This window comes from Rhinolophus ferrumequinum, chromosome 3, assembly GCF_004115265.2.
Source record: "Rhinolophus ferrumequinum isolate MPI-CBG mRhiFer1 chromosome 3, mRhiFer1_v1.p, whole genome shotgun sequence".
Taxonomy (NCBI): Eukaryota; Metazoa; Chordata; class Mammalia; order Chiroptera; family Rhinolophidae; genus Rhinolophus; species Rhinolophus ferrumequinum.
The window spans coordinates 739,787-883,965 of record NC_046286.1 but is presented as its reverse complement, the minus strand read 5'-3'; the positions used below and the strand labels follow the sequence as shown (position 1 = coordinate 883,965).

The following is a 144,179-nucleotide window of genomic DNA, read 5'->3' as shown; positions in this document are numbered from 1 at the left end:
TAAGAGATTAAAGTCAAACAATGCAGGCCTACCTAAAGACAGATGAAAAAAATCTCAAATCAAAGTCTAACTTTACAAGTAAGAGACCTGGAAAAAGAACAGCAAAATAAGCCCAAAGGGAGTACAAGGAAGGAAATAATAAAGATCAGAACAGAAATAAACAAAGCAGAGACTAAAAAAAAGTACAAAAGATCAATGAAACAAAGAGCTGTTTTTTTTAAAAGATAAACAAAATTGACAAATCTTTAAACAGACTCATCAAGAAAAAGAGAGGACCCAAATTAATAAAATCTGAAATGAAAGAGGAGAAGTGACAAGACACCATGGAAATACAAAACAATTTAAGAAAATATTACGGGTACCTATATGCCAACAAATCAGACAATCTGGAAGAAATGGATAATTTTCTAGAAGCATACAATTTTCCAAGGCAGAATGAAAAAGAAATGGAAAATCTGAAGAGACATATTACTACCAGTGAAATTGAATCAGTAATCAACAACCTCCCCACAAACCAAAGCCCTGGACCAGGTGGCTTTACAGGTGAATTTCACCAAGCATTCAAAAAAGAATTATCACCTATTCTCTTCAAACTATTTCAAAAAATTCAGAAGGAGGGAAGGCTCCCAAACACTTTTTACAAGGCCACCATCACTCTGATCCCAAAACCAGACAAAGACATCACAGGAAAAAGAAACTATAGGCCAATATCCCTAATGAACATAGATGAAAAAATCGTGAACAAAATATTAGCAAACTGAATTCAGCAATACATGAAAAAGATCATGCACCATGATCAAGTGGGATTCATTCCTTGTATGCAAAGTTGGTTCAATATCCGCAAATCAATTAACGTGATACACCACACTAGCAAAATGAAAAATAAAAATCATATGGTCATATCAATGGATGCAGAAAAAGCATGTGACAAAATCCAGCATCTATTTATGATAAAAAAAACTCCTAGCAAAGTGGAAATAGAGGGATCATACTCAACATAATAAAGGCCATATGTGACAAACCCACAGCTAACATCATACTCAATGGGGAAAAGCTAAAAGCATTCCCCTTAAGATCAGGAACAAGGCAAGGTTGCACACTTTCACCACTTCTATTCAACATACTTTGTGAAGTTCTAGCCACAGCAGTCAGACAAGAAAAAGACATAAAAGGCATCCAAACTTCAAAGGAGGAAATAAAATTGTCATTATATGCAGATGACATGATACTATATATAGAGAACCCCAAAGATTCCACGGAAAAATTATTAGAACTGATAAATGAATTTAGTAGTCGCAGGATACAAAATTAATATTCAGAAATCAGTTGCATGTGTATACACCAATAACAGACCAACAGAAGGAGGAATTAAGAAACAATCCCATTTACAATTCCTTCAAAAACAATAAAATACTTAGGAATATATTTTACCAAGAAAGTAAAAGATCTGTACTCAGAAAATTATAAGACATTGAGGAGATAAATTAAAGAAAATACAAATAAATGGAAATATATACCATGCTCATGGATAGGAAGAATTAATATAGTTAAAATGTCCATACTACCTAAGGCAATATGTAGATTCAATACAATCCTTATCAAATTACCAATGACATTACTAGAACAAATAATCCTAAAATTTATATGGAACCATAAAAAACCCCAAAGCCATGGCAATCTTGAGAAATAAGAACAAAGTGGGAGATATCACGCTTCCTGACATCAAGTCATACTACAAGGCTACAGTAATCAAAACAGCATGGTATTGGCATAAAAACAGACACATACATAGATCAATGGAACAGAATAAAGAGCCCAGAAATAAATCCATACCTATATGGTCATTTAATCTATGGCAGTGGAAGCAAGAACTTACATTGGGGTAGAGACAGTCTACTCAATAAATTGTGCTGGGGAAACTGGATTGATACATGCAAAAAAGTGAATCTGCACCTTATGCCATACACCAGAATAAATTCAAAATGGATTAAAGACTTAAATATAAGATTCAAAACTATAGAACACCCAGGAGAAAATATAGGAAGTAAATTTGCAGACAGTACCCTTAGTAATATTTTTACTGATATATCCCCTCAGGCAAAGGAACTAAAACTAAAAATAAACATTATTTTTAAATGTTTACATCAAAGTAAAAAGTTTTTCACAGCAAAGGAAACCACCAGAAAGCAAAAAGGCAGCTTACAATGGGAGAAGATATTTGTCAATGATACATCTGATAAGGGGCTAATATCCAAAATTTATTAAAAAAAAAAAAAAAAAAAAACTCATTCAACTTAACACCAAACAAACAACCCAACTGAAAAATGGCCAGAGGAGATGAAGAGATATTTCTCTAAAGAAGATATACAGATGGCAAACAGACATATGAAGAAATGCTCAACCTCACTAACCATCAGAGAAATGCAAATAAAAACCACAATGAGATACCACCTCACCCCAGTCAAAATGGCTATCAATAAATCAACAAACAACAAATGCTAGTGAGGATGTGGAGAAAAGGGATCCCTCGTGCACTGTTGGTGGGATTGCAGATTGGTGCAGCCACTGTGGAAATCAGTATGGAGGTATCTCAAAAAACTGGAAATAGAACTAACTTATGACCCAGCAATTCCACTCTTAGGTATCTATCCAGAGGAATCCAAAACACTAATTCAAAAAAATTTATGCACCCTTATATTTCTTGCAGTGCTATTCACAATAGCCAAGAGATGGAAACAACCAAAATGCCCATCAGTAGACGACTGGTTTAAGAAACTGTGCTACATTTATACAATTTATACATTTATTACACAGCCATAAAGAAGAATGAAATCTCACCATTTGCAATGATATGCATGGACATAGACAACATTATGCTAAGTGAAATAAGTCAGAGAAAGACAAATACCATATGACTCATATAAATGTGGAATCTAAAGAACAGAATAAATGAACAAATTAATCAGAAACAGTCTCAGAGATATAGAGGAAAAACTGAGGGTTGCTAGATGGGAGGGGGGGTGGGGATAAGGGGGAAGGTGAGGGGATTAGAAAGCACGGTCAGTAACCACAAGATTGCCACCGGGATACAAAAGTCAATTTGGGGGGGCCGGCCCGGTGGCTCAGGCGGTTAGAGCTCCATGCTCCTAACTCCGAAGGCTGCCAGTTCGATTCCTACATGGGGCAGTGGGCTCTCAACCACAAGGTTGCCAGTTCAATTCCTCAAGTCCTGCAAGGGATGGTGGGCTCCGCCCCTTGCAACTAAGATTGAACACGGCACCTTGAGCTGAGCTGCCGCTGAGCTCCCGGATGGCTCAGTTGGTTGGAGTGCATCCTCTCAACCACAAGGTTGCCGGTTCAACTCCCGCAAGGGATGGTGGGCTGTGCCCCCTGCAACTGGAAAACGGCAACTGGACCTGGAGCTGAGCTGCGCCCTCCACGACTAAGATTGAAAGGACAACTTGACTTGGAAAAAAGGCCTGGAAGTACACATTGTTCCCCAATAAAGTCCTATTCCCCTTCCCCAATAAAATCTTTAAAAAAAAGAGTGACATGAAAATGCTAGTAAGACTTGGAATCAACATATTAGAATTGATCAAGAAATTAGTGTTAGATTAGCTGATTTAGAGACCACTGTAGTTTTTCTTGGAGATCAATTAGAGAATCTCCATACCATGATTACTTTAAAATGTGATTGGAATGTTTCCACTTACTGTGTGATTCTTTTCTCTTACAACCAAACTAGGACCCCGTGGTCGGAGGTACGAGCTCACCTCCGGGGACGTGCTCCCAACTTCACTGTAGATATTCTACAGCTACAACAAGAAGTAGGTCAAATGTCTCATGCCACGCTCCCACTCCTCCCAGGAGAGGAGACGCTTTCCGTGGCTGCGGAAGAACTATCTTATTTGAATCCACTCACTTGGGTGAAAATCCTAAGTGGAGGATTTGTGGGTGCAATTGCACTTCTGTTAATTATTCTTATTCTATTTTGTTTAGTCCTCAGGTGTGAATAACAAGCCCTCTGACGGGTAGTAAATGAGGAAACTGCCAAGTCTGTGTTTCTCCTACTACAAAAACAAAAAGGGGGAGATGTTGCCTTACAGCTGCCAAACCATTTGTTCCTCCCGCGCTCTTCCCAGGATTTCACAAGGGAGTGCCCTCAGCAAACTGAGGCTCAATGGAGAGATATCAGAAAAGCTCCTTTGAGGGGAAGTCTCAGCAAACTGAGACCCGATGGAATCATATTGGTCCCTCCCCTTCAATGGATTCCTTGGAGTTTTGCGTGTGTGTGAAGGCAAAGTTCAGGCTGGAATACAATGGGAACTTTCAGAAAGACAGCCAGCAGGCTACATAACACACAGATCTTGAGATTAACAATCTTTTACCTCCTTAGAAGGTAACCAATAAAAGCTATGTGTTGGCCCGATTCGGGGTCAGTCCTTGAGGCTTGGGTCCCTTGGCCTGCTTGCACCCTATTCTTGGCTACTGACTTTTCTTAGCCCTGCGCCACCTTTCTCACTTCCCACAGCTCATCTCGTGCGGGAGGTGACAGGAAACCACCTCAAGGATGATGTAGATGCCTGATCACTGTGCTGTACACCTGAAGCTGAAGTTGAACGATAATGAATGTCGGCTACAATTTTATATATATATTATATGTATATAACCTATATACATATATACGCATATATGTATGCATATATATGTATATATTGATATACATAGATATAGATATATATATTATATATATGTATATATGTATATACATAGTCACAGGATGTGGAGTGACTACACTCAGCACAAGGAATAGTCACAGCATGAGGAATAGAGTCATTGGAACTGTAACAGCTATATACGGTATCAGAGGGGTAGTAGATTGGGAGTGTGGGGTCATCACTTTGTGAGGGGTATAAATGTCTAACTATTACATTGTTTTGTACACCTGAAACTAAAAAGAAAAGAAATGCATCCATTATCTTCACGATAATCATTAGAATTAAGTAATTTTAATTTCACATCTGTTAAAACTTCTATTGCAAAGAAGAAATTTTTATTGTATTGTTTTGAAAGAAAAACATACAGAGCAATTTTTCTGCAAGAAACTTGTGCAAACCAATGTGAGATCTAAATTCTTTCAAAATATATACAACAGGAAAAAAATGGCATATTTGGTTTTTTTGTTGTTGTTGTTGTTTTATTTTTTTAAGATTGGAAGGTTGACACTGTTGAAAGAGTCAACAGTTCTTCATTCCTGTAATCTGGCTCAGACCTGCTGATAACTGACTGTGGTTCTAGTATCAGACATAATTTCTTTTTTAGGGATCTTTTTCCCTTTTAGTGTTTTTCTATTTTTTAAATAATTTTTTATTTATCATTTACAGTTGACATACAATATTACATTAGTTTCAGGTGCACAACATAGTGATAAAATGTTTATATAACTTATGAAGTGATCACCCCAATAAGTCTAGTACACATCTGATACCATACACAGTTATTACAATATTATCGACTATATTCCCTATGCTGTACTTTACATCCCTATGACTGTTTTGTAACTAATTTATTTTTTCATTACAAATTTACTTCTTAATCCCTTCCTCCTTTTCACCAATCCCTACAATCCCCTTTCATCTGGCAGCCATTAAAGTGTTCTCTGTATCTATGAGTTTGTTTCTGTTTTGTTTGTTCGTTTATTTTGTTCTTTAGATTCCATAATAAGTGAAATCATATGGTATTTCTCTTTCACTGTCTGACTTACTACACTCAGCACAGTACCCTCTAGATCCACCCATGCTGTTGCAGATGGCAAAATTTAATTCTTTTTTATGGCTGAATGATATTTCATTACATATATGTATCACTTCCTCTGTACCAACTATCCATTGACAAACACCTTGATTGCCTCCATGTCTTAGCTGTTGTAAATAATGCTGCAATTAACATATGGATGCACATGGCCATTCAAAGTACAGTTTTGAGTTTCTTCAGATAAATACCCAGAAGTGGCATTACTGGGTCCTTCTTTTCCTCTTGTTATAACATTTGTTTTAAAGTGTATTTTCTCTGGTATAAGTATTGCTACAACAGCCTTTTATTTCTTTGTTTCCATTTTCATGAAATATATTTTTCTATCCCTTTTCTTTCAGTCGTTGTGTGTCTTTCAATCTATAGGCAGCATAGTGGTCTGACAATTAAGTTCGCCAACTTGCACCCATGTGCTTACATTGGCAGCACTGTACAAACAGCTCAGTAAGGTTTCATAACCTTGGTACATCAGTGTCTCACAGCTGTGTTCGTGTCGATGTGTGGAAGTGTCTTGCTGAGTGACGTTCATTATTGTTGTTGCATGTTTTTGTGTGCCATTGCAAGAATGTCTGAGCTTGAATTACAGTAATGAACAAACATTAAAATTCTTGTTAAACTTGGCAATAGTGGATTCCGGTCATCAAAATGGCGGTGTGAGGTAAGCCTCTGTAAAGCTCCCCTGGAATTTGCAACAGGTCGAACAACAGTGGCTCCACGGAGGACTCCCTGCACAGCAGCCAGGCAAGACGAGGAGGCCCACTACTGAATTCACCTAGGGGTGGGTGAATCGCACGAGCGGGGGAGGCGGGAAGGGAGAGGTGAGGAGGCGGAGCTGCGCTCGGGCCAGCGCAGGACGCAGACCTAGCTCAGTGCTCCGAGCTCACTGCATCCCGGAACTACCCCAGCTGAGGGAGAGGGAAGAGCTCGGACTGCAAGGGCTCTGCTTATGGCCCACAGGGCTGAGGGGGCAGCATGTGACACGGCTGAGCTCAACGCTCACGGCGGAAGCCTCGGAGAAAAGACTGAGGGAAGAAGGCTGAAAACAGTGGTTTAAGCCCTCACTACCGAGCAGAGAACGGAGGCCTTAGGCACTGAGACTAGCCGCCCCCTCCCTACCCTCCCAGAGCTCACCCCACCCCCACCTGCCGGGTGCTAGAAGCAGAACAGTGGCAGTGTCAGATCAAAAGAACAGAATGTTTGCTGTTCTAAGAACTGTGGACCGCAGACACAGATTTGCAGCCCAGCTGGTTCCGGCAGGGGGGAGGGAGCTGTGGAAACAGGACTGGCTGTGGTGGTGGTCGCCGCCATTGTTCTGGGCCACCTCTCACAACTCACCCCGCCCCTGTCCTCACCTATCTGGGCAGATCCCTACAGGAGTAAACAGAACTGCTGAAATATACGGGTTCTGCATCTGGTGCAGGAAGAGCTTTGGAACTTCAAAAGCTTCCGTATACCCACAGGGACAATGCACCCCGTGACCCAGGCGAACTATTAACAGAGAAGAAGCCCGTCTCCCAGGGAATCCCTCAGTGTGTGAGAAGCTGGAATAGTGCAGAGAAAACATAGCACTACCGTGTGAGAGAGAAAAAAAAGGCTGCAGTCAGAGGGAAAATAAAACATTCTACCAAAAAGTACTGGAAAAACAAAAGAAAGTCCTCTTCCTATCAACCTGTTGCAGAAGCCACTCCTGTAAATGTCTAGGAAGAGAAATAATAAATCACTAATTGCCATGAATAACCAAGGCAACAAGACAGCTCAGAAAGAAAGTGAAAAGTCTCCACAAAAGGAACTTAAAGATATGGAAATGGAAATATGTGCCTTAAATGACAGAGAATTCAAGATTGCAGTTCTGAAAAAACTCAATGAGATGCAAGAAAACACAGAAAGGCAGTTTAATGAATTCACAAACACAATCAAAGAAAAACATGAGCATTTTACAAAAGAGATTGAAATTTTAAAAAAGAACCAAATAGAATTTCTGGAGATTAAGAACTTAATAGAAGAAATTAAGAATGAAATAACCAGCATAGGTAGTAGAGTTGACGAGATAGAGGAAAGAATCAGTGACACCGAAGATAGAAACCTGGAAATGACACAGATGGAAGAAGAAAGAGACTTGAGACTTAAAAGAAATGAAAGAACTCTACAAGAACTTTCTGACTCCATCAGAAAGAGCAATATAAGAATCATGGGCATACCAGAAGGAGAAGAGAGAAGAGAACAGAGAATATATTGAAAAAAATTCTTGATAAGAACTTCCCAAACTTGTGGACAGAACTGGATCCTCAAATCCAAGAAGGAAATAGAACACATAATTACCTCAATCCCAACAGGTCTTCTCCAAGGCACATTGTATTGAAACTGTCTAAAATCAACAACAAAGAAAGAATTCTCAAGGCAGCCAGGGAAAAGAAGATGGTAACCTACAAAGGAAAGCCCATCAGATTTTTCAGCAGAAACTCTACAAGCCAGGAGGGAGAGGAACCAAATATTCAAACTATTGAAAGAGAAAACTAATGAGCCAAGAATAATATATCCAGCAAAGATATCCTTTAGATATGAAGGAGGAATAAAGACCTTTCCAGACATACAGAAGCTGAGGGAATTTTCTAATACACAACCTGCACTACAAGAAATACTAAAGGAGGCTATTTGATCACTATCAACAGGGACAATGTGTGGCAACCAAAACATAAAAAGGGGGAGAGTAATGATCTGAACCGGAATATGGGAATGGAGAAAGTAAGCGTGCTGAAGAAAATGGAATATCCTAAATATCAAACTTCCTTTTACATAAACTTAAGAGTAACCACTCAAAAAACAATCCAGAACTGAAATACATACTGTAATAAAAGAAGAAACAGAGGGAAACATCATAGAATACCACCACACAGAAATCATATACAACAACAAAAAGGCAAAGAAACAATGGAGATACAGCCTTACCAGAAAACTAAAGATAGAATGACAGGAAATCCTCACATATCAATAATCACCCTAAATGTAAATGGACTGAACTCACCAATAAAAAGGCACAGGGTAGCAGATTGGATCAAAAAATGAAACCCAACCATATGCTGTCTCCAAAAGACACATCTCAACTACAAAGACAAGCATAGACTCAAAGTGAAAGGATAGAAATTGACACTCCAAGCAAATAGTACCCAGAGAAAAATCAGGTGTAGGCATAATGATATCAGATGAAACAGACTTCTGGGTGAAAAAGATAACAAGAGACAAAGATGGACATTTCATAATGGTAAAGGGGACTATACAACAAGAAGACATAACAGTCATCAATATTTATTCCCCCAATCAGGAAGCACCGACATATACCAAACAACTACTAACAGAACTAAAGGGAGAAATTGACCAAAACACAATTATACTAGGGGACTTAAATACATCATTGACAGCTATGGATAGATCATCCAAACAGAAAATAAATAACGAAATAGCAGCCCTAAATGACACATTAGATGAAATGGACATAATTGACATATATAGAGCACTTCATCCTAAAACATCAGACTATACATTCTTTTCTAGTGTACCTGGAACATTCTCAAGGATAGACCATATATTGGGACATAAAATCAGCCTCAGCAAAATTTAAGATGATTGAAATCAAACCAAGCATATTCTCTGATCACAAGGCTCAAGGCTTTGAAATTGGATATCAACTGCAAAAAGAAAGCAGGAAAAAACACAAATACACGGAGATTAAACAACATACTATTAAAGAACGATTGGGTCAAAGAAAAATGAGAGAGAGATCAAAAGATACATAGAAACAAATGAAAATGAAAATACATCCTACCAAAATTTTTGGGATGCAGCGAAAGCAGTTTTAAGAGGGAAATTTATATCATTACAGGCCTATCTCAAGAAACAAGAAAAATCCCAAATAAATAACCTCATGTTACACCTTAAAGAACTAGAAAAGAAGAACAAGTGAAACCCAAGGTCAGCAGAAGAAAGGAAATAACAAAAATCAGAGCAGAACTAAATGAAATAGAGAACAAAAAGACAATAGAAAAAATTAATGTGACAAAGAGCTGGTTCTTTGAAAAGATTAACAAAATTGACAAACCCTTGGCTAGACTCACTAAGATAAAAAGAGAGAAGACACTAATTAACAAAATCAGAAACGAAAAAGGGGAAGTTATCACGGACACCACAGAAATACAAAGGATCATCCAAGAATTCTATGAAGGACTATATGCTACCAAATTCAATAATCTAGAAGAAATGGACAAGTTCTTAGAAACATATAGCCTTCCTAGGATGAACCATGAAGAACTGGAAAATCTAAACAGACCGATCACCAGTAACGAAATTAAATCAGTCATCCAAAACCTTCCCAAAAGCTAAAGTCTGGGACCAGATGGCTTCACTAGTGAATTCTACCAAACCTTCAAAGAGGATCTAATACCAATCCTGCTCAAACTCTTCCAAAATATTGAAGAAGAGACAGTACTCCCTAACTCATTTTATGAGGCCAACATTACCCTGATACCAAAACCTGGTAAGGACAACACAAAAAAGGAATGCTACAGACCAATATCTCTGATGAATACAGATGCAAAAATCCTAAACAAAATTCTAGCAAATCGAATACAACAATGCATTAAAAAGATTATTCATCACGACCAAGTGGGGTTCATCCTCGGGGCACAAGGATGGTTCAACATCCACAAATCCGTCAATGTGATACATCACATAAACAAAATAAAGGACAAAAATCATATGATTATATCAATTGATGCAGAAAAAGCATTTGACAAGATACAACATCCTTTTATGATTAAAACACTTAATAAAATAAATATGGAAGGAAAATACCTTAACATAATAAAGGCCATCTATAACAAGCCCTCAGCTAATCTCATAATTAATGGTGAAAAACTGAAGCCCTTTGTTCTACGTTCAGGAACACGGCAGGGCTGTCCCCTATGACCTCTCCTTTTCAACATAGTGTTGGAAGTCCTTGCCAGAGCAATCAAGCAAGAGAAAGAAATAAAAGGCATCCACATTGGGAATGAGGAAGTTAAATTATCACTCTTTGCAGATGACATGATGCTATATATAGAAAACCCTAAAGACTCCACCAAAAAGCTATTAGAAACAATCAACGAATACAGTAAAGTTGCCGGCTACAAATTCAACGTACAAAAGTCCATTGCATTCCTATATACTAACACTGAAATCTCAGAAAAAGAAACACAAAAAACAATTCCTTTTGCAATTGCAGCAAAAAAGAATAAAATACCTAGGAATAAACTTAACCAAGGATGTGAAGGACCTATATGCTGAAAACTATAAGACATTTTTTAAAGAAATTGAAGAAAACGCAAAGAAATGGAAAGACATTCCGTGCTCATGGATTGGAAGAATCAACATAGTTTAAATGGCCATAATACCCAAAGCAATATACAGATTTAATGCAATCCCCATCAAAACCCAATGGCATTTTTTAACGAAATAGAAGAAAAAATCATCAGATTTGTTTGGAACCAGAAAAGACCTCGAATAGCCAAAGCAATCTTAAGAAAAAAGAACAATACTGGAGGTATCACACTCCCTGACTTTAGCTTGTACTACATGGCTACAATAATCAAAACAGCATGGTATTGGCAGAAAAACAGACACATAGACCAATGGAGTAGAATTGAGAACCCAGAAATAAAACCATAAATATGGACAGATAATTTTTGACAAAGAAGCTAAAAACATACAATGGAGGAAAGACAGCCTCTTCAATAAATGGTGCTGGGAGAACTGGATAGCCACGTGCAAAAGAATGAAACTGGACTGCTATCTGTCACCTTGTACCAAAATTAATTCAACATGGATCAAAGACTTAAGCATAAGACCTGAAACAATAAACTGCATAGAAAAAACATGGGTGCTAAATCTATGGACCTTGGGTTCAAAGAGCATTTCATGAATTTGACTCCAAAGGCAATGAAAGTAAAAGCTAAAATAAATGAGTGGGACTATATGAAACTTAAAAGCTTCTGCACAGCAAACGAAACCATCGACAAAATAAAGAGGCAACCAACTGAATGGGAGAAGATTTTTGCAAACAGTGCCTCCGATAAGGGGATAATATCCAAAATATACAAGGAACACATGAAACTCAACAACAAAAAACAAACAACCCAATTGAAAAATGGGCAGACGACCTGAAGAGACATTTCTCCAAAGAGGACATACAAATGGCAAATAGACATATGAAAAAATGCTCAACATCATTAATCATCAGAGAAATGCAAATAAAAACCACAATGAGATATCACCTCACCCCAGTCAGAATGGCTATCATCAACAAGACAAATAGTAATAAGTATTGGAGAGGCTGTGGAGAAAACGGAAACCTCATACACTCTTGGTGGGAATGCAGATTGGTGCAGTCGTTATGGAAGGCAGTGTGGAGGTTCCTCAAAAAATTACGAATAGAATTACCATATGACCCAGCAATCCCTCTCCTGGGTATCTACCCAAAAAATCTGAAAACATTTATCCATAAAGACACGTATGCTCCAATGTTCATTGCAGCTTTGTTTACGGTGGCCAAGACATGGAAACAACCAAAATGTCCTTCGATAGATGAATGGATAAAGAAGTTGTGGTATATATACACAATGGAATATTATTCGACAGTAAGAAAAGATGATATAGGAACATTTGTGACAACATGGGTGCATCTTGAGAGTATGATGCTAAGCGAAATAAGTCAGACAGAAAAAGCAGAGAACCATATGATTTCACTGACATGTGGTATATAAACCAAAAACAACAAAAGAACAAGACCAACAAATGAGAAACAAGAACTCATAGACACAGACAATAGTTTAGTGGTTACCAGCGGGTAAGAGGGGTAGGGAGTGGGAGATGAGGGTAAGGGGGATCAAATATATGGTGATGGAAGGAGAACTGACTCTGGTTGTTGAACACACAGTGGGATTTATAGATGATGTAATACAGAATTGTACACCTGAAATCTATGTAATTTTACTAACAATTGTCACCCCAACAATTTAAAAAACAAAGGAAAGAAAAACACTCTGGATCATTTCTAACTCTGGAATGAACACTCTGGATCATTCAGCTATTATGAGCTGAGTTTTTTTATTTACTTTATCTTTTATCCTTCTGCATCTAGTATAACATTTACATAACAAGAGAGGAATAATAACAGTGGTCTGATAACATAAATTAAAAACAATGTGACTGATATTCGGTAAGGAAAGCTTGAAGGGAGTAAACATCTCAGCCAGCCAAATAACCCTTTACATACGTGTTTATATTTTTTATTAAACAAATAATGTTTTTCTCCTTCATTTACTGCCATCTGGACTTTATGATAGGTTTGGCCTGATGAACAAAGAATTTTAGCTTTTTTATGCTCTAAAATTTCTAATTTTTCTTCTGGCAGTTTCCAAAGAAATAACTTCATGGGGAAGATTGAGTTCAATCTCCCAGTACATTTGATTTTCAGTGTTGTGTTAACATAAGTCTTATTAGCCTCGGGTAAAGTTACTTTGCCTATAACCTCAGTATTACACCATATTCATGTAGCATTTAATATAAATTTAATGTTATTACAATAGAAGTTACTTATAATAACAGAGTAATTCTCTAAACCTTCCCGACACAAATGTCCCTGTCACCGCCCTACTCAACCTATTATTGTATATTGGGGTAGATACGATAAGCCAGGTTGCATGAATTCAGAATTTCATATAGTTTGAGGACAAAAACCATTTATCTCTTTTGTTTTCATAATCTGATAATGACATGGGTTCCCATTTAAAAAGTGTTCTTTTTAAAATATGGCCTATCTATCTCCCATTGGAAGTACTCAAGTGTTATTAAAAATAGTTCCTAATCAAAATATTGAAATATTGAAATTTTTAGTTTAGGATTTAGCTGGGATGCCTGAGCTGTTAGAATACAGCATCATAAGTTACATTTTCCATCTGAAAATTTCCAAAGCCCAGGGGGACGATGAGAGTCCTACAGGTGTTCAGCCTGGGCTTCTCCACCCATTAGAGTTGGCTACTGTTTTGTAACCATTTTAGATTTCATTTGTATTAACATGGATAACAGACTTTGTTGAGTTAAGGTACCAGCATTAATTAGTAAATTGTGCAATTAATAGAAGGTAATCAGATTTATGAGCCTAATCCAAATAGATATGTAAGCAATTTATGTGTAGTAGAAAAAGAATTCAAATCATTCTAAGTTAAAATGAGGTAGTGCTTGTTTGATGGATTATTTCTATTCTTTGTGCCATCATAATTTTCAGCTGATTTTCAAGCAGTGGGAAAGACAATAGACTATGACTTTGCATGTTACAAACAACATCAGCAAACCTATCAGTATCATGATAACAATATATAACAGAGATCGACACAATGTTCCTAATCCTGAAGGTAGACAGCTAAGCCAGTTTTGTAGTGGGCCATCTTTTCTTATTTCTTGTAGCCATTTTTGTAACCTTTTTAAATCCAGTCTCTACTTCTTCTGAGGTGTTTATATATGTACAACAGGTAGTGAAAGCAATGATACATACTCCACCTTGTTTAGTCAGCAAGTAGTCAAGGGCTATGTGATCGTCAAGGACCACTCCAGCAAGAGAATCTAGAGACTTTTGTTAGGCAGCAGTAGTCTTAGCCATCTCTTTGGCTCTTTGTCTGATGGTGGCGAATAAATTTCTAATTGTATCCCTATTGACATGTCCCATGGCATTCAGGGTTAGTACGCCAAGTATAGTTTAATGCTGACATTATAACTGGCCAGTATTTCCCTTTTGGGCCTTATGATCTGCACTTGGCTCTGTTGAAACAACTTTTTGTTAAAATAATTTGTCCTGTGGAAAGGCAGGGGGTTTTTATGAGTAGATAAGGGAGTGACAAATTGCCCCAACAAACCAAGTCCTTCGATTTGCCAACTGTCTAAACATCAATGTGCCCATCCTATAGTTGGCAGAACTTCTCCTATACCACAAATAAAAATGAATCTGGGCGGGCACAAATCACCCCCCAAGTGTATTTTTGTTTATGGATTCATTCATAGGTATGATTGAGAGAATCCCTTTCAACTAAGGGTGAAACCACTTACATGTTTTCCAGAATCTATAAGGATAGTACTCAATGGAAGGAACAAGTTTACGTAATTTGGTTATATTTTTCTTTTCAATTTTGTCATGTAGACATCAAGTAAGGAAAAGATTGGGATGGGGCAGGATTAAATTAAAATGTGGTGGAGATGACAGAGGAGAATGAAAGGAAGGGATGGATGTCTCCAGTTCTTGAGTAATGTCTACCTGAAAAGTGAAGTTGGATGGGGGTTTGTCTGGCAAGACAGTGACATAAGGAACGGTAACAAAGTTTGGTAACAAGAGCAACTAGTGGTAAATATTGGTCTCTTGCTGATTTAGGGAATTGGTGACCTATCCAACAATCAGTTAGATTTCCTACCTTAGCATTACTTTGGGAGAGTTTTACCAAAATGACATCTTTCCAGGCATTAGAGAGAGTAATGAGAGAGAGAGTAATGAGAGAGAGTAAGGAGAGAGAGGGAGAGAGAGAGAGAGAGAGAGAGAGAGAGAGAGAGAGAGAGAGAGAGGAAAAGGGGAAGATTTCAGTTTATGATGATGTTGACAATCTTCTTCACAATATAGAATAGCCTTATAAACAAAGATCAGCAATAGATAAAGCCAAGACATTTAAGAGACAGGTGTGATACAGGCTTGGTCTTGTTTATTGTGGACAGTTGTTTACTTCAGTTGTCACTGGCTTCTCATATTCAAAGAGTTTTGATGTTTGTTGTAGGCAGAGGTGAGTGTCAGAAATTGGGGTAGATGTGTGTTTGTGGTCAGGTGCCCTTTCTAAATGAAAAATGTGAATCCATGAATTAACTCCTTTAAGTTTAGCTGCATATCAATTAGTAATAACTGAGAGGGTCCCTGCCAACAAAGTTGCAGGGAATGTTTTATTTATTTATTTATTTTTATTTATTTATTTTTTTGGGGGGGGAATGTTTTATTTGATGTCTCTTCCAATAAACAAAACCTCCTGGTTGTAAGCCATGGTCTTTGAAGTCTTTGTTTCATGGGAGTGCACTGTGAAATAAATGTTATTAACTTATTATTTTCTTTAAGTTGATGAATGAGTCCTTGACAATAATGTAGAATGTCTCCTTTTAGTAAGGTTCATTCATATGCTGCATCACCCACATGGATTGGGCAGCTGGTAACTATTTCATAACAAGAAAGGGTATTTTTACCAAAGGGGTAGATTGAGAAGCGCTATAGGGAGAGCTTTTGGACAAGGGAGTTTAAAAGCTTCTGATAATTTAGCTAGTTGAGTTCTTTTTGTACCATTGGTAGATTAGACCAATCCAGAGGACAGAGGGTAATAAGCAATTAAAATTCTGTGGAATAGGCCAAATGTTACAAATGTATTGCATTCTTTGCCCATTGAAATGAGTCCCTTGGTCATTATGTAATTCAGAGGGAATTCCTCAAGTGGGAATTATTTTTTTCCAACAATAATTTGCCTATCATTAAGGCTGTTGCTCTCTTGCAAGGGAATGCCTCAACCCAGTGAGAAAACATACAAATCATAACTAGTACATATTTATATCTTTGATATGGTGACATTTGTATAAAATCCAATTATCATCTGGACTAAAAGTGTCCCTGGGATCCATGGAGTGGTTTTCCAGGGTTATATTTTGGACAAATAGAACATCTGCTATATACTTTATGAGCTACTATAGGAGAAGGTTTCCAGTAATATTATTTACTCCAAGAAATAATCTTTTCATGACCCCAATGTGTTAGCTCACGGACATGTTAGAGTTGAGCCCCTATAGGTAAGACCGGTTTCCCATGGGTTCCAAGCCATATCTGTTTTGGTCAAATGTTCCCCCTTTTTGCTGGCATATCTTCTTTCCTTCCTCTGTAGCTGTCCTTTGTAACTGTAAAACAGAGTCTTTTGTTGATTTAATAGGGAGCAAGGAACATTGCTGAGTTTGGACAGTTTTATTGGTTAGTGCTGCCTGTTTAGCTGCGGTATCAACTAAATGAATCCCATTTGCTTCCATGGTGGCAGCTTTAGAATGTCCTGGAATTTTGGAAATTGCCAACTGTGTCTTCATTGCTGTATACCATCTAATAATTCTGAAACCTGTTTTCCATTCTTATAGGCTGCTGTGAGGAAGATAAGAATCCTCATTTTTTCCCCATAACATTCCAAAGTCATGAGCCACACCAAAGGCATACTGTTGGTATAAATATTGGCACTTTGATCTTTGGCCAATTGACAAGTTCTGGTTAAAGTAATTACTTTAGCTTGCTAGGCAGGTATTATTTCAGGTAATAAGAACTTTCAGTTATATCCAACACAGAGGTTATTGCATATCCAGCTAGGTAATGTTTCTGTTCATCTTTTTTTTTTTTTTTTTGGTAGATTTTACTGGGGAAGGGGAACACGACTTTATTGGGGAACACTGTGTACTTCCAGGCCTTTTTTTCCAAGTCAAGTTGTTGTCCTTTCAATCTTAGTTGTGGAGGGTGCCATTCAGCTTCAAATTGCTGTCCTTTCAGTCTTAGTTATGGAGGGCGCAGCTCAGCTCCAGGTCCAGTTGCCGTTGCTAGTTGCAGGGGGTGCAGCCCACCATCCCTTGTGGGACTCGAGGAGTTGAACCAGCAACCTTGTGGTTGAGAGCCCACTGGCCCATGTGGGAATCGAACTGGCAGCCTTTGGAGTTAGGAGCACAGAGCTCCAACCGCCTGAGCCACTGGGCCAGCCCTCTGTTCATCTTTTAAATAAGATCCATCTATAGACCAAATTAAGTCAGTGTTATCAGTAGGAGTTTCCTATAATTATTCCTAAGAGCAAGAGGTGATCAGTAAGTAAAACACAATAATGGGTTTCTTTCTTCTGTGTACAAAAAAAAAAAAAAAAAAAGTTGTAAAGTGGCTGGGTGAGACTGTTACATGTAGCTTCTAATGGCAGAGTAGGTAAATGCTGTGTTTGCCTCCTCTCATGACCACATTAAAATTACAACTAAACTACAGAAAAACCATCACTGAGAATTGCCTGAAGTCTAGCTGAACAGAAGTCCTACAAATAAAGATATAGAGAAGCCACAGTAAGATGGTAGAGGGACAGAGACACAGAATGGGCTTGTCCCACATGTGGAGTGCTTAAAAATCGAGAGGGACATCTTGGCTGTGGAGGTACTCCTGAGGAGCAAGAGGTCCCAGCCCCACACCAGGTTCCCCAGCCCAGCGTTCCAATGCTGGGAAGAGAAGACCCCATAACTTGTGGCTTTGAAAACCAACAGAGACTGTGGCTGAGTGAGGGCAGCTGGAGTCCCAGGTGATCCTCCTAAAGGGCCCAAGCACAGACTTACTTGCTGATGGACTCACTTGCTTAGAACTCCAGTGCTGGGGCAGCAGCTTAAAAGGTGACAGGGACATACAGGGAGGAACTGAATTGTCTGGCTGAGGGCTGAAGGCTGGAAGGGCAGTTTTCTCCCATACAAAAGTGCTGGCAGAAGACATTGTTCCTTTGTTAAGCCCTCCCCCAACCCAGTGTGCCGACCAGATGCAGGTGGGTGCCTTATCTGAGTCTGCATCAACCTGGCTAACACCATTTGCCCCACCCTGATGATTCCCTGGAACCCCACCCCACCCAACTTGCAGGCCCACCCATGCTGCTTCCCATGGCTTTTGCATACAAATGGCCTGTTAGGCTTATGCTGAGAACTTTCCTAAAAATCTCTCAAAGTTTACAAACCCCAAACAAGCAGCATCTGGCGTCAGCATGCCCTGTACCTCTTGTTAAGCAGGCCCAAGCCTGGCATTAGGGGCAGCCAGGCTCAGTTCAAGGCTTAGCCTCTCCCAGGCACCTCTAAACCCAGCACCAGTGGTAACCATCTGCAGATCACTTTGTAGCTCATACCAAGTGGCCCTGGGAAGGTCACAGGCAGTGACTGAACTTGGCCTGCACCAGAGCTCTTCCCAAGAAGTCCCAGAACCACCACATCCAGTGGCCAGCTTCAGACCACATCAGAGCACCACCCAACCAAATCCACAAACCACATACCTAAAGGACAGATTAGGCAGGCACCAGACCCCTGCTAAAGTGAATCCTACTCTGTAAAGTCAGCCCTTGCACTACAACCCCTCCACTGTAATCATAGTCAGTCTTCACAACCAATTAGCCTGAGGGCCAATCCCCATCATGGACATGCAAACAGCAACCGAGACTCAACTATAATAGGAAGGCAAACACAACCCACACAAGAGATACACCTGCAGCACCTGGCTCAGGTGACCAAGGAGACTGTGCCACTGTGCCCCACAGGACACCTACTACATGAGACCACTCTACTAAGACCAGGAGACATAGCTGCTCTAACTAATACATAGAAACAAAAGCCAGGAGGCAGCCAAAATGGGGAGACTAAGAAACACATCCCAAGTGAAAGAACAGGACAAAGATCCAGAAAAAGAACTAAACAAAATGGAGACAAACAATCTACCAGACACAGAGTTCCAAATACTGGTTATAAAGATGTTCAATGATCTAAGGGAGAACGTCAATAAAGAAATAGGAAACACAAACAGGGAGATAGAAAACATATAGCTCTCGGTCCGTGCTGAGCTGGCTTAGGCGTGCGCCGGGCGCCTGGCTGTGGTCACCAAGGGAGGCGGTCCCAGCAACGCGGCCCGCGAGCTTGAGAGGGTCTTCTGGGGACAGCAGTGCTCCAAATCTGAGGAGCTCCAGCCCGGCGGCGGCAGTGCCCGCGGCCTCTGAGTGAATTGAGGATGAGGCCGCGAGGGGATCAGCGCATCGCGGCCCCCTCCAGCAGCCACGCCTGAAGTAAGGTAAAAGAGAATGAAAGAAGTAGATAATCTTGAAAGTATAAAAGAAGAATGGGTTTGTGAAACAGGATCTGACAACCAACCTCTCAGTGATAATCAACAAACTACCTGTGAATATTTTGTTGACAGCCTTTTTGAGGTAGCTCAGAAGGTACCTCAGAAGGTAGCCAAATGCTTGTCTCCCACTGAACAGAAAAAACAGTTAGATGTAAGTATAAAATTATGGAAAAATGGATTTACAGTCGATGATTTCAGAAGTTATTCTGATGGTGCAAGTCAACAGTTTCTGAACTCCATCAAAAAAGGGGAATTACCGTTAGAATTACGGGGAACTTTTGACAAAGAGGAGATGGATGTTAAAGTCTAGGATAAGAAAAATGAAGTATGTATGTCAACGAAGCCTGTGTTCCAGCCCTTCTCAGGACAGGGTCACAAACTGGGAAGCGCCACACCAAAAATTGTTTCTAAAGCAAAGAGTAATGAAGTTGAGAAGGAAAAGACCTTGTGTGCAGTCCCACTAAATAACCTGGAACCCATCACTAATATACAGATCTGGTTAGCCAATGGGAAAAGGATTGTTCAGAAATTTAACATTTCTCATAGGATAAGCCACATCAAAGACTTCATCGAAAACTACCAAGGATCTCAAAGAAGTCCTCCCTTTTCTCTGGCAACAGCTCTTCCTGTCCCAGATTGCTAGATGAAACACTAACATTGGAAGAAGCAGATTTACAGAATGCTGTAATCATTCAGAGACTCCAAAAAAACACTGAACCTTTTAGAGAACTTTCCTAACACTGATTTTTGAAACACTAATGGAAAGTTTGCAGAGAAACGATGGTTGTAAGTGGACATGCAAACCAAAATGGGGGAAAGGAAAAGTCAGATTCACTGGACTTTTGGCCTGAATACTATATAACTCCCTCCAGATGAGAAGATTTTTAAATAAGTACAAGTTAGGAAAGTAGACAATGACTGTAAACTATATTCAATGCACTTTTTCCAAAGGCTACTCAGAAAAATACACTTATTTTCAAATATCAATTATTCAACATAAGATATATTAAATAGCTGTGTCATTTAAATCTTAATATGGTATAAATTAGCAAATATGTTCACAGCATCATTCATGTAAACACCATTCTAAAACAGCAGTGGTTTATTTAAATGTTAGCTATCTCAGAATTTTTAAATAGCAGTATGTTAAAGAAAAATTATACATAGCAGGTTATAAGCATCAATGTAATTATTTTATACCTCAGACACACTCAAAAGGCTGGAAGGAATTGTTTTTACCACAGCTATGCCTAAAGCTCAGTGTTCTCATTTTGCGTTCCGTAATGGCAAGATATTCTCAAATATTAATTTGTCAACAGTATCTAAGACATATTTTCATTTCAGAATAAAATTCTGTAGTTTAGTATAATTTCAGTATTAATCTGCCTATCCACATTTCTACATTTTTGAGAAGTGTAATTTTTAAAAAATTCTTTTCTCTCCAGGAGCCCCAGTCATCACCTATTGTATTTTCTTTAAAAAATTAAGGATTTGTTCTTGGCTAACACTTGGAATAAGCCATTCATTTGCGAGTATTTAGAATCTAATATTGTGTTGTCACATCGCTAATTAATATTTTTAAATACATCATGTAAAGTTTGGTTTTCTATTCCGTACATTAGAACCAACCTGTGTGTACGTGAAAGGATTATTTATTACATTATGATGTCACCAAGGAAAACATGCTTTGTTTCTTAGGCTTGAAAACTGATTAGACTTCAATATTTCACTGTCAGAGTAAATGTCCTTGCCCGAAAATAAGTTAGGAAGCTTTTTCTGCAAATGATCTATTGAATTCTATTTAAAGTGAAATATACATTGAGTATGCCAAGGAATGAAGACGTGCCTGTCAGCAGTGATGTAGGGCAGTGGACAATGGGGAAAGAGCAGTTTTCAAACTTTTTGGTCTCAAGACCTTTTGTTTATGTGGATGATTTATATGTTATATTAAAAATGAAGAGTTATAAAATATTCATTTAAAAAAATAAACACATTAATGTAAACATTAAAAAAAACCATAAAAAAGAACCAGTCAGAAATGAAGAATACAATAACTGAAGCAAAGAATACGTTAGAGGGAATCAAGAGTAAATTAGATGAAACAGAGGACTGAATCACTGATTTGGAAGATAAGGTAGCAGAAAACCCAATCAGACAACCAAGAGGAAAAGAATCCAAAAAATAAGGATAGTTTAAGGGGACTTTGGGAAAATGTCAAGCATACCAACTTTCACATCATAGGGGCACCAGGAGAAGAGAGAGAGAGCAAGGAATTGATAACCTATTTGAGGAAACAGCAATGGAAAACTTCCCTAACCTAGTGAAGGGAATAGACATACAATTCTAGGAAGTGCAGAGAGTTCCAAACAAGATGAACCCAAAGAGGTCTACATCATAATTAAAATGCCAAAGATTAAAGACAAAGAACCTTAAAAGCAGCAAGACAAAAGCTTGCATAAGACTGTCAGCAGATTTCTCAACAGAAATTTTGCAGGCCAGAAAATATTGGCACAAAATATTCAAAGTGTTGAAAAACAAGGAACTATAACCAAGATTACTCTACCCAGTAAAGCTATCATTTAGAATCTGGTGACAGATAAAGAGCTTCCCAGACAAGAAAAAGCTAAAAGAGTTCATCACCACCAAACCAGTATTACAAGAAATGTTAGAAGGACTTCCTTAAGAAGAAGAAAAAAAGATTAAAAAAATGAATAATAAGATGGCAATAACTACGCATCTATCAACAATTACTTTAAATGTAAATGGATTAAATGCTCTAATCAAAAGATAGGGTGGCTGAATGGAAAAGAAAACAAGACCCTTACATATGCTGCCTACGAGAGACTCACTTCAGATTGAAAGACACACTCAGACTTAAAGTGAAGGGATAGAAAAAAGATATTTCACAAAAAGGGAAACAAAAAATAAAAATCTAGAATAGCAATACTTACACCAGACAAAATAAACTTGAAAACAGAGGCTATAACAAGAGACAAAGAAGATCCAGTAATCCCACTTCTGGGTATTTATCAAAAGAAACCTAAAACACTACTTCAAAGGGACATGTGCATCCATATGTTCATTGCAACATTGTTTACAATAATTAAGACACGGAGGCAGCCTGGGTGTTTATCAACAGATGAATGGATAAAGAGGTGGTACATATATACAATGGAATATTACTCAGGCATAAAAAAGAATGAAATCTTGCTATCTGCAACAACATGGATGGACCTACAGGGTATTGTGCTGAGTGAAATAAGTCAGACAGTGAAAGACAAATACCATATGATTTCACTTATATGTGGAGTCTAAAAGTCAAAATACAACAAAACAGAAACAAACTCAAAGATACAGAGAATATTTTGATGGTTGCCAGATGGGAGGAGAGTTGTGAGGTATGGAGGAAGTGGGAGAAGGAATTAAGCACAAATTGGTAGCTACAAAATAGTCATGGGAATGTAAAGTACAGCATAAGGAATATAGTCAATAGTATGGTAATAACTATGTATGATGTCAGATGGGTACTAGACTTATTGGGGTGATCACTTCATAAGTTATATAACTGTCTAATCACTATGTTGTATACCTGAAACTAATATAATATTGTATGTCAACTGTAATTTTAAAATATTTTTTTAAAAATCAGACCAGCCTATGGGCATAATAAAGAATTGAAATAGTCCTCAGGAGAAAAAAAAGACTGTTACATCAAGCTAAAGTAATATTAAGTGCAGAAAGCAGGAGTACTTCATAAAAGAAGTGCTGAGTGTGATGACAGTTCAATTAAGATTCAACAGAGTGAGGAACACACATGGTTAAAGGAGAGCCCTTAACCATGTATCTCTTCTGTTTGCTTGCATAATATGACGGTAGCAGAGATGGCCATCATACTAGGAGCGAGCCCTTTTGCTACTGAGTCAAATTGTTGGCTATAATATTCTATAGGTCTGTGGTGATCTCCATGTTTTTGAGTCAAAACTCTGTAAAGTAAATATGAGTTAGGTGCCCCTTTGTGCCTTCCACTTGTTGCGTCAGGGGAACGCTCTGTCCAGGTGGCACCTGGACATTGACTCCCCCGTCAGCAGGAGTAAACCCGGGCAGGCCTTGCCAGCCCCCCTGGTTGAACAATAGCTGACCCACCGGTGGAACACATGAATAGGATCACGTAGGTTGCCCTGTGGCTATATTAACTTCATGTACATTGTGAAACTGCTGGAATCATGTCCCCTGCCTTCTACCCTAGATAATTACCTTGTGATTTATTGGCACTATGAAACTTGTGATTCATTGTCACCATGCTTGCTGATTATAATCGTTATGGCCTAACATTCTTTCCAAACTGGTAATCTACTAGAAAAAACCCTATAAAATTAGTGTCAGTGTGCATGGAGAATGCGTATTCGACACCCAAATTCTGTGACCACGTAAAACATAGCCCCTGGCTGCCACAAACTCCTAAAGCATTTTCTTTATTTTCATGTATAAAAAGGAAGAAAGGAAGTTTATAATTAAGGTAGCCCAAAGTGGGAGCTTTTGATAATTTTTCCTTTAGCGCGTCTACTGCTTGTTTCCCTTTGGAGATCCACTGGATTGGATTAGGCTGATCTTATTATAATAAGACACATGGAGCTGAGCCGTTATTAAAAATTTGAAACCCAGTTGCAACAGTATCCAGTCAATCCTAGAAATTCCCTAAGCTGTTTCTTAGTTTTTGGAAGAGAAAAAGCTAGAATTCCTCTGAGGCTTTCAGGGTTAATTAATAGTCCATATTTAGACATAAAATGTCCAAGTTAGTTTCACTGGGGTAAATAGAATCGAAGCTTGTGTTTCAAGACTTTATGTCCCTTTTTGGCTAGCTGTTGTAACAAATAAATTGTGTCCTTTTCGAAGTCTAATAAAGTCCTGGAACACAAAAGTAAATCATGCACATATTGGATCAGAGTGGAATCTCTGGAAAATTCAGCATAATTTAAATCAGCCTTTAATGGTTGTGAGAAATATGTGAGACTCTCTGTATATGCCTGGGGTATTATGATCCAAGAGAATTGGTGACTTTCCCAGGTGAAGGTAAAAAGATATTGACTGTTCTTTTCTACAGAAATACTGAAAAAGGCACTACATAAATCTATTACTGAAAAATATTGTCAATCCTCAGAAATGCAAGATAAAAGAGTATGTGAATTTGGGACCACAAGATGTCTAGGAATAACAATTTTGTTTATAGCTCTTAGATCTTGTACAAATCTCCATTCTTTCCCATTAAGTTTATTTAATGGAAGGATAAGAGTATTACAGGGGTTTGTGCATGGAATTATAATCTCTCTAAGTGATCTTGTATAATGGGCTTAATTCAGGCTAGTGCATCAGGTCTTAAAGGATATTGACAAATATTAGGTAGAGGCAAAATATTGTTAGTAGTTATTTTGATAGGAGTAGCTGAGTTAATCTTACCAATATTCATACTGAACAGAGCCCAGAGCTGGTATAGGAACATCCTGTAGTCAATGTTCAGTCTCAAAATTAGTTTCCTCTTGTTGAGGTTGCTTTAAAATTATTGATTTTTCAGTTGATTCAATGCCTGATCCATATAGTTCTAAATACATTTTGCCCCTTTGCGAAAGGATATGTGGATGTCATGGGTTTCAAGAAAGTTTCATCATATTAGGTGAATTGGGGCATACATATTTTTTTTTTAATTGGGGAACAGTGTGTACTTCCAGGATTTTTTCCTGGAAGTCAAGTTGTTGTCCTTTCAGTCTTAGTTGTGGAGGGCGCAGCTCAGCTCCAGGTCCAGTTGCTATTGCTAGTTGCAGGAGGCGCAGCCCACCATCCCTTGCGGGAGTCGAACCGGCAACCTTGTGGTTGAGAGGACGGGCTTCAACCAAATGAGCCATCTGGGAGCTTAGCTGCAGCTCAGCTTAAGGTGCCGTGTTCAATCTTAGTTGCAGGGGCCAGAGCCCCACCATCCCTTGCGGGAGTCAAAGAGTCCAACCAGCAACCTTGTGGTTGAGAGCCCACGCTCCAACCAACTGAGCCATCTGGCCCTGGCCCATGTGGGAATCTAACCAGCAGCCTTCTGCAGTAGGACCATGGAGCTCCAACTGCCTGAGCCACCAGACCGGCCCCCGAATTGGGGCATATTTGACTAATGAAAATATATGTTGCCTTATAGCATTCCCTAGCTGGGAGGGAATAAGTTTTAACTTAAAAATAGACATTGATTCATTAGATATCCCTACCATTTTTATAGAAGTTTTTCTGGAGGAAGAGGGTAATTTAATTGAGTAGAAACAGATAAAGTAGCCTTGGTATCTAAAAGGACCTTGGTAGTTTTGCCCTTTATAATAATTTCAATTTCTTCTGAAGTATTAATAAGGAAAGGGGGAAATGTCCTCTCCTAATCCTCAGAGCAGCCCTATTCTTGCGTCTGTTTCTTTACTTTTTTTTAATCCCATTTCAGTTTTCTGCATTTTTAAAGACGATCTGGCTAGTTACAATAAAAGTAGACTCTCTTTTCTCCTTGTTGAAAAGTCCTTTGAAGAGTTCTGATCTGACTGCTTAATCGTTGGAGGTGTAAATTCATGCTTTGAGTGGCTTTACCCTTTTCTTTCTTTGGAGTAGTTTTAGATGAATGATCCGCCAGAATTGCTAGCTTATTAGCATTCATGATTGACCAGCTTAATTTATGTTGTTTCATCAGAGTTACAAGCTCTTCATCTAATCCTTCCAAAAGTGCTGAACTGAGCAATGAATCATTTTAATGATCATTAAAACTGTCTGGAGATAGTCCTGAATGTTGTTTGAAATTTTTGTCAAATCATTCAGAGAAACCAAGTAAGGTTTTCACGTACATTGCCAGATGTTAGTCCAGTCTACTTTTTTGGGGAAAAGTTCAGGAATGGCTTGGTAAAACTGACGGGCTAATTCTCTGTATTTATCCCAGCCTCTTTCTCTTTGTCTTAAAATTTTTTTCTATAGGTTGTTCCCAGCGAGCCTTATTTACCCATCTGTTGCCTTACTTTCAGCAACCAATAGATATATCAGTAGGAACAGGTCTGAAAAACCAGGATCATATGTTCTCACAGATAAATTACTTAGCAGATCTGATACAGTCTTGGAGGGGAATCAGGAACATCTTTAGTTGGATTTCTTTCTTCTGTTCTAGTACAAGCAGTATAAATTATTATTGGTTCTCCCCTTCCTGAGACTGGATTTTCCAAGGGAAAATTTCTGGTCTTTCTAGTTTTTTCAGGTTTGGCTCTTTATTTTTAGTGTATTCTTTAGTCCTTGGAGGTGAAAGCAGCAGAGAAAAAAGAGAGGGAAGGGGCGGGGGCGAGGAAAAGAAGGTCAGTCAGAGATGCAAGGGAAGTAGGTTGTTGGCAGTGAGTTTCTTCGGAAGCCCTTTGTAATTCAGATAGTCTCCAAATTTTTTTTAACTTCCTGAGGGAAGAGATGTTATCTGTGTCCTGTCTTGAGGCTTCTAGTTTCCCATCAAAGTAAGCTTCCCATTGATTTTGTTTAATTTTAGAGTTAACTTTTTCCAATTATGCACGGAAATATTAATTTGGATGTATAAAAAGTTCCCCATTTCAGCCACCTTAAATTAAAATAATTTTTAGATAAATCTTCCCATTTCTGTAAATGCTTGCAAGTGAAAACTCTATATGAACATTCATGAATTCTGCAGGAGTACTAGTAGGTGGTTATTTATGTTGGGGCTTGTCAGCTTTGGAGGAACAATTTTTCATTTTGTATTTAGTTTCCTTTTGAAATTTGTGGAGTCTGAACAAGCTTCTAGGGATATTATGTTGTGCGTTGACTGCCTTGGGCTTTTACTTCCTGAGTCACTCGAACCTGCTTACATGCCTCGATTTCTCCTTCTGGCTGTCTAATACAAATATGAGAACTTGAAGCACTGGATGGCCAGTCCTTCTGCACACATCCCTGGATGAGTCAATTATGTAACTAAAATGTTAATACCTATGTAATACCCTATGGGGCCACTTCACACCTTGAGATTTCCCCAAGCACCTCCACAAAGATTTTCAATTAGTTAAGAATACCTGAAATTCAGGCTGGCTGGAATTTCAGGTATTCTTAAGCTCCTTTTTCTTTGGAGCTGACCGAGTTCAGTCTTTCATTGAACTAGCAAATATATTTTTTGTTCAGACTCTCAGACAGCAAGTGAGACCAAAACATAAAAATGGCCACCCTTTCCTCTTTCCCCTTATCTTTTAGTGCCACCTTGAGGATTTTCTAAGAACAGCTCAAATAAAGTCAGGACCTGCAACCAAAAGCAGGGGAGGTCTGGGATTCCAAAAGAGAACTCATCCAAGTTCAGCCACTGTGAAGCAGGGAACAGGTGGGGCACAGTGGGCCCCTGCTGTCACGTAGCACTGGGTCCATGTCTGCAGGGCACTCCTGGGTGGTCTTCTCTGGAATCTTGTTCACAGCGCCAAAGTAGATGTCCACGAAAGAAATTCCAAAACCAAAGAAAGGTGTCAAGAGTTCATTTGAGCCAAGGCTGAGGGCCATACATGGAAGCAAAATTTCAAAGGTTGAGAAAATGCTCCAAGGAATAGCAGTTTATTTCATATGTCAGAATCAAAAGAGAAGACATAAGAAAGGTTACATGATATCTTTTAGTGATAGATTAGGGAGGTGAGAAAAAGTAAAGCACGGAAATCTCTAGGACTGGATAACAAGAAAATAGGGAGACACATACTTCTCTTACATGGGTGGGTACAGGATAGTCAATATTTAACATGTACAATTTACAGAAGTATGTGGGCAAAAGATAACAGCGAGGAATGTTGAGGTTATCGTCTCACCCAGGTACCAGGGTGTTTCATTCTGATATTTTAAATACGTTATTCTGATGCACAAAAACAACGGACAGGGCTTGCTTCAGGTAAAGATTGATCTACAATATAGGCCTAGGTCGTGACTTCCCATTCTGACCGGCTCAGGTAGGAATTCTAATGATCAGAACACTCCGTGTGGTTACTTTCAGTTATTGAGCTTGTCAGGCCTGCCAGGTGGCCCCCTTTCATTCACAGTATTTTCTCTACTGTTTGTAGGTTTGAAAAAGTCCATCATAATCCTAAAAAGTATGTCATGATAGTATTCCATTTCGCATTCTGGGGTAATGGCATCATCATCACACAGGGATTAAAATTCTTAATTCAAAATTAAAAGTTGAATTTCTCATTGCTTACTATAAAATACATTTTCATTAACTTTTGAACTAAAAGATATTTATATAAAAGTCCCTAAATTTGGAATACAATGTATATTAAAGGACAACTCGAGTCATATAATAGATTCGCTCAGCTTTGCCTTCTTTCTAGTCAAAGCCCAGCAGTTAATGGCTGTTAGCATTCAAATGACTTTCATTTTAAAAGGCTGTTATATATATATATATTTTTTTTTTAGCCCACAGACCAGTATTAGTACAAAAGGTAGCACACAACTTCTTGGTAGCACACTACTATTTCTTTATTAGTTAATCTTTTGTTAGAAAAGAGACAGACTTTAAACTGTTTAGTTCATGTAACTTTTAGGTTTTCATCTAGAGACAGTCATTTGTTCTGGCCCCAATACCAAAGTATCCTTCATGTGAAAGATGCAAACAAATTCTTTGCTTCTTCACTAGTGGGAGCTTCTTATTCTTAATTATTTTTGTTCAGAGGCCTCTAACATTGGAAGGACTGTAACATTCTTAAGACCTTAAGATTTCTGAATGCCATATTTTAAGTCAATAAACTTACATTATGCAAGGTGAGTTTTGGAGGGCAGCCCCTATTTCTTACTTAGGTTAAACCACAGCTGTTCTGGAAACTTACGTAATGTTGACAATAAACAAAAAGCTGAGCATGTATTTGGTCGGCAAAAAATATTTATTCAGGAAAAAGAAAGGATTGCAATCTGGTAAGTGCAGCCATGATGGGCCACATGGGAGTCCTGAGAGCAAATAGACGGAAGTTCCTTTTTGGAGGGGAAAAAAAGTTTAGGGGAGGGGCTGTTGTAACCATAGAGCTCTCTTGTAAGCAGAGTTCTTCCTGTAGCGCTTTCTGATGACATAGGGTATGAGAGCTCCTTCCATAGGCCCTCCTAACTCCTGTCTTGGGTAAGGTCTCTACCAGATATTTTGACATGACTAAATCCTCTTGCTTGACTTAAGATTCTCATTTCAAATACAAGTACAGTGGTACCTCGGTTTTCAAACGTAATCCGTTCTGGAAGACCGTTCGAGTTCTGAAACGTTCAAAAACAGCCAACAGCTAGGCCTCAGGATCTTGCACTGAGTGGAAGCCATGTGACATGTTCGAATTCAGAGGCGTGCCCGAAAACCAAAGCATTTGCTTCCGAGTTTACGGCATTTGTAAACTGAAGTATTCGTCAATGGAGATGTTCGAAAACCGACGTACCACTGTAATTATATCATACCCTTTGAACTGGTCGACCCTTATTCACTGTTTCAAAGATTTTATCTGTATTGTCTCATGTAATCTTCACAATTCTGGGAGGTGGATATAATTATCATCTCCATTTTTCAGGAAAAGAACCTGTGGCACGCAGAGGCTGAGCAACTCTCCAGAATCACGGAGAATGTGGTAGAGATGAGGATTCCTGCCCACATGGAGCCAAGCAGAGATTTGATTCCAAAGTCAAACTCTTAACCAACCCAAATACTGCTCTGCTCTCCATCTGGTATGAACACAGGGCTGGAGAGCTGTAGGAAGGAATTTGGGCTCTGCTCTCACAGCCTTGGGCATCAATAAGTCTAAGCACCCAGCAGCTACAAGGGCAGGCACCACAGTGTGTGCTGCAACAGAACTGCCTCTGACCACCGAGCAAGCCTTTGACTCACCATTTCCTTTGCCCTTAACTGAACTTGAGAAGCTGTACCAATCAAGGTGGAGTGTGGTGAAGAGATGAGTGCGTAACTGATACTGCAGCCAAGCAGCGCAGTATGGCTTTAGAAAGCTTCCAGAAAATTCCCAAGCAGGGCTCATTCATTCAACATATATTTATCAACAGCCATGTGCTCGGAAGATATGTGATGTCTCCACTCTCATGGGGCTTACACTGGTGGTGGTGAGGAGGGTGGGGCTAGAAAACAAACACATTGACAAAGAAATGAACAAGATGCTATCAAATGATGATGAATGAATGCAGAAAGTGAAACAGAATGATGCATCATGAAGAACTGATTTAGATTAGAGGGTGGAGGAAGGCCTTTCTGAGATGCCAATTGAGCAGAGACATGACTGACAAGAAGGAGGCAGCCATGCAAGGGGCTAGGGCAAAGGGTTTCAAGACCAGAGGGGTCGAAGCGCAGGGACTGAGGGAGAGGTGGCAAGAGGGAGGTCAGAGATAAGCAAGGCGGTCATGTTAGCGCCTGAGGCCCTGCATAGGCCGTCTAGTCTCTCTAAAGTGGGCTGGGAACAGAGAGAATTTTAAGCAGGGTTAAGGACCTCTACTCCTAGAGGGCACACAGAATAGCCTGAAGGTGGGGCAAGCACCTCCTAGGGACCAGGAGAAAACAAATTAGAAGCACAAAATAATGTAAGGAGCATTTTATTTTTATTTATGGTTAGTACCTTTTTAAAAATTTATTTTCAATTACGTTAACATTCAATGTTATTTTATATTAGTTTCAGGTGTACAGCATAGTAGTTAGACATTTATATAATTTACGAAGTGATTCCCCCAATAAGTCTAGTACACACCTGGCACAATACATAGTTATTACCATACCTTTCACTATTTTGTGACTACCAATTTTTACCTCTTAATCTCTTCACCTTTTTCACCCAGCTCCCCTACCTTCCTCCCATCCACCAACCATCAGTTTGTTCTCTGAAACTATGAGTCTATTTCTGTTTTGTTTGTTCATTTATTTTGTTCTTTAGATTACACATATAAGTGAAATCATGTGGTATTTGTCTTTCTCTGTTTGACTTATTTCACTTAGCATAATACCTTCCAGGTCCATCCATGTTGTCACAAATGGTAAGATTTCATTCTTTTTTATGGCCAAATAATATTCCATTGCATATATGTACCATATCTTCTTTATCCAATTGTCTATTGATAGGCACTTAGGTTGCTTCCATATCTTGGCTATTGTAAACAGTGCTGCACTGAACATAGGGGTGCATATATCTTTTCAAATTAGTATTGGAATTTATTCAGATAAATACCCAGAAATGGAATTGCTGGGTCATAAGGTAGTTCAATTTTTAATTTTTTGAGGAACCTCCATACTATTTTCCATGGTGGTTGCACCAATTTGCAATCCCACCAACAGTGCAATTTAACATAAACAAACAAACAAACAAACAAACAAAAGCCAAACACTCCAACTTAAAAATGGGCAGAGGACCTGAATAGACATTTCTCCAAAGAGGACATACAGCTGGCCAATAGACATGTGAAAAGATGCTCAACATCACTAATCATCAGAGAAATGCAAATTAAAACCAGAATGAGATATCACCTCACATCTGTCAGAATGGCCATCACCAATAAATCAACAAACAAGTGTTAGCAAAAATGTGGAGAACAGGGAACCCTCATGTACTGTTGGTGGGATTGCAAATTGGTGCAGCCACTGTTAAGCAGCATTTTAAACATGCTTTCTTACGCAACACCAACTAAAGAACAGGGAGCTGGAGAGGCTGGGATGTGCTGAGGCCACATCCAGAGCCCAGGCCCACCAGAGTCGTGCACAATAGGTGAGGTACAAATACCTCTGGCCCAGAGAAGAGGGGCTATGAGAGTTACACCCTGGAGAAAGGGAGAAAACACTGCAGGGCTGGAGGGAGAACAAGGGTGTAAAATATGGGCGCGGATTTCTTCTGAATACCTCACCCCCTCTACCACCACACATGAAACACTTCAAATTCCTCCACGCCCTGTGGGGGAGGGGTAGAGGCAGGGCCCTGAGCTCACCCTGTCATGAATACCTCCAACACCTGCAATTTATCTCCCCTATTCCCCACCTAAACAGGCAACCTGTGCCCCCATTTAGGGGCAGGGAACCAGCTGACCTGGAGAACCTTTGCTGCCCAGTTCCAGCGATCTGCCTAGGTAAAGCCTAAATGTGGGGACAGCCCCGCTGGCCCCGGGAGACTGAGGGATTTTAATATGATGGTGGCTGGGACACAGCAACAGCTGCCAAGGGGATGGTGTGACCAGACCGTGTGGGGCAGCTGCAGGCATAGCAGGAAGCAAATGTAGATTGACCAGCCAGGGACCCTTTGGCATGGTCAGCTTCCGGGGCCATGCAAGGGTGGTGGGGACATGCAGGAGCCTCTAGGAAACACCCCCACCTAGGACCCTGCCCTGGGAACCCACTTTCCCAACTCTGTGGTTCCAGTGCCTAGGAGGGAAACTGGCCCACTGAGCCAGGCCAGGCCCCTGTGGACGGAATACGGGCCACATGTTACATCTGACAAGCTCAGGAGCCTGAAAATAACCATATAGTGAGATATGTTAGCTAGCATGTCGCTAGGTAGACAGGGAGGTCCCTGGTGGAATAAACAAAGACAGCCATATCCTAAAACTCCAGGTTTTGAAATCACTCCTTCTCTTCAGGACAGAATGTAACAAGGACTTGCGGTTAATCATAAAATTCCTTTTGGCCTGACAGATGGAGCAGATCTGATAGATAAGAGTGGGTTACTTTGCTAATTCCTTCAGGATGGGCAAGCAGAACAAACCTAGTAGACGAATTTCATTAAAAGTTGCCAGCTCCCTTCTTCAAACAGTTCCCTTCTTCAAACAGTTCCCTTCTTCAAACAGGCAAGGGAAGGTGTAAAAGAACTTTTGCCTCAGTCACGGGCACCCCTATTCGGGACCCCCTCCCACTCGGGAGCTCTGACCCTGTGCTTTCAATAAACTATCCTCTTTTTAAAACTCTTTGCCTCTCCTGGGTCCGTGTTTCTGTTCTTCTGTTCTTCGGTCTCACAAGACAGGATCCCAGCACTCGCTCACTCACTCCGAAGTTCCCTACATCATTTGGGGACTCACAGAGACACATTCCTCCTTCAATTGGGGGCTCGTCGCGGGATTGAAGGAGTGGTAAATATTATCTGTGCCTTTCTACTTGCCCACCTTATGAGCCTTCATAATTTTTTGTCTCTTTCTCCTGTCACACAAATAGTGGGCCTCTGTCGGCCACTTAATTGCAAATAGCACTGGCAGCCACTCACAAGCCTGCGAGGTAAGGCTTTGCCGAAGGGCTGGGATCTATCACCTCCAATGTTACCGGGAATGTTGTCTCCAGTCCGACCTTCTCTTCTGAGGAGGAGGCTCCCTCCCTCTCCCTATTACTTTCTCCTATTCCTCCTTTCCACGAGGAAACTGAATACTGGCGCGTGGCCAAGACTGTGGGCCTTTGCAGACAACTGAGGGGATCCTGTCCGCAGCTACTCTGCATTGGGCCTCCAAAGGCGCCTCTGGTCCCTTCCCAGCCCGTAAGGGTACCAGCAGGATGACTCCTTTGTCTCTGCTATCCTTTCATCCTGTCACTGTCTCTCCTCAACTTTTGAGACGCTGGCCTGAGGTCTCTTCCCTGTGAGACCTCCATAACACTCCCTGCCGACCTCAAGACATCTTAAGGTAAGAATATGAACCTCTGCCTCTATTGGACATCTCTTGTCACTCAGGATAAGATTTACTGACATTTAACATTTCCTCTCAAATCATCCCCCCTGTTCTTCCCCGATCTCACTGTACTCCTCTGGGGACCTCACGCAACTTCTCTGCTGCCTGGCCCCCAGCTCCACTTGGCTGCAGCACAGCAGGGAGACGGAAGGGCCTAAGAGAGCAGCTTCTCCGGAGCACCGCCCACCAGGCCACCTCAGCCACTGCCAGGCCACCTGGGCCACCGCCAGGCAGTTTTTAAGGAGGACCAACATATTCTGGATTCACTTTTCCTTAAGGAAACAGCTTTCTCCGAAGCCCTTTGGGGTTTCAGGTATCTCTTTTTCTTCCCCCTCACATATTGGGCTTCAGGGCCTCCTTCCTCGCCCTCTTGCCTAGGCCGCATGCCTTCCCTACAAGCTTTAAGTATGTCCTCCGTCTTTAAACATCTTTATTTAGAAGGCCATTACTATATTAATTGTGCCATCAATTTTTGTGATGCGCCCAGAGTCGGGGTATACACCCTGCTACCTTAAGGCCCCTAATTATCTGCCACAGCTTTTATCGTCCACAGCCTGTATCGGGCCAGTGCCAGACATTCAGGCAGGGACAGTGTAGGTGCCCATTGGAGGCACGGGCCGGGCTGCCCAGGAAAGCACGACTAATCCTGGCACGCCATGTCTCCCCACTCGCCCCGGAATCAGTCGTGAGATGTCCGTGGCCCACGCGTCTGGGGGACGCCCCAGAGCAGGTTGTCAGCGATGAGCTGCAAAGGGCCGGCTTTCTCGTCTCCCTCCCTTTGAGATGGACAATCAGCCCTCAGGCGCCTACACCCCCCGCATGGCATCTTAAAACACTGGGACAAATTTAACCTCAGACTTTAAAGAAGCAGCACCTGGCTTTCTTTTGTTCAGAGTTTGGCCTAAACGCACGTTAGAAGATGGGGAGACTTTGGCCTTCTGAGTATTAATTACAATACTATCCTGCAGCTAGGCCTGTTTTACAGACAGGAGGGCAAATGGTCAGAAGTTCATACGTTCAGGCTTTTTTTGCCCTGAGAGACAACCCAGACCTCTGTCAAAGGTGTAAATTGGATCCAACTCTTATTGCCGTGGTCTCTTGTCTCTCTCCTTCTAAGAAGATTCTCCCTAAGGAGACCCCTCCTAAGAGACTCCTCCAAAGGAACCTCCAGCGGGATCCTCCTCTCCTGAGGAGGACCCTTCAAAAAACACCCATCTCCTAATCCACCTATAAACAGTAAAGCCTGAGGCTGAGGTAACTGAAGGAAAAAAGTGGCACTTTTAAAAACCAAACAGCTAATTCTCAAGCCAGACCCCCCCCCCCAACTCTGCTGCTCTAATTCTGAGTCCCACAGGGACCACCCACAGTAAGATTCATTATAAGGGAAATAGCCTTTAGATTGGAGTCCCAGAGTACTAAAGTCATGTTATTCCCGTTACAGAATTTGTCAAGAAAATATCTTAGGTTAAATATCTAGGTATTTCAAAATAACAAAATGCAGAGGTGTTATTAGGTAGGTCTAAGTTCATCTTTTTCTAGCTTCTTATCACAGGAATATTAAGAGAGAAATTAAGATGTTAATAAATATATCTTATATTTTATTACAAAAGCCTATGTTTTTAAAGGTTGCCAAATATATTCCTGGATTTACCAGTGGAAGTGCTAATTGCTTGCTTTTGGTTGTCAATAAAAATTAAGGTTCTGAAGGTTATGGATTCTAACATGAAAAGAATGGTGTGTTTTCAAGGAAGGTATAGGTATGGAAATACATTTTTGAAGGTACTGAAAAAAAGTCTGTCCGAAAGATGGTTATTTATCCAATAATCCTTCACCAATCTAAGCAAAAGTTCTCTCATGTCTATTATACCCACTCTTGTAGCACAATCCTCAAAAAATAAAGTAACTGAAATGGAAAAAAAAAAGATGGTTATTTCTGAATGAGTGAAAAGAGACAAACTAAGAGACTGGGAGAGTTGTAGAAGGTTTGTGAGAAGTTTTGAGTTTTATATATGGTGAAGCTAAATACAATTAACTAAGTAAATTTAAATCTCAAAAGTAAGCAGATGCAAAATAAAAGTTAAGTTTTAACTGCTACAGTTCATGTCCTTTCCTCGGTATCAGCTATAGGCCAATATAAGGAAGCTTAGCCTAATATTTTCCCCTAACTGGCAGGGAATTGTAACAGTTCTGGCCCACTGTTACATCCCTGATTAAGAGGTTCAGATCCTAGAGAAGGCCAGGAATTTGTCTAAGTGTCTTTAACAACCAAGACTAAAAAACAAGGAATAAAGGAACAGTGAGACCAAAGGATAAGACCAGAGACAAGCCAGACTTTTGGCCACAGTTAAAAACAACCCAGGGCTGAAGCCACCTCAGGGCACCCCAAAAGCCCCAGAGAGAAAGCGCCAGATAAAAGAGCCTACTCTGGATATACAAGCCCAGATCACTGGATTCCTAATCCTCCAAAACAGCCGTGCCCCCTATACAGACTAAAGGGCCCTACAGGAGGGAGTACCCCTTGTTCTGAAAGGAGCAAGGACTGACTCCCTCCCCCAAAACGGCGGTCATCACTGTTGGGCCTGAAGTTCCCAGTGGTTCCCAAGCTGTTCTCATCACATGGAGTAAAACTGCGGGTAACCTTGACGTGGCAGGTAAGCCTATTAATTTCCTAGTTAATATAGAAGCCATTTATTCTGTCTCAACCACTCACTCTGGACCTTTTTCCTCTGCAAACAGCTTGGTTGTAAAAATAAAGACAGACCCCAGATTTGGGCTCATTTTACTCTGCCTGTTTCTTATCATTGGTCTATACCTTAAAGGAAATGTAAAATAAACAAATTAAACTTAAAAAGGACTCTAAAACTATTTAAGTAAGGAACTAGACCTCGTTCCTTACTTAAGCGGCTGGCCAGCTTGCCTCCAGGCTGTAGCTACAGCTGCCCTCCTAGTTCCCAAAGCCACCAAGCTCACAATAGGTCAAGACTTAACCGTTTTTGTCCCACACCACATTCAAGGGCTTTTAAATGCTAATAAGAAGCACTGGCTCACTGATAGCCGCCTCCTGTGGCATCAGGCCCTCTTGTTAAAAGGTCCCGTAATCCAAATACAGACCTGCTTCACCCTTAATCCTGCCACCTTCCTCCCAGAGACAGGAAGAATTAACTCCCAACAAATTTTAATGCAAACCTATGCTGCCAAAACATATTTACAAGAAACACCCCTAGACAACCCAGATTGGACGCTCCGCACTGATGAGAGCTCTTTTATAGAAAATAACATACAAAAGGTTAGATATGCTGTAGTTACTCTACATAATATCTTAGAAAATACAAGCCTTCCCTCTGGGGAAAGCACACAACTAGCTGAGCTAATAGTGAAGGAGGAATGTGTCTCTGTGAATCCCCAAATGATGTAGGGGATTTTGGAGTGAGTGAGTGAGTGCCAGGATCATGTCTCGTGAGACCGAAGAATGGAAACACAGACCCAAGAGAGGCAAAGAGTTGTAAAAAGAGGATAGTTTATTGAAAGCACAGGGTCAGAGCTCCCGAGCGGGAGGGGGTCCCGAATGGGGGTGCCCGTGACTGAGGCAAAAGCTCTTACTTTTATACCTTCCCTTGCCTGCTTGGGGAAGGGGAGCTGTTTGAAGAAGAGAACTTGTTTGAAGAAGGGAACTGGCGCCTTCTAATGAAATTCGTCTACCAGGTTTGTTCTGCTTGCCCATCCTAAAGGAATTAGCAAAGCAACCCACTCTTATCTATCAGATCTGTTCCGTTTGTCAGGCCAAAAGGAATTTTATGATTAACCTCAACACCTTGTTACATTCTGTCCTGAAGAGGAGTGATTTCAAAACCTGGAGTGATTTTAAAACCTGGAGTTTTAGGACATGGCTGTCTTTTATTCCACCAGGGACCTCCCCGTCTACCTAGCCACATGCTAGCTGACCTGTCTCAATCCCCCCTCTGAAGACGAAACCCTAACTGTTGTTAGGGGACAGGGGCCACTACAGCTCTGGCTACTTCAGGCTGAGGAGGGGCGTAGAGAGACCAGCAGCTAGGGCTTGTCCAGAGGTCAATCTAAGGGTCCCCATTAGATGAACAAGTCCAGGTGAGGATGTTGTTGTCTTGTAGGCCAGTGGGTAATCTGGTAGACAAATTTCATTAAAAAGCGCCAGCTCCCCTTCCCCAAACAGGCAAGGGCAGGTATAAAAGCTTTTGCCTCAGTCACGGGCACCCCCATTTGTGATCCCCTCACGTTCGGGAGCTCTGACCCTTTGCTTTCAATAAACTATCCTCTTTTTAAAACTCTTTGCCTCTTCTGGGTCCGTGTTTCCATTCTTCGGTCTCAGGAAACACGATCCTGGCACTCACTCGCACTCACTCACTCACTCCGAAGTCCCCTACATCATTTGGGGACTCACAGAGACATATTCCTCCTTCAATAGGATGGTGTGAACATAAAAATTCCTAACAAAGGTGGGCCATGGTGGGAAGTCACATCTTTAGTCTGTAGCTTCCTTGACAAAAGCCAATCTCTACCTTGAGTGAGCCCGTCTATTGTCTTTTTGCGTCTAGGATAACATTTCCTTGGAAAGTCAGTAATCCCTTTTTCCAGACCAGAGCAGGAAACTATAGACTCCCTCATTGTTATTCTTGTCTCCTGATGACCATCTCTATGTGCTGTAAAAAGTGAATTATTAACTATCCTGTACCCACCTCTGTGAAAGAAGTACCTGTCTCTCCAATTTACTTCTATCCAATCCCAGCGATTTCACCGCTTTGCTTTCTCCCACACCCTTAATCTACCACCAATGGATTTCATGTAACCCTCCTCCTTTGATTCTATGTATAAAATAAGGTACAAACTGCCATTTTGTGGAGCATTTTCTCAATACTGTTGGTATTTCCCTTACAGGCAATTGTCATCAGTTTGGTTCAAATAAACTCTTATAAGCTTTCTCTTAGGCTGGATGTTTTTTTGTAGACGCCCCTCCACTCTTGGGACCTGTTTTCTCTTCCGCTGAGTAGAGACATTTATGCCTGTCTAGTTTAAGGATATTTTAGGTAAAGCCCCTTACTCATCCTAAACGCTTCACAAATGGTAATTATTGCAAATAGTCCACTGAGAATATTTGCTTTGTAAGATCTTGCCTGGTCCAGGAAGCAAATTTAGGCCGCACTGGGGGCAGGGAGTCCTATTTCGTGGGGCATCTGGCGAGCGCCACTTAGCGGCAAAACGCTCCCCAGCCCCGATCCAGCCCACAGTGGGAATCAGGAACTGGGGAATCGCTGCCGGAGGGGAGGGATTCTGGCATCCCAGAGTCCTACAAAGGGGCCTGATTAGATCTCACTACTTGAGGCTTCCTCCAGGTTACCAGGGGACACGCCCCACACACCAAACTCAGGTTGCGACTCCCGCGCAGCCTCGGCTTCGCCTGATTTCAGTTTCCTTTTCTCGGCGCTGCTGCCCCACCCCACCCCCCCGCAGCGGTCGGGGATTTGCCCGGTGATCAGTGACGTAGAGGAGACTAAGGTTCCCATTGGAGGGCGGAGCTTGGCAGTGGCCAATCCGGGCGCTGGTCTGGGAGAAATCTCAGTGGAGGGCTCGCAGGAGCCTGGAGATCCCCGCCCGGCGCGGAAGCGTTGTCGCGCAGGTTGCTCACGGAGGATCGCGACCCGGGACTGAGCGCCGCGGAGACGAGGGATCCCAGTCCGGCATTCGCGGCCGGAGCTCGGGACTGGTGAGTAGGGGGCGTCGGGTGAGAAGTGCAGCGAAGCAGCAGTCAGACACGCGCGCCAGCGTCCGGGAGACCAAACGTGGCCGCCGGGCTGCAGGGCGGGCTCGGGAGACGGGTGAAGTTCGCTGCGTTCTCCCTCCCGGCTCACCCTTCCTGCTTGCGGGGCCCTTCGCCCTTTCCTCGTGGGTCCTCCTTGCTTTCCCGTGCTCAGCTCAGGCACCGATCCATTCTTGTCTCCAGAGCCGGAAGTGAGCGGGGCCGGATGACGGTCTAGTTGCTTGGAGCCGAGTAGACGGCCAGTCCGGCCCCATGACCAAAAGTCATGTTTTCTTTCATTTCCTTTTGGTCAGAATAAACCGGTTTTGTCACATATACTTGGAGCTATGCATTCCCTCGCTCCTTCAGCCCATCATCACGAGTATTTTCCCTGCTGATTTTCTCCCTGATTTTGGCCTTACAAAACAGTGAGTAAATGTATCTTTGTGGCGCAAATGGGAGGCAAACACTTCCCAATCCCCAGTACATTCCAGTGTTTGACACCACAACAGTTGTGCGTACTTCAAACGGTGGGTTCATTCTTGCGCAAATATCAGTGTCAGGGACGATGCCTGAGCCTCCTGTTTAACTGTTAGCTAAAGTCATAATCCCTGCAATGTTTTTCCCCCAACTTTAAAAGAATTAGCTTTTTAAAAACTAGACTTTAATTTTTAGAACAGTTTTAGATTTACAGAAAAGTTATGAAGAGTATGGAGTTTCCGTATACCCCAAACCTTTTCCCTTTTTGTTAGCATCTTACATTGATATGGCACATTTGCTAGAATTAATGAACCGAGGTTGGCACATTATTATTGAAACAAAGTCTCTAATATTCAAATTTCCTTAGTTTCTACCTAAGTACTTTTTCTGTTTCATGATCCTATCCAGGTTACCACATTACATTTAGTTCCCATGTCTCTTTATGCTCCCATTGGCTGTGGCAGTTTGTCAGGCTTCGTTGTTTTTTGATGACCTTGACAATTCTGAGGAACACTGTCTCTGTATATTGTAGAATGCCCCTCTACTGGAGTTTGTCTGTTGTTTTTCCCCTCTGATTGGACTTGTGGTAATTGGGAGGAAGACCACAGAGGTAGATTGCCGTTTTGTCACATCATATCAAGGGTGCATATTATCAACATGACAGGACTTGATGTTGATCCCCTGCCTGAGATGTTTCTGTGCAAAGTCACTGCTCCCCCCCTACCACCACCCTGGTACTGTGCTTTTTGGAAAACAGTCCAACTATGTGCAGCCCACACCTAGCGAGCGAGGAGAATATTTCCCCACCTCAAGGGCAAGTATGATCATATATTATTTGGAATTCTTTGGCATGGGAGATTTGTCTCTCCTGCCTTATTTATTAACTTGCCAATCATTTATTTATATCAACATGGACTCGTGGATATTTATTTTATACTTAGGATTATAATTCAATAGTAGTTTATTTTCTTGCTCAGATTGTTGCAGCTTTGGCCATTGGGAACCCTTTCAGGTTGGTTCCTGTGCTCCTTCTTAGCATGTATTTTTATAGCACTTTTTGCTTTTTAAAAGTAAAAAACATTTTGATTTATGTGACCACACTTGAACTTTCGAACAGCTGAGTGAACTTGGCTAGACATTATTTTCCCCTTATTAAGAGGTAAGGAAACTGAGGCCCAGAAGTAGTGGATGACTTCTTGTATATCACTTCCCCAAAAAGAAGTGACAGGCTAGACTCAGACTGCCACAGAAGATACTGAACCACAGAAGAGAGCCCGTGATCTGAATTGAAGCTTCTTGGGGATGACTTCAGACTTAGCACCCCCAGGATCAGAATAGGAGAATGGAAAGCGATTGGTTTTGGAAAACAGCCAAATGAAACCTTGCCAGCTTGGTAGAAATGGAATGTTGACCTTCCCCCCCAGCCCCACCTCCCAAAAAATATCCTGTATGTTTGGAGGGAGGTGGAGGAGATCTGGCTAATGTTTGTGGTGGAGAATGTCTGATCTGAGAGGAGCCCTTGGAGCCTTCTGCTGAAGCAAGATTGTAAAGTGGGAGGGGGGAATGTGGTGAAGGGGGAGAATGAAGCGGATAATGGGGCCCTGGAACCCTGGATAACATTTAGTTTCACAACCTACATTTAGAGACAGCCTACTTTGTGCCAGATACTGGAGACAAACGGAGGAATGAGACATGGGCTCACGTTCATGTTGGGGGAGACGGTTGGGAAGCGTGTGCTGGTGCTATACTAGAAATGCCAGGGGGTCAAATATATGGTGATGGAAAGAGAACTGACTCTGGGTGGTGAATACACAATGTGAGATATAGATGACGTATTACAGAATTGTACACCTGAAATCTATGTAACATTGCTAACAATTGTCACCCCAATAAACTTTAATAAAAAAAGAAAGAAAGAAAGAAAGAAATGCCATGTGTGCAGAGCTGCGGGGCTAACCGAAGGAGGCAGTCGTTTCTCTTGGACGTGGGATGGGCACAGAAAGGTCCTCACAGATAAGGGGGCATGTCTTATTCAGGCCTTCAGGACTGAGCTGGGACTGAGAAAAGAGCATGTACAAGGGCAAGGGGTGGGGAGTGAGGGCAGGGAAGAAGGTGCTGTCTTCCTGTTCACTGTACCTAGCAGGATTGCAGACTGGACAGGGAAGTAGAAGGCCAGATTAGAGAGGGTCCTGTGTGCCCTGCTGTGCAGTTTTGACCACAGGAGTTTTGAAGCAGGAGAGTAGGTAATAGGATGAGATCTGTGTGTTGGAAAGACAACCCTGGCAGCACTTTGTAGGATCTACGCCACATTTCTCCAAATCTAAGATGTCATCTATTTATGTTCTGCATAGAAAAAATATTTTGTCAGTCAGATTATGGTATGCCATTGATTACATTGACTTCAGAGATACTAAATGTAATGACATGGATATCTCAAATTTGATGGAAAATGGTAACCCCCTGGCTTGTAGCTTAGATCCTTCCTTCCTCCAGGGAATGAATGGTTAGAATAGCTCCATAGATGTTGAGTTCACTGACTCCATTTATGATCTTGAAAAAACTAAATTTGGTAAACTGACATTTTCCTGCCTGATAGCCAGATTGTAAAACATTAGCACAATAAAACCACATACCTGACCCAAAGATGCCACTATGGTTGCTCTTCATGGCAGCGCTGACTTCATGTTGCACATTAAAAATGCTGGTGCACTTCAGTTTGTCTTGTAATAGAAGAACTCAGTCCAACACTCACTCACTTTACCAGTTTATTAAAGGACGTGATAAAGGACAGATGAACAGCCCGATGAGGAGATACTTAGGGCGAGGTCTGGGAGTGTCCTGAGTGCAGGAGCTTCTGTCCACCTGGAGTTGGGGTGTGTCACTCTCCCAGTGTGCACGTGTTCACCCACCCGGAAGCTCCCTGAACCCTGTACCATTGGGATTTTATGGAAGCTTCCTCATGTGACCAATTATAACTCCATTTCCAGTCCCTCTCCCCTCTCTCGAATATGGGGGGTGGGGCTGAAAGTTCCAAGCTTCTAATCATGGCTTGGTCTTTTGGGTGATCAACCCCCATCCAGGAGCCACCCAGAGTCGCCTTAATAAAACAAAAAATGTTCCTGTGCTCTTATCACCTGGGAAACTACAAGGGTTTCAGGAGCTCTGTGTCAGGAACGGCATGGGAGGGCCAGAGACCAATACATATTTTTCTAGTATCTCACACCTCTGAATGGCCTAAATATTTATTCCTGTTTCTTCATGGAGATATTGTGACCGAGAGAGGTCAAACAGTCTAGCCGCTGTCTCTAGCCACAGCAGAGTAGCTGAGGGTAGAAGATTCTGCGTGTGCTTCCGTGCTCAGAATTTCTAGGAGCTGTGGGGAGGGGCCATGGTGGCAGAGAGCAGGTTGGTCTGTCATGTCCTAGCAGGTGGTAATCTTCGGGTGAGAGCCAGAGAGAGAAGTGCCAATTGGTGTGTAGTGTACCTTTGTGACAAGACCTTTGTTTAGGTAAATAGGCTCATTTTTCTGCACAAGCTCTGTATTTTTCTGCCTGCTAACCTTCAATAACTTTCTCTGCTGTATCAGTCAGGATTCTTTCTTGTCCTTTCTTTCTTTCTTTCTTTCTTTCTTTCTTTCTTTCTTTCTTTCTTTCTTTCTTTCTTTCTTTCTTTTTTTTTTTTTTTTCAGGTGACAAGACAAGCCAAGCTGGCTGGGCAAAGCAGGCATTTATGAGTTCATGTGTTGGAAAAGTTCAAGGGTAGAGTAGTTTCAGGCACAACTCGATACAGGGATTCACAAGACAGATCTGGTTTCTTTCGCTTCATCTCTGGGTTAGCATCCTCTCAAACAGGCTAAGCCTACCCTTTGGATAGCAGAATTGCCCAAGCAGCTCTAAACCTTCAGCTCGTGCAAGTTCTGGAGAAACCACAAGAATCTTTTTTTCCCTTTATTCCCCATGTCAACTAGGTGTCCTTGTGACTAGCTATAATGACTCATGTTCTCATCCCTGAAGCAAGCACCGTGACCGGGGGGCTTGAGACTAATTCTCTTGCTCCACTTTTGATCAGAGGGAGGGCTCCACCCTACGCACATGATCCTGAGAAAGGAATTGGATAAAATTAGCAAAGGAAGAATGGAAGCTGGGTAGACGCCTCCTCCCAGACGATAGACATTTACAGCACTTCCTTGTTGGATCAAGGAACACCTGCTCCAGGATAACGTGGCCTGTTACTGGGCCTCTCTCGGGTGGTTTCTTTTTCTTCCTTGTTTTAAATTCATCTTTAAACACACACACACACACACACACACACACACACACACACTCTATTTCCCATCCACTAGATTGGCAAAAGCTTAGAAGCTGACAGTGCCTGCCTGGTGTTGGTGTGCTGTGCAGCAGCGTGAGTGCCCCAAGGCTGCTGGTGGCAGCGTACATTGGTACACACACTTTGGAAACAGTTTGGCCTGAGCTGGTCAAGTTGAGACTGCATCTGCTTGCACGTGTGCAGAAACGAGCAGTGTGTATACTTGTCCCAAACTGGAAACAACCAGACAGGCATCAGAAGTAGGTTATATGTCAGTAGAATTCTACAGTCCTAAAGCAATGAAAATGAACCAAATCAGTTCACAATCACATGAGTGTCCCTTACAAACATGATGTTGATAGCCCCCCTCCCAAAATGCGATGTGATTCCATTCCTCTGAAGCTCAAAACCAGGAAAGATGAGCTCTTTGCACAAGCAGCTGTAGAACTAATGAAGAGAGCGGGCGGTTATCACCATTGTACTACATCCCCCAGCAGCCATTTCCTCAGATACAGCCTTTCCTTCTGGCTGCTGTGTGTTCCTGGAGACACGCTTTGGGTTCCGTGGAGTGCTATGACCCACTGGTCTGCTGCTGTAGGGAGTGTGAAGGAATCAGCTCTCTAGTGATTCACCAGCGTGCCCGAGAGAAAGGACATGTGGCAAAGTTGCTAGCACCGTTTCGCAGACACGTGGGCAGTGTCTTGTAGGTGTTGGATGCTGTGTGCCCGGCATCATCCACTTCCTCAGCTGGTGGATCCTGTTTCCTTTGTGCCGGGCACTGTGCTAGACTCCGGGGTGGGGCAGACACAGTCTGTTGTTTGGTGGGAAAAGCTGATGGTAAATGAATCAGGATTTAGGATTGCAGAGAGGTACACCGTGCAGTGGAGGGTGTTTCCAGGCTGTATAAGGAAGCGTGCGTGTGGGCTCACTTTTCAGTTCAAGAAAGATTTGCCCAAGGAGGTAGCTTTCTGCTAGCCTTCAAGCTGGAGAAGGATTTCCTAAGTGGGAAAGGAATGGTGCTCTGCGGAGGGAAGAGCACTTTTGAAGGGCCTGGGTGGAAGAAGCATGGTGCATTTTGAGGCTTGGAGAGGGGTTTGGTTTGGCTGTGGGGTTGAGTTTGAGGTGGCAAGTGAGGACATGAGCGTGGAGACAAGGGCTGGGCCTAGATTATCTGGGGCTCACAGAGCGTGGGAGGGAGTCTGGATCGTGCCGCTGGAGCATGGGGAAGCCTTGGGGGTTTTAACCAGTGTGGTTACTTGAGCGTACTTGCATTTTGACACATGGCAGGGTCTTTCTAGGGACTGAACGAAGGCCACAGTGGATGGAGCACTGAGCAGTAGAGAGAGGAGGTTTAAATAAAGCGGGAGACCCTTGAGGATGGCGTAATCCCACAGTCAGCTCTGGTTTCAGCTTCTCCAGAAAGGATCCCTCGGTTATGTCCCTTGATGTGAACTCTGGGAGGGCAGGCACTTTGCCATGTCTGTTCCCTGTTGTGTCCTCGGTGCCTGGCCGTGGAGGCACCCAGTACATACCATACTAGGTAACTGCTGGTTATGTCTCGGCCTGGTCCCCATGGTTTGCACGTCCCCCGCTGTGCTTCAGAGCACCATTGACGTGCAGCCCTGTGGGGAGAAGTAACCCACGTGTGACCTCAGCAATGCACTGTCCACAGAACCCGCGTCTCCTAAGCTGGCCTGGTGCCTAGGCCAGGGCCACACCCAGGTGGTAGAGTCTGCAGAGTCCAGGCCTTGGGTGTTGCCAGCAGGGGTGTGACCACCCCTCTAATATCCAGATCCAGATCACTTTCTTTTTGCCCTGAATTCTGTCCTTTCCAGGCTGGTAGATGTGTCTCACAGAAGTTCACTGCAGGAGAGTTTACTTATTTCAGATTAAGAAATGGAGCTTAATCTGGGGCCCCATAAATTCCTTAAGTGGGCTTCCCATGGGGCATGGAGCCCTCGGCTAAGTGCTTTGGGATTCCAGGGAAGAGGGGGCTCTTGTTCAGAGAAGCAGCCTGTATGCTGGGATGCAAATCCAGGCCCCCGTCACTTCTCTGGGCCTAGGAGTCCACAGCTGGGATTCAGTGTCTTCTCGACTTCCCAGGGCAGCAGGAGGCAGGGAGGAAGGTGTGGGACGCCAGAAGCCATAGGAAGTTGAGGGAGAGTTTAGCACCTGCTGGGGCAGAAGCTGACAGCTGTTAAACAGAAGCAAGACGCCAGACTTCTGATCCTTTCCCTCTAGAGCTGGGCCAGGGCAGGGCTGGGATGGGGTGCAAGGGTGTGCCCACAAGGTGTGGGCATTCATTGCAGTGCTTCCCTAAGCCAGTTTTTGCAGCTCATAGTGACTCTCGCAGCCAGCAATTGTGCATGGCACCCACATCCTGAAATGGGTTGCCAGAAATGACATAGTGTCACCTCAGCCATTCTGTTCACATATACAGAGTACGTGTTTATGAGATCCAGTGAGCTGTAGTGAAGGGTGAGTTGCTGGCAGAGAGGAACTCAGAAAGGTAGGGAGTGTCTCCAGTTCCGCTTGTTTCTGTAGAGTCACCACCAGCTTCTGGTGTATTGAACGGACAGAGACCTGGCTGCCGTGGTGCCAGTGGCGTGTGCCCTCTGGTGCAGGCAATTCATGAAATGACTTCCTCAGGTTTCAGAATTCTCATTTGGGTAAAGGGAGTGGGGTCGGCCACGTCCTCTCTAAGGTTTTTTCCAGCTCTAGTTTTCTGTGTGTGGCTTCTGTCTGCCCAAGAGCCAGGAATGGAGAGAATAGTAGTTTTACCCTTTATTGTGGAAACTCATTGAGATAATCAGAATAATCTGAAGGCATAGATGATAGAAAGGGCAGAGTCATCGGGGAATGGCGTACGTCGGGAAGAGTTTCTGGGGAGGGTCAGTTTCACACTGGATCTGCCCGTGTCTCTTATACTCAGGTCCTGTCAACTGTCCCTTAAGAGGAGGGGCTTGGTCAGTGTCAGCAGTAGCATGTCCTCGTACTTTTGTCAGCACTCTGCAGCTTACGAAGCCCTTGCATGTGCATGACCTCATCCGAGCTTCCTGACAGAGGAGCTAGTATTGGACCCCGTTCTGCAGTTTGCTGGGTAAGGAAGGGAGTGTGAGGGTGGGCCATCGGTGCTGAGCACACCGCCCTAGCCACGTGCCCTTGGGCAGGCTGCTCGGCTCTGCTGGTCCTGAGTGCCCTGCGCACTAAATAACGTCAGAGGTATAGATGGCAGGTACGGTGGGTTCAAAGTAAATGCAGTCTCCAAGAAGTTGTTAGTCACCTGGCTCTGGGGTCCCAGAGCCCAGACTTGAACCTGGATTGTCCACCCACAGATTTACACCAGGTCTTGTGTGTGTTTATTCAGCAACGCCAGGTTAGCCATCTTCCAATATATGTGTCATGTTCAGGATGGAGTCTGTATAGCCAAGTGATGGGACGGAACACAGAAATGGTAACGTGTGTCATTTGTTTCCTTTGGCTGGTTGTGAAAGACTCTCAGACATAGGGTTCTGTACAATAGTATTGTCCTCAGTCCCTCTGAACCCACTCATTTGCTCAGCACGTGTGTCCAGCTTCTGCATCAAGTACCGTGACCTCGCTGTCCGTGATCTGTAACGTCTTTGGTGGTTCTGGGCCCTCGTACAGACTCCTGTACGAATGATAGAAAGCTATCGCCACTCTCCTCAGAAAGTTTTTCTAACTTTTGTTGTTGTTGTTGAACCATTTAAAAGCAAGTCATAATCATGCATCCCTAAATACTGCTGCATGCATTGCCTAAACATATGGACATTCTCAATAAATACCATTTTAAAAATGAACAATAATTTCATACGATCCAATACCTAGCTACTCCTTTGTCCAACTTCCTTAATGGTCCAAAAACTATTTTTATAGCTTAAAAAAATAAGGCCAATCAAGGGGGTTTGCATTTGGTTATTTTTCTTTAGTCTTTCTAAATCAGGAAATCCTTTTTTATTTTTCATGACATTGACTTTTTAGAAGATGAGGCCAGTTTTCTTGTGGAATGTCCTCTATTCTGGGTTGATCTGATTGTTTCCTCATGATGTGGTTTAGCTCATCTGTCTTTCCCTCGTATTTTCTACAAACTAGAAGTTAGCTCTCCAGGCTTCATTTGATTCATGTAGGCCACACATTTGTGGCAGGGCTGCTTCAAAGGTGGTGTGTCATTCATATGGCGCCACACAGGACTTCAAGCCAGTCTGTCCCTCCATCAGTGATGTGGGCTTTGGTCGCTGCTTAAGGTGACCCCCGGATCGCTCCCTTATCAAGGTGCATTAGGAAGTAACCCACTGGGCGGTCCTTTGGCACAGGGGGCTGCCCTCTCCCCAGCACCTTCTACCTCATGGTGTTAGTGTCCACTGAAGATCCTTGTCTTATATTACGAGATTGCAAATGGTGTTTTCATGACCTATTATCCCTCCTACACTTACTCGCCAGTGTTCTTCTATAATCTCCAGACAATTTTATTTATCTAGTACATATGCGATTATTTTCGTACAGTTTCAGGGGTTTAAAGATCCATCAAAGCCCAAGATGGATCCTGAGTTAAGAACATCTGTTCTGAGTGAAGAAGGCGCCTACTTCTTCAGGTTTTGTGTGGATGGGGAGCAGTAGCTGAGCTCTTCATAGTCCTTTTATTCTTCTAGAAAATTGCAACAGAATGAAATTCCCAGCCCCACAGATAACATACGCCACCCCCAACAACAACAAAGGAAACAAAAAACATCAGCTTTTAAACTTCTAAGCTGCTCAACAAAGTGACACGGTGAAGGATTCCAAGCCCCCAGGAGTCCCGGCACCTGCCCCTTTCCTCTTTCCATCCCTTTGCATCTGTACAACTGAAAAGCCGGCGGGCTTATTCCCTCAGCAGGCAAACCAGGGAGCAGGACTAGACAATTCCTAAGAGTTTTACTACCCTTAGTAGCGTTCTAAAAACGTTCTTAACTCATTTGCCAGTTAAATTACATAGCCCCTTTGTTTGAGCTTTGTATGTACATGTTTTTCACACTCATTGCATTTCTTAAAGTCACACATCTCTAACTAAATTCGTTGGAGCTTCCAATGGAATTTTTTGTTGGCAGTGTGACAATCCCTTACATTTGTACAGTACTTTCACTTTATAAAACACTTCTCATATATTACTTCATTAGATCCTCAAAAAGTAGGCATTGTATTTCTGTTTGGTTTCTCCTTTGGATCTTAGAGCCTGGGCGGGGGGGTGGGGGGGTCATTCTAGCTCATCCCTGTCACTCCAGTGAAAGAACACGAAGGCCACTGAACTCTTGAACCAGCTGTAATCAGTGACTGTTGATTTCCTATGGTTCTAAGTACTGTCTTCCAGCTCGCAGTGTCCTGTGTGCCCTGTCTGCTGGCTGGCACCCAGCCTTGCAGTTACCTGTGTGCCCTGTCCGCTGGCTGGCACCCAGCCTTGCAGTTACCTGTGTGCCCTGTCCGCTGGCTGGCACCCAGCCTTGCAGTTACCTGTGTGCCCTGTCCGCTGGCTGGCACCCAGCCTTGCAGCTACCTGTGTGCCCTGGCTTCCCAACAACTGCTACGGTTGCCTCTGGTTGCCTCCGTGATCTACAGCAGAGCAAACTCTCCAGTCCCACACCTTGAGGATCTTGTTTCTCTGACTCTGGAATGCGTGTCGCTATGGCTAATTCTTCCTCACTTCCTCTGGCTGCCACTTTTCATTTCTGCTCTTGCACTCTTTGCTTTGAACACTGCCTGGATTTGGGAACCAAGGGTTCTAGGTTCTCTCCTAGGTTTCTTTCTGCGTACCGTATTTGTGCTCAGTACTTTAAACATAATTCTTTCACTCAACCCACTTAGAAAACCTTGAAGGTAAGTATCATTCTCTCCATTTTATGGATGGATAAACTGATGCTCAGAGCCCTTAAATGAGTCACAGAGTCAGCAGCAAGCGGCAGGTGTTGGGTCGTGCGTGCTGAGGTTTCTAACTTCAGACAGGAAGTGGGCCGGGGAGGCAAAGGTAGAGGGGACTAAGGTCCTCTCTGTGCTCAGTGTCTGTGCTCCCTCTGGGGGCCAGGCCCTCATCAGCACATTGCAGTCACAGCCAGCTGAGGAGTCCTCCGCAGTGGTTCCCTTAGTGAGCCCAGCTAGGACAGCCAGACCAGCTGCATACTCGTAGGAGAGTCACAGCTGAGAATGGGTCCAGTGTGGCCAGGTTGTGCTCTGCCAGCAGGCTGGGAGTAGGTAGAGTCTAGCTGCCCAGAGGACGTGAACCAGACCAAAACCACAACACAGCCCAAGGACACGTCCATGAAGGGAGGCGCCAGGACTCCGACGTGTGATGGTTCTTGAGTCTTAGTAAAGAAGCTCAGTGCTTTTAGTCCTGGAAACCTAAAGCCGGGAGGAGCAAACAGGAGTCATGGCGCCTGTGAGGCCCATGCACGGTCATGCAGCGTGTGCCCTGCACACGAGAGCACTGTACTAGTGACAGTGTAGACTTGTGTACTTATGACATTTTCCAGCAGAGCATTACCAGGTATCTGTTCTATCATGGCTGGTACATCAGAGCCGTTTCCCAGCTGATGGAAGGAAAGGGTCTTGAGGCAGGAGTGCTTTCCCACAGCACAGCATGGGCTGGTGGCAGCTCTGCTTGCCACTCCACCAAGCCACTAGTCTGGGCCTCAGTTTCCTCATCTGTAAAATGAGGGGTTGGACTAAACGATCGGTAAGGTCCTTTGGCTCTGATACTATATGAGCCTTGTAAGAGCTGATAAATGTCTGTTGATTGGTGCAGCTGGCAGCCCTGTGTGAGGCTGCCACCTCTGCCCTGTCTGTTCTTGACTCCATGTCTGGTCTCCAAGGAGGAGAAGCCCCCACCAGTGAACAGAGACCCCTCTGAGCTAAGGACAAAGGACAGCATGGCCACGTCAGCACCACTGCGGAGCCTGGAGGAGGAGGTGACCTGCGCCATCTGCCTCGATTACCTGCGGGACCCAGTGACCATTGACTGTGGCCACGTGTTCTGCCGCAGCTGTACCACCGACGTCCGCCCTGTCTCAGGGGGCTGCCCCGTCTGCCCCCTCTGCAAAAAGCCTTTTAAAAAGGAGAACATCCGGCCCGTGTGGCAGCTGGCCAGCCTAGTGGAGAACATCGAGCGGCTGAAGGGCGGGGACAAGGGCAGGCAGCCGGGAGAAGTGGCCCGGGAGCAGCCGGCTGTGAAACTGTGCGAGCGGCACCAGGAGAAGCTGCACTATTACTGTGAGGACGACGGGAAGCTGCTGTGTGTCATGTGCCGGGAGTCCCGGGAGCACAGGCTCCACAAGGCGGTCCTGCTGGAGAAGGCAGTCCAGCCCCACAGGGTAAGCCCTCCTTGTCCCCAAAGGGCACTCTGCCATCCCTCGGGCTGCGCTCTGCACCTACCTGGAGGCGCGGCCTGGCCACGACCCTGCTGAAGGCTTCTTGCTGGCCAAGGACTCCGCCGGAGTCCACCCTCCTGCCCTAGCGCAGAGTGTCCATCTGTCCCCACTGCTTGTCTTTCTGCAGGAAAAAATTTTGAACCACCTGAGTACTCTAAGGAGAGACAGAGACAAAATTCAGGGCTGTCAGGCGAAGGGAGAAGCTGATGTCCTGGCTGTGCTGGTAAGTTTGGCTATTAAGAGCAGCCTGAGGACTGGTGGTCCGGAGCAGGAGCTCCTGAGCTCGCAGGCCTGTGGTGGGAGGCGCTGTCACCCGGACTGGCAGCGGGAGACCGGGCTGTAGGCCACGCCCTGTCAGTCTGAGCTCACTGGCTTTGTTTTCTCATCCGACACGGGAGTGGGCTGCCTGCTGTCAGCTAAGGCCCCTCCTTCTCTGCGGGGCCACCTCTGGAAGCTGTTGAGCCAGAGCGTGGGAACCGAGGAAAGCCTGGCTCGATCTTCCCTTCACAGAAGGGGGGAGAGGTGATTCCTGAGAGTACAGAGCCAGGGGTTTGGAAGGATGGCACTGGCTCCAGGAAAAGGACGGAGAGGGGAGGGCTGAGGAGGGCCTGACTGGCTCTGAGGACTCCGTGTCTGGTGGGTCCCGTACCCACAGTTGCCCGTGGTTGGGAAACAGAGGCAGCACATGTGTGCTTGCTTAGAAACGGTATGGGGGGGCACTGACAGGCAGGTCCAGTTTTCTGGGGGATGTGGGCATTGGAGGCATGTCGGGGCCAGGCGCTCGGTGTGCATGAGCGCCGCCAGCCCGTCAGTCAGCAGGGGGCCGAGGACACTGACCAGATCCCAGCCTGGACTCAGCAGTGAGATTCCGGGCGCAGGGAAGGTGGTGGTTCCCCAGCATAGACATTCCACAGTTTGAATGAGGGAACAGGGTATGTGGCAGGGATGGGGTACACGTAGATATTTTATCCATAATAGGGAGTGCTGAAGAGAGGATTGGTCAGACTTGGATGAGATTAATCAAGGAAAGCGTCCTAGAGAGGTGACATACCGACACTGGTGTCCAGGAGAGAAAAATGCATTGGCTCACAGAGTTCCTCAGAGGGCCCCGGAACACGCTGCTTCACCTAGGAAGGGTGATGGGCTGACCAGTCAGGCAGGCAGGGTTCCAGTCTCGTGGTGGCTGAGTGAACGCAACTGTCACTTACTGTGTCTTCTTTGAGGAAAGGAGGTTGGCCCAGGAATGCCCCAAGGCCCCTCCCCGGCCTGAGCGCTATAGGATTCATGAGTGGGGGGGAGCTAGGGGTGAAGAGCCAGCCTCGTGCGCCTCTAACACCCGATCCTGGAGGGATTTCCATGCCCAGGTGGAGGTGTCACCCCCTTCTCCCCCCCACCCCTGCAGAGGAAGCTCCAGGACCAGAGGCAGTGCATCCTGGCAGAGTTTGAACAGGGCCACCAGTTCCTGAGGGAGCGGGAGCAGCACCTGCTGGACCAGCTGGCGAGGCTGGAGCAGGAGCTCACGGAAGGCAGGGAGAAGTACAAGACCAGGGGCGTTGGGGAGCTTGCCCGGCTGGCGCTGGTCATCTCTGAGCTGGAGGGCAAGGCCCAGCAGCCGGCTGCAGAGCTCATGCAGGTGAGACCTTCCCCGGGGCAGGGAGCCAGGACGCCGGGACAGTGGGTCTGGGCCCCGCCGCTCACTTGCATGACCTTGGGAGTGTCACTTCCTCCAGGGGCCTCAGTTTTCTCATCTGAAACATGGGGTGATGATCCTGCTCTGCCCCACTTCTTCCAGTGGTTGCATGAGCATAAGATGAAATGACTGGCATGGTATCGCTTCAAAAACTACATTTTCTACAAAAAAGTTAAAAATACTAAAAAGTGCTGTAGAAATAAATGGAAGGGAAGGTTATTAGTATCTTCATTCTTCTCTGCCATCCTCGTTACTGTCCTCATGAGCCTGTCTGCTAACATATCACTGGCAGACACTTGTCCAGTGGAAGCTTTTTATGATTCTGAAGGTGCAAAAGCTGTAATGGTTGGGGTTGGCTAAGAAGGGCTGAATGGCAACTTCTCTTAGGAACCCAGAGGGTGTGGAGCAGACAGGCACCTGGGGAGGGGGACAGAGTGGGCGAGGTTTTCTCTTGGACTCTGGAATTACCCTCAGGAGAAAAAATGGAAAACAGGCCAGTTGCCTCTGGAGTGCTTCCTGGCGGAGGTGACTTTGATGCCGGGAAAGGGAAGCGTTGGACCGAGCGTTGGACCGGAGAACAGCTTGCCAAGTTGAAATGCACTCCCCCCCCATGCGGGAATTGAACCGGCAACCTTACTGTTGAGAGCTCGCACTCTAGCCAACTGAGCCATCCGGACCCCCGATACTGGGGGTTTTGTCTATGTTTGTTTGGGTTTGATTTTGCTACAAGGAAACTGGACCGCTAACTCCTTCATTGCCATTAATATTTTCCCAGAGGTTATTTGTCAATGGACAGTAAGAATGAGATCCTATTAAGATAGAGACTCTAATCCAAAAGTCTGGTGGTAGAGAAATATACTCACTTGTAGGTGAGAGGAAGAAGCAGTAGCACAAAAGATGTAAAACAGACTTTTTGACAGAAGGGACAGAAAAGGAGAGAAAGGTCTCCGGCCTGGGAACACCATGAAGATGTGAATGGGGATGAGAAGATAGGAGCGGCCAAAGAGACACTGACACCGTCCCCAGTTCAAGCCTGGGTGGCCCTTGCAGGTGGGGTGGCAGCTCACACCTCTGCCTCTCCGTCTGGGGGTCGCCATCCTTCCACGTGAGAATCCTTCGTGAGTGCTGTTTGTCAGTACCCAGGCGTGCCGCATGCCGAGAGAGCCACGTTCGTTGCCCTAGCCTCTGCTCTGACTGCCTTCTCACAGCAGCCTCAGGAGCCTGTGTGTGGCTGCAGGTTGCTGTGGGACTCTCTGGGCTCCCCCTTCTGTGTCCTTTGGGAGAAGCCCTGCTCTTTGGGTCTCATCCTCTCTCTTTCTACCGTTCTAGCAACTCCCATGTCTCAGAACATGCCCTCTTGGCCCCCTGATCCCCACCCCACCTGTTTATTTGCCATTTTACAGCACACATCTCAGCAGACGTGTTGGCACGTCTGGCTCTGCTCCAGGGAAGGACAGGTAGGAGGTCAGAGCTACACCCTGCCCTACTACATGACGCAACTGCCCAGACACAGTTGAGTTTCTGGCAAATCCTTCTCTTCTGTCCCTCAAAACAAGTGACTCCTTTGCTGAGCCCTGTCCCGTCTTGCCTCCTTCCCATTCTTCACCTAGCCAGCATGTCCTCCCAATCCCAGCACAAGTGTCGTCACCTCAGAGAACTGGCCCTGTTATCTCCTGCCCCCCTCTACCCCATTGCTGTCATTGATTATTTTGTCTCTTTGTTGTTTTATCCAATGCTGCCACATGTCAGCTCCATGAGGAAGGGACCGCGTTTGTTCATGATACGTCCCCTCTCTAACACAGTACTGGTGCATATGCGTGAAATCTTTGATTCACACTGACACTGTGCTTTCTCCCCTTCCAGGACTCTAGAGACTTCTTAAACAGGTAAGAGCTTGCTTGTCACGGTGTGCCTCATCCCCTGTGCCTGTGTCACCTCCCTTCTCCTTGACCACGATCTGTTTGAATTAATGGGGAGTGATATGGTGCCAGCGCTGTCCGCGTCCCGTGGTTCCCCCTGTGTCCTGGGAAGCAGGACACACCCGTGAGCTGGAGGCCTGCTGTCCACCAGAGCAAGTTCCCTGGAGTCCCAGCTCCTTGGCCACCTGCCCTTGTATGGGAGGGACAGGTGGCTTGGCCTGCAGTGCTCTGCATGGTCCAAGCCCTACCTCAGGCCACGTAATTCACTTGGTGACTTTGGCCCCTGTTTTTCTATCTGTTGACCGGGGGTAATCACACCTTTCCCTCCCCCTTCATAATTGTCCTGAGGATTGAGAGAAATGTAAGGAGAGCTAAGGTCATGGCTGTCATCTTCTCAGGTATCCGCGGAAGAAGTTCTGGATTGGGAAACCCATTGCTCAAGTGGTTAAAAAAGGACAGGAGAATTCTCAGATAAACTGCTGTCTCTGCAGCGAGGCCTGCGAGAATTCCAAGGTCAGGGTTGGGGACAGCCTTGGAGTGGGAGGCAGGAGCTGGGGTGGCACTGTGAGGGAGGGCACCTGGCCCCTTACTGTCAGATTCTCCTACCTCAGTCCGCTGGGTCTCCTGGTTTCTCTTCTTGGTATCTTGGGGAATGGGGTCGGTCCTGTCACGAAATTGATACTGTCTTGAGTAGGAAATGAGCCCCTAAGTTTGCTGAGCTTAAGGGTCATTGCCGTCTGTTTTTCCTCCACAGGGAAGCTGCTGAGAGACTTGGAATATAAGACGGGTGAGTGTCCAAAGGTTTGTCCCAGATTTACCTCAAACAGTAGTGTCCCCACAGAGACTGTGATTGGCCCCTCCCCCACACACACGGATCGCTTCTCTTAGGCCATAGGGCGAGTTCCCCAGCGGCAGATCTTAAGCACCCCCCCTTGCATTTTCTGACAGTCGCCTACTATTCAGTCTGCCATAGAGGCATCCTCATGGTGGTCTGGCCCTTCTCTGCCCCGTGTTTGGTCATTCCGTCCTCATAGGGCCTGCCCCCAGTCCCTTCCCTGTAACAGTTTCTTGTCATCTGCCTGATCACATGCCTCCTGTGTTCAGAGGCCACTTCTGTTCCAACTCCTGCATCCCCCTGGTGGGCCCTGTACACATGGACCAAGATGTGAATGGCATCCCTGGGACTGTGTGGTGTGGCAGCCCTGCCATGGACACCACGGAGGCTGGTGGCCCCGGGGCCGCTGGTGACACTTCTTTTGTTCCCACAGTGAGTGTCACCCTGGACCCGCAGTCGGCCAGCAGGTACCTGCAGCTGTCAGAGGACCGGAAGTGCGTGACATACAGCAGCCTGTACCAGAGCGCGTACCTGTACCCCCAGCAGTTTGACTGTGAGCCGGGGGTGCTGGGCAGTAAGGGCTTCACCTGGGGCAAGGTGTACTGGGAGGTGGAGGTGCAGAGGGAGGGCTGGGCCGAGGATGAAGAGGAAGGGGACGAGGAGGAAGAGGGGGAAGAGGAGGAGGAGGAGGAGGCCGGCTATGGGGACGGCTATGTTGATGGCTACGACGACTGGGAAACGGACGAAGACGAGGAGTCGTTGGGGGATGAAGAAGAAGAAGAGGGGGAGGAGGAGGAAGAAGTTCTGGAAAGCTGCATGGTGGGGGTGGCCAGAGACTCTGTGAAGCGGAAGGGAGAGCTCCCGCTGCGGCCGGAGGACGGCGTGTGGGCGCTGCGCCTGTCGTCCACCGGCGTCTGGGCCAACACCGAGCCCGAGGCCGAGCTCTTCCCGGCGCTGCGGCCCCGGAGGGTGGGCATCGCCCTGGACTACGAAGGGGGCACCGTGACTTTCACCAACGCGGAGTCGCAAGAAGTCATCTACACCTTCACTGCCACCTTCACCCGACGCCTGGTCCCCTTCTTGTGGCTCAAGTGGCCGGGAACACGGCTCCTGCTGAGACCCTGAACCCCGCCCCACACCTGCCGCTGTGCCACTTCTCTGGAATTCCAGGACTGAAGGGAAGGAGGTGCCTGGGCGTGAGCACCTGGAGCAAGGCACAGGAGGGACCCGTGTCCATGGCTCCCCTCCCAACAGCCCGCCCCCTGCAGACCTCCCTCAGTGCTATCGCTCCATCCACGCTGCAGTGGCGGCTGTTCTCCCGCCTCCTCGGGGTTGCTGTGCAAACTTCTGACCCCGAAGTCCATGCGCTGCTCCCTCGCTCTGCCCACTGCCTTAGACCCAGCCCCGTGCTCACTTTGTGGACTAAGAACCAAGGCGTCATTTTCTTGCTGGGTGTGGCATCCCATGCTGGATGGTCCTGGGAAAGATCAATTCATTGTGTTACACCCCAGCCATTCCCGGTATCCCACAGCTTTCCCGTCGCCTGCACCATTCCGCTGCCTGCCTTCCTGGCACTTTAAACACACCTACTGCCACCCTACTCGGAGTTAAACCTACCTGAAAATGAACTGAGTGGAAATCCAGAGGCTTCCCTGGCCTTTTAAGTCAGGCCCCTGGGTTCCAGCAGAAATCCTCTTGTGTGTCCAGAGCAGACTCCTGCCACCCTGAGACCAGGGCACTGCATGAGGTTTCCATCACCAGGAGGCGGGCTCCGCAGCCATCTGTGGTCTTGGGGAACTGATCTCCATACCTGTGGCTTTGATCATTTGTGATCACTGATCAATAAGATCTCTGTGGGTTGGTCCTTGTGAGGAGACTGTTTCAAAAAATCCAGAACACCCTGGCTCTTATCAGTCCATCTGAAATCACCAGGGTGAATATCCAGTCGAGCCAAAGCTCTCCCCCCCCCCCCCCCCCGAAATGGATCAGTTTCTCCAGCAGGGTGGTAAGCTTCTGACACACCTGTTGACATACAGGTTCCGTTTTCCTACGAGGGGCTGGGGTGATGAGACGGCTGTGGGAAGAGGAAAGGAAGGCAGCAGGTGTCCACACCAGGCCCCACCGGGTCTTCATGTCAAGGGAGGAATTAGAGCATATTCTCTGCCAGCAGGCCCAGCCCGAGTCCCAGCCTGTGCCCAGGCCCCCTGTGGCCCACAGGTTAACACGAGCCCGTGCTCCAGCCAGCCCTCGTCCTTACCCATCTCAGGCACTCTGCGAGTCCCCTGCTTATCTAATTGTACCTCCTCCCCGCCCTTGTGTCTGCAGCCACGTGGGTCTCGCTGGTCTTCTCACCACCACACATCTGGAAGTTGCACTCTGTACATCACATGCTGCCTGAGTCACACATCTGATTTCTGCCTCTAGTTTTCTAAGCTCCTTAAGGGTAGATACCATGTCTTACATTTCTCTTGTAATCTTCATCACACCTAGTGCAGTGCTGGGTGCAGAGTAGGTGCTCAATAAAACCTTGTTGAATGGACAGACTGGATTTCGATATATTTTACTATAACTCAGATATCACCAGACCTCTCTAACTACAAAGAGATTTCATTGATAGCAGGGTCCTTTAGAACTCTCCGACTTTGCTTTCTGTCCTCTGCACATCATATGCTGTTGTTTCTGGAAGTCCCCAAGAGCCCCCCAGGGACACACTCTGCCACTGCTGAGGCCTACCTGTTCCTCCCCTGCCATGAGCCTGAGCTGATACCCAGCATATGTGGTAGCATGTGATTGTGCTCCTGGGAGAAGGGTATCACTCAGCACAGCACCCCCAGAGTCCTTCCTTGGAAAACAAGCAGTGCCCCAAGGAAATACAACCCACAGAGATTCAGTTCTGCCTCCCATCACCACCCTACCTGGCCATTTCTTGTCTGTTCTCTCTGAATTTTTCTTTTCATTGCCATCTTAAAGATAGAAAAGGGAGGATTACACAAAGTACCTCTAAGAGCATACTGTGGGAAGGAGCATTTCCTTCCTGTACTCATTTATGTTTTACCTTTTCTTTGCTAAATACATATATGCAAAATATGTGTCAATTATTAGGAGTAAGACATGCATTGTCGGTTATAATGAGGTCATTAATTCACATTTGAATCCTGATAGACAATAATTACTAGCATATTCTTAAACGTTTAAATTTATTTTGTTGATTAATACGAATTGTCACCTAAAATTATGCTCTACCAGTTTATTTATGGGATAATTTCATAACTCTCAAAATGCCTTTTTATCCTTTTTTGGAAAGAATTTTTGTATAACAAGAAATATCTGAAACTTTTAAAGGTGATCATTGTGTAATTAAAAGCTAATAGTTATTAAATAGGGAACATTTCCATTTGAACAAAATATTAATGCTTTCAGGTAATTGTTGCTTTATAAGTTTTGAGCATCATACTTCCAAAATAAACTGTAGAAGATAAAAAATTCAGCATAAAAAAACCCTTGCAAATAAAAATGTTTTCTGTTACCACCATAGTACTGAAAGTTGCCAGTAAGATTTATGCAACAAATTCTTTGAACCTTTCAATTTTTTAATTTTTTTTTTAGATTTTATTGGGGAAGGAGAACAGGACTTTATTGGGGAACATTGTGTATTTCCAGGCCTTTTTTTTTTCCAAGTCAAGTGTTGTCCTTTCAGTCTCAGTTGTGGAGGGCGCAGCTCAGCTCCAGATCCAGTTGCCCTTTCTAGTTGCAGGGGGCACAGCCCAACATCCCTTGCGGGACTCAAGGAATTGAACTGGCAACCTTGTGGTTGAGAGCCCACTGTCCCATGTGGGAATTGAACCGGCAGCCTTCGGAGTTAGGAGCATGGAGCTCCTACTGCCTGAGACACCGGGCCGGCCCCTGAACCTTTTAATTTTTTTATGTTAATATTTTCAAAGTTTTTTTTTTTTTTTTATGAATTACAGCTGCACATAAGGTCAACTACATCGATAATGCTAATGACAAAAGAAAAGAACAGCCCCTGTCCCATTTCTCTCCCCAGAGGCCCAGTTCATTCTTTTAGCAGACTACTGAGGTGTTTATCTTCATTTGCTAAATAACATGAGTTTGGGGCGTCACCCTCCATTTCCCCCTGTGGACAAGGAAGATTTAGCTGTGTCCCTGTCCCTCGCCACACGCGCACACTCTTCCCACAATCCCATGCCTGCTGTGCTGGTCCTGGCATCAGGTAAGTGCTCATTATGTTTATTACCATGTCTGTGAAAACCACACCTGGGGCATGTGGTAAAACCATGACTACTTTTCCCTCCTGTACAACTTTTTGTCTTCCCTGGAGTCAGTAATTGCCTTTCCCCTCTTTTGCCTTGTCTCCTACACCCTTATTACTCATTGAACCTCAAACTCCTCACCAGTTGTCACACCTCCCAAGTGTGACAGTTACCAGGCACTGCGTCTCCCCTGAAGTCTGCGGAGCGGGCTGAGCTGTGGCTCCCTTGCCAGTGCACACAGCGTAGGCTCACCCTGTACCGCCATCTCCGCACTCCTGCTTGGTTCTACTTTATCCTGTTTTCCCTCTTCTTATTTCATTTTGGTGAAGCGTCATCCAGTAGTTTCCCGAGAAATGGTGTGTAGAAGTTGAATTTTTGAAATCTTAAATATCTGGAAATGTCTCTCCTACCTTCATACTTGATAGATTCACTGAGTGTGGAATTCTTGGTTGGAAATAATTTTCCTTCAGAATTTCAAAGGCATTGTTCCACTGTCTTCTAGCTTCCACTGATGCTGTTGAGAATTCTTGTGACACGTGAAGCCAATCCTTTGTATATGGCCTGCGTTTTCTTTCTGGAAGCTTGTAGGGTCTTATCTGTGTCCTTACTCTTAAATTTCTTGATATGCCTTTGTATGAGTTTTTTTTTGAGTGCGCCCTGTCATTCTACAAATTCATAACCTCAGTTCTGGGAAACTTGAATTATTTCTTGTTTTTCCTTTATTTCCTCTGTTCTCTAAAACCTTGTCTCCAGCCTTTGTATATCTCCTGAATTCATTTATTGAGTACCTCTGATGTGCCAAAATGTTTAGGTCACAGCAGTGGTAAGGTAAAATTTCTGTGCTCATGGAGTTTATATTCCATAGATGGGGGCAGGCAATGAATTAAATTTTAAAAACAGTAATTGCATATACAAAGAACTGCAGTAGGACTGTGTTGGTCAAAGAGGGTTTCTCTGAGAAGGTGGCATTAAAGCTGAAATTGGAATGATGAGAAGGAAGGTCTAAGATCACACCCATCAGAGTGAACGGCAAAGCCAGAGGGCAGGGACAAGCCGTGCACAGAAAGGCTGCTGGGAGAGCGGGAGACAGGGAAGCAGAAAAGAATCATGTCTGCCTCTGGACCATGCTAGAGGGGTTTTTCCTAAGTGCAGTGGGGAGCTAGTGACGCACTGTAAACAGAGGAGTAATGATTCTGTTCAGTAAGCAAATGTTGGGCACCTGTTTGCCAGGCACTGTTCTTGGCATGGCAACAGTGTGTGTCTGTGTAGTTACTGTCCTCAAAGAGCTTACCTTCTAAAAGGGGAAGGGAGCATAGTAAAACCAGAATATGTGGTGTGTTAGAAAATGAGTACAAGGGACAAAAAATATGATTACTTTTTTAAAATGATCTCTGGAGAAATGTCTGCAGGGGTGAAAGGAAGCGGAGTCTATAGAGGTTTTAGTGGTAAATCAAGTGAGACGACTGGTTTGGTCTAGGTGATAGCAAAAAAGATGGAGAGATGACCACATTTGGAATGAGTTTTGAGGGTACAGTCAATAGGACTTGCTGATTAGACTGAATGGATTAGAGGTGGTCAGAAAAGGCGTCACTGATATTCCTGGGTTTTGTGTTCAACCAAGGAGATGAAGATGAAAAGTCAGGACGATTGGGGAGTGTGTTTGGAAGCAGAGGAGGCAGAAGCCAAGAATTCTCTTTCACTCGTGTTAAGCATGAGCTGTTTATTGGACATCTAAATGGGGAATGGTGAAGAGAACGGAGTGGAGCGGTAGCTCGAAGCGGGTCCTTGTCTCGCGCGGATGAGGGGCTGCTGCCCAAATGAGCTCATGCATTTGGACCAAGGGGAGAGATGGGAGGTTCCAGGAGGATCTTCCTGGAGGGGTCAGGAGCAGTTTGAAGAAAAGCGGGTTGAATGATGGAATTGTGATAGACTGTTTCTTCCATCTCCATATTTATACTCTTTAGTTTTCTTTAATTACCTAGGGCATCCAGTGCTGGGTTGAATAGAAGAAATCTGTCTTGTACCTGATAGTAAAGTGATGCTTCTGGGGTTTTTTTGTTTGTTTGTTTTTTGATGCTTCTGTTTTTTAGTTAGAATTATAAAGTATGTTAAATTCAATGGTTGATGTATGATTTTGTAGTATATGCTTTGTAAAGTAAGAAAATTCGATTTCTAGTTCATTAAGCATTTTCATTAGGAATAGGTTTTGAATTATATCAAATGCTTTTCTACTTCTGTTGAAGTAATCGTATTTTTTCCCTCCTTTAATCCATTAATGAATGACATTCATGAATTTTTTATGTTAAAATTTTACATTCCAGGGGTAAACTATCACTTGATGCTTTTTGCTTAATTCTGTTTACTTTTATAACTATGTTCATAAAGATTTCTGTACATGTATTTTTACTATTAAGTTTACATTAGGCTTATAAAGTGATTTCGGAGCATTCCCTCTGCTTTCTGTAATAACTTATTGTGAGGTTTACCTTTTTTTTTCCCCCAAATGGGTTGGTTTAATTCCAGACAGTACAGAATTCAGGATAGAATAAAGACTGAAGAACACACTTTGGCAGGATTTTGGTTTGGTTTCACTCTGCCCTCCTAGCTAAGGCTGAAATGGCCGAGTGAGAAGGATAAAGAGATGAGCCACGGCATTATTATCATTATTATTATTATTATTATTATTATTTTTAATTTTTTTACAAAAAGTTTGCTCTTAAATGTACAACAGGCTCCAAGACAGAACTTCATTCTAGCTATAGGTGGCAACAGGTGTGATGGCAGGGAATTCAGATGTTAAAAAGGAATGGAATTAAGGATCACAACTGCCCCAAGCACAAGGAACAGCTCACTTCTTGCCAGATTTCTTAACCCCCCTGTGGCCAGGGAGCCCTTCCCCACAGCCTCCTGGGCTTCTGCCTGCCTGAGGGCCCCATCTTCCTCGTCCATATCCTAGGCTGCTTCTTGCCACCTTCGCAGCTGGACATAGCACCTGCCACCCCTACCTTTTTTTTTTTTTTGATAAAATTGCCTATAAAAACCAAGTGGACCTAGTATTTATTATTGGGAGAAGGGAGGGAGGAAGGCTTAAAATTCTAATTTCTTGTTTGGTTTAATAAGTGGTTATAGATCTAGTCAGGTTTTCTCTGTCACCACAAGTCAGTTATATATAAAATTGCCCATATGTTTCTGTTTTCAATGTCGTTGACATAAGTTCTTCACAATTCTTCACACTCATCCTGTTTCCTATTTCTAATCTTATTTGTAATTTTCCTTTTTTCTTGATCAGTCTTGCAGAAGATTTGCTATTTTAGTAGTTGTTTGAAGGTGCAAATTTGCAGTGTTATTGAACATTTTTTATTCCTTTCTATTTCATTTTTGCTCTTATCTCACTTCTTACTTTCCTTAGGCTTACTTCTTTTTTTTTAACTTATTGAGTTAGACAGTTTAATTTCACTATTTTTCTCTAATATATTTATCTAAGACTCTAAATTTCATGTAATACTGTGGTAGACTTAAGGTTATGGCCACAAAATTCTTTGATACTCTTCCCTTCAAGAGGCAGAGCTAAATTCTTCCCCCCTTGAGTGTGGACTGGACTTAGGGAGTCACTCTGAACAAACGGAGCAATGCGGAAGTGATGGTGTGTGGACTTGGAATTGGATGGCCCAGCTTCAGATAACTGCAGCTCCAGGTGTATCTTGAATGCAACCTCCGGAAAGACCCTGAGCCAGAACCACCCAAGTTGCTCCCAGATGCCTGACCCACAGGACCTGTGAGATAATGAATGTTTGTTATCATTGCTGTTACATTGGGGGGGGAGTAATTTGCTATTACATAAATAACTAGTAGTACTGCTCTAGCTGCATCAAACACTTGTGATGTTTTCCCTGTCTTTCAGTTTTAATATTTAAAAATTTTCATTACGATTTCAGATTTGGTCCATGGAATAATTTAGAATTGCGTTTTTAGTTTTGTGAATGTTTTTAAGGTTTTTAAAAAGACTTTTAAAATGATCTTTCTTATTTTTAATTTTATTACATTGTGGTCAGAGATCTTCGTCTGCATGATTAACAAATGAAAACCACTCTGACACATTGTTTTAAGAAAAAAGCTCCGTCACTCATGACTTTATTATGCTCTTGTGCATGGAGGGAGACAGGTCGCTTTCAATGCTCTTCTGATTAATAAATAGATTTCACAAGCCTTTACACCTTTAGAAACATGTTTATGCAGGTATCACCAGGGGATTATCAAGCAAGAAAATCATTTAACAAAGCAGACACTTTAGAGACTTTAGTGTTTGGGATTCTGCAAAGCAGTCATAATACCTGTGGTTCAGGAATCTTGAAAGACTCTTGTTACAAACAGCATTTGCAAGAACAGTTTTATGATGACAGAACACTGAACAGGGTTGTTATATGAAGTTGTCACCAAATGATGCCCAGAACTGTGCCGTTCTTGTTGGTGCCCTTGGTGGGACACCTGTCAGAATAAGCGGGAGGGCATAGCTCCCTGTGTGGGTCTGACGTTCCTTTAGGAGAGCCAGCCTTCCCAGGACAAAGCACAGGACACCTGCTGGTTAACAGCAGGGGAAAGAGCAGGCTGAGAAGCTCAATGTATTACGCATGGGAGAAGAAAACTCAAAGCAAATAGAATAGGGGGCATGTAATGTATGCTTTGACAGTGAGAGTGATGTTCTGCTTTTGCGCCTAAGTCTTGGTCATGTTTTTTCTAAATATTCCATGAGTGCTCAAAAAGACTTCACTGAGTTCAGAGTTCTGTGTATGCCCATTAGATGAATTTTATTTTGTTATTCAAATGTGCTATGTATTTATTAGAAGAATCTTATTTTGTGCTTTGAATATACTATATCTTTCCAAATGTTTTGTCTTTAAGTATGAATAACTGAGAGAAATCTGCTATGATTCTTGGTTTATCCGTTTTTTTTTTGTAACTCTGACAATGAATTGTTAGAGGTACCACAGCTTAGAATCGTTACAGTTTCCAGAGAAATTGTTCCTTTTACCAGAATTAATGTCCCTTCTTCTCTAACCTTAATACTTTGTGCATTGAAGTTTATTTTTTCTGATACTGATATAGTTACATCAACTTTCCCTTTGTTGTTCACTACCTGGTATATCATTTTTAATCTTTCGGTATAATTGTTTCATTAGTTCTTTTGTAAACAGCACAGCTAGATTTTTTTCCAGTCTAGAAGCCTGTGTTTGGGCAAATATGAATTATTCTGTTTACATATATTATGATTATCGATAGATCAATAAATATCATTTCTACTTATCATTCTTTTTCTATTTTTCTTGTTTATTTTCTTATCTTTGATGGCTTGATTAAGCTTTCTTTATTCTGTTTTTTCTCCTCTCTTATTTTGGAAGTTACATAATCTTTCTCTATTTACCCATAAAATTTTACTGTGTTTTTTCCCGAAAATAAGACCTAGCCAGACCATCATCTCTAATGCGTCTTTTGGGGCAAAAATTAATATAAGACCCCATCTTATATAAGATGGGTCTTGTATTAAAATAAGACCGGGTATATAATATTATAATATAATACCCAGTCTTATATTAAAATATTTGAATTGAAAAATGTATACATGCTTTTTTTTAAATAAATTTTATTGGGGAATATTGGGGAACAGTGTGTTTCTCCAGGGCCCATCAGCTCCAAGTTGTCCTTCAATCTAGTTGTGGAGGGCGCAGCTCAGCTCCAAGTCCAGTCGCCATTTTCAGTCTTTAGTTGCAGGGGGCACAGCCCACCATCCCATGCGGAATTGAACCAGCAACCTTCAATTTGGGGGGCCGGATGGCTCAGTTGGTTGGAGTGGGAGCTCTGAACAACAGGGTTGCCAGTTCAATTCCCACATGTGTCAGTGAGCTGCGTCCCCTGCAACTAGATTGCAGACAACGAGCTGCCGCTGAGCTTCCGGAGGGGCAGCCAGATGGTTCAGTTGGTTAGAGCATGAGCTCTGGATTCTACTCTCTCCTCAGTCACGTGTATCACCAATATCTTTCCCTAGTTTGTGGCTTCTCTTTTCTTTCTCTTTGGTGTCTCGATAACCAGAAGCTCTTTAATGAGCTGGAGAATTTTTTGATCCATACCTTTGTGGTGAGTGCTGTGGGGACAGAGCCCCAAAAAGCAGTTTCCAGGCTCTCGGCCTCACATAGAAAGGTGCTGGCTCAGGTAGTAAATGGCCATCAGCTGTGGCTAGTTGGCCGTCAGCTGTAACCATTGAGCCATTGGGCACTAATATAACTGCCGTGGCTAGGCTACAGAAAAGGGGGAGCTAGCAAGAAGGTGGTGGCTGAGTCTGCAAGCGCGCAGTGAGGGTTGAGAATTGTGTTGCTCCTGGTTCCTGTGTCTCCAACCAGCTGCCAGTGAGAGTATAGTGGTGTGACTCCCCCTATGGCTCCGTGGGTGTTCCTTTTTGGCCTCACCATGTCCTGCGTTCTTGTGTGGGGAGCTGAGACCCTGCAGGCCGCCCCGCATGACACATGGCGAAGTCGGCAGGATCCCCTGCACGACAGTGCTGTTTTTTGGTCTTACTGCAGAAATCCTTTCTTACCCTATTCTATATTAAAGTTTTACAGTTTTTTGGTGTTTAATTTCTCTGAAAACCATCTTGTGCACACCTTATTTTAATATGCCTCCAATTAGTCACTTATTGTTTTCTGTAGAGTTAACGCTTCTTTATCTTTGCTCACACTTTAACAGTTTCTGTGCTTATCACTACTTGTTGCCTCCCCTTCTCCTTCCTTCTTCCTAAGAGGGAAATGGCAGTCGATCTCCCAGCAAAGATTTGTGGTAAACTAACTTTTTTTTTCCTTTGTGAATTTCATTTCATCTTCAGTCTGGAGCTATAGTTTAGCTGAGAATGGAAATTTACTTTAATGTTTATTTTTTCAGAAGCTTGAAGGCAACATTCCTATTCTTGCTGTTGAGACATCTGCTCCTTGGGAGTTAATTCATCTTCTCTCCCTGCTTTTCAGATTTTTCTCTGTCTTTGTTTTGTTCAGTTTCTATGTCTAGGGATAGGCTTGTCATTATTTGTCCTGTTCAGGATTGTGTTTCTTGAATCTATGAATGGTACCCTCTTCTCCATTCTGGAAAATTACCAGTATGTCTCTTAAAATATTGCTTCTTCTCCAGTTTTCTCTCTTTTTCCCTTCCAGAACTTATATGAGTCATATTTTTGGGGCTTCACATTCTGTTTTCTAAATCTCTTAACTTTTCTCTGATTTTCCATCTCCTTATCTCTCCGCCGCTACATTTTGGTTCATTTCCTGAGAGTTCATGAACTGTGCATCTGCATGCAATCTATTGTTTAACCAAGTCCATGGACTTTATTTTCATTCATTATACTTTTATGTCTAGAACTTCTACTTTTTTCTTTGAATCAGATTTTCATGTTTCTTTTCTTTCATTTTAGTTCTTTAATCATTTTTAAATACCTATTTTTAGTTGGTTTTTGTTCTCTCTAATTGTTCTGTAGTCAAAGTTCTTGGGTTGTACTCCTCTAGTGTATGCCTTCCAATGGGTAAGGGAATCCTTTCTTCCTGTGTTGTTAACTGATTTTGAGCAGGGCTTTTTGAGTTCCTTCTATGCAGAGCTCTTGCGTGGGAATCCAGGTATAATACCAGTCTGTCGATCGGAAAAAAAATAACTCTCCATAGAGTCCACCAAAAGAAGGGTTTTTTTTTTGGGAAAAGAAAAAGAAACAAAGCCACCAAGGAGTGTGTATACGCACACTTGCAGGCTGGTGTCCCAACTGGCCGCCCATGTGGAAAAAAAGGGCCGAGACCAACAGAGCTTCTCCCTTTATTCGCACCCCTCCCCTGGAAGTTACCAGAGTTCAACAGGAAGTTAAGATTAGAGAGCTAACAAGGGACCCAGCTCCACTCATAGTCCTTCCAGCTCTGTGGTTAAGCATCTTAAGATCACTGCCAGTTCACTTTTATCAAGTCCAGTACCAATTTCCTGTTTATTTTTTGTCTTGGGGGTTCCTACCCCACAAACCAAAGCACTGTCCATGTACTAGGCCAGGGATTCTATTTCTCAGAGGGGTTCCAGGAAAAGCTCTCTCCTATCTCCTGCCACTGGGGGGGCGGGGTTTCCCCCCAATATGTCCTTTCTCAGAATATGCTGTCCTCCCAGGCACCTGGCATTACGCCAGTCTCAGCTGTGGCTGTGACGCCCTCCCTGTCATTGGCCCAAGGCTTCATCAACTGACGTTTCTAAGATATTAAACCTGACCCCAAGGCCTGGAGTCGGGGGCAAAGGAGGTGTCATACACGAGGCATCGCACTTTAGATGTCACACTGTAGCCACTGCTGCCTCGACTCTCACAGCCACGCAGGATTAGACAAAAAAAAGGTCCTTGAGCATGTCAGTGTACTCCTGTTTTAAACCACTTAACTCATAGTGCCGCTGTCAGAAACATGTTACTGTTATTTTTAACGTGATGGTTACCTTACAAAACGGTGATGCTCAGGATGTTATATTCATCGGTCATAAATTTGATTCAAGGTCAGAATTTCAGAAGCTCTGCTACCAAATGTGCAGAGCCTCTTGAATTTGCCCCAGGAAATAATGGGATCCTGGTTCCTACTCTAATACGAGGGGTTGAGAGCTTTGAGGAACAGGGGAGCACCTGGTAACTCTTAGCCTTCTTACAAAAAAAGAGTGCCTTTCCCCCCAGGGTCTCATTTATTGGAGCACAAAGGCCTGAGGTCACTGCTTTCCCAGGAGGCCTGGGAGAACTCATGTGTGGAATTGGTCCCCAGTCCTACGAGAAATAAGGTGATACTCAGTAGAAGCAGTGCTCATCCTTCATTCCCTTAGATGGCCGGCACTGTGAGGACAGCAGTTAAGTCACAAGGTCTCAGAGTGAGAAGGGATCCTATATGCTCTTTATGCCTAGGGCAGATGGGATGGTTTTCCAAGGTCAAGTCAGTGGCTGGGCCAACATCAGAAGGGGAGGCTTTCACATCCCCAGGGCCAGGCACCTTGACTCATTTGCATTCACTGTTACTTCTGCATGTCTTTAGGCCACTCCCCTGGTCTCAGCATTCCTCTACAAAGAGACTTCTCTGAGGGAATGATGCTGGTGGCAATGACTTCAAAACTCATCATGAGGACAAGGAGCTCTGTCTTCTTTGTAATGAAGTGAGACGGGAAGAATTCACAAAGATAATACTCACTGGTGAGAGCCCATAGACCCAAGTTAAAGGTAATCTACACAGCAGTTTCATTTTTTTGGTCTGTGGATTTGAATACCTTTGTTTGTTTCTTTTTTTCAATTCCCTATTCTGACTCCTGAACAATGAAGCTGCTCTTCTCTTTGAATTCAGAGGACAGTCAACCCTAGAGCTGCAGGAAGGCTGGCCATGACCAGAGGCCACCCTTGGCTCTGCCCCTTCCTCCATCTGTGGTTCTGGTATGCGCTCTGTGGCCTCAGTTCCCTCTGTCCTAGAGTGCTGGGCTTGGGTTTATCCCCAAGTTTTCAATTTTGACCATAGACTTGACAGATGAGAAATACAAGGGACAGCGGGTTAACTCAGTTGGTTAGAGCCTGGTGCTCTTAACAAGGTTGCCGGTTCGATCCCCACATGGGTCAGTGAGCTGCGCCCTCCACAACTAGATGGAAACAACTACTTGACTTGGAGCTGATGGGTCCTGGAAAAACACACTTAAAATAAATTTTTAAAGTTTAAAAAAATTTTAATTAAAAACAAACAAATATAAGAGGAAGAGAATGGATAAGTGTTTCCCTGCTTCTAAATAGGTTCTGTTTGGTGCACATATAAGAGATTCATACCAGTTTAACTCTGACTCTGCAGATCTGTGACATCAATCACAGCCTCCTCCTGCCAGGGCCTCTTTCTAAGGGAATTGTCCCAACTCCATTACCATTGTTACTGATCCCAGGTCTGTGAGCCCAATGCTTCAAAAGGACAAAACTCAAAACATCAGAGTATGGAGTACGGAAAGGTTTATTGGTTGAGAAAGTGCCAACTGAGAAGATAAAAGCCCTAGCAGTGCCTCAAATCTATCTCACCAAAGTAGAGTTCAGGCTTTTTGTATGTCAAGGGAAGAGGAAATGGGAAGGATTGTTTTTGTAAACTCAAGCCAAGCAGGATTCCTCTAGTGATTAGCACGTCTATATGCAAGACTAAGCAGAGGCTATTAGCCTGAGGGCCCTGGGGAACAAAGCAGGCTTAACCAAGATGGAGTCAGAGAGACCTGAGCATTTTATTGTTAAAGCATGGCCAGCATCCACACTACCTGCTCACTAAATGCCAAGCACTGCACCAAGCCAGTTAATTGTTGCAATGTTGTCATTTACAAGAAATACCTATTTGGTCATTCAGATGCCCAAAATATATTTCTCATATGGATTTGGTCTTCCTCCACAGTTCCTGGCTCACAGTGAGACAGGTTAGTTAGCATGTTGCCTGTCTAACTAACAGGCAACTAACGGGGGGGGGGGGGGGGGGGTGTCGTGGTGGAATAAACAAAAAGCAGCCATATCCTGAAACTCCAGGCCCTGGAATGTCTCCTTCACTCCAGGACAGAGACATGAGAATACGCCTTGAGGTTAATAGATAAACTCAAATCCCTTCTGGCCGGACAAGGGAGCAGATCTGATAGATAGGAATGGGTTATTTGTTAATCCTTCAGGATGAGGAAAACAGGACAAACTGATAGATGATTCCATTAGAAGACTCCAGCCCCTTCCCAAGCAGGCAAGGGAAGGTGTAAAAGTAAGAGCTTTTGCCTCAGTCACTGGGCGCCCCCATTCGGAACCCCTCTCTTTAGGGAGCTGCAACCTCTTCTCCTGCCTCTAATAAACTATCTTCCTTTACAACTTTTTGCCTCTCCCTGGTCCGTGTGTCCATTCTTTGGCTTCACGAGGCACGATCCCGGCCCACACCCCGAAACTGCCGGCAGATCCAACATCATTTACATCGTTTGGGACGCATAGGAAAATATTCCTACATCAACAGCTCCCAAAATCCGTGGAATTTCCTGAGTGATAAGAGCAGTGGGAGCATCTTTTGTTATATTTGGTGTTAGGCACGGCCGGAGGAATGAGTCATGGGAGCACAAAATTGGTCTATTAGAATTTATTTGGCATGTTTGAGCTGCGGGAGGTCAGGTTAGAAAAGACCATAACCTCCCCGAGTAAGAAGGGTATGGAGTTCTATAGGGGGAGGTAAACGAGGCTGTTCCTCTTCAACGCCTCACAAGCAAGCAGAGAGCAGGACAACATGGTTTCTAAGATAAGATGGTTTCTATTCAGCACCTTCCAGGCGTTTTTGTTACTGGAGAGTGAGCCCTCGGCACAGTGTCTAAGTTCTTGGCATCTTGAGCAAATAATTGAACGAGTCATGAAAGTAAAGTGGTGAAAGAGTAGTTTATTAGAAGAAAGAGTACACCTCAAGGAGGTTGAAGCGGGCCTGAGTGGTAGAGGGTGGCTCAAAGTCTCGTTAAAGGAAAAGTACACTCCAGAAGGTTTGGAGAGGCCCTGAGCAAAAGCAATGCTCAGGAGAGGCCCTGACTGCGAGCACTTGGAGTTTTTATCCCTTTTTTCTCTAGAGTGGGCTGTTCCTTTTCAGGCCAGGGACAACTTGATTGACACCTGTGATTGACAAGGGGCTATTACCTCATCTTTTTAAACTGCACATTCTGCTTCCCAGAATTCAGTCTGTTATAATGATATTAATGAACATCTGGGCATATGTATGATCTTATACATATTCCTGGTGGTTGTGGCCTTTACTGCGCAGGTGTGAGTGACGGTGTAATCCAGTTGGGTATTTTGTACCCATTTGTTTCCTCATAGGGGTATATACAGTGAGAACAGGAAGTTTTGGGTGAAGAGGGGAGGTCTTTTGGGCGGTTGCATTCTATGGGTTGGGTTGAACGTGCAAGAATGCAGAGATCTGATGCCTGTCTCTAATTGCCTGACTTGTTTTGTGATCCCCATGAAATCTCTATGGGAAGTTGAGGGACAGGGGGTCTTTTCTTCTGTATCTGTTTCCTGCTAGGCAGAGGCATACAGCTGTCCCTACCTAAGCATTGAGGATTCACAGAACTCTTGCCCTACCTGACTCTTAGATGAGAGGAAGGGGTCTCAAGATCTGCCTGGAAGACTGTGCTGGCTTCTTTGGTTGGGACTGGTAATCTTACTGGGGTATCATCTGTATCCCCAAAGCCCCTAGATGAGGAAAAATAGATTTTGGTTAAACAGAGTTAAAAGTGTTGGTCCAAGAAGTAGGACCCAAAGCTATCGATGCAAGGTAGTTTGTGTGATAGAAATTCTGTTTAGCTTCGTGGAGCCTATGGTCTTTTCCTCTGGTTAATCCGGTCATTCAGGTGGTGGTGTTCACCCAGGAGCTGGGCGGGGAATGGCCTGGAGCAGGGGGCAGGGGACTTCCTGTGATTCAGGCTAGGAACAATCTTCTGTTTAAGATTAAAAAGTGGGGGTGGCCAGATGGCTCAGTTCTGAACAACAGGATTGCCGGCTTGATTTCCACATGGGCCAGTGAGCTGTGCCCTAAACAACTAGATTGAAGATGAGGTGCTGCTGAGCTGCTGCTGAGCTGCAGGAGGGGCGGCCGGATGGCTCAGTTGGTTAGAGCGTGAGCTCTCAACAAGGTTGCTGGTTCAATTCCCGCATAGGATAGGGGGCTGCGCTCCCTGCAACTAAGATTGAAAACAGTGCCTGGACTTGGAGCTGAGCTGCGCCCGCCACAACTGGCTAAAAGGACAACGACTTGGAGCTGATGGGCCCTGGAGAAACACACTGCGCTCCAATAAAATTAAAAAAAAAAAAAAAAAGAAAAGATTAAAAAGCTGATTTGAAAGGTGATTAAGAGCAGGAACTAGGGAGCTAAGGAACTGGGGGAAGGAGACTTAGGAAAGGGAAACTTAAAATTCCTACAGGAAAGAAAACAAAAGTTTTTCATTGGGGTGGGGGAGCTACTCGCTTGGCCTGTATTCGTTTCTCCGGCCTAAGGCGGTTTCTGCTCCTGGCCTAACAGTCTCAGGTTTTATATTTTCTAACCAGGATGTAAATCTCTTTGGCCTGTAGTTGAGTTTACTATTGAGTTCACCTTGGTCCGCTGGGGTGCAGTTAAGCCGGTAATCACAACCTTTGCATATGTTATGTGGATTTAAGTTGGAGCCAGGAGTGGATCCCACACAGATGCAAAACCTCCCCCAAGTCACTGGGCCAGCACTGGGGGGAAGTAAATAGAAACATTGAAACTGGTCTGCATAGTAAATGTATAGGAAGCAGAATCATTAAAGGCAAAGAAATAAAAGAAAGCTTTCAAAAAGTCCCAAGCTAAATTACACTTCTTAAATCAAATAATACCAGAGGTCCAAATCTTAAAATGGAAGATTTAGTGCTACCATTACAATCCCCTGTCTTCACATTTGGCCTCTTAACCCTCAGTTCCTGAAAATGCTCCAGAGTCATAAAGGTGAAATGGGTGTCTTGCTACCGTGTTTCCCCGAAAATAAGACCTCGCCGGACCATCAGCTCTAATGCGGTTTTTGGAGCAAAAATTAATATGAGACCCGGTATTTATCATATTATACTATATTATATTTTAATTATATAAGACCCGGTCTTATTTTACTATGATAGTAAATAGACCGGGTCTTATATTAAGTTTTGCTCCAAAAGACGCCTTAGAGCCGATGGTCCGGCCGGGCCTTATTTTCGGGGAACACGGTAGTTATAAACAAGCCCCTTTCCACCCACTGGGCTTGTGTTAATGATGGGACCTTTGGAAAGCACCTCAGGATGGGGACTGGTTGCCAGGGGAACCAACCCTGAATATTGAGGGGAAACTTTTCACCCCACCCCCTGATTTCCAGGGAAGGGAAAGGGGCTAGAGATTGAATCAATTGCCAATGGCCAATGAGTTAATCAACATGCCTGTGTAATGAAGTCTCCATAAAAACCCAAAGGAAGGAAGATCTTAGAGCTTCCAGGTGGAACTAGAACATTTCCACATATCATCGTACTGAGCCCCAAACTTCATGAGGACAGAAGCATGTGGAAGAAAAAGGGGCCACATACTAAACCTGACAAGCTCCAGGGAGGCCTGCATGGCAGGCCCTACAAACTCAGACCAAAATTAACCTCATAGGATGGTCTGAGCATAAAAGTTCTTAACTAAAAGCAAGTGATGGCCAGTAGTCACATCCTTGGCCTGTAGCTTCTTTGACAAAGATCGATCTTTACCACCATTGTCTATTTTGCATCTAAGACAACATACCTTTGGAATGTCAAAGTAAACCCTTTTTTTTCCCGACAACAACAACGATTAGGGCACAACCCATTGCATTAGAGCAGGAGACCACAGAACCCCTCCTTGTTGTTCTTATCCCTTGATCACCATCTCCATGTGCTGTAAAATGCTCAGGATTAACTATCCTGTGCCCGCCTATGCAAAAGAGGTGTGTGTCTCTCCATTTTACTTTTTATCCAATCCCAGAGATTTCCCCACTCTCCTTTCTCCCACCCCTTTATTCTACCACCAAAGGATGTCACATCTCCTCCTTTGATTCTAATTTATAAAATAAGCTGCAAAACTGCCATTCTCCAGAGCATTTTCTTAATCCATTGAGATTTTGCTTCTTGGCAATTGTCCTCAGTTTGGCTCAAATAAAGTTCTCTATAGGTTTGGACGTTTCTTATATTAACAAGCTCCCCAATCAAGACCCCATCCGATATATCTCTTCATCTGGCTATTGACTTGTATTTTTTATAATAAATTAGTAATCTAGTGAGTAAGTGGGTTTTCTGAGTTCTGTGAGCCATCCTAGAGAATTACTCTAACCCAAGGAGAGGGTTGTAGGAACCTCCAGTCAGTCAGGTGTACAGGTAACAATCTGGACTTGCCACTGGTGTCTGTAGTCCATGGAGGATGTCATGGGAGCCTCCAGTTGAAGCAGGGCCCAGCTGGGCCCCCTGTACTCAGAATGCTTCTGGGATGCCCTGCCCATGAACAGGTGGCTGAGCTCAGAATGCCTCCAGATGCCCTGTCCCGGTTCTGGCTCCTTATCTTAGAAGATCACCTTGTAGATGCTTGCTAATTACAAACAATAGTTTAGCATTTTCCCAGGTTACTCCCTCACCATTCCCGGACTGCAAGAGATACGATGACAGAAGGGGGGCATCATGAAAGGAGAACAGACCTCTGGTTCATCAGGCAGCCTTGGGAGAATGCCCTGATTTTCCCTTAAATACCCCCAGCCAGTCTGAGAATATAGGGAAGTTTTTGGACGTGGCCTCAGGCCTCCGGTGCTCGGACAATAAATGCTTATTCTATGAACCAACTCCATCTATTGACTGAGCAGCGCAGGAGATCTAATGGCTGAGCAGTGCAGGAAACAGGACCCTGGACTCATTTGGCCTCTGGTTACACAATCTGTAGCTAGTCAGTCAAAAGCACCTGTAACAACCTAGACTTGCTAGTGGCACCGAAGCAGAGGGCAATCTGTTCGGACTGAGCCCTTAACTTGTGGAATCTGATTCTGTCTCCAAGTAGATAGTGCCAGAATTGAGTTGAACTGTAGGACACCCAGCTGGTATCCAAAGAATTATTGGTGGTATAGGAAAACCATACACTCCTGCTCCACATTGTGTCAATAGAAGAAACATCCAAACCTGTAGAGAAGTTTAAGGAGTTTATTTGAGCAAAACTGATGACAAGGGTTAATATCCAAAATTTATTTAAAAAGTCATACAACAACACCAAAAAAACACAAACAACCCAATTAAAAAATGGTCACAGGACATGAAGAGACATTTTTCTAAAGAGGACATACAGATGGCCAAGAGACATGAAAAAATGTTCAACATCACTAATCATTAGAAAAATGCAAATAAAAACCACAATGAGATACCACCTCACTCCTGTCAGAATGGCCATCATCAATAAATCAACAAACAACAAGTGTGGGCGAGGATGTGAAGAAAAGGGAATACTTGTGTCCTGTTGGTGGGATTGCAGATTTGTGCAGCCACTATGGAAATCAGTATCGAGGTATGTCAAAAAACTAGAAATGGAACTACCTTATGACCCAGCATTTCCACTCTTCGGTATCTATCCAAAGAAATCCAAAACACTAATTCGAAAAAATATTTGCACCTTATGTTTATTGCAGTACTATTCACAATAGCAACATATGGAAACAACTGAAATGTCCATCAATAGATGATTGGATAAAGAAACTGGTAAATTTTTTCTTTTTAAGATTTTATTGGGGAAGGGGAACAGGACTTTATTGGGGAACAGTGTATACTTCCAGGACTTTTTTCCAAGTCAAGTTGTTGTCCTTTCAATCCTAGTTGTGGAGGGTGCAGCTCAGCTCCAGGTCCAGTTGCCGTTTTCTAGTTGCAGGGGGAGCAGCCCCACCATCCCTTGCGGGAATCGAACCAACAACCTTGTGGTTGAGAGGACGCATTCCAACCAACTGAGGCATCCGGGAGTCAAGGCATTCGGGAGTCAAGGTGCCGTGTTCAATTTTAGTTGCAGGGGGCAGGGGGCACAGCCCACCATCCCTTGCGGGACTCGAGGAATCGAACTGGCAACCTTGTGGTTGAGAGCCCACTGGCCCATGTGGGAATCGAATTGGCAGCCTTCGGATGTTAGGAGCATGGAGCTCCAACCGCCTGAGCCACCGGGCCGGCCCTGCTGCGTGAACATTTCTGTACAAGGAGAATTACTGGGTCAAACAACAGGCATGTTAGTAGATGTTGCCAAATTGTTCTGTGGAAAAAATTTCACAATCTCATTAAAGAACATAAAATTAAATCTAAACAGTTCTCGTGAGCGCCTATAAGGGCAGTTACCACACTTTAGTCTCTTCCTGAAAGTTAGGGGACATTAACCCCTCGGCAGGGATCTACGTCCCTGCGTGGTGCTCGTGATGCGAGTGGGGAACAAAGTCCCAGCACAGGTTCAGGTAGAGTGAGTAATGCAGCTTTATTTGGGAGCCAATGTCCCTCCATAGGCCAATGATCTGGTCAGCACAGAAGGTTACACAGAATAGAATAGAATTTAATCACGACCCAAGTCCCAGAGTCAGTCAGGATGAAGAAGGTCCCTGGTCCAGGAGAGACGACTGTGCCCCCTGACGAGTCTGAGGCAAGCTGGTCTTCCAGGGAAGAGCTTTGGAGAGTTCTGGAGTATGGGGGCTTGCACCTCACAGAAGGTCTGAGCAGGAGCCCTCCAGAGCAGAAGCGCTCCAAAGCATTGCTCTGGAGTTCTGCTCTTACTCTCTTTTCCTGGGACTTGTTTACCTCTTAGGTGATAACAAGAAGTTGTTTACCAGAAGTTGTTTTGGTGAACATGTTTGTCACTCAATTTTGTTATACTCAGTTTCACACATAAATATATGTATATGCTCTACACATAAACATGTTTACTTTCACTTCACTCTTGTCAGTCCCTACTAGTAAATAACTTGTTTTGCAAGGCTTTAATCCAATAAAAACCTTGTTTATAGTTTATTTTATATGCTCTACTCAACAGCCAGCGAGAGATACTATGTTTATGGATAGGATGACAATGTCAGTGTTCTCTAAACTAAATCCCCCCCAACCCTCCCCAAATTCAATTTTAACCAATGCCAAAGTAATTTCAGCTAAAACAGCGTCAGTGTTTTTTTTTTCTATTTCATACTCAAGCAGAAAAGCCTTGCTGCCTGTAACACTAGCTCTGTGCACAGGAAGTGAAACAGCCTGAGTGCGGTTGAAAGGTCACTGGACTGAGGGCTGAGGACCAGGACCTGTGGATTCTAGCCCCACAGATTCCAAAGACCAGCTGTGAAACTTGTTAGACAGGTTTATTTCACTGTGTGCCAGTTTCCTCTACCACACAACAAGAGAAACAAAGGGAGTCCTGTTTATTTCACAGGTATGTTACAATGTTCAAAGAAAGATGTGTATTTTTGAAAAAAGCCTTCTGACTTCTGTGATGTTTGACAAGTGCTACAATGAACACATGTTGTATATAGTTTGTCTTTCGGGGGGGGGGGGGGGGTTTCAAAGAATGTATTGTATAATCTCATTTGTGAAAAAAAAAAATAAAGCTAAATACACTGTTATGATAGAGTACATCGGTAGATAGAACGGGGCAGGAGACGCAGAGGCCCAGCCCTGGTTAAGAGGCCCCCTGCAGCTGCCCTCACTCAGGGCACCGATGCCTCACGAAGCCCAGCAGGATTCTAGGCTCACACATACCCTTACATCAAAGGGATGTGTTGTTAAAAAGCAGAGAAGGAAGGAAAGCATCCCATTTCTCAGAGTATACATCCTGCTTATCAGGATTATTTTAGTGAGCTTGTCAAAAAAATTGTAAAGAAAATTGACAGAAACCAAAAGGGAAGACTGGGCACCTCGGCAGGAGAAAGAGAGATTAGAAGAAGGGCAAGGGGAGGCGATTCTCCCCGCCGAGACCAAAGCCCTCATGCAATGTAAGGAGCCGCCTTCCCCGACTTGGGTTTCGTCCGCTCCACATCTTAGAGTGTATCTGCCTCGACTAATAAACTTCTTACTACCCTGTCTCTAGCTGCACAAAACACTGTCTGTCTCTCGACTGAATTCTTTCCCTCAAGAAGATAAGAGCCGAGGAAATCATCACAACCCAGTAATAGTTATACAAAACTGGCAGGATACGCAAAAGTTGATAGCAATCATTATGTAAGGGATGTGATAAGAGCAACGGCTGAGTGGACAGAGGGACTTCTCACCTATGCTCTTTGAAATATTTGAATCTTTTTTTAAACTATGAGCATATACTATTTTTTATAACAAACATTAGGCAATATTACTACTGATGTAGGTGATGTTGGATCTGCCGACAGTTTCTGAGTGTGGGCCGGGATCGTGTCTCGCGAAGCCAAAGAACGGAAACACGGGAGAGGGAGAGGCAAAAAATTTTAAAAAGAGGATAGTTTATTAGAGGCAGGAGAAGATGTTGCAGCTCCCTAGCGGGAGGGGGTCCCGAATGGGGGTGCCCGTGACTGAGGCAAAAGCTCTTACTTTTATACCTTCCCTGGCCTGCTTGGGGAAGGGGAGCTGGTTGAAGAAGGGAACTTGTTTTGAAGAAGGGAACTGGCGCCTTCTAATGAAATTCGTCTACCAGGTTTGTTCTGCTTGCCCATCCTAAAGGAATTAGCAAAGTAACCCACTCTTATCTATCAGCTCTGTTCCGTTTGTCAGGCGAAAAGGAATTTTATGATTAACCTCAACACCTTGTTACATTCTGTCCTGAAGAGGAGTGATTTCAAAGCCTGGAGTTTTAGGATATGGCTGTCTTTTCTTTATTCCACCAGGGAGCTCCCAGTCTACCTAGGGACATGCTAGCTGACCTACAACTTGATTTTTTTGTGGCTTAGACACGGGGTTGTTCCTGTCACAGGGAGGACAGAAGAAGCCCCAAGTCCACTGGCTTCCTTTACATCAAGGATCTCTATTTGCCCAGTTATATTAGGGTAATTCTTCACACCATAATGACTCCTGTTACCATTTTGTAATGAAATTCACATATGGTACAAGCACTTAGAGTGTCTTTAAAACATCTGATCCCACACTTTAGGAGCAGGGCTCATGATAAAGTCATCTTGTACATGACTCATGCTAGAGGGAACCTGGATTAGGGATGAAGAAGGGGTTGGGGTGGAAGGGTGGGGATGTGAGTGTTAAACTTCAGAGAGAGCTGGAATCAGAAAGGGGTGGTGGTGGTGGTGGTGTGGAAATCACTCTGACAGAGATTCATACTTTGCTTTGTAAAGTTATTTTAATGTGTGGCCTGTTTCTGTGTCCAGTAATAATGGTAATAATAATAAATATTTGAAAGGGTATTGAACAATGGAATCCGGTTCCACTGTCAGTGGGCAAGACCTGAGTAAAAGAAGGGACAGGATTGTGTCTTGGTCACAGAGTTTCCACTGGGTTTAAGCCTTTCCTTCAGCCCCATCTGCAATGAAATGCAGGAAGTCTAGTTGGGTCGTTCATTTTATCAGGGCATTCTCTACAAAAAAAAGGACCTGAAGCGTGCCAGAAAGGAGGGGGTCCTAGATCCACCCAGGGCTGGCTGAAGAGGCCCCTAAGCCCTGTAAAGGCAGAAGCAGCTCCACACGTCTGTCAAAACAAAAAGTCAACTGTACCAATCAGTGCAAGCCTGATGAAGTTCTGCTTTTCCCTTGATAATTATTTTGAAGCTTTAACATTTTTTTTTTTAATTGGGGAATATTGGGGAACAGTGTGTTTCTCCAGGGCCCATCAGCTCCAAGTCGTTGTCCTTCAACCAAGTTGTGGAGGGCGCAGCTCAGCTCCAAGTCCAGTGGCGTTTTTCAATCTTAGTTGCAGGGAGTACATCATCCCAGGCAGGGAATTGGGGAATTGAACCCGCAACCTTGTTGTTAAGAGCTGGCACTCTAACCAATCCAGCCATCCTGCCCCCTGGAAGCCATAACATTTCTTATTTTAGATTTTTATTTTTTTCCAACCGCCCGCTGGCTCCCCTGCTTTGCTGGTGTCCTAGGCACAGCCTAGCCTTGCGTTTTCCACTCGGAGGCAGAGAAGGTCGAGCGTCAGCGGGAGGACCAGGACCTCGGGGAGTTGAAGGACACGAGATAAACTAAGTGAACACAATCCCACAGCCGCGCAGACTCTGAGGTACCGTGTCCCCCTTCGCCACAGTGAGTCGGCCCATGTCGCACGGCTGCTGGGGCGGAGCTGCATCCCTGGACGCTGCTTTCTCCGCTGCGTCCTGCCTGCCCTTCTTACGCTCCAGCTCAGCCCTTTAAAGTAAGGCAGGAGCCTTCTTTCCAGACAGCGAAGAAAGGAAAGACTCTACCAGAGAAGGAGGCGGTGAAGGTGAAGATGGGCGCCCGAGTCTCGGCGTTGAGCAGGGTCACCCGCCCCGCCTCGTAGTCCAGCGAGACGGCCAGGCTGCGCGGGATGCCGTCCAGCGGCAGGTCGGTGACCGGGGAGGTGCTGGCCCAGCACTGCTGGTGCGACAGGCCCACAGCCCAGACGCCCCGGTCGGCGCTCAGGCCCTGCTCCGCCCTCCCCACGCCCTCCCGCGCCACCCCCACGCTGCAGCCGCCGCCGTCTCCCAGCTGCACCTCCACCTGCCAGTCGTGGCGTCCTGAGCAGAAGCCGGGGGAGCCCAGCACCGCCGGGAGGCGCTGGAAGCGCAGGGTGCTGTCGGGCAGGTTCTGCTTCCGCCGGGTGCACCTCACCGACCTCCGGTCCTCCGACAGCACCAGACTCTGGCTGGCGGTCTGAGGGTCCAGAGTGACGACCCCTGGAGGGAGGACAGCGCGACATCAACACAGCTGGCGGCACCAAAAATGCCCCTGGAGCACGTAACAAGGTGCGAGGGGGACAGAAAGAGCATCTGCCTTGTGCAGTCTGCCAGTGGCCCGGCTTCTCTGGACCTCAGTTTCCCCTTCTGGTCCATGAGGGCAGAGGATGACAGCTCCTCTACCTGACCCGCAAGTGGTGCTGTGCTGTAAGGTTTTGCCACCAGAGGTGTGATCCATGGATCACATGCATCCACTTTACCTGGGAGCTTGTTAGAAATGCAGGATCTTGGGCCCCATCCCAGACCTACTGAATCAGAATTTGTATTTTTAAAAGACACCCCAGGTGATTTTTCTGCACGTCAAGTTTCAGAAGCAGAATAAGGTGATGCTTGCGGAAATAGTTTCTAAATTAAGCACCAATTTCAAAGTAAATGCTACTATATGTTACACACACATACCATATTTGTTCAAGTCAATAAGAGTCTAAACAATGCTGGGCAACAAACAAGGGCTTGGTAAATACTTTTGAATAAGTAATATCTACTCATATACAAGTAACATTAATTGAGCACTTACTGTGTGCCAGGTACTATACTAAGCTTTTTGCATGTAGTAATTCATTTACCTCACAGTTAATTACAGGGTAGGTACTATTATACTTTTTTCCCCCTTCTACCACCTCCTCCCCACTCCCCCCAGTATAATAGGGCCGGCCCCTATTATACTTTTTATTGTATAGATGAAGAAATTGTCAGACAAAGAGACTTAATGACTTGCCCAGTGTCTCATAACTAGCAAGAGCTGGAACAGAGAACTCAAGTGATCAGGCTCCAGAGTTCATATATTTCATTGCTCTGTTTGCTGCCTTGGGTTGAATGGATGAATTCACGAATGGATGAAGGAAGGAACGGCTCCCAAAACCCCCAGCTGTTTACCTGAATCTGTTTCCAGATGATGCACCAAGTTTTCTGAGGGAAGCAGAAACAGAAAGATCTGTGACATTTCCTATAGGTACCCCCAAGGGCAGTGTGTCCTGGGAACAACGTGAGGACAAGGGTAGGAGAGGCTCAGCTTCTGTTGTACTCTAATGAAAACAAGTCTGCTTGGACTTTCAGTCTGGGGTCTGTCCTTGGGGAGGGGAGGAGATGCTCTAGGAAAGGTCCCCCTGGCAGAGTGGGACCGCTAAGGGAAGACTTAGGGGAAGGCAGATGTCTTGAGCCAGGTTTTGAAGGTGCGGAAAGGTAGAGACGGATGGAAAACTGGACAACTAATGGGACGAGGAAAGCTGCTGCCCCTTCCCCTTTACCTGAGAAGGTACTCATCATCTCTGGGAGGGTGAGTATTTTCCTGTGGAGATCGCGGATCTTCCTGACAAGGTCAGAAGAAATGGCCTCTGGACTCACAAAAGTCTTCATCTCACACCTGCAGACAAGTTGGTAATCAGGTCCAATTTCCAAAACTAATGTTTGGGTGATATGGACCACATGAGACTAAAATCAGACTAAAGAATCTTGGTGTCTGTGGTGAATAATTACATAGAATATCATCTCTTTATCTCTGTTAGAAATGTATAGTTACTAAAGAAAGAAGCATTTCGGTTGGACGTAAAACGAACTAGTGGCAACCACTCCTCAAGAATTACAGGTAGAGGGCCGGCCCGGTGGCTCAGGTGGTTGGAGCTCTGTGCTCCTAACTCCGAAGGCTGCCGGTTCGATTCCCACATGGGCCAGTGGGCTCTCAACCACAAGGTTGCCATCTCAACTCCTTGAGTCCTGCAAGGGATGGTGGGCAGCGCCCCCTGAAACTAAGATTGAACACGGCACCTTGAGCTGAGCTGCCTCCAGGATGGCTCAGTTGGTTGGAGCGTGGGCTGTCAACCACAAGGTTGCCAGTTCGATTCCTCGAGTCCCGCAAGGGATGGTGGGCTGTGCCCCCTGCAACTAACAACTAGCAACTAGCAGCGGCAACTGGACCTGGAGCTGAGCTGAGCCCTCCACAACTAAGATTGAAAGGACAACAACTTGACTTGGGGGAAAAAAAAAAGTCCTGGAAGTACACACTGTTCCCCAATAATAAAAGTCCTGCAAAAAAAAAAAAAAAGTATTTAAAAAAAAAAAAAAAGAATTACAGGTAGATCCTTTAAGAGAATGTTTGGACATGTCCGGGCCAAAAGAGAAGAGATCATTACCCCTGTTAGCCTCTAGAAAGCAGTATGGTAACGGTTGAAAACCAGCCTTAAACTATTCTAATTTGTATGTATTCATTACAGAGGAAAAGGGATGGGTGGGGGTGGGTGAAGGAGTTGAAACAAACAAACAAATAAACAAACAACAGAAAAACATATTCTACAGTGAAAAAGCCCTTGATTTTGGTTTTAGCTCAGTCCTTGCTTCCACTTGCTGTGTGACATTGAGCAAGGACATCCCCCTCTGCGTCTCAGCTTCTTCATCAGACTAGAGGACCTCTGAGGCCATTCTAGATCTAAATGTCTAACACTCTTTGAAAAGTACGTGTAGAGACACTTCCTGATCCATGGACACCTGGGCTCAGCCTCCTGCACATGCCTGGGTACACAGCATATGACAAGTGTTCCCCAGTTGTTGAGTCTCTGCTCACCCCAGGGCAGACTGCTCGTGCTTATGTCAGAGAAGACAGGAAAGGAGCAGTAGATATATGTTTACAATGCCTCCTAGCCCCTAGTGCCTGTCCTTTTATGGTAGCACTTGAAATTGTGAATACACGGGGAAGTTGAGTGGGGAAAATGATTCAAAGAACAGGTTCTGTGTTTATCATATTCTGTATAAAATTTTAGCATTTTATACTAAATATTAGCATCTTATACTAATGCTCCTTAGCATTACATTTTAAATAGTGTTAAATATTGACTCAAGGACTAATAATTTCAGGGATTCAATAAGAGTTCCCAGATCAGCCTAAAAACATGATTATTATTTGTGACTTCATGTCTAGGGGAAAAACTGTCCCGGATACCAAACACTCAGTTTGAAAATGAACCACTAATAAAAAAGGAAGGAAGGAAGGGAGGAGGGAGGGAGGGAGGGAGGGAGGGAGGGAGGGAGGGAGGGAGGGAGGGAGGGAGGAGGAGGAAGGAAGGAAGGAAGGAAGGAAGGAAGGAAGGAAGGAAGGAAGGACAAGAAAATGAACTGCTAGAACACAAACCTTTCTGCCTGGGCTGTTTCTGTGTGAGGGACCAGTCATTGTGGTTGATTACTTTGGTTTTTGTGTCCCCCACCCAGGCCCCTTGTTGAGTAGAGAGGAGGTGAGACAGGGAGTGAGCCCTACCTGCTCTGGTTGACTCTGACATCCTGCAAAATAAAAAGAGCATGTGCTTAATTCCCACACATCCTTCCCATCAGAGATGCTGTACCTCCTTTCTGCCTTAACATGTGAGATCAAAACTTTCCTCCTCCAGAGAGCTGTGTCTGTAATTACCTACTTCTGAGGCTACTCTCTTATATTACATCGTGCTTCCTTACTAATTTAGAACTGTGGAGTCAGTTCATTTGAACGGGTTTCTCTGTCTCAGCCTCACCCTGGGCCTGTGTCCTGCTCCAACAATTAAGAGATGGTGGAGAGCAGGGACTTGGCCCTGAGTTATCAGCCAGACCTGATGTGAGATGGGATAATACAATGAAAACAACAACAGGCACTATTTATTCATTTATTTCTGTGAGCCAGGGACCAACCTAAGCGTTTTGCATGGATTGTTTCTTATCTTTGGAGCAATGCTGCGATGGAGGTGCTGTTATTATCTCCATGTTTAGAGAGGTTACAAGGCTTGCCAAAGGCACAGGGCACACAGCTGGAAGAGCCGACACTCAAACTCAAGACCATCTGACTCCAGGGGGTGGCCAGTTAACTCAGTTGGTTAGAGTGGTGCTCTTAACAACAGGATTGCTGGATTCGATCCCCACATGGGCCACTGTGAGCTGCACCCACCACAACTAGGTTGAAACAACTACTTGGAAAAACACACTTAAAATAAATAAAAGTTTAAAAAAAATAATAAATAAGGCCATCGTCTGAGTCCAAAGCCCTTAACGTGACCACAGTGTGTGGGCAAGTCATCCAGCCTTGTGGGGTCTGTACCTCCATAACCTCTCTGGGACAAGAGAACTTGGTAACCATCGGTTCTTTCATTGAAAATTAACTCCACTTTCCTTTCCTGCCTTTCTCCATCCCCAGCATCTTCCAGCCCATTCCACAGCGTCCCCTTGCTGTGGATCCCTCTCCTATCCCACGAGGTGGTGGGGAGTCTCTCACTTGTAGAAGCTCACTTGCTGGCTGCTGACACTTCTCCTCCAGCTCCTTCACCTGGGCTCCAAGCCGGACGACCTCCTCAGTGACCTTTAAGATGTACTCATCTCTCTCCTTCCAGATTTGCTGCTCCAGCTCAGTCAGCCTGGCCAGCAGGAGACACTGCTGTTCCCCCAGCTCCTGTTGCAACCGCTCAAAAGCGGTTTTCACCTGCTGCTTCTTGCTTTCAATCTGAGTCTGCCAGGGATAGAAAAACAGACATGGTTAGGGAGAAGCTCACAGAGCTGGCTTCCAGGACGACCATCTATATACTTACTATTGATTAAGAGGAATAGAGAGTAACTAATCCCAAGACTCATTCTCCCAAATAGCATCATGGTAGAAGAAGGTAGGTCTTGGGATAAATGTAGCAATGATGAGAGCTGCACCCTTGTCTTACCTAGAGATTCTAATAATAATGCCACATTCTGCTCTCAGAGCCATGTAGAACTTTTCAAAAATTCTTCCGCATCTATACCATCCTAACCCAATCATACATTTTCTAAGGCAGGTGGAGATGGTTATAGTCATTTCTTAAAGAGCAATTGAAGTGAGAGGAAGCTGTAATTAGAGTCAGCACAACCTATCAGAAAAGTGTGTGGCATTTCTCTTAGCCAGCGAGCTCGCTATCTATGGGGAATATTTTGATGGGAGCTGAGGGGTGCTGAAGAGATCTCTGTTCCAAAACTCTGTCTCTTTGGTCAAGGTAGCAGAAATTCCCACACTGTGGATTTCCTCCTGGATAACTTTGTAGCACAAGAAAAGATGTGGGAAGGAACCTGATATAGCCACACCAAGGGGTCAGCCTTGTGGTCAGGGCTAGAATGTAGACACTAATATACACCTTCTGGCTCCAAGCTTCCCATCTGAGAGCAATGCTTTTAGGCAGAATGCGATGGGAAGAGCAATGGACTAAGGGTCAAGAGATCCAGGTTCTAGCCATTTCATCATAAACTTGAGCTTTGCCATGTGGCCTTGGGAGCATCACTATCCCGGACTGTGAAAATAAGACTAAGAATAAAAACCAAAATTTTAAAAAACAAAAAAAAAGAAAAAGAGAGAGAGGAAAAAAAAATATGACTGATCAGATGAGTCTTGGATTAGATGATGTCAAAACCACTTCCAGCTCTGGGATTCTGCACTCTTGACCCCAAATGCCCTTGTGCGGAAGCAGGGAGGTGAATAGGAACAGTTTTCCAGTTCTTTCCAGCCAGGCAACAGATACCAGACAACACGCTTCTGCAGAGTCTGTTAGGAAGACCCCCAAAGGAGAAAGTGGCCAGTGATGTGGCCTTTTACCAGAAGCACTTGGAGCTTCTGGTCTTCTCGATTCTTTATGTCCTCAATCTCATCTCTCTCCATGCTTAGAGCTTCCAACCGACTCCTGAGACGATCCTGGGGGGAGAAGAATGGGCAGAAAGAGGTGGCTTCACTCATAATTCAATGCACAGATGTTAAGTGTCTCTCACGTTCCAGGCACAGCACTGAGTGCTGAGGGGTTCACAGGTGAGAAAGCCCAGTCCTCGTCCTTGCTCACCATCTAGGGAAGGACTTGGTCACATGTGATTAAAATTCAAACAGGCAAATGCAATAATCGAGGTGGGCGCACAGTGAGATGGGAACACAGAGGAGGGGACAATTCTGCCTATAGGGACAAGGGAAGGGTTTTAGAAAGCAGCAAACATTTACAGTGGACTTGTAAGATAAACTTCCAGTTGGATAAGAGAAAGGGAGGAGAGCACTTAATGTCTCTGAACTGCACACTTAAATGTTGTTAAAATGGTAAGAAAAAAGTGAGGGGAGGGGAGAGAGCATTCTAGGAGGAAGACACTGCATGTGAAAAGTGTGAGAAATGTGTGAGAACAATTCAGAAAACAGCAGGCACACGCAGGCCAGTCTGGCTGCACACAGTGCTTTGGGAAGGGCGGCTGAGGGATGAGACGGACGGGAAGGCAGGACCTGACTGCAATGGCTTTGGGTGCTAACCACACGGCGCCTTCCTTGGACACTTGGGCCCCACGGAGGACTGTGAGAGGGGAGCAGTATGCTTGGCTGTGTGCTTTAGGCTGGGCTACCCCATAGCACATGGGAGGGCGACAGGAAAGGAGACAGTGGAGACAGGCAATGCGTTGGAGACTGCGCAAGTGTGCGTGACAGACAGTGAGAGCCTGGATTTGGTAGTGGTTGTGGGGATGATGCAGTGACAGACTTGAGCAATGCTTCTGAGGAAACTACTTCCAGACCTGGTGACTGGGGGACAGGAGAGAGATCTGAGAGTCACACAGGAATGGATAATGTCCCCAAGACCGGATGGGCTACCACCGTACCTCCTTGCCTCAAAAGGAAGAGCAGCGCTTGCCAGTGGCCCTTCCCCATCCCTCTTCCCTCTGAGCCCAGCAGTCAGGGCCTTGGTAAAACCCATGTCCAGTTTGGATCCTGGGAGACCCAGTTCGTCCAGCCCCAGCCTGCAGGAGGTCCTACCCTGCACTGAGGCTCTCTTTCCTCCCACAGAGATGAAGCTGTGGCTACTTTGTGCTCCGTCAAAGGGCTGGAGCTGAAGTTCCCCCAAGACTGAATGATCACACATCCCAGCGGAACCACATCCCCCTCAGTCTGGCGAAGCTCCAGTGTCCTGACAGCCTTGGGGTCCCTCGTGCGGAAGCCATGGCCCTTCTCCAGATCCCGCCCCATCCCCTTCACTGTGACAGTACACTGCCCTGCCGCAAACAGGCCCAAGCTGAAGTCACCCTTCTTACCCGGTAGGGTTGAATGGCCTCATCGAGGAAGCCCACGGTGTGAGCCTGGTGGGTGGGACCCTCTCGGCAGAACACACAGAGGAACTCGGCATCTTTCTCACAGAAGAAGTAAATCTTCTCACCATGCTCCTCGCAGTAAGTCTCCCCCAGAGGGCCCAGGGGCACAGGGGCCACGAGGGTCTCTGTCTCCTCTTTCTCTTTGCAGAGAGGACAGAGCAGGACCCTGCTGGAGGGCTGGGCCCCCATGTGGGAAGGAGGGGGGAGGCACAGCTGGCAAAAGATGTGTCCACAGGCGGCGGTCACTGCATCCTCCAGGGCCCTCTTGCAAGCAGGACAGGCAGCCCCTTTGTGGGAGGAGGTTGAGGGCATCACGGTGCCTTCCCCAGCCCGTCCACTCAGGCTTCTGCCTTAGGCCACACGATATTCCTTTCCCTGAAATTGAGTCACTTTTACAGGACTCACAGAAGGGAAAGAATAGGAGGCCAAGAGAAAGGAAATCAGGAATGTCTGGGTAGGGAAGCTACCTGGCTCCACCTCTTGTGCGTCCCCAGAGCCCTGGCCACCACCCATCAGCAGAGCAGTTCAAACTCCAAGGCATGTCTAATTACCCAGCATTTTTCAGCAGTGGCCTGGCCAGCCTGTTCTCCATGCCTGGCCCTTCCAGTCCCTGGGGTGGGGAGCAGCGCATATCATGAGGTCACAGGCAGATGGGGTTTCCTGGAATCTTTCCCTTAACCACGGTGGGGTGGGGAGCATTGAAGAGGAGACACGGCTTTGTGCTCGCCTGAACAGGAGGGAGCCATAAACTTCTGCTTCTGAGGTGTGCCTGCAGCAGCAAAGTCCAGCGGAGCGGGCGGTGACTGACTTCCGGGACTCTGGGGCTCTGTCAGACGCTGCAGGTCCATGGGTGGCGACAGCTCATAGGTCCCTTCTCACCTCATCTGCCCAGACTGGTCTCTCCTACACTCGTAACCCCCACAAACTCCCAACACCAGTGTCCCCACTGGACTTCCAGTAACATTGTACTTCAATTTCAGTTTTTAACTGCCAGTGGGAGAAGACAAGAGACCATATATCAAATGATTCATGTTGATAAAACTTAGAAAACTCAATTAGTCAATGAGACAAACAGATTCAACCACATTTATCTAACGTTTAGTATTTTCATATTATGATACCCGATTTGATGACAACCCTTGGGGGAAGGTATGATTACCTTCATTTCACAGAGGAGGAAATGTAAACGGAAAGGCAAAAATGACCTCCCATGGGTCACAGAGCTAGAAAGCCGCAGAGGTGGGGTCAATGCAAGTTTGCAGCTCCCAGCCTGTGCTCCGCTGGAACTCGAGCCAGGACAAAGATCAAACAGCCACGGCTCCTCACCCGCTCACAGGCACTGCAACGCCAACTAAGGAAAAGGTCCTCCCATTCTCCCACTGGGTGATCAGCCCCCTACCCTGTTTGGTCCCTTTGCACTTCAGCTGTTTTGTACACCACGTTCCCTTCCCACCCTGGCACCCTACCTGCTCGCGCCCCAAGAGTGCAGCCCCTGGAGCTTCACTGTCCAACACATGCGCCCTCAGCCTCACGTGGCTGCTGAGCATTTAGACGTGGCCAGTCCCAAGGGAGATGTGCTGTCTGTGTGAATATACCCCAGATTTCAAAGACAGCACCAAAGAGAGCGAAATGTCTCATTGCTAATTTTTATACTGATTACATATTAAAATGTTAATATTTGAGGCTAAATAAAATATTAAAATTGTTTTTACTTTTTACTTAATTATGGCTACTAGGAAATTTTAAATTGCATATGTGGCTCACACTGTATTTCTATTGGACAGCATGACTCTGAGACAGAGATGTGAGTGCAAATAATGGTCTTCCTACTGGTGTGCCTTGGGCAAGCTGAAGAACCTGGCTGAACCCCGCTAATGGCCTCATGGCACCAGCGTCATAGAGCAGACAGGAGGAAGAACTGAGATCCTGTTTCAGTGTGAGGAATAGAGTAGAGTCATCATAAATAAAGGCTGGCCGCTGCTATTTTTCTTTCTCCTCCCCACACAGGGTGTTTTCCAGCCTCTCTGGAAGCCTGTGGCAGGCCGATGGGGGCATCACCGGTGAAGTTGCCTGTGCCATGTTCCCTGGGGCACAGCCACCTTATCTGGGTCCGCACACTCCCCTGGGCTGGCTGATATCTCCAATCTCCCTGGAGACAGCTGGTTATACCACAGGAGGCTGGGGTGGCTGGCATCACTGCTCTGTGAGCCAGTCTCCTTCCTGCCCCCAAAAGAAGAATGATCTCTCTCATCTGTGGACAGTTAAGATACCACTTTCCTTCTGCTGTGAGTGTCTCTGGATGGACAGGAAGGAACTGTGAGTCCAGGTCATAGGTGCCGGCCCTGAGAGTCCCCGAGGTCACCTCTGGAATGCTGTGATCCTTTCTTCCTCCCTTCTCCCTCCCCCTCCTCTGCTATTTCTCCATCTCAGCTGTTGGAGGGTATGTGTCTGTTCCTCTCGGGGGAGGACAGAACTCTGGCCACCAGATATTCAAGTGGATGCCTTGCGTTTGTATGTGTGCACGCATGTGCATGTATGTGTGTGTGTGTGTGTCCATGAGGGTGTCAATGCATGTTTAAGACGTGCCTATTTCTGGCTGTGTGCACATGTGGGTGTGTGAGTGTGTGTCCTCACTGTTCTAGCCCTTCCTCCTCAGCCAAGCAGAGACAGTGCCCTTGAGGAGGCAACAGGCGCAGTGGCACCATGGCCTCAGCCGCCTCTGTGACCAGCCTGGCAGATGAGGTCAACTGCCCCATCTGTCAAGGCTCCCTGAGGGAGCCGGTTACCATCGACTGTGGCCACAACTTCTGTCGTGGCTGCCTTACCCGTTATTGCGAGACCCCAGGCCCGGAGCCCGAGGAACCCCTCACCTGCCCGCTCTGCAAGGAGCCTTTCCGCCCAGGAAGCTTCCGGCCCAACTGGCAGCTGGCCAGCGTGGTAGAGAACATTGAGCGCCTGAAGCTGGTGTCCCAGCCAGGCTCAGAAGAGGAGGACGTCTGCCACGAGCACGGCGAGAAGGTCTACTACTTCTGCGAGGATGATGAGATGCAGCTGTGTGTGCTGTGCCGGGAGGCCTGCGAGCACCGAGCCCACACTGTGCGCTTCCTGGAGGATGCGGCCGGCCCCTACAGGGTAGGGTAGGGCAAACAGGGGCGTTCGCGGGCTGGGTCTGGACTAAGAGAATCGGAGCAGAGCTCTGCATGGTTTGGGCCACTAAGAAGCCAAATTCTATCTCCTTACTTCTATCAGCACCCAGGCAGCAGGCCCAGGCCTGGAAGATTAGGTGTTTGTGTTTGAAGCATGTTCTATGTTGTTTACTTACGGCCGACACATTATAGGAGCTCAATAAATACTTGTTGAATGAAACAGTGACCAAAATGTGAGTGTATGTGTCTGTGCAATGGAGCAGTCCGGTATGTCTGAGGGTGTCTGAGTTTGTATTCGAGGGAACGATTGCACAGGTGGTGTGTATGTGTATTAATGTTTGCTTATTTACTAACTGGTGCGGTGCATTTGGGGGAGGTCTGACTATTTGAATGTGTAAATGTAACTGAGTGCTCGTGTTTGTGAATAAATTGGTGTTTACTTATATGCAGGTTAAGTAAATATATGTGGTGTGTAATTTTATCTGTCGTTAAATGGGTGTGTGCTGGTTTTAGTTGTTTATGTTTTGTGTTTTAGTACAAGTGGGTGTATGTGTCAATTAATTAATTAGCAGTTGATGATGAGAGTTCTATATGTATTTCTAAATTTACCTGCAAGAACATTTGTGTGTGTATACCTGTTTCCAACTCTATTCTAGAGCCAGCAATTTTAGAACAGCTCTTTGATTATTTTTGCATTTTCCAAGTTTCTTCTCCCCTTCAGAATTATACACAGAAAATTGATTCATTCATAAGAGAGAGTTGTTTGGATGTGTTCCCTTTGGGGCATGTGAGAAACTTGGAATAATTTCAAAGAGCATATGAGGCTCAGGACATATCCCAGATACCACTTACCAAAGGCAAAAGAAAGTAGGGTGGTTTCCCTGAAAAAAGAAAGGCTCAGGTGAGAACACCAAGTCACAACAGGTGACATAAGATAAAGGGGGAAAGCGCTGATCAAAATTCTCAGAGGACAAAAGCAAGAGGAAAACGAGCCAAAGAGAATAAGCTGTGAAGGACAATGACGGCCTAGGCATGGTCAGCTGAGGGAGGGACCCCTTCCCTTGGATGGTTCCATTCCTGGAAGCAGAGGGTGGGATGAGATGACAACTCTGAGCAAATCATTGCTTCCACCTTAAATATCTGATGCTCCTTCTCTCCAGGAACAAATACAGAAGTGTCTCGAGTGTCTACGAAAAGAGAGAGAGGGAATTCAAGAGATCCAGTCAAGAGAAAACCAAAGGATCCAAGTCCTTCTGGTAGGACATCATCCCTTCCCCGGGCCTCCCCTTCCTCAGGGGCCAGTGCCTCTCAGACACTCAGGCACCACAGCATATGGGGCTTGGAAACCATTCTGAGTTTGAATCCTGACTCTGACACTAACTAGTTTTAGGACTTCAAGCAACTCTCCATCTTGTTTATTTTTCTGTGAAATGGAGATTAAATTTCTGTACGGATTGCAATGAGCCTGTGTGTGTAATGCAACGTAGTGCTGTGCACCTAGTGTGTATTTTGTAAAAGGCAGAAGGTAGGGTGTCCCCACACCGCCCTATGCCTCCTCTGAGCCCCACTGTTGTAGAAGCTGCAGCATATAGCAGCCACAGGAAAGTGACACAGGCTGCAATTCAAAAAAATAAAAAAGAAGAAGAAGAAGCTGCAGCAGATGGTGCGAGGCAATGCTGGAGAGTGTAGACTGTCCCAAAAATGGCGTGGCAGGCAGAAAGGAAACCGTGCTGCAATTCCAAGTCTGTCTGGGGACCTGGGGGTGGGGTTGGGGCTCTGATTTTACCACCAAACCTTGGAGGATGTGGATCTGGGCCAGGAGGGAGATGGGAGTGAATTAAGGAGAAAGAGGGAAAAGGAGGGGGAGGCGTAACTGCTTGCTGGCCTTTCCTCCGGTCCCCTCAGACTCAGGTGGCCACCAAGAGACAAAAAGTGATTTTCGAGTTTGCATATCTGAGCCAGTTCCTGGAGGAGCAGCAGAGCATCCTCTTAGCCCAGTTGGAGAGCCTGGATGGGGACATCTTGAAGCAACGGGATGAGTTTGATGTCCTGGTCAGCGGGGAGATCTGCCGGTTTAGTGCCTTGATTGCAGAACTGGAGGAGAAGAACGAGAGGCCAGCAAGGGAGCTCCTGACGGTGAGGCCTGCCCTGCCCCAATTACCTGAGCTTACCTGTGATTTCTTGCATTGTCACTTTGTCTATGCCATGTCTCCTTCATTCACACATCTCTGATGGGTCACAGGACCAGGAGTTCTGAATTCTAGTCCTTGTTTCCCCAAGAGTTCCCTGGTTACGTTGATCCCTGTCTTGGTCTCTCCATCCTACCATCCATCAGATAGGGAGGATACTTTCCTTACCTACTTCACAGTGGTTTTGTGAGGATCCAACAGTACATGCAAGTGAAAGAAAGTAGCACTTTGAAAAGCATCGAGTACTGTGCAAACAAATGTCAGGCTACTTCCAAAGCAACTATTCTCTGGGCCACTCACCGCCCACCAGTCAGGAAGTTCTTCCTGGTCTGTTTCACTTCCTCGCACCTGAGAAGAGGTTGGGGTCTCAGCGCGGCATCAGAAAGGTGGCATGATTTAGGGGAACACACTCAGGACCGAAAAACAGAAGACCTTCGGTGGGATCTGCCTTTGCCTCTAAAAGCCGGGGCAGGTCACTTCACCACCTGGATCTATAAAATAAAGGGTTTGGGCTCTGTGATCTGGAAGCGTCCTAAACCCTAAAGTACTGTGACTCTGTGGGTCTGGTGTCCTTTTTTTACCCAGGGCTCAGAATCCGGTGTTTTATCTTTTTTAGTTATAAGAAAAGCGGAAGGAGGAAGGTGAAAACTGAATCCCTGCTCTCTCTCTCTCTCTCTTTCTCCCAGGATATCAGAAGCACTTTAATAAGGTAAGTGATACAGTTCTTCTCTTTGCCCACACACATATACATACACGTGCACACGCCGTTAGTGCCCTACAAATGTACAGCAGCCTCACAGGAAGAAGGACGATTCACACGCACAGCTCCATGTACCCCAATGCACCCCCATGTGCAGTGGTAGATACACCTGCATGGCGGTGCCGGAAGGAGGCCAGGCGGTAGAGGCCATCCCAGAGGAAGTGTATCCGCCTGTGGGGCTCAGCACCTCCGTGCCCAGTTCGACAGAAGGCAATTGGCTGACTCTGGACACAGTGCTAGGCACACTTCCCAGACCCCGTATTTCTGTGCCCCCAGATGTGAAACCAGAAAGTGCCGGAAACCAGAGGCTGTGTCGCCTGAGCTGGGTCAGAGGATCCGGGACTTTCCCCAGCAGGCCCTCCCACTGCAGAGGGAGTTGAAGATGTTTCTGGGTAGGTGCTCCCCACCCAGCACCGGTGGCCCTGAAGTCTGGTGTTCGAAGCCCTGTGTTCCGCTGCCCACAGTGTGTCACTCCTGGCAAGGCCTGTATCCTTCCAGTATCTTGGTTTCCTTATTTGCATATATTTATAAAATCTGCTTATCGGGATGATGAGACAATGAAGAGAGATATAATAAAGGTGAAGATTTCCGGAAAAAATTTAATGGATTTGAAAAACAATTAAACAAATCTCATCAATTGGCATTAGGCAATAAGAAAGATAATGATTAATACAATCTATTATTCTCAATAACTTAAAAAATCCACAGAAGCATTTGTAGTACATGATAGGTTTTTGATGATGAACACTGTTAATTAAAACCAGTAACAGTATTTCTCTTTGCCCTGTGATAGCTGACTTCCCTTCCTCCTCTTTCCTTCGCTTCCCCTGGAGTCTGGTTCTGAGTCAGCCTGCCCTGTGGGGACTGTGCCCGCCTTTTCTGGAACACCTGCTGGTGGCAGGAGAGGGTGTGGAGCATTTGAAACTGAAAGTCAGGAATATGGCTCTCTGCCAACACCTAGCCCTCGCCCCCATGATGTCCTGAATCATACCACCTATTTCTAAATGATCCACCCACAAAAGTGTCACCCTAGAGAGCTTTCCTCACAAGTTCACTTCCTGCAAGTACTCCCAGTGGCCTGGCAGTAAAAGAAATATTACTCTAATCAAAGACTGACCTTTGACTATGTGCAAAATTTCAAGCAGAACGAGAAATAAATTAACCCACTTATCCATTCATTAAGTAGATGTTTCTTGAGCATCTGCTATGTCCTGGGCTCTGTGCGAAGCGCTGAGGATACAGAGGCAATCAAGGCACACCTGGTCCTGCCTGCTCAGGGTAGGGGAGTGGATCTCAAGTGGGTCTCCCAGCCAGCAGCAGCAGCCCCTGCGGACTTGTTACAAATGCAAATGCTCAATTCCATCCCCCGCCCAACTCCAGAGGACTCTGATGCAAGCTCAAGTTAGAACTGCTGGTCTGGAGGCCTCCAGCTTCCATTCTTGTTTTTGTCCATTCCCTTCTCTAGGCCTGTTTCCTCATCATTAAGTATTCTATGGTTTTGTGTGACTGATGAAATCTCATCCTGTTTTATTTCCTCTTTACAGAAAAACTCTGCTTTGAGTTGGACTATGAACCAGGTAAGCAGCCTATGTCAGAATGGGAGGGAGAGACAAATCTAAAATTGAAAAGGAAAAAAAAAATGTATATTTTGCATTTATATACATACACACACACACACATAAATACACTCACACACATCACTGCCTTTGTAAGGCTTGCAGGAGACCCATGAAGAAAGGACAGGCATGTGCGTGTACACACACACACACACACACACACACCCCGTGCCTGGCATTAAGCTCATGTTCTGACCTACACATGAGGAAGAAGGTAGAAGGGCTAAATCAAAACGGGAAAGGTCTATCACGAAAGGCTTCCTGGATGAGGAGAACTTTGATCTGGGTTTAGAATCACATTCTTAGAACCCACCAGAGCCCATATGCCATTGCAGCTGCCCTTTCATAGATGATAAAAGGAGAGCAGCCGTGGGTGGGAAAGAAATGAACAGAATGGACCCCACTTGAGGTTATTGTTCATAGTCTATCAGCCCAAGATTCTGAGAAGTCAGTTTTTGGAAGGGACTCTCTGAATTTATCCATTTGCTTCAATTTATGGATACTAAAAGTAACAATATGTAGGAGTCTGCAGAAGTTTCTGAGGTTGAAAAGTGGCCCTCAGACCCTGACAGTTTTGAAATTACTGAGGCAGAGTGAGTAACCCGGGGTGAGCCAAAGAGCTTGCCAGGAGCAAAGACTGAGTCATGCGTGTCCGGAGGAATCCCAAAGTGTGGATTGAGAGAAGTCTCCACCCTCAGCCCTCCCGGATGCAGTTATAGTAGGTGGGGTGTGAGGTGTCAGCAGCAGGAGGTCAGAGCAGGCATGCCCAGTTCTGGGAGCCAACCAGCTGGGGGTGGGGGTCGGCATGGGGGTGGGAGGCAGAACAGCGTGCAGAGGAAGTCCAGAACCGGGGGAGCATGGACATGGGGCAACGCGTCCTCTGCACCGGGCTTCTCAGGCTTTAACAGCGCACCAGTCACCTGTGGATCTTGTTAAAAATCCAGGCTCCATTTCAGGTGGTCTGGGGTGTAGCCTGAGAGCCCAGTTCTAACAAGTTCCCAGGTGCTGGTCCGCATAGACACTAACTATACACGTTGATGGTAACAATAACACTCACAGGTGGGCGCCAAGGGGACTTTTTAGGCCGTTCTTGAAGGGGTAACATGCCTGCTGACACCTGTGTCCCCTTTGGCTTTCCCCACAGCTCACATCTCTCTAGACCCCCAGACTTCCCACCCCAAGCTCCTCTTGTCTGAGGACCACCAGCGGGCTCGGTTCTCCTACAAATGGCAGAACTCACCAAACAACCCTCAGCGTTTTGACCGGGCCACCTGTGTCCTGGCCCACGGTGGCTTCACAGGGGGAAGACACACGTGGGTGGTGAGTGTAGACTTGGCCCATGGGGGCAGCTGCACCGTGGGTGTGGTCAGTGAGGCCGTGCGGCGGAAAGGGGAACTTCGGCTGCGGCCAGAGGAGGGCGTGTGGGCCATGAGGCTGGCTTGGGGCTTTGTCTCAGCCCTGGGCTCCTTCCCCACAAGGCTGGCCCTGAAAGAGCAGCCCAGGCAAGTGAGGGTATCTCTTGACTACGAGGTGGGCTGGGTGACCTTTGCCAACGCTGTCACCCAGGAACCCATTTACACCTTCACTGCCACCTTCACTCAAAAGGTCTTCCCTTTCTTTGGGCTCTGGGGCCGAGGGTCCAGTTTCTCCCTAAACTCCTGAGAGGGTGAAGTTACCCTCCTCTAAGTACAGGGCTCAAAAAGAGGACGGAATGGAATTGACCCCTGGCTGGGTCACTTGGAAAACATGAAACAGAAACTACTGCTTTAGATGGTACAATGGAGCCAGGACTTCGGCAAGGGACGAGGTGGATTACCTTCAATCTTCTGATCAAGCCCTTTCCTCAAGGCCCACTAGATGCTCAAGCTGTCTGGGGACTTGGGCCACTACCAGCTTCCTCACCACCAGGCACACAAGTATGTGTAGAGCAGGGGTGTCCAAACTGCAGCCCGCAGGCCAACTGCGGCCTGCAATCCATTGTTAATCGGCCCGCAGCAAATTCCAAAAATCTATTTAGTTTACTTAAATAAACCAGGTGAGGCAATGCGTACTTCACCTCGAGTGAGTGGCCCGGCTGTTTGTGTATTTTACCGCATATGGCCCTTGGTGAAAACTGTTGAAAAAAGTTTGGACACCTCTGGTGTAGAGGAAAGAATATAATATCGAATTTGTAGATAGAAGACGTGGGCTCTAGACCCAGCCTTGTAACCAACTAATTGTGCCATCTTAAGCAGGGCATCTCACCTCTCTTCATCTTGTTTTCTTCCCAAAATATTAGGGTTTAGTTACTCATATCCTCAAGCAATATTTATTGGGTGCTAATTATGAGCTAAGCAGTATGGTAGCCATTGGTGATATGAAAAGAAAAAGAAAAAAAGTGTCCCTTGTCTGAAGGTGCTCATGGGAAGAGACAGAGACGTGAAGAGGAAATTACAGCCCGAGGTGATGAGAGCTATAATGGGGGTTTGCCCTGGGAGTTAGGGAAGCTCAGAGGAGGGGGGCATAACCCATCCTGGAGAGCAGGGCGTGTGATGAGAATGGCTTTCGGGAAAAGGTGAATCTAAAAGATGAGGGCAGTGAATAGGGAAAGGGGGGGGGAGAAGAAGCATCTTAAGAAGAAGGGACGACAGAGAACTGGCTGGATGATCTGTAACCCATGGGACACCGTCCTCATGAGCAAGTGTATTGCCATCCCTACCCCTGACACCACTCAATGCCTCCCTCCCCACCGGTGGTGTCACTTCTGCCGGAGATGTAGATTCAGTACCTTAGTTGGAGGAGGACAGGGGAGGCATAACCACACTCAACTCTGGGGGAAAATCCTTTTGCTGACCTGTTGATCACCACCTGAGATCAACAAATGAGATTAAAGGAGTGAAATGGTGGGAGGAAATTAGTCTCAAATAGCTCAGCTGTGGGAACAGAAATAGCTCATCTTCACTCTTAGGCTGGGTAAAAGAATCCAGGTGGAGGCAGGAAGATGAATTTGATGACCTGTGACCTTTAGCCCAGAGAACTGAGACTGCTCTAGGGTCAGACAAGAAGTGACATCTGAGGGACGAGATGGAAGGAAGTAGAGAAATGGGTATTTGACAATGTGTGGATCTGGGGTGGAGAGCTCTAGGGGAGACAGGAAGCCAGGTGGTTTGGGGTAGGCTGTGGCTGTGTGTAGTGAAGAAACTGAGTACTGGTGATGTCAGAAGTCCCCTGCCTGGTGCTGATTCTGGGACAGGGCCGAGCATTCATACATGGCTGCCCAGATTTTGGAAAATGATTTCAGTTGTCCCAAGGTGGGATTTTAAATCCCATGCACAATAAAAATATTGTTATAACACACTTTATTTTCTAGTTCTTGTTGGTGTTGTCTTTTATTCTACTTACACCTCCCCTTCAGGGAACAATCTGTTTAACGTGATCTGTTTATTCTGATCAGACATAAACTAAAATGTTCAGTCATCTCCCCTCTGGGGCTCCTGGCAAGAGTGAACCACCCATCTGCAACCTCAAAGGGAGAGGGCACAGTGTTGCGGCCTGGGCTTAAAAGTCATCTGAGAAGCCCCATTCTTCACCCTCAGTTTGGCAGGTAGAAGAGATGTGGAGCTCAGGAGCCAGGGACTGGAGAGGGGCTGAGTTGCTTTCCCTGGGAGCGCTCACTATTTCATATACAATACTGTTTATTTTTAAAAATCCTAGATACATGGAAGACCCTATGTAATGATTAAACATCTCCAAAGCTCCCAAATCTGGGATTCCACCAAAAAGTGGATTGCATCTTTCTGTTTATTCTTGTGAGCTTTAGCTAGGTCCTTTAAAATGACTGTTTGCCTCTAAGGTAAATGTGTGTGACATTCCTGGCCTGCCGGAGGACTTCACACACATCATGGACTCATCTAGGTAACTCTGTGTGGTAGCTTCTATTATTACTTCCATTTTTTTTTCAAATTTATTGGGGTGACAATTGTTAGTAAAATTACGTAGATTTCAGGTGTACAACTCTGTATTACATCATCTATATCTCATATTGTGTGTTCACCACCCAGAGTCAGTTCTCCTTCCATCACCATATATTTGATATTATTTCCATTTTATAGGTAAGAAAATGAGACTTAGTGAGTTTTGGTTATTTGCTCAGCCCAGATCATCCAGCCAGGATTTTAATCCATACCTACCTCGAGAGCTCTGGGTAAAGGGACACCGCTTTACTCAGAACAGGTGCCCAGTGGGGCCTGGTGAATATGGTCATGCAGGCTACGCCCCATGAGTGACCTGGATTTAAAAAGACAATTTGTATTTCTTACTCTGAGAAATAAAACCGCCGAGGAATGAAAATACTCACATTGGCCTACCAGCACTGTTCCTCTTGTAGGTAACTTCTAGCCTGTTTTGGGCCGGCCCGGTTGGTCAGGCGGTTGGAGCTCCGTGCTCCTGGTGCGAAGGCTGCTGATTCAATTCCTAAGTGGGCCAGTGGGCTCTCAGCCACAGGGTTGCTGGTTCGACTCCCGCAGGGGATGGTGGGCTGCACCCTCTGCAACTGGCAGCGGCCGCTGAACCTGGAAGCTGCGCTGTGCCCTGACAGCTACGATTGAGGGGACAACAAGTTGACTTGGAAAAAATCCTGGAAGTGCACACTGTTCCCTAATAAAGTCCTGTTCCCCTTCCCCAATAAAATCTTAAAAAAAAAAAAAAAAAGTTGGCCTCTTTTGGAGCCTGGAGTCAGTGCAGAGGAAGTGGATAGATCCTAAAATACAGCGACTTCAAAACGAGCAGCTTGGCGAACCTCCATGCTCTGCGACATGCTCTGCTTGTGGCAGAGTCTGGACTCAGGGCTCCCTCCCCCAGGAAAACGCTCATGTCCAGAGGCCCCATGCTCCCAGTCGCCCTCTACAAGACTCCAAAGGAGTGCTGCACACTTGTGACATCCCCGAGTTAATGCCTGGCTTTCTCACAGCTTACATTGTAGCAGCTCTTTCTATTAAAAAGAGCAGAGACTCACTCAAGTTAGTTTAAATAATAGGAAAGTTTAATTTAATAACAGACATGTACATAAGGAAAATGGAATTTTCCACCATTAGCCAGGCCTCGTGGAGATTTTAAAATACTAGTACTACTAATAACAAACACATATAGAGCTCACTTGGGCCAGTCATTGCAATAAATTGATTACACATTAACTAACTTAATCCTGCCGACAACTCTGAGGTGATACCCCCACGTCATACTGACAGAGCTGAGACGCGGAAGTCGGCTAATGGGTCCCAGGTCGTCCGCAGATCGTACGCGGCACAGCGACAGTGCATATCACACATCAGACAGTAAAGCACATTGGAATTCAGACAGTTTGGTTCCCAAGTCTGTGCTCATGACCAGCACTGCCTCTGTATGTCCAAGAACTGGTAGAAAGGGGACTTGAGGTCCACAGGAGCTCAGAGGCTGGATTACCCTGTGACCACCCACAACCTAGGTCATGGACGCTTCTCCGGCACATGGCCACGCGTGCTGCTCTCATTCCATCTGTGGCTGCCCTTCCTGCCCACTCCTGGTGTGTGCACCATGGATCCATTCTGAATTTCCGAGAGAAGCTGATGTTCACTTCATTATCATGGTCCCTCTTTGATAAGTCCTTTCCGGGCAGGCAAGCTCATAGGCTGGATTAGCCAGCTACCTGCTGGGCAGATACCCACACTAGCCCAATGTGCAGTCACAGCAGAAGAGGGCAGAGGGGTTGGCAGGCACCGCAGGATAACTGGCTCTCTGGTGAGGGAGAGCCTTGTAGCCTGCCAGTCTCCTCCCACTCCTGGCAAGATACTTTGGCACAAATTATCTGTGTGAGGTCAACCCCAGCTAGGATGCAGGACTGTTAGCTGTCCCCTCCGTGGATGTGTTTTCCTTGGCTATCACCTTGTTCTGAGATTCGGGGTCTCATGTTTCCAGCTTCTTGCCTGGTAACTACACCCTTTGTTTTTCTGAACATCTACACCAGGATCTTTCTCCTTCCCCCTCTCCACAGCCCCCCAATCCACCTGGCACAGGAGCCCAGACTGGTCTTCCTTAAACACCACTTATTCCCTTCACTTCTGACTCAAAAACCTTTGATGGCTGCCTAGGTCTTGATGTCACTTGTCTAACGCCCTGCTTCAATTTTGCTCTTCCCCATTCCTGACTATTCCAGATTAACCAGTCAGTCTCCTCATGGTCCCGCAAACATGCATGGCTTGTTCCTACCTCCATGCTTTCATTCGTGGAGCTGTCCTGAACTGGGTGCTCTCATCGTACCCCCCTGCTGTCCACTCCCACCTCCCCCACAAAGCCGACCCTGAATTTCTCATCCTCACTAGTGTCTCTCTTCTGAATCCCCACAGCACTTAGCAACAGTGACACTTAATTTAACCAGACACACAGTTTCGTATTATTCCATATGTGTTTGTCCTGGCTCCACAGCTAGATTGTAAGCTTCTGGATGGAGAAGTAGAAGAAGATAGAATTACCATATTTGAATGTTGACAACATGTTAAGTACTACAGCATATGTAATAACATTTAATTCTGACAACAACCCCAGGCTACAGAGACCATTACCTTCACTTTAGAGGTGTGGTACTGAGGTTCAGAGAGGGAGGCTAAGTAACTGGCCCAGGGTTACAGAGGTATTAGCTGTCAGGACTGAGACTGAATTTAAGTCAAAATTTCACTTTTTACACCACAACGCAGCACTTCCTTGTGGCCACGCTTTATTCTTTACATCCTTCAGTGCCTACTGTAGTATTGACTAATTCAGCAAGGGTTCAATACATTCTGGTTAAAGTCTCCCTTTGTTAAACATGGAGCATCAAGAAATGGCCCTTATACTTTCCATTCATTCATTCATGCATCTACTTAATAAATTTCACTGGGCACCAGCTATGAGCCAGGCACTGTCTTAGACACTGGGGACACGAAGACAGGGTACTGTCCTTACTCACCCAAAGAAGTGATGCACAAATAGTTAATACATAAATATATTAGTTATCTATTGCTCTGTAAAAATTACCACAAACTTAGTGTCTTAAAACAACACACATTTATTGTATCACCGTTTCTGTGACATTTATGACCTCACAATTTCTGTGGGTCATAAATTCGGATTCTCTGCTTAGGGTCTCACTAGGCTGTGATGAAGGTGTCAGCTGGGCTGGGTTCTCATCTGGAGGCTCAACTGGGGAAAAACCCACTCCCAAATTCACTTAGGCTGTTGGCAGAATTTGTTTTCTTACAGCTGCAAGATTAAGGGCCCTGCTTTTTGTTGGCTAAAGGCTGGGAGCTACTCTCAGCTCCTAGAGGCTGCCTGCTCACCACAGGGCCACTCACCTGATCAATCCCACAAGGACAGACTCAAGAGTGAGTCACTGAAGTGACAACCCATTCCTTTAGCCATATAACATAACCTAATCATGGAAGTGACATCCCGTCACCTTTCCATATTCCATTCATTAGAAGCAAATCACAGATCCTGCTTGTACCCAAGGAGAAGGGATCACACAAGGACATGAGTACCAAAAGGGGCGGGTCATGGGGGTCACCTTAGTGTCTGTCCACCACAAAATAATCAGTGCCAGGTGAGTGGTACAGACACTCAGAAGGAATATTCTTTCCAACGGACCTGCCAGTTCCATATGCAGAGGTGGCTCACCATTGGTGAGCACATGCCACCTAGGTGCCAGGATACTCCTATTTTGATATTGGGAGAGATGGGCTTCTGTCAATTCACAGGCAGAGTGGAATCTTGCATCCTGATCTCTGCAGTGGGAGCCACAGGCATGAAGCTGGTTCAGGAAGGAGGCTGTGATGATTGTTCCGGTGTCAGGGACTCAGGCACCAGGTCATGGCTATGGGGCTGAGGAAAGTGTTCAGGAGATGGCAGGCCTGAAGCTGCAGCAGGGGGACTTAATGCGCGGCCGGACAGGTTGGCGGCCGGAGAGCGAGGAGAATGAGGTGAGTCTGAGATGAGGGATGAACAGGTCGGAGTTGCTGAGGATGCTTGAAGAAGGGATTCGTTGACTTTTTTCTCTAATTTGGGATAAATAGCTTCTAATTTTTGTGGAGCACTCCTAGAAACAAAGAAATCCTTCAGTATTTCTGTTGAATCTTCCACTGGCCACGCAGTATAAAGACACAAACTTAATAGAGCGGTGGATCTCCTTGATTTTGATAAAGCCCGTGGGCATTGTGGGTCTGTATGTGACAGGGAGGAAGGTGGCACTTATTGACCTACCTGGTCAATAAGTCGCTGGCTGTCTAGAAAAGACACAACAAGAGTGAGAATCACAACTGGCTGTCAAGTTCCTATCATCTCCCGTTTCCTCCCCAACCCACTACTGAGTGCCACCCTGAGCAGTCACCCTGAGAACTGGAGGGATTGGCAGCTCTCCTCTGCTCCCCACTCAGCAGCAGTATTGTGTGGCCGTGGACAAGTCACCACCACATGTCACAAAGAAGCCTCTCCTAGCACATCTCCACTACCTTTGGGGCGTGCCTTGGGGTATGCACCTTCAGCATGCTGGCATCCAGCTCCCTGGCCATCCTCTCCAGATCAGAAACCAGGCTGTGGAGCTGTGTGATTGTCCTGGAGATGTCAAGGCTTCTGGACATCTCTGCTGGCGTGCCCTCCAGCTGGTCTGGCCACTGCTGGGGGATGTCATCCAGCTGCCTCTCAGTTTGCTGCTGGCTCCCCCATTCAGGTCCACAGTCTACCAGAAACTACAGAAAAGAGACTCCCAAGATTTACTTGTCAGGGGCCGGCCCGGTGGCTCAGGTGGTTGGAGCTCCATGCTCCTAACTCCGAAGGCTGCCGGTTCAATTCCCACATGGGCCAGTGGGCTCTCAACCACAAGGTTGCCAGTTCAACTCCTCGACTCCCACAAGGGATGGTGAGCAGCGCCCCCTGCAACTAGAAATGGCAACTGGACCTGGAGCTGAGCTGAGCTGCGCCCTCCATAACTAACTTCACTTGGAAAAAGTCCTGGAAGTACACACTGTTCCCCAATAAAGTTCCCTTTCCCCAATAAAATCTTTAAAAAAAAAAAAAAGATTAATTTGTCAGATGGCACCCCACTGGCCCACTGGTCTTTCAGTCTCTGAGTATCTGAGAAAGTTGATTCCTCAGTCAGTTTTCTCCCCCTTGTGCATTGCCTCTGCCTGTCACAGTGGTGTTCTTCATGAATGGAAGGATACCTCCCCTCCACAGATGCCACGTCACACCTGGTGGGTACACACACACACCCTGCTCAGCTCTATCCTTCTACTGCCTGCTTTTAACCCCCTTCAGGTCATAGGGTAAGAAGAGACCCCACACCTCATTGAGCAAGAGGTACAGAAAGGTAGCCCGTCAGAGACAGCGATGGAGACCCATGTTTTGGGTAGTCATTTTCAATTGAGGAGCTGCCTGTCTCCTTTGGTCCTCATTCATCATGAGCCGGGTGGAGGGGACTGGCTTTCACTTAACACATGAACCACGTGAAGATCAGGGGCTTGATCTGCCCCAGGTCACCAACCAGCAAACCCGGAGGCCAGCCGTGCCCAGCACCGAGGTTTCCGGCACATCAGGACCTCCGGCACATCAGGCTGCTCCTGAGACAGACAGATGGCCAGAACCAGGAGTAAGGGCCTGGGGTCACTCGGAGGGTGTCCTTCCCAGGACTCGGCGAAACCCACCTGCAAAGCCTGAAGCCTCTCTTCCTCCTGAGCCCTGAGCTGCCGAAGTTCCCTGATGTACTTTTTGAGCTTCCTCTTCCTGCAGGTGAGTCGCTTCTAGAGAAACAGATATCCCTGCTTTCAGACTGGGGGCAGGGTGGCACTCAGTGGAAAATGGTCAGGGTCCTGACCCCAGGATGAGGCCAAAGGAAAATCCTGCCCCCAAACAGTGTCCTGCTTGGGGTAAGGAACATAGGTTTATTTAATGGATGATGACGGGAAAAGCAATGGGTAACTTTTTTAAAGCCTTAACTCCACTAAAATAACATAGTATTATAACAGAACCTTTTCTACTTGACTTCAGGGAGCAGAGGAGATGCCAGACCTCTATACCCTTCCCTCGTCCTGGCTGCGACGGACAGACGAGAGCCCTCTGGGAGGCAAATCCACTACCCAGGGAGGCACGGCACCCCTCTCTAAACCTCCAATCAGCGTCTGGATTGGTACTGTGTTCTTGAAGCTGAGAATATGATGCTTTAAGGATAAGATGATTAGAAATGAATGATTTCCATTTCTCAACAAAAAATTTCTTTTGGGTTTTTGATTAACTATGAGGGAAGCAAAAGTAAACAAAGCTGATACTGTTATCAACACAGGCCTTTAGTGATCAAAGTGGAAGAAAGGGGCTGGCATCCACAAAAGACTCGGGGCGCATTCTTCTTGTAAACCCTTGTTAGTTGCAAATGTATTTGCCCTACCAGATGAACGGGCCTATACAGCCACTTAACAAATGGCACGGTGCTGGTTCAAGAACAAATAGCAAATGAGAGAAGAGACTTGCGCAGGAACAGATCCATGTTAGCAAAGGAATTTAAAAGAAAAAGTAGGACATAAATCAAGAGAAGGAGCAGAATCTATAAGTATGGTGTTGAGAAAACTTGCTGATAATAATAGAGAAAAATAAAGTTGATCCCTCCTTAAAACCATATGTGAAGTAGACTCTAGATGTATTAAAGACCTACGTGTGAAAAGTGAAATTCTAAAGTTAATAGAAAATAATGTTAGAGAATAAATTAGCAACCTGGAGGTAGGGAAAGATGTCTTAAAGAAACTCCCAAAGGCACAAACCATGAAGGAATTATTTAATTTGGTTACCTCAAAACTAAATATTACATTCAATGACAATGCCATCAATAAAAGTTGATATGTGCAGTGTCTAAAACCAGCAAGAGACTTACTGTATTTTGCCATGTACAATGTGCACTTTTTTGCCCAAATTTGTGAGAGAAAAATAAGGATGTGCGTTATACATGGGTAGTACCAATTCCGTATCTATATAAATGTTTTTAATTCTTCTATTTATGCTTATGAGTTAAAAGTATAACTCTAGAAATCAATTACAATATCCATATGCAAAATAATACCCTGGCTACGATAATGGGTTTTGTTGAACTTAAGAGGAACTTGGGACAACAGAGTTCTTGGCCTTCTATGACATGTAAATATCGTAAATTTGTTACCGGTTCATAAAATTTGTACCATAGTATGTTAAAAAATAAATGCTAAAATTCCTTTATAATTCAAAAACAAGTACCTAAATGTAAACAAATAAAAAATTGAATTAAAAAATTAAAACAAAATAGTTTTTCCCTGAAAGTTTGGGCCCAAAATGTGGGTGCCCATTATACATGGGAGCGCATTATACACAGCAAAATAAGGTACATGTAGAATATAAAAAGGAAAGCCTACAAACCATTAAAAAGACAGGAACCCAAGAGAAAATTTTGCAAAGAAAATGAACAATTAATTCACAGAGGAGGGAATACAAAAGGCTAAAGTGCATGTGAACCGATGCCCAAGCTCACCAGGGATTAGAGAAATGGAAATGAACACAATGAAATATTACTTGACTCTCATCAGATTACTAAAAATTAGACAAGTGGATAACACCTGGGGGAAGAGAGATGGAAGTGGATGTAAGGACTATACTGCAGGTTGGTGAGTTGTGCACTGGCCCGGCCACTCTGGTGAGGGTCCCCACCTAAATGTGCTTTCCTCTAGGAGCCAGTGGTCCTGTTTCTGGCTAAATATCCCAGAGACTTCCTTACTTAGGTCTTAAGAGGATGAGAACACTACAGCATTTTTTGTGGTAACAGAGAGCTAGAGTCATGTAAAGTCCATTCTTGGGAAATTGGAGAATAAAATGTGTCAAATGCCTGCTATGGATACTGGGCAGCTGTCAGCAACAATGGACGACATGTTTTTGATCCGTGATTGTGAATCTGCACATGCGGAGGGATGATAACTGAAGTTACATGGGACTTTTGACTGTGTGGGTCGGAATCCCTAACCCTGCATTGTTCAAGGGTCACTTATATACGACACACAAAACATGGACTGATCTTAAAACCATGGTAGAGTGGAAAAGCAAGAAATAGAATGAGGCCTATAATATAATTTTGTTAAGTCAATATACAAGCACAAAATACAGCAATATGTGTTTTACCAAACCATCTACAAATAAAATAAAAATACAACACTTTAAATCGTTGCCCATGGGAAAGGGAGGAATGGTGATTAAATGCAGCCATTAAATAAAACAGAAAAAAGAATTTGTGGACTAAAGATAAGGGTGAGCTATTAACTGAAAAGTGTGTGTTTCATTAACTAAATCCCATGTCAGGTTAAAAAAAAATTAGGCTATTTTGTTGTTTATGGGAAATATTTTATGGGCTGCTTATTGGGAATATTTTTAATTTTTGTCATTTTTGCCTCGTTTCTCTTGTGTTGCTTTGGGGAAAGAAGAGTCCCACATCACTGGAAGTGTATAGGTAGAGGTTGGGGTTGGAGCAGATGACTTTGAAAGTTCTTTGTGGCCCTGAGATTCTGTGGATGAAATCAAGGTCAAAGGGACTGTGGGTGAGAGATCAGCAAGAACATTCAGGCAAACGAAAGGCTTCAGTAAACAGAGGAGACAATGAGGTCACTAGGAAGTTATTAAAATGTGTCACACCACTGGGTGTTACCTGCAGTCACTTCCCAGCAGAGAAGGAATGAAGCCCCCAGGGAAGGAGTGGCAGGCAGTAAGTGGGCGTGGCGGGTTTCACTCATGGGTCTCCACTGATGGTAAGCACAAAAGTTAAGGTCTCACAGAGATCAAACAAGCAAGCAAACAATCCTCACCTTACTAGCTCATCAATCTAGTCTCTCTCCATCCTCACAATTGAACTTGAATGAGTAGTCGGTGCTCGTTGTCTTCACAACTGGGCCCTTGCTCCTCAGCCATCTGTTTTGTTTCTCATCACTCTTTTGAAACTTCTCTCTGCAGCATCCCCAGTGATCTCCAGTCATGAAATCCAAAGGAGCCTTCCTCTTAGGCCTTCTCTGCTTTGATGTAATTCTCCCTTCATGTCTCATCCCACTCTACTCCCCTACCCCCATCCTTCCTTGACCTTTCTCAGGTTGTTTCCTTAGTCCTTTTCTATCTGTAAACTGTGTCCTTAACTTTTCATGTGGAGGCTTCTGACATGATTGTAATCTCCAAACCATGGGATTTTTCCTAACAGTCAATCCCATGTTTCCAGCTGAGCCAAGAATCTCCTATTGGCATCTCAAAATCAATCTGGAGAAATCAAACTTATCATCCATTCACCACCCTCTTATACAATCTACTGCCCTTGAACTCCATATTTCTGTCATTGGATCCGCCATTCTGTCTGTCATACATCTTGAAATCTCTGTCATATCTCATCTCTTATCTATATTACTCCTCTCTTCAAAATGCCTTCTCATTACCAAAGATAAGCCCAAACTCCTTAACCCAGTATCCAAGGCTTTCAGTGACCTAACCCCCATTTACCCTTCCACCTTTTACCTCTTCCTACTCCGTCCACGCTCTCCAAGCTAGCCAAAGAGAATTACTTGTGATTTCCTGAACACATCCCATGCAGCCACACACTCTCATGGCTTATCTTCCATTCCCTCTGCCAGAAATACTACCTATTTCTGCCTATCGAAATCAGGCCTAAGATTCAGTCCAAAAAGCCACAGTCTTATCTTCTGTTTTAGTTTAAAATGCAATGAAGAGTTTAAAGTCAGCTACAGACATTGTGTAAATGAAAAAAGGAAGCAAAGATAACAAAAAAAGAAATGCAAGAAATAGTCATAGAAAATACAGATCTATCATTTACAATATTCAAAATGAATAAGGTAAAGTTCTCTGTTTTATTTTTAAAAATGTTTATTCATTCATTTTTGCGTTAAAATAATATTTAGTGGGTACATATCATGTGACTAAGACACTCATTAGAATTAAAATGCAAAATTCTACAAACTTTTGTTTTCCTAAAATATTCCTCAGGCAAAAAAAGACAAATTGAAACATAGGGACTAGTGCAAGACCTGTTTTGTCTTGATTTTTTTTAAAGTTTCTGATCCTATCAAACATCAGATAAAATGTGATTTCACAGTAAAAAAAGTTTGACTGAAAAGGGCATTAAGTAGTGATGAAACATGAGAACCTAGCAACACTGAAATTCTCAAATGACTTACTAACAAAATGCATAAAAGAAAAGTGATGAACAGATGAAAAGGTATCTTTCCCTGATACCGTCATAAAAAAAAATTACCAACTTTCAAAATGAGTGTTCCTTACAGAGCCAAAAGTGTCCCAAAATATGGGTAAGAATATCACCCATTGTATTTTACAAGGGAAAATGATACTGTGATGACTAAATCTGACAATGTCCACATGATCGTGCATCTAGGAAACATCAGGAAATAGTTATATAGCTATAAAGACATAGCTAACCTCATCAAGAGGTTTAAATAAAGGCAATTTAACATCTGATTCAGAAATATAAAGGAGGGCCCGGCGGGCCTGATGATGGCTCAGGTGGTGGGAGCACTGTACTCCTAACACCAGGTCACCGGTTCGATTCCCACATGGGCCAATGAGCTGCACCCTCTACAGCTAAGATTGTGAACAACGGCTCTCCCTGGAGCTGGGCTGTTGTGAGCTGCCATAGGCTGCTGTGGCAGCTTTGTGCTGCCGTGTGCGCGCGCGCGTGCAAGGCTCATAATACCAGCATGGGCCAGGGAGCTGTGTCCTACACAACTAGACTAAGAAACAACGGCTTGGGGGCCAGCCCGGTGGCTCAGGTGTTTAGAGCTCCATGCTCCTAACTCCGAAGGCTACCGGTTCGATTCCCACATGGGCCAGTGGGCTCTCAACCACAAGGTTGCTGGTTCAATTCCTCGAGTCCAGCAAGGGATGGTGGGCAGTGCCCCCTGCCCCCTGCAACTAAGATTGAACACGGCACCTTGAGCTGAGCTGCAGCTGAGCTCCTGTATGGCTCAGTTGGTTGGAGTGCATCCTCTCAACCACAAGGTTGCCGGTTCGATTCCCGCAAGGGATGGTGGGCCCCGCCCGCTGCAACTAACAACAGCAACTGGACCTGGAGCTGAGCTGCGCCCTCCACAACCAAGACTGAAAGGACAACAACTTGAAGCTGAACGGCACCCTCCACAACTAAGATTGAAAGGACAACAACTTGACTTGGAAAAAAGGCCTGGAAGTACACACTGTTCCCCAATAAAGTCCTGTTCCCCTTCCCCAATAAAAATCCTTAAAAAAAAAAAAAAAGAAAAGAAACAACGGCTTGAACTGGAGTTTGGGATGGGGAGGTGGAAGGGGAGGGGACATAAAGGAAAATGCTATTGGTCAAGAAGACTAAGTAAACCCCAAAAGTCACAATTCTTAAAGTAATCAATAAGTTTAATACAATGCCAATTAAAATTTGAGGAAATTCTCTATAGAACTTGGAAACTTGCATAAGAAAATTTCTCTTGAGTCAGTGAGAATATCAAGTTATTAAAAAAAATACTATATGGCAAAGACGCTGGTAGATTTTTTAAAAAAACATAAAGCAATGAAAACTATGTAATAACTTTAGAACAAAAATAATCAATGGCTAGAGTAAAACAAAATTCTGCTATTATAAAAATTTAATTTATGTCAAACTAGAAACAACACATAGATGTGGAAAGGACTCACAGAAATGTTTTGGGGACAACTGGATACCAGAATAAAGAAAAATTAATGTGGAGTAGTCCTTCATACAACACAGTATATTAAATTCCAAATAAGCTAGGAATTAATCTTTAAAAGTGAAACAATAAGATGAATTTCTGAGTAAGAAATAGAACAGATCTAAACACAGATTTCTGAAAATTTCCCCAACAATGCAATAAAAAAGAAAAGAAATAACAGAATAAGAAAAATGGAGGTTAAACATTAACTAATATACCTTATTGTCCAAAAGATAAACTACTTCGAGAAAATCATGTAGAATTTATGCCCCAATTCTAGAGGAAAATGTAGATAGTGAGTGTTTACATGGATGAAAGCCTCATCCCCAGCATTCACAATTAAGCAAAGTAAAACAAATCCAGTCACTGCTGCACAGGTGGGAAACTTACAGGATACATTCAAATGGTTGACACCACATGGGCTGGGCAGTGAGGAAACAGGTGGACTTTTGTTGCGTTGCAAATTTTTCAGTCTTTCTGGAGTGCAATCAGGGATTAATTCCTTTATAAAGGACACAATGTACAATACTTAATTTATAAGATTTAATTCAAAGAAATAGAGACATGGTGAGAAATTGTAAGAAATCAATTTCACAACTATGCTATCAACACCTACAAACACACACAGGGCCCATCATTACAATCACTCCTCTAGAAATGCCCTCAACCTCCCCTCCTTCTGTTACTTTTCAGGCAACTCCTTATCCCTGGGTAAGTAAGTACTACTGTCATTGGCTATCCTCAGGCAGCCCCATGAAACACAGGAAACCCCTAGTTTCAGAACTCAAATTGCTGCCTTGTACTGCCTGCCAATCCTGCCCCATTCTCTGTTTCACTCTCCCAAAATATACCACGCCTTCTCCTGTCTTCAGACCTCTCACATCCCACCTCTTCCCACACTGCTGATGTTCTTTCTTTGCATATTATTGAGGAAATGAACCAGAACACTCGAGCCATCTCCCAAACTGCAGAGCTATGCACACTTGCAGACCCTGTCTGCTGTTCCCTGGTGATTCAGTGGTGGAAGTGCACTTCTTTGCCTCCCACCTTCCTGGATGACTCAGCACCATGCAGTGCTCTCTACCATCACTCACTTCTTAACACATTCTTCTCTCACAGCATCTAGAACACCGCTCTCCTCGATTTTCTCCTGCCTCACTAAATCTCGTTTGCTGGGTCCTCCTGTACCTTACATCTAAATGATGGCCTTCTCGGGATATTGGAACTTCTTTTCTCTCTAGACTCTCTACTGAGGATATTGCCTCAATTCCCTTGGCTTTAAATATTATCTTTATTCTGATGGAGCCCTGTTTTAGGTCCTAGGAATACTACTCCACACTTTTTTGAGACCCAGATTTCATACCTAACTGCATATCTAAAATCCTACTTTGGTGTGTCTCAACTTGGACTCAACTTGTTCTCAATGAAACTTGATGTTTCATTCAAACCTGTTCTCCCCCTTATCATCCATCATCCATCCAGTTTCTCAAACCAGAAACTCATGAATTCACCTTTGATTCCTTTCATTTTCTTACTCCACTTCTAATCTATCTGTATATCTTGCCAGTTCAAACTCTAACTATAAATTCTTTGAATCAAACAGGACTTTTGCAGCCTTGGGCTTCTGTGTGTACTCCCCTGCTGCCTGGTCTTTACAATGGTGGACTTCTCTGTCTCTAGGTCTCAGCTTCTGTGTCACCTCTTCCACGAAGCCCTCACTGACCAGGCTAACGTGGGTCACTGTTACTCTCCCTCTCACACCCTTGTTTGTTTTCTTCATAACTCATAAAAAACTTGCAGTTTGTTTGTTTTCTTATCTGTCTCCCTTACTTAACTGAAAACTCTGTCAGTAGGGATGGCATCTGTCTTATTCCTAGCAAGTACTGTAGTTCCTAACACACTGAAGGAACTTATTTAAGTATTTCTTAAATGAACACATATTGTTATTTATTTATTTTAGATTTCCTTTCATAAATTAAAGGTATACTTAAGGACAATTATTGTGAATCATCTTTCTACTTCCTACAATACCTAGCACAACATTCCATACAAAGCACAGAGCTGAATAAATCACTGAATGGGATTTTCATCTCGTGCACTCATCAGCAGGTGAGAGACCTCCCACCCCCCTGTGGTACACTGCACCTAGGAGGAATGATGTTAGAACCAGAGAACTCTGCCTCTTTGGCTTTCTGAATTATTTCTCTACCTTCCCATAGTCACCCCAATCTGGATTCCCCACTTTCTCATCCTGTATCATAACATGTTCTCAAAAGTCAAGTATCAAAAAGAAGACTTTGGAAATTTATCCCTCATTATTGCATAGAAAGACATCATAGTGTAAATCTGTCATTTCCATTAAATCAAATACTAACTGGATTGACATTCCAGTAGGGGGGAGACTGGTGAAAATAATGCTAAAGCTAATTGGCAAAATAAACATATATGCATACCCACAAAATTCTGAAAACTTTGTGGGGTTCTAAGACCTACTTGACATTAAAACACATTGCAAAGCTACAGTGTTTAAAATTGTTTGACACACAGGCAGGGATAGACAGAAGAATAGAACAGAATAGAAAGTCAAAAAACATGCAAGCACATATGAATATATGGCATATTATGAACTTGGCATTCAAATCATTGGGGTAACTGGATCATTCAATAAACAGTGATAGGAAAAATTGATTATAACTTAGAAGTTACCTTACTCTTTCACCAAACTATATCTTGGATATTCTAAGTCCTCTAAAACATGTTGAAAGGTTTTCATTGCAACATTCAATGTTATCTCAAAACAAAATAATAACTAGAAATAAATAGTGTCTGCCAATTTATGGTACATTCATAGAATTGAATACCATGCAGTTGTTAAAAAGAATTCATAAATTGTATATGAACTAATGGGAAAATGCAAAAATATACAAGATGTATTTTTAGATGAGTTACAGAAAAAATTTTAAGAGAATGTGTGTGTGTGTGTGTGTGTGTGTGTGTGTTAAGGGGTGCATTCACACACACAAAATTGTCTGGAAAAATGATACACAAAAATTTAACAATCGTTACTTCTGGGGACTGAGAATGGAGGAAAGCAAGAAGAAAGATTTTTAGTTTTGACTATACCTTATAATATTTTCTGAATGTATTACCGAGAGCATGCAATTTTTATGATAAAAAAACTGAATGAAATAGGATACAAATATCACTATAGAAAGGAAGGCAGGAAAGAAAAGGGAAAGGAACAGGGAAGAGAAAGAGAGAGCTATGCACCAATGTACAAGTTTCAGTATATTTGCAGGATAATTATTAGCATGTATAAAACCTGAATACATTTCGAGCCAAATTTCTAGTACTATCAACCAGGGGAACCATATAGTCTTAGTATTGAAAGGGTTTTGCATTATATAGTCCAACTCTTTCATTCTACAGACAAGCAACGTGAGAGTACCTCATGCTTTCTGGGAATCTGACATCACAGTGTCAGTATCATCTCTTAGACTCATAGTGATGCATTGACATCAGTAGCAAAATATACTTGGAAAAGCAAAAGAGGATGAAGCAGAAGAAACAAAGAAAAGCGTCCATTGTTGAGCTTCCATGATATGCCAAGCATCATGAACAGAGGGTAGAATGGAGTAACCCAGGGAGGTGGTGGGTTACAAGTCACCCTTACCTTGTAGTGGCTGATGGCATCTTTAATGGCCAGCTCACGATGAGACCTGTGCTCAGGGGACACCAGGCATTCCATACACAGAAGAAGTCTGCTCTCCTCACAGAACCAGCACACCTTCTTCTGGTGGCTGTGGCAGATGTAGCCTGCCCCCAGAACCTCCTCGGAACAGGGCTTCCGGCAGAGGGGACAGCAGAAGCCCCCAGAGGCGGAGGCCTTCTCCACGTACTGGGCCAGACACACTCGGCAGAAGAGGTGCCCACAGTCCGTGCTCACGGCCTCCTTTCGGTGCTCCTGGCAGATGGGGCAGACGCCCTCTTCCCAGCTGTTCTCCCACAAAGGGACCATGGCCTCCACCCTCCACTGCCAGCCTCTTGTCTACAGGGCCTCCTTCCCCACTGCGGCTTTGGAAGGCCTCCCATGTAGACAGTCCAGAGAAGATGGCCCAGCTGGACGAAGGCAGTCCTGGAGCAGCCTGGAGGACACGACTCGTGCCTACAACTTCCGGCAACTGCTGACTGTCCCTCTGTGAATCCTAGCACGGGCACACACACCACAATTCTGCATGAGTTGCAGAAATATCTCATCAGCTTTGACACGCACCCTCTGGTTTCCTTGTATTTGTGAAACTTGCAATCACCCTTTATTTTCCATATCCCTGGAGGAAGCAGGTGGTTCAAACACCAATTCTATTTTCCTCTCCAAAGCTTTCTGTGAATATTTGTACAGCTCAAAATTAAAAGTCCAGAGAGTTATGGCCAGAAGCCAGAGCATCATAAACTGGCAAGTTGAAAGTCTCCTCTGATTTGCCCTCAGCTAAGAGAATTCGGCAGGAATGTGGAGTGTCTTCCACCCTGGGATGCTGTTCTTAGATGTGCCTCACGGTCACATCTCAGAATCTGGCTACTGCCAACCATTGGCAGCAGCATCTCTGTCAGCTGGTCATTCTTTGAACCAGCATCCTTTCCAGGCTTTTATGGATTCCACAACGAAAGGCAAGAGAACAGGACTTAGAGCAGACCAGAGACCCGTGTAATGTCTGAAGTCACCTTTTCCTTCCTTTCAAACCATCTCCAAAGATGACTGAAAGAAGGAAGTCCTCCCCCATCACCACTTCCCTTAAACACTGTGCATTCACTCCCATTCCCTCACCCCCAAACCTCTTGCTTAGTCCTTCTCCCCCAAAGCTTTCAGAGTATCCTACCTCAGTCTCTCCTGCTACAACTTCAGGTCATTTTCTCAGGCTTCAGATCTGGAGAGATGGCCAGCAGGTGAATGGTTCTTTTTAAACCATGTCAGTTATATACGCTCATGTGTCAGCAAAACTGGGGGGAAGTGAAGAGGCCCATCCTTTCCTGCAAATACTGAATCACTAGGAAAATGAAACTCCTGTGGCTGGCTGGCTCACTGACCGGAGCTGAAAGGTGAGATGGACTTTGGCTGGAGCAAGGTGCGGCTTGTTTGCACACAGGGAAGAGGAAGGTCTTGGAGCTTTCAATGTAATGGCACAAACTGAGTCAACTCACAAAATGAAGACCTATCCTCCCAAACCCCAGCCGTGGTAGCTCAGGACCCCGGGGGCCACACAGCCATGGCATCTATTCATGATAGTGGCCACCCCGCAGTCTTCCAACTTCTCATCCAGTCAGGCTGTTCTCAGCCCTGACATTGGGGGAGCCTACAGGGGGTCCCCTTAATAAGGGCTTTAAAAGGTCTGAGATACTTATTAAAACCTCACTCCAGAGTCTCCTCCTTCAGCCCCACTTGGCCACTGTCTGCTGTGGGTTGCTAATGAAGTTATTTTCTCAAAAGTCACAATTCCTTGGCCTTCTTCTCAAAAGAGATGAATCTCTTGAATCTCAGGGTCACAGGTGGGGTGAACATCTTCCTCATTCGATATGACCACCTCCTGAGCATGACGTCCCCAGGGCCAGATAAAAACACCTGCTGTGGAGCTCTGGTTGCTCACACTCAATCCTTCTTGCTGCTCTCCACAGAGCCATTTGCCTCGCTTCACGAGTACTTATGCACGAGGCCCACAGGCCCTTCCTGACCCCATGTCCTGCCATCATCCTGGGTCATTTCAAGGACTACGTATATGACCATTCGACACAGAGGCCCTTCTGCTCTTTCACATGCTCAATCCAGTGACCTTTACTTTTGCCACCAGCCTAGTGACTGCTTCTGGACCTTGTCGGAATTCCGATTTCATCACCTGAAATCACAAATCCAGGCCTTGGACGTGTCTTACAGCTCTCCCTAAGCTACGCACTACCACATCTGTTCTTCAATCTCCAATCCTTGACCGCTCCACATTCTACATTTCTGTCACATCTCATGAGATAATATGAGAAACAAAAATGCACAGAGATTAAGTGACCTGCCCAAGATCATAGAGGGGTGGACAGAGAGCCGGGATTCAGATCTCGATGTCTTGTCATCCTTGCACACTTGCCACAAAATGTCGTCTCTTAGAAAGAATTCAGTAAAGGCTTCATAAATGGAGGGGTATTTGGGCAGATGGCACAATAACTGGATTCTGAATAGATAAATGAAGAAACCACACTTTGCAACACCTTGGTGTACTGACCATGTGATAATACACTATAGTTATTTAGGTAGTTTTCTCGATTTTCCTTTTGGCTTATTGAGCAACTTGAAGGCAGGGACCCACTGTATTTAATTTAACACTAGCTTAAGAAAGATTCAAGCATAGAAGTCATAAAAGGAAAGACAGATAAATTCAACTACATTTAAAAAGATCTGCATGGGGGGAAAAGCTACAAAAGCAATGCCAAGAGAAAAACGACCAAATGAAAAGGTAAAAAGAAAACATATTTGCAACTACCATCAAATCAAAGAGCTAATTTCCCTAAAGCATAGACAACTCTTACAAATAAAATAGAAACTATTAACTACCAAGTAAAACATTGGTCAGAAGAAATGAACAGACCCTTCACAGGAAAAAAAAAACATACAAAGTATCTCTGAAACATCTGAAAAGATGCTCAAGCTCACTCACATGAAGGAAATGCAAATTAAGACAACAGTAAAATTAGATGTCTAGATGTCTGGAGAACAGTGGTGGGCAGGAGACTTTCCCCTGTGTTCCTATTGCACCTTTTAAATTTGGAACCAAGTAAGCGTATCATTTATTTAAACAATTACTTAAATTTAAAAATCTTTAAGAGGAAGAATCAAATCTAGAATGAAAGGAGTTCTGAACTAGTTAAAAGATCTGGATTATGGTCCTATTTCTAGAGATTTGGAGCTCCGTGCTCTGGGACAGCCACCTCAGCCTCCCTCACAGGAAGGTGGATCAAATGTCCTGGCTGAGAACGGGTGTGCTTTATAATCTATAAACTGATACACTGTGCTAGGGGTTATTATTATTCCCTTGCCTCACAGTCTGTTCAGCATAGCTCGTTGCACGTAGCAGGTGCTCAGTACTTTTTTGAATGAATGATCTTTCCCAATTATGCCTACTTTAAAATTGTGGAGTCAGGTAATTCACATCTTTTCCCTCTCTTTCATCACTTCTTTCCTGCCTCTGCTCTGCCATTTCCCAGCAGAGAAAATCTCCTATCTCTTCCTTGCAGCTGCTCTAAACTCTTGACATCAGTTTAAACCCAGCTCATGTCCCACTTTGCTGCATGAAAACTTCCTAACTACTCAGTCTTCATCCTTTCAAGGCCTCCACACACAGTCAGGCAGGTTGTTCACTGCAAAAGAGCAGTCAGCAGAAGGGATGAGTCGGGGCTGAGACCAGCCCACAGTCTACTTACCTAGCCATGGACCGTGGTGCAGAGCAGTGCTGGCAGAGGAAGGAGAGGGAGGGCCCGTCCTAATTTGCACTAAGGTTTCAGAGGGCTTGCAGGTCTATATGCATCTCTCCCTTTCCTGAACTACCATCTAATGTACTACTACTTAATTTTTCCAACTTCCCTGATTTGGGCTCATACTTAGCTCCACGAGGGATGGGACTATGTCTTCCCATATTTGCATAGCCTCTGATGCCTTAACCCAGTGCTGGGCATCTTAAGCCACTCCTTAAAAAGTCTCCAACGAAATCCTAAACTCGAATCCTACTGATGTTTTCTCAGTCGAGAAACTCTAACATGTTAGATCATCAGCAGTTCTTTTTATGAAATTCTCTTCTCTGCTATCTCCTGGGTACCCTTTCTCCTCTCTGACCATTCATAAAAGGAAATCCACTCCCTCCTAACGCCAAGAGGCGGAGCTATGTGGAGCTACGTGGACATGCAGGGCAGACAGGCCTGACTCAGATCTCCAGTCTGCCATTTTGCAGTTAAACTCCTGCAGGTCCCTGGACCTCCTTGAGTCCCAATGAAATCCAGATCCTTATCCCTGGTCTTGATCTCCTTACTGAGTTTAAGTTCATGTGCAACCTTGGATGTCTCATCACCACCTTAAATTTAATGTACTTTCTAAAGTTATTCTTACCCGCCACCTTGCCAGGGTGATGGAGAGTCCTTCAGCTGTGTGTTTGGCAGCTGTCTCTCAAAGGGCAGTAGGTGGCGCTGTCTCCCAAGACAGGACTTGGCTTCTCTTTCACTTCTGGAAGGAAGAATGCTGCCATCCTAGGGCACTGGGACATTCCACTAGAAAAATGACAGATACCTTAAACACTGGCAACGTAATTCCTCAGGGCAAGAAATATCTGACTGTGGAAAGTTAGCAAAGAAATGTGTAAATTTGGGAGGGGTGAGGAGGAAGGAGGGGATAAACCTGTGTAAGAGGAAGAGCCCAGGAGAGACAGAGCCTGCAGGGCAGTAGCAGAAGGCAGGGGCCAAGGAAGAAAGTCTGCCGATGAAAAATATCCTGTGACATTTTTAAGAACAGAATATCTAATACTGAACCTTAAGTTATCTGCTCTGCGGTTTTGTACTCTGATAAAATCCATCCTCTACTCTGACCTTCAGGAAACAATCAGTCAGTGTATTAAATACAACTACTTGTGGAAGACATTTTCAAGAAATCACAGGAAAGGGCTATGTTCTATGTTCGGTGATACGGTTCTCAGAAAAGTGAATCAGGCCGACAGGGTCTTCAGACACTGGGATTATTGGACACAGACTGTACAACAACTATGTATATGCTACGTTCAAGGAAATAAAAGCCACACTTAGAAAATCACAGCAGATTTTTTTTTTTTTTAAAAAGGAACTTTTAAACTGAGAGAGTGATGGATGCTAAAGTTATAAAGTCATGGAAACTCTAGTATGGTCACCTTCTTGGCTCATCACTGAGCTGAGGGAAAAAGAAGGATCACAGAAATTTGGAAAGAGTAGCTTCCTATTTACAGTTCAGCTTTTTGCCACAAAAAATAAATTAATTAAAAAACATATAATTTTAAATGGTTATATGTTGACTTGGTTCAAGAATTAATATATAAAGATGTACATCAAAAAGATTTGCAACCACCCTGCCTCTTTACCGCATCCTTCCATCCCTGTCCAACAGGTAAACACTTTCATTTTCCTGTGTATCCTTTCAATGTTTCTCTACGTAAGTAGAATACGTGTGTGTATTCCATTTTTAAAGCAAAATTTTGCATGCTAATCAATGTTCTATTTTCAATTAACAATATAGTCTAAATATTTTTTTCACATCAATACACAGAGCCTCTATAAAATGGCTCAGTTTGACATGGCAACAAAAATTAATTTTTCACCAGGTACTGACTGTGGTAGGCGCTAAGGACAGCAAGACGGAAGGACCTGGTCATGGGTGAGGACGTTTATTCTCACAGCCTTATGGGGAAATTTTTTCTAGAGTTTGGCTTTGGGGGGATTACACTGCTGCCCTTGGTGTACATGCCACTGCTTCCCCATTGGTCTGTGACGTGGACTTGTTGGGACCGGGGCCAATGTTAGACAGCTGTATGCACTGGAGAGGCTGGGTGTTAGCCCGGCAGCTTCTGGCTGTGGGCTCAGCAGTTCTCCTGCACCAGCTCTGGGCCAGAGCACACTGCTGTATTTCAGGAGAAGGGGATGTGGGGACAGAGTCCCAAAAAAGCAGTTTCCAGGCTCTCGGCCTCACATAGAAAGGTGCTGGCTCAGGTAGTAAATGGCCGTTGACTGTGATCAAATGGCCACCAGCTGTGGCTAGTTGGCTGTCAGCTGTAACCAGTGAGCCATTGGGCACTAATATAACTGCTGTGGCTACGCTAGCAAAAAAAGGGGGAGCTAGCAAGAAGGTGGTGGCTGAGCCTGCAAGTGGTGCAGTGAGGGTTGAGAATTGTGTTGCTCCTGTTTCCTGTGTCTCCAACCCAGCCGCCAGCGAGAGTATAGTGGTATGACTCCCCTACCTATGGCTCCGTGGGTGTTCCTTTTTGGCCTCACCATGTCCTGCGTTCTTATGTGGGGAGTGGGACCAGAGACCCCGCCGGACGCCCCGCACGACAGGGGAGTATTACCGAACTCAAGGGGCCTACTGGCCTGAGCACATTAAAGCCAAAGGAGACACCAGAACAGGAGTTTGCAGCAAAGAAAGTAGAGGTTTATTTAAGGAAATGGTGCCAAGCCCAGAGACACAGGTGAGCTAGCACTCAAAGACGTGCCTCCCAGATGGCATGTAGGTTACAGGTTCTATGGGGCAAAGTCACAAGATACCATGGGTTAGGGGCTTTGGGATCGTATTGGGAGCTGATTGGTCTGAGGTGAGGTAAGGGTAATGCATCATTTCTTCAGGTCTTGAGGACAGTTCTGAGGTCTTTTCCAGAGTCCCTCTGTCTGCTCTCATGAGAAAACAGCCAGGGGGTCATTCCGCCTTAGGGCTAAGGAGCTGAAACCTAACTTAGGTCAAGATGTTCTCTTTATCCTGCCAGAGGTCTAACGGTATGACCATTGGGCAGATCCAGTCTTCTGTTGCCTCTGGGTTGCTACTTATGGGGGTGGGAGGGAGAGAAAAGGCCAAGACTGAGGAGCACAGAGAGAAAGGCATGTGATTTCTAGAGCCAGAATTCAAAACGAATTTTAATCAAAGTCATAAGGACCCTCGGTTTCAGTATCAGCCTTCTCCCTTGCAGACTTAGAAGAAACTCTGAGTTGACCAAGAGCCTGATACAGAGGTCAACTCCAAGGTGCTCTCAGGTCCCCTAATGAACAGGGTGGGGGACAGTGTAAAGTAAAGGGTAGGTCAGACTAGTGGAGATGCATCCTTGTTTGGAACAAAAGCTGTCCATTTTTAAAGCCTCCTTAAATTAGTCAACATCTAAAGAAAGGCATTAAAATTTAATTTTTTAAACACTCTTGGTTTAAAACAAAATAACTAAGGACATTTTACCTGAATTAAAGTGGCTGAGAAATTGGAATAAATGTCCTATAACTTAAAATACTTTATTTTCTAGGGAGAACCTTTGGACATTCACCTATTTATCCGACTCCAAGGTCAGGAGCATCTAATCAAAGATACATTCTTCATCTGAGGGAAAGTCACAGGCCATAGTCAAGAAAGGGCCCCTGTAACTGTGCTCCTCCCACCCCCATCTATATCTTATACAGAAGCTGACAGGCAGGCTTGTCTTCCAATCCCACTCACTCTGTCCTCTGCTTCCCACCCTCTGGTTTAACTGGGAATATTTGGAAAGATGGAAACGAGAGACTATTCCAGCAGGGGAAGAAAGATCACTTGTAGTGTCGCCACATAAAATATACAGAGGGTGACAAAAAAATGTATACACATTTTAAGAAATGAAAAAACTGTATTAAAATTTTAATACTCAATATATACCAATTACAAAAAATGAATATAAGTACATGTATACATTTTTTTGGCACCCCCAAGTAGGACGCTCAGTTAACTTGAATTTCAGTAAATAAATGCTGACTGTATGTTCCAAATACTGCATTATTCATTGTTTATCCTGAAATTCAGACTTAACTGCGTGTTCTGTATTTTTATTTGCTAAATTTGGCAACCCTACTTGGCAAATTTGGGTCACAGATTATCAGTCTGACTGGAAAAGACAGTTTTTCTTGAGGAGGAACTAAAGATAAATTTAGATGGAAGGGAGGAGGCCCTTCGTTTAGACTTTAGATATCAGCAATTTAGACTTTGTCCTGTAGAAGATAAGGGCTGCTTGAAGATTTTTTTTTTAAAGTAATATTTATTGTGTTTTTTTTCTATATTGTAGAAGCAAGTATGTTAATTGTAATATATTTGGAAAGTACAGAAAAGTATAAAAGAAAATAGTTAACCATAATTTCGCCAACCAGCAAAAACAGTTGTTGACATTTGCTATTAAATGCCTTCGAGCTCTTGTCCAGTTGTCACCACCTTAGCCCCATTTTGACCACCCTGTTGAAAACTGGAACCTTACCACCTGCTCTCCACGCCTCTTTCCTGCTTTATTTTTTTCCATAATATTTATTACCTTCTAATGTATAATTCAGTTGGTTAGCTAAATTGCCTCTTCTCAGTGTGGGGTTTCTGTCTGCTTTGTTCATTGTGATGGCACTAGTCCCTAGAACTGTGTCTGGCACATAGAAATGCTAAATATCTGTTGTCATGGACAAATGTTATTCTTGTCCTTTTTCTCTGAAAAAAATTATATATATATCTGTTCTTGATGGTTTCCATAGGCCAATTTTTTAGACATGAAATTGCTGGGTCAAAGATCTTATGTGCATTTTTAAGAACGTTGGCATACATTGGCCCAGGCAGGGTGAGCCGGTTTACAGCCCACCTCGAGGGTAGAGTGCTTGTCCTGAACAGTTTGGAATGGAGGAAAAGCAGCGGCGAGCACTGCTGTGTCCAGTGGGAGGTGTAAAGGTAGGGAGACCCCTTGTGAGGAGCTGGAAACTCAGAGCTGGGGGAGATGTAAGGTGGGCGCTCCATCGGCATGGGAGTCACTCTGTGTGTTAACTTCTTAGGGCAGCCATAACAAAACACACAGACTGGGTGCTTTAAGCAACAGATATTTTCTCACAGTTCTGGAGGCTAAAAGTCCAAGGTGAGGTTATTTCTTTTGAGCTGTCTGTCATTGGCTGGCTTCCTGCTGTGTCCTCACATGGTCTTTTCTCTGTGTGGGAGCATCTCTGAGATCTTTCTGTGTGTCCTAGTCTCATAAGGACACCAGTGAGATTAGATTAGGTCCCACCCTAACGGCCTTATATTGACTTAGTCATTTTTTTAAAGACGCTATCTCCAAATACAGCCACATTCTGAGGTACTGGGAGTTAGGGCTTCAACATGTGAATTTTGGGGCATACATTCAGCCCATAGCAGCCCGCACAGAAGTGTCAGTCCCGTGGCAGCGGCAGGCACCCACCAAGCTAACACACACCTGTACACCTGGTCTTCTCAGCCCTGCCTCCTGCGGTGGGGTTCCAAAACGGCTCCCACCCTAGTGTCCTGTGCGATGGCCCAGTCTGTGGCTCTCAGACGAGCTCTCTGTGGAGCTCTGGGCTCAGCACTCCTGTGGTACAAAATATTACATAGTCGGATGTCTTCTGGTAGGGGTGTGTTTAGGCCCTCAGCTGCAACCAGATTTGTTTTCCTGCCAACTTTCTCTCATGTCATTTGGTGCACAAGTAGTGTAATTATTGAGGGTGTGTATTGAGAGTAGACAGGATGTACTAGGGATTCTCCAGAGAAACAGGACCAATCGAATGTGTATATGGAAAGAGATGTAAGGAAATGGCTCATGAGACTGTGGGGCTGGCAAGGCCCTGGGAAGAGCTGGTGTTGCCGCTGGAAGCCGCCTGGAGGCAGAAGTCTCTCTTTCTCAGGGGAACCCTTTATCTTAGTGCCTTCAACCTACTGATGAGGCCCACCCACATTGGGGTGACTCGGTCTACTGATTCAAATGTTATCTCATCTAACAAACACCTTTACAGCAACACCCAGACTGGGGTTCACCAAATATCTGGGTACCATAGCCTAGCTAAACTGACATGTAAAATTAGCCACCCCACAAGCCAATCCAATGATTTAAACAATCTCTCTAGGTAACGGAGGCAAGTGAAGACCAGGTCTTTTCCGCTCCTTCCTTTGCCCTTGCTTGTACCTAAGTTGGAATTGGTGTGTTTAGGAAGCCTGTAGTTTCTCTGGTAAAGGAAGACACGTGAACCTGCTATGGGGTTTTTGCGTTGGCACAGCAGCCCTAAACTATCTTCAGATTTATGCCTATGAGTCTTTTCATGGGTCTCTCTAAGGACAAAAAGGAACATTACATTTTGTTCGTTTTTTTTATTCCCATGACAGATCCCTTTTTTGAGCAATTCAGTCCAATATCATACTGAGTGCTGTAACTAGTATTTATAAATTGACTTCTGTTACCCCATGCACTTATTTTTATAATTGTTTTTCTTTACTGCCTGCACAATATAATTTCTGTAGAGGACTTTAAACTATTTACTCTTTTTAAATAGGGTTATAAAATAATCTCATCCAACCTACCAACTGAGCAAACATTTGAATCAAGGTATTTTATAACAACAACTTTTTTTATTTCTAATTTCAATTTCTAATTTCTATTTTCACCTTAACAAAGTTTCTCTCTCTCTCCGAGTGAGCTGGTTATGGGACATCTGTGTGGGCTGTCCCTTTACCTCATCCCGACCCCACAGTCCCTGACTTACCTACAGTTCCTGACTTACCTTGAAGTCAGGAAACTTCTTAGAAATCCTGTTTACATTTTACTTTTCTTATAATATGTTTTCTAGTAACCAGTTGATTGCATTCTATATCATTTGCTTTTTTTTTTTTAAAGGTTTTATTGGGGAAAGGGAACAGGACTTTATTGGGGAACAGTGTGTATTTCCAGGACTTTTTTTCAGGTCAAATTGTCCTTTTAGTCTTAGTTGTGGAGGGTGCAGCTCCGCTCTAGGTCCAGTTGCCGTTGCTAGTTGCAGGGAGCACAGCCCACCATCCCTTGCGGGAGTAGAGGAATCGAACCGGCAACCTTGTAGTTGAGAGGACGCACTCCAACCAACTGAGCCATCCGGGAGGCAGCTCAGCTCAAGGTGCCGTGTTCAATCTTAGTTGCAGGGGGCACAGCCCACCATCCCTTGCGGGACTCGAGGAATTGAACTGGCAACCTTGTGGTTGAGAGCCCACTGGTCCATGTGGGAATCGAACCGGCAGCCTTTGGAGTTAGGAGCATGGAGCTCTAACGGCCTGAGCCACTGGGCCGGCTTATATCATTTGCTTTGATGCTTTCCAAAAAGATAGTGACCATTCTCACTCCTCCCAGCAATGCATGAAGGGTACCATTTTCCTATGTCCTCATCAGTTTTGGACATTTTGTTTTCATTGCTTATCTGCTGAATACAAAATTTTATCTGAGAATTGTATTTGTTACCAGAGGGTAAGGGGAGAGGGGAGATAGTAGAAGACAGTAAAGGGGGTCAAATACACTCGTACATGGTAAGCATTCAATAAGTGTTAGCTTTTATTTATTATTAGTAGTAGTAGTATTCCCATTATCATATAACCTTGAAATGAAATTGCACATTTTATTAATTAAATATTAACAAATTTTAGTAATTTATATTCTTAGCAGCAGGGTTTAGGCGTTTCCATTTCCCCATATCACCATAGTGATATTCAGCAATGAGGTGTGCAGCATTTTTTCTAGGATGAGTTCCCGAACTTAATTGTCTAACATATGTTATTCTACCTCATTTTTTTCTTCCACATGACAACATACAAAGGTCTGATAGTTAAGTTTGCAAACTCATCCTAGAAAAAGTGCTGCATACCTTATTGCTGAATATCATTATGGTCACCTTCAAAGTACTCCCCTTAGGAAGCTATCCACCAATGCCAGCCCCTAGTCCACCCTTCAAAGCAATTTTGGAACTCTTTTTCTGGAATGGCCATCAGAGCTGTCGTCATATTATCCTTGATGTCCTGAATGTCATCAAAATGTCTTCCTTTCAATATTTCCTTTCTCTTTGGGTAAAGAGAGAAAGCATCGAGGGCCAGATCAGGTGAGTAGGGAGGGTGTTCCAATATAGTTATTTGTTTACTGGCTAAAAACTCCCTCACAGACAGTGCCATGTGAGCTACTGCAAGAATCATGAATTGTTGGTGAAAAGTTCAGGTAGTCTGACATTTTCATGCAGCCTTTTCAGCATTTCCAAATAGTAAACTTGGTTAACTGTTTGTCCAGTTGGTACAAATTCACAGTGAATAATCCTTCTAATATCAAAAAAGGTTAGCAACATTGTTGCAACAAAGTTCACAAACTTAAATATCAGACCTCATGTGTTGGTAATATTTTCTATCTGTAAATGCAGAACTTCCTCATTCTTTTTTATTTCTATATGGTTATAGAACTGGACTGTATTTAACATTTCTTTTCTGTTGCACGTTTAGGTTGTTTCCAACTTTTTGCTAATACAAACATTGTCACAAAGTCCAACGTAATTTTATGTGTGTGAGTATATCTGTAGGATAAATTCCTAGAGGAGAAAATTTTAGGGTAAAGGGGATGAACACTTGTAATTTTGAAACCTATTGCAATATTGACCTCCACAGATTTGTGAATACCTGGTTCTCCTGACATTGGCCATCACTGTGTTATCAGACTCCTAGATTTTTGCCAGGTAGAAAATTGTGTTTCAGTGTCATTTTAAAATGCATTTCTTTGGATCAAAGACTGAAGCATAAGACCTGACACAATAAACTGCATAGAAGAAAACATAGGTACTAAACTTATGGACCTTGGGTTCAAAGAGCATTTTATGAATTTGACTCCAAAGGCAATGGAAGTAAAAGCTAAAATAAATGAATGGGACTATATGAAACTTAAAAGCTTCTGCACAGCAAAAGAAACCATCGACAAAATAAAGAGGCAACCAACTGAATGGGAGAAGATTTTTGCAAACAGTGCCTCCGATAAGGGGCTAATATCTAAAATATACAAGGAATTCATGAAACTCAACAACAAAAAAACAAACAACCCAATTGTAAAATGGGCAGAGGACCTGAAGAGACATTTCTCCAAAGAGGACATACAAATGGCAAATAGACATATGAAAAAATGCTCAACATCACTAATCATCAGAGAAATGCAAATAAAAACCACAATGAGATATCACCTCACCCCAGTCAGAATGGCTATCATCAACAAGACAAATAGTAACAAGTGTTGGAGAGGCTGTGGAGAAAAAGGAATCCTCATACACTGTTGGTGGGAATGCAGACTGGTACAGCTGTTATGGAAGGCAGTGTGGAGGTTCCTCAAAAAATTACGAATAGAATTACCATATGACCCAGCAATCCCTCTCCTGGGTATCTACCCAAAAAATCTGAAAACATTTATCCATAAAGACACATGTGCTCCAATGTTCATTGCAGCTTTGTTTACGGTGGCCAAGACATGGAAACAACCAAAATGTCCTTTGATAGATGAATGGATAAAGAAGTTGTGGTATATATACACAATGGAATACTATTCAGTGGTAAGAAAGGATGAAATAGGACCATTGGTGACAACATGGATGGATCTTGAGAGTATGATACTAAGCGAAATAAGTCAGACAGAAAAAGCAGAGAACCATATGATTTCACTGATATGTGGTATATAAACCAAAAACAACAAAAGAACAAGACAAACAAATGAGAAACAAGAACTCATAGACACAGACAATAGTTTAGTGGTTACCAAAGGGTAAGGGGGGTGGGGGTGTGGGAACTGAGGGTAAGGGGGATCAAATATATGGTGATGGAAGGAGAACTGACTCTGGGTGGTGAACACACAATGGGAGTTATAGATGATGTAATACAGAATTGTTCACCTGAAATCTATGTAATTTTACTAACCATTGTCACCCCAATAAATTTTAAAAAATAAATAAATAAATAAATAAATAAATAAATAAATAAATAAATAAATAAAATAAAATGCATTTCTTCATTATGAATGAGGCTGAGAATTTTTCATGTGTCCAAAAGTCATTTTTATTTCCTGTGAACTGTCTATTCATAGCCATTGCCCATTTTTCTGAGATTGTTAATCTTATTGATTTCTAGCAGCTCTTTGTATCTTGAAGAAATTGGCTCTTAATTTTTGACTAATCTGTGATATAAATTACTAATATTTTCCCCAGTTTTTGTCTTTGGAATTTGTTTTTGTGAATTTTGTCATGCAGAAACATTATTTTGTAGGTAAACTTATCAATAAAGTTATAAAATAATTCTGTGGGTTTTTATATTTTCATTTTTTACTTTTAAATGTATGCTATGCTTGGCGTTTACCCTAATTTAAGGTCTAGGGAATGAATTTAATTTTTCTAAATGACTGTCTTGTCCCAGCATCATTTATTCAATCACCAATTGGAGATGACATCTTTATCAAATGCTAAATTCCCATATGTATTTGGCTTTCTTTCTGGACTTTCTACTATGCTCTATCACCTGTGTATCTTGTGTTCATGCCACAGTATTGAGGTTTTATGCATTAATCATATAATGAGGTCACTTTCCCCTACACATACCTTATCATGATATGTCTTTTTCCTGGCTATTATTTATTTTACTCTATGACCTTTAAAAATTGCCTTTCCAATTCTTAAAGATACTCTCTACATATTTCTATTGGGGTCACATTAAATTTATGGATTAATTTATAGATTACTTGATTTATCGATTTATAGGAGTTCATTAGAAATTCTGAATTTTAACCCTTTCTTTTTTTTAAATTAAAGTTTATTGGGGTGACGATTGTAAAGTTACATAGGTTTCAGGTGTACAATTCTGTATTACATCATCTATATATCACATTGTGTGTTCACCACCCAGAGTCGTCTGTTCTCCTTCAATCACCATATAGTTGATCCCTTTTACCCTCATCTACCAATCCCCTCCCCCTTACACTCTGATAACCACTAAACTATTGTCTGTGTCTGTGAGTTTTTGTTTCTTCATTTGTTTGTTTCTTCATTTGTTGTCTTTTTTGTTGTTGTTGTTTTCAGTTTTATGTACCACATATCAGTGAAATCCTATGGTTCTCGACTTTTTCTGTCTGACCCTTTCTTTGATGGCTACATAAATAGCCATCTATCCATCTATCTAGTCTGTAATTTTTAAATCTTTGTCCAATTTAAGTCTTTAAACATCTGAAATTACTTTCGTATGTGGTGTGAGATATGGATCAAATACTAGCTCTCTCCTGTATAGGGGAAGCCATTAGACCAGGTACTAAAAATTGATTAGTCAGTTTATCCTTTCCAATCACTGATTGTGATACCACCGGCATAATAGACCACTTTCCATGTAAGAATTGATCCACTCTCTGGACTCTCTGTTCAGTTCCATTGACCTAACTGTCCGGTTATTTCTGTGACAATACCACAGTCCTCATTATTAGAGCTTTGTAACAAGTCCTGCTAGCTGGTAGGACAATTCTCCACTTCCTTGATTCTTTTTTTACAATTGTCTTGGCTATTTTGGGACCTTGGCACTTTTATGTGAACTTTGGAATCTCCAGTTTTACACACATATCCAAAAAGAGTCTTAACTGAATTCTAATTGACATTAATAGGATTTATAAATTAATGAGAATAATTATAGTTACTATATTAAATTTGCATGTTCCACTAACGTGTTTTTTTAATTGAGGTTTTTTGTTTCATTCTCTCCGCCCCCCCCCCCCCCATCTTTTGATAGATTATTGCTAGTTTCTTTAGGGTTCTTTTTTTTGTTTTTGTTTTTGAGAGTATAAAAAAATGTTTTCAGTACATTTTCTCCCCTCCCCATTCTTCCGCCTGCCTACCCCCGCACCCCCATCCAAGATTTCTTACCTCAGCGTTAGGAGCACGGCATTCCAACCACCTGAGCCACCCGCCAGCGCCTTCAGTACATTTTCTAATTGGCTATCTCTGCTAAATCACTAGAAGTCCAATTGATTTTTATTATGCATCTTTATCAAGCAAATCTCTTTAATTCTAATCTTTTGATTCTACAATATTTGCAAATAGTAACAAATTGATCTTCTACATTTCAAACTCTAAACTCTTCATTTTCTCATTGTGTTAGCGAGGACCTCTGGTACTAGTGGCCATTATTATACTGTTCCTGAATTTAAGTTCTAAACTTTCACCATGAGGTATGATTTTTGCGGTAGGTTTTTTTGTAGAAAACTTTAGTAGACTGAGGTAATTTTCTTCATTTTTGCTGAAAGTTTTTATCATGAAGAATGTTGAGGGCCGGATCGGTGGCTCAGGTGGTTGGAGTGCCATGCTCCTAATGCCCGAGGTCACCTGTTGGAATCCCACATGGGCCAGTGAGCTGTGCCCTCTACAGCTAAGATTGTAAACAACAGCTCTCCCTGGAGCTGGGCTGCCATGGGCTACCATGTGCTGCCATGAGAGGTGGGCAGCTAGCGTGAGTGGCCGGCAGCCAGTGTGAGCAGCCAGAAGCTGGTGAGAGCTGCCGTGAGCTGCTATGAGGGGCTGACCGACAACTGACAACTGACTGCTTCAGCCAAGGGAAGTGCAAGGCTCATAATACCAGCATGGCCAGGGAGCTGTGCCCTACACAGCTAGACTGAGAAACAATGGCTTGAACTGGAGTTGGGGGTGGGGAGGTGGTAGAAGTGGGGGGGGGGGTGGGCAAGAAGAATGTTGAATTTTACTTTTGGGAGGCATTTAATGTTTGGGTGGATATTTTCAATAGATTTTTGCCAAATCATTCTAGTATTACTTGAATAAACAGTATTTGGTTATAATACACACAAACATACACAAAAATATGGTTTCAGACTATTAAGACTAATATAATTTCCCACCAAGAGATTCTTACTGAAAAACCTCCTAAAAGCTATTCTTCATGTAAAAGATTGGGGAGAGGTGGAGGTGTCTCTGGGGACAGCAGAGTAGGTAAACACTGTGCTCACCTCCTCCCATGGCCACATAAAAATTATAACTAAATTATAGAATAATCAACCTGAAGAAGCGTTTGAAGACTAGCTGAACAGAAGTTTTATAACTAAGGATATAAAAAAGAAGCCACATCGAGAAAGGTAGGAAGGGTGGAGACACAAAGTAGGATAGCTCCACACCCATGTGTGGTGGTTGGAAATTGGGAGGGATATCTCAGCTGCAAAGTTCCACTCTGATGAGAGAGGGGTTCTGAGCTCCCAAGCCCAGAGCACCAGTGCCAGGAAGAGGAGTCCCCACAACATTTGGCTGTGAAAATCAGCTGGGCTTCTAATCACCTGAGTGAGGCTGAAGACTGCTGCAAACCCAGGCATTCTCTTAAAGGGCATGCACACAGACTTATCCAGTTGCAGGCATTCACCCTGGGCTCTGATGGAGGAAGAGTGGCTCCAGGAGACTCCAGAGACATACAGGGAGAAACTGAGTTGTGTGGCCTCAGGGTGATGGCTGGAAGGACAGCTATAATTGTCCCTGTGCTGAACCTTCCCTCCACATGGCCAAATATGAATCTGCATTAGCCTGGTGAATGCCACTCGCTCCACCCTTATAACTCCCTGAGACCCAGGCCCACCCAACTAGCTCACTGGCAGAGGCTTTTTGCCAGATGCAGTCTGTCTTTGAAAACTTTCAAAGATCCGCCAATTGCAGGAGGGCAGTTGCTGGCCTCGTTGTGCCCTGTGCCTTTTGTTGAATGGCACCAGGCTCAGCACTGGCATCAAATCTAAATGTGCACTAACATAGTCAACACCACTTGCCCCACCCTGGTGACTTTCTGAGACCCTGCCTCACCCAACTCACTCACTGCCAGAAGCTCAGCAGCTGAGGTTTATGGGCAGCTAGCAGGTAGTGGTAGGCCTTGGGATATCCTGTGTCTTTTTATGAGCTGCCCCAACCCTGCTTCAGGTGGCAGCCAGCCTCAATTTGCAGCATGGCTTCTCCCATGTCCCTCCAGGTCCAGCACAGGCAGTGACTAACTACAGATCACTGTGTAGCTCCTACCAGGTAGTCCTGGGCTGGTCACAGACAGTGGCTAGCCTTGGCCTGCAATAGAGCCCATCCTAACAGGCCCCAGAACCAACACAACTGGTGGCTGGCTTTGACACCACACAATTAGCCCCACAGAGCGAACACCCAAAGGGTGGTCTCCGCATGCACCAGAGCCCAATGGGGTAAATCTCATACCATGGGTTCGGCCCCTGCACAGCAGCTTGTCTGCTGAAGTCATGGACAGTTCTCACAGCCAGCCAGTCTGAGGTTCAATCCAACACATTGATGTGCCAGCAACAATCAAGACTCATCAACAACAGAAGGGCACACACAACACACACAAGGGACACTCCTGGAGCACCCATCTCACACAGGGACAATGGCAGGTGATCAGGGAGATTGTACCACTGGGCACCACAGGACACCTACTACATAAGGCTACCCTGCCTAGACTGGGAGACATACCAGATCTACCTAATACATAGAAACAAACACAAAGAGGCAGCCAAAATGAAGCGATAAAGAAACACGTTCCAGATGAAAGAACAGGAAAAAACTCCAGAAAAGGAACTAAATAAAATGGAGGCAACCAATCTACCAGACACAGAGTTCAAAACACAGGTTATCAGGATACTCAAGGAACCTAGTGAGAACATCAACAAAGAGATGGTAAGCATAAAAAAAGGACACAGAAACCATAACAAGGAACCAGTCATAAATGAAGAATACAGGGGGTGGCCAGGTGGCTCAGTTGGTTAGAGTGCAGTGCTCTATGCATCAATGTCACTGGTTTGATTCCCACATGGGCCAGTGAGCTGCGCCCTCCATGACTAGATTGAAAGAGAATGACTTGGAGCTAATGGGTCCTGGAAAAACACACTGTTCCCCAATATTCTCCAATAAATATTTTAAAAATTTAAAAAAAGAAGAATACAGAAACTAAAATAAAGACTATGCTAGGAATTAACAGCAGATTAGATGAAGCAGAGGATTGAATCAGCAATTTGGAAGATAAGGTAGCAGAAAACACCCACTCATAACAGAAAAAAGAAAAAAGAATCCGAAAACATAAGGATAGTTTAAGGGACCTCTGGGAAAACATTAAGTGTACCAATATTTGCATCATAAGGGTACCAGAAAGAGAAGAGACAGTCCAAGGGATTGAGAACATATATGAAGAAATAATGACTGAAAATTTTCCTAACCTGGTGAAGGAAATACATACAAGTCCAGGAAGCTCAGAGAGCCCCAAACAAGATGAATCCAAAGAGGCCCACACCAAGGCACATCATAATTAAAATACCAAAGGTTAAAGACAAAGAGGGAATCTTAAAATCAGCAAAAGAAAAGCAGTTATTTACCTACAAGGGAGCACCCATAAGACTGTCAACTGATTTCTCAACAGAAACTTGGCAGGCCAGAAAGGAATGGCAGGAAATATTCAAAGTAATGAAAAACAAGGGCTTATAATAAAGATAACTCTACCCAGCAAGGCTATCATTTAAAATTGAAGAAAAAGAAATTGAAGAACAGATAAAGACCTTCCCAGACAAGAAAAGGCTAAAGGAGTTCATCACCACCTAACCAGTCTTACAAGATATGCTAATTGATACTTTTAGAGCATTTCACCCAAAGCCGCAGAATATACACTCTTTTCAAGTGCACATGCAATGTTTTACAAGATAGACACATGTTAGGCCACAAAACCAGTTTCAGTAAATTTGTGAAGATTGAAATCATATCAAGCATCTTCTCTGACCACAATGGTATGAAACCAGAAATCAATTACAAGAAAAAAACTGAAAAACACTCAAATATATGGAGGCTAAATAACATGCTGCTGAACAATGAATGGATTAACAATGAAATCAATGAAGAAATTAAAAAATACCTTAAAACAAATGAAAATGAAAACACACAATGACCCAAAATCTATAGGACACGATGAAAGCAGTCTTAAGAGGGAAATTCATAGCAATGCAGGCCTACCTCAAGAAATAAGAAAAATCACATAAAAAAATCTAACCTGACACCTAAAGTAACTGGAAAAAGAACAGCAAACAGAGCCCAAAGTAAGTAGAATGAAAGAAATAAAAAAGATAAGGGTGGAAATAAATGAAATAGAAGCTAATAAAACAATACAAAATATCAATGAGACCAAGAGCTGGTTCTTTTAAAAAAATAAACAAAATTGATAAATCTTTAACAAGAGCCATCAAGAAAAAAAAGAGAAGACCCAAATAAATAAAATTAGAGGGCCGGCCTGGTGGCTCAGGTGGTTGGAGCTCCGTGCTCCGAACGCTGAAGGCTGCAGTTCGATTCCCACATGGGCCAGTGGGCTCTCAACCACAAGGTTGTCGGTTTGATTCCTTGACTCCTGCAAGGGATGGTGGATTGAACCCCCTGCAACTAAGATTGAACACGGCACCTTGAGCTGAGCTTCCACTGAGCTCCTGGATGGCTCAGTTGGTTGTAGCGCATCCTCTCAACCACAAGATTGCCTATTTGACTCCCGCAAGGAATGGTGGCTGCGTCCCCTGCAACTAACAATGGCAACTGGACCTGGAGTTAAGCTGCACCCTCCACAACTAAGATTGAAAGGACAACAACTTGACTTGAAAAAAATCCTGGAAGTACACACTGTTCCCCAAATAAAGTCCTGTTCCCCTTCCCCAACAAAATCTTTTAAAAAAATAATAAAGTAAAATAAAATAAAATTAGAAATGAAGCAGGAGTGATAACTGACACCATAGAAATACAAATGATTATAAGAAAATACTATGAACAATATGGAAGAAATTGATAAATTCCTAGAAGCATACAGTCTTCCAAGGCTGAATCAAGAAGAAACAGAAAATCTGAATTGACTAATTACTACTAGTGAAATTGAATCAGTAATCAAAAACTCCCCCCCAAAAAAAGTCCTGGACCAGATGGCTTCACAGGTGAATTTTACCAAACAGTCAAAGAAGAATTAACACCTAGGGATGGTTGGTTGGCTCAGTTGGTTAGTACTCAGTACTCATAACACCAACGTTCCTGGTTCGATTCCCACATAGGCTAGTGAGCTGCTCCCTCCACAACTAGAGTGAAACAATGACTTGACTTGGAGCTGATGGGTCCTGGATCCCCAATATTCCCCAATTAAAAGAAAAATAAAAATAACTAATATTAAAAAAAAAGAATTAAAAGACCTATCTTTTGTAAACTATCCAAAAAATTCAAAAGGAGGGGAGGCTCCCAAGCTCTTTTTACAAGGCCACCATCACCCTGATTCCAAAACAAAACCAAGACATTACAAGAAAAGAAAATGTAGGCCAATATCCCTGATGAACATAGATTGGAAAATTCTCAACAAAATATTAACAAACCAATTCAGCAATACAATAAAAAAAAAATCATACACCATGATCAAGTGGGATTTATTCCTAGGATGTAAGGTTGGTTCAATATCCACAAATCAGTTAACGTGATACACCACATAAACAAAATGAATGATAAAAATTTTATGATCATATCAATAGATGCAGAAAAAGTGTTTAACAAAATACAACATCCATTTATAATTAAAAAAAAAAATCTCAGTCAAGTGGAAATAGAGGAAACATACCGTAAAATAATAAAGACTATATATGAAAAAAACCACAGCTAACATCACTCAATGGGGAAAGACTAAAAGTGCTTTCTTAAAATTAGGAACAAGACAAAGATTTCCACTATCAACACTTTTATTCAACATAGTACTGGAAGTCCCAGCCACAGCAATCAGACAAGAAAAGAAATAAAAGGCATCCAAATTGGAATGAAAGAAGTAACATTTTCATTATTTGCAGATGACCTGATACTATATAGAGAGAACCCTAAAGTTTCCACCAAAAAAAAGAAAAAAAAAACATTAAAAAACCAAAAACAACAAAAAAAAACCCAAACACCCAAAGCTGTTAAAACTGATAAATCAATTCAGTAAAGCAATAGGATACAAAATTAATATTCAGAAATTGGTTGCATTTTTATACACCAATAACAAACTATCAAAAGAAGAAATTAAGAAAATAACCCCATGTACAATTGCATTAAAAAATAAAATACCTAAGAATAAATTTAACTAGAGAAGTAAAAGATCTGTACTTAGAAAATTATAAGACGTTAAAGAAAGATACTGAAGAAGATACAAATAAATGGAAGCATATACCATGCTCACAGATAGGAAGAATCAACATCGTTAAAATGTCCACACAAACCAAAGCAATCTATACAGTGAATGCAATCCCTATCAAAATAAGAAGTGGAACAATATAATGACGAGTGGGGAAAAGAAAGGGGAGGACATTCTAGAGAGGGACTAATTAATTTATTTAGCAATATGCAATAGCAAAAGATAAAGGCAATTAAAACAATGTGCTAATGACAGAAAGTAAAGGTGCTTAAGACTAAACTATATACATTGATAACAATGTCACATCAAAGGAGTACACGTGCATATAAGTTTAAGAGATCCCAACATAAGTTTACTAGTGATCAAAAACCACTTTGCTAAATGCACAAATAACATCAATAAGGAGTATCTAAAAGCTGTAATAAATTTTATGGGATAGCAACTATTATAGTAGATGCCAAAAGCTCACCAAACTGTGAGGAAACAACAGTGGAAAGGTCAGGAATCAAAATCTTGCCAGGTCCATGGCTGGGAAACGGAAGCATCTTCTGATTCTGCAAGCTGCAAGCTGCATACAAGTTTCCAAAATGTTAACAAGTTCCCAAGAATGCTGCTGTTATTGTTGTTGCTGGAAGTTAGGGCATCTCCTGATGCTACAAGCTGCAAGCTGTATGTAAGTTTCCAAAATGCTAACAAGTCCTCAAGAAGGCTAACCGTGGGGAACAACACTGGAGAAATCAGGAACCAGCCAGACTCACCAGGTCCGCGGATGGAAGTCAGGGCGTCTCCTGATGTTGTAAGCTGCATGTTGCATGCAAGTTCCCAAAATGTGAGAATGATGAAGAATCACCAGTGACAAATGACTAAAGTACACTGCCAACTAAGGTTTGTCTTATTTTTTTTTTTTTTTTCAGATGTACCCTAGAGCCAAGCTCCTTGTTCCTGCCTCCCCCTCAGGGAATGGCCAGTTCTGGGAGGGTTCGGCAGTTACTGTGATAAAAATATTGCTTATCTCGCTGAAGGGCCAGTTCATTCGGACAAACAATACTCGCCTGGGACCATCAGCCCAAAGCCTTCCAAATCCTGGCAACATGCTTGTCACGTAATTCTGATATAACTTAGTTACTTCTCCACCTCATCTGCTGATGCAGGCAAACAGACAGAAAACAACATCCCATATCTCTTCTGCCGGGAATAAGACGAGGGAGAAATTCTCTTAACCCTAAGCTAACCATCCCCCACATGCAGTCTCTCATGTGAGGGAACAAAAAGCTAATAGACAAAACGTAACATCAGCCAATGAAGGCAAAATTTCTTAACATCTTCCCCACAAACAAGTAATCCTAAAATTTATATGGAACCACAAAAGACCCCGAATAGCCACAGCTATCTTGAGAAAGGAAAACAATGTTGCAGGTATCACAATACTTTATATCAAACTTTACTACAAGGTATAGTAATCAAACAACATGATACTGGCATAAAAACAGACACATAGATCGATGGAACAGAATAGAGAGCCCAGAAATTAACCTACGTCTATATGGTCAACTAATTTGTGACAAAAGAGGCAAGAATATACAATGGGTTATAAACAGTCTATTCAATAAATGGTGTTGGGAAAACTGGACAGACACATGCAAAAAAATGAAACTAGATTACCTTCTTACATCCTATACAAAAATAAACTCAAAATGAATTAAAGACTTAAATGTAAGACCCCAAACCATAAAGCTCCTAGAAACGTAGACAGTAAACTCGCTGACATTGGTTTTAGTAATTTTTTTCTAATGTATCTCCTTAGGCAAGGGAAACAAAAGTAAAAATAAACAAATGGGACTACATCAAACTAAAATGCTTTTGCATAGCAAAGGAAATCAGCCGCAAAATGAAATGACAACCTACTGAATAGAAGAAGATATTTGACAATGATAGATTTGATAAGGGATTGATATCCAAAATTTGTAAAGAACTCATACAACTCAATACCAAAATAAATAAATAAATAAATCCAATTTAAAAATGGGCAGAGGACCTGAATAGACATTTCTCCAAATAGGACATAGAAATGGTAGACATATGAAAAGATGCTCAACATCACTAATCATCAGGGAAATGCAAATAAAAACCACAATGATATATCACCTCACTCCTTTCAGAATGGCTATCATCAATAAATCAAACAACAAGTGTTGGTGAGGATGTGGAAAAAAGGGAATTCTCATGCCCTGTTGGTGGGATTGCAAATTGGTGCAGCCACTATGGAGAATAGTATGGAGGTTCCTCAAAAAATTAAAAATAGAACTACCATATTACCGAGCTATTCCACTTCTGTATATTTATCTGAAGAAATCCAAAACACTCATTCTAAAAGATATATACATTCCTATATTTATTGCAGTGTTATTTACAATAACCAAGATATAGAAGCAACTTAAGTGCCCATCAATAGATGATTGGATAAAGAAGATGTGGTACATATATACAATGGAGTATTACTTGGCCATAATAAAGAATGAAATCTTACCATTTACAACAACGTGGATGGACCTAGAAGGCATTATGCTAAGTGCAATAAGACAGAGAAAGACAAATACCACATGATTTCACTTACATGTGGAATAAAGAACAAAATAAACAAACAAATAAAACTGAAACACACTCATAGATACAGAGAATAGACTAATGGTTGCCAGATGGGAGGGGTTTGGGAGGCTGGGTGAAAAAGTTGAAGGGAACAAGAAGTACAAATTAGTAGTTACAAAATAGTCACAGGGATACGAAGTACAGCATAGGGAATATAGTCAATAATATTGTAATAACTATGTATGGAGCCAGGTGGGTACAAGACTTATTGGGGGATTAATACATATACACTGGTCTTATTGCCACTACCTATTTTTTTCTATTTTCCACACATTACTGGTAATCCCCTCCAACTCTCTTGCCTTCTGTTTTATTGGTTAAATTTTCTTGCTTTCTTTTTTTTTTCCCGTTCACTGCTTTGGAAGTTATAAATATTATTTCTATTATTTTAGTAATCATCCTTAAATTTTTATCTTATGTTGTTAACTTTATAGCTGTGTAACAAAGGCTTAAGTTAAGTATCTCTAAACTACTAAAATCTTAGGTCCTTTAGATAGGTCTTTAACTATCCTCCAAACTTCCCTCGCTTCCAATTCTCATATTATACTTGTCTAAAATTTTAGCTCTACTTATTTTAAGATAAAACTTTTGTTTCTTATGTTTTATAATCAAACGTATGCTGTATTTACCAACAAATATTACTGAACTATTTTTCTTTTGCTTCGTGCATCACACTTCCTCCATCGTGGCCCATTCCCCCTTTTTTAAATGAAGAATAGCTTTTAGGTTTTTCAGCAAAAATACAAGAATTTCGTGGGGGATGAGGGTGAGGGGGATCAAATGTACGGTGATGGAAGGGGAGCTGACTCTGGGTGGTGAACACACAGTGTGATTTATGGATGATGTGATACAGAATTGCACAACTGAAATCTATGTAATTCTACTAACAATTGTCACCCCAATAAATTAAAAAAAAAAAAAAAAAAAACATAATCTAAAAAAAAAAAATACAAGAATTTCTTGGTAGTAAATTATTTCACTCTTTTCATGTCCAAAAATATCCTTATTTTGCCCTCATTTATGAATCATAATTTAACTGAATATAGACTTCTTAGTTTGGCAGTTTTCCCCAACTACTTAGAATATATTAATCTCAGTTCTGAAGATCTACTTGTTATTCCTTGGTAGGTACTCAACCATTTCTTCCCGACAGGTTTCAAGATATTTTCTTTATCTTTGATTCTCTTCAGTTTCACTGAAAGAGAAAAGGGTTTTCACTGTGGAATTATTTTTCACTTGTCCTGCTTGATATTTGGTGTACAGAATATTTTCAGAGGACTCTTAAATGCTAAACAAACAAACAAAGTCTTTTTCTCCTCATATTTTGCTCCTCTGCTATTTCCTCTGTTCTCTACTTCTGAAACTCCTACTGGACATATGTTGTTTCTTCTTAATTTATTCTCTACGTGTTATCTTACATGTTTTCCACCCCTTAGTGTGTCTCTGTGCTGTGTTTTTGGGCAACTTCTCAGTGGATGTTGGCCTAGCACTATCTTCCATGCACTAATGCTCTCATTGCCTGGCTATAGCTTTTCTTGTTTAAAAAATACTTTGTCATTGCTATGTCTTTGGAAGAGGAGGGAGTAGTGGTGACCACATGAATTTACATTCCCATCTTGACCCCAAATCTTTTTTTTTCTTTTTTATATTACTGATATTAACCCTTGAGATATCATATGTATTGCTAGTAAATTTGCTCTTGCTATTATTTGTCTTTTGACTTTTTTTATGGCATTATTTTCCATATCAAAGTTTTTGTTTTGTTATATTTTTGGTAATCTGGTCTTTTACTTTATATCTTCTGCAATTTTTATCTTGTTCAAAAATATCTCTCACACACAAAGAATAAACATTGTTCTAAATTTTTATATTTTCATATTTGGTCAATCCATCCAGAATTTTTTTTCCCCCTCCTTTCTTCCACCTCCCCATCCCCCTTCCAGTTCAAGTCATTGTTTCTCAGTCTAGTTGTGTAGGACACAGCTCCCTGGTCCATGCTGGTATGAGCCTTCCTCTACCCGGGCTGAGGCAGTCGTTCGCTTACAGCAGCTCATGGCAGCTCTCGCCAGCTGCCGGCCGCTCATGCTGGCTGCCAGCCACTCACGCTGGCCACCGGCCACTCATGGTGGCATACAGGAGCACACGGCAGCCCCCGGCTGTTCACGGCAGCCCAGCTCCAGGTAGAGCTGTTATTCACAATCTTAGCTATAGATGGCGCAGCTCACTGGCCCATGTGGGAATTGAACTGGCTGGCCTTCGGTGCTAGGAACTCGGAGTATCAGGAAACAATCTTGCATTTTGAGGTAAAACAATCTCATCTGAATGAAAAAGTTTTTCCAACCACTTGAGCTACTGGGCGGGCCCCAGAATTTGTATTTATAGTGTACAGTATGGGTTTAACTTTATTCTTTTTTTGTCTCTAGATTGTCAATTATGTCAGCACCATTTGTAAAATCAATCAATTATGTTTCTATTAAGCTATTTTTATTTTATATTAAGTTTCTATACATACTTGGATCTGCTTTTGGAATTTCTGTGCTGTTCTTTTGATTTACTAATGTGTTCATATGGCAATACCACATGGTTTTGATGAAAGTAGCTTTGTGGTATAGCAAGTTCACTTTTTTTTTTTTGCTAAGTGTTCTCAGAAATCTGCACAGCCTCAAAATTATTTTGTTTCTGGCATCTTTAAATACCACTTTTTTCCTGA

General features: G+C 43.9%; 4 protein-coding genes, 1 long non-coding RNA gene and 1 pseudogene across 11 annotated transcripts; 4 read left to right on the top strand and 2 right to left on the bottom strand.

Annotated features, from left to right (window-relative positions):
- Positions 1-19,733: 19,733 nt before the first annotated feature.
- LOC117020263 (UBX domain-containing protein 2A-like) lies at positions 19,734-20,515 on the top strand (annotated as a pseudogene).
- A 31,359-nt stretch (positions 20,516-51,874) lies between these two features.
- TRIM26 (tripartite motif containing 26) lies at positions 51,875-60,401 on the top strand. The gene is given in 8 exon segments (XM_033102635.1): positions 51,875-52,366; positions 52,551-52,646; positions 53,826-54,056; positions 55,977-55,999; positions 56,431-56,477; positions 56,480-56,545; positions 56,787-56,819; positions 57,301-60,401. Coding segments are annotated over 8 exon segments (1,629 nt in total). The 5' UTR covers positions 51,875-51,925; the 3' UTR covers positions 57,993-60,401.
- Positions 60,402-62,402: 2,001 nt separating this feature from the next.
- Positions 62,403-81,843, top strand: LOC117020280 (uncharacterized). Of its 2 annotated transcripts, XR_004422662.1 has the most exons (4): positions 62,403-64,927; positions 70,207-70,361; positions 70,488-70,595; positions 81,733-81,795. It is a non-coding gene; the product is annotated as an uncharacterized LOC117020280 (long non-coding RNA). The 2 variants fall into 2 exon arrangements; XR_004422661.1 differs by lacking the exon at positions 70,488-70,595 and having other exon boundaries at positions 70,207-70,388; positions 81,733-81,843.
- TRIM15 (tripartite motif containing 15) lies at positions 81,570-90,919 on the bottom strand. 2 transcript variants are annotated; one of them, XM_033102574.1, is made up of 8 exons: positions 90,183-90,919; positions 89,575-90,006; positions 88,118-88,213; positions 86,786-87,016; positions 85,805-85,827; positions 83,808-83,923; positions 83,437-83,469; positions 81,570-82,500 (listed from the first exon to the last, which is right to left on the bottom strand). In XM_033102574.1, exons 2-8 carry the CDS (start codon positions 89,941-89,943, stop codon positions 81,986-81,988), a joined length of 1,383 nt encoding a protein of 460 aa, XP_032958465.1. In that variant the 5' UTR covers positions 89,944-90,006; positions 90,183-90,919; the 3' UTR covers positions 81,570-81,985. The 2 variants fall into 2 exon arrangements, with proteins under 2 accessions (XP_032958465.1, XP_032958464.1); XM_033102573.1 differs by having other exon boundaries at positions 89,575-90,919.
- A 917-nt stretch (positions 90,920-91,836) lies between these two features.
- On the top strand, positions 91,837-99,028 carry LOC117018465 (tripartite motif-containing protein 10-like). The gene is given in 7 exon segments (XM_033099424.1): positions 91,837-92,763; positions 93,938-94,033; positions 94,683-94,913; positions 95,653-95,675; positions 96,003-96,118; positions 97,271-97,303; positions 98,487-99,028. Coding segments are annotated over 7 exon segments (1,470 nt in total). The 5' UTR covers positions 91,837-92,334.
- A 3,365-nt stretch (positions 99,029-102,393) lies between these two features.
- On the bottom strand, positions 102,394-118,073 carry TRIM40 (tripartite motif containing 40). 5 transcript variants are annotated; one of them, XM_033102601.1, is made up of 6 exons: positions 117,972-118,073; positions 116,771-117,328; positions 107,029-107,124; positions 105,838-106,074; positions 105,590-105,612; positions 102,394-105,425 (listed from the first exon to the last, which is right to left on the bottom strand). In XM_033102601.1, the coding sequence occupies exons 2-6, from the start codon at positions 117,113-117,115 to the stop codon at positions 105,146-105,148; spliced, it is 981 nt and encodes a 326-aa protein (XP_032958492.1). In that variant the 5' UTR covers positions 117,116-117,328; positions 117,972-118,073; the 3' UTR covers positions 102,394-105,145. The 5 variants fall into 5 exon arrangements, with proteins under 5 accessions (XP_032958492.1, XP_032958491.1, XP_032958495.1 ...); XM_033102600.1 differs by having other exon boundaries at positions 116,771-117,302; XM_033102602.1 differs by having other exon boundaries at positions 102,395-105,425; positions 105,865-106,074; positions 116,771-117,302.
- Between the last annotated feature and the right edge of the window lie 26,106 nt (positions 118,074-144,179).

What these genes read in the sequence shown, in the direction of transcription:
- TRIM40 (XM_033102601.1), bottom strand. Translation starts at nt 117,115, where the DNA reads ATGGTCCCTTTGTGGGAGAACAGCTGGGAAGAGGGCGTCTGCCCCATC. An exon ending in CCCCAAGGCACGCCCCAAAG is followed by an intron (nt 105,613 to 105,837) that starts GTAGTGGAGATG and finishes TGTCTTTTCTAG; the next exon opens with ACAGCCAGCGACTTATTGAC. An exon ending in GCCAGCGACTTATTGACCAG is followed by an intron (nt 105,426 to 105,589) that starts GTAGGTCAATAA and finishes CTTTGTTTCTAG; the next exon opens with GAGTGCTCCACAAAAATTAG.
- TRIM15 (XM_033102573.1), bottom strand. Translation starts at nt 89,943, where the DNA reads ATGCCCTCAACCTCCTCCCACAAAGGGGCTGCCTGTCCTGCTTGCAAG. An exon ending in AGGCCATTCAACCCTACCGG is followed by an intron (nt 88,214 to 89,574) that starts GTAAGAAGGGTG and finishes TTCTCCCCCCAG; the next exon opens with GATCGTCTCAGGAGTCGGTT. An exon ending in CAGCAAGTGAGCTTCTACAA is followed by an intron (nt 85,828 to 86,785) that starts GTGAGAGACTCC and finishes TTTATTTTGCAG; the next exon opens with GATGTCAGAGTCAACCAGAG.